At 41.8% G+C, this 144,179-nt stretch overlaps 1 protein-coding gene across 1 annotated transcript; it reads right to left on the bottom strand.

The window, feature by feature from the left end:
- Positions 1-47,613: 47,613 nt before the first annotated feature.
- Positions 47,614-115,188, bottom strand: FER1L6 (fer-1 like family member 6). The gene is made up of 41 exons (XM_074145992.1): positions 115,169-115,188; positions 112,840-112,922; positions 109,707-109,833; positions 109,048-109,102; positions 108,822-108,953; positions 108,043-108,105; positions 104,726-104,804; positions 103,524-103,680; positions 102,213-102,399; positions 100,423-100,615; positions 99,124-99,473; positions 95,854-95,962; positions 94,009-94,189; positions 89,997-90,117; positions 88,588-88,688; positions 87,835-87,925; positions 86,936-87,055; positions 86,043-86,195; positions 84,545-84,731; positions 83,867-83,991; positions 81,821-81,955; positions 81,098-81,247; positions 77,130-77,240; positions 74,829-74,990; positions 73,508-73,691; positions 73,123-73,307; positions 72,392-72,514; positions 72,221-72,260; positions 70,358-70,473; positions 69,110-69,241; positions 67,957-68,082; positions 67,305-67,432; positions 64,821-64,991; positions 63,545-63,705; positions 60,510-60,652; positions 59,827-59,915; positions 57,996-58,094; positions 55,367-55,608; positions 54,859-55,022; positions 51,995-52,095; positions 47,614-47,794 (listed from the first exon to the last, which is right to left on the bottom strand). The coding sequence occupies exons 1-41, from the start codon at positions 115,186-115,188 to the stop codon at positions 47,614-47,616; spliced, it is 5,577 nt and encodes a 1,858-aa protein (XP_074002093.1).
- Between the last annotated feature and the right edge of the window lie 28,991 nt (positions 115,189-144,179).

Below are 144,179 nucleotides of genomic sequence, written 5' to 3'. Positions count from 1 at the left end.
TGGCTTCCCAAAGCAGATTACATTCACCTGAGATGCAGTGGATAAGAGAGTGTTCAGTCCTTCCCTGTGCCTAGGATATGATTTTCTGTGAACTGCCAAAGACAGAAATGGGAAATTTATCCTTGTGAAAAAGTTAATTCCAGTCTTCTAAAATTGGAAGAACCAAAGAGTTTGCTGAAAGTCCTCTGTCTACAAAGGCACAGGCATGTGCATGTACATTGGTCTATGTAGTGCAAGAGTTTCCAGAGCTGGGAGTGATGGGAGAAGGTCTCTCTTAGCTTCATAGGAGACCATCCGGGAGCCCTGTATGGCTTCTTCAGTCTCTGCATCTGCAGGTTTACATCTGTCAAGGCAGCAAAGTGGAGTGACCAACAGAGGTGCTTTGATGTATTGACAGGCAACAGCCTCTGAGGGCTTTATCCAGCTCAGAACTGAAAGGAAGCTTCCTCCAACTCAATGTCCCTCTACGCAAGGGCTCCAGGATGTGCTTAAGAATCATCAGCACTCCAGTACAACCCAATATCCACCCCCATGGGTGCAGGGATGTCCCCTTCCTGTGCCTTGTAATCCTGGTCAGGTTGAAACTGCTTTTTATAGGCAAATGACAAAAAATGACACCTCGAAAGCAGTCTAAGACACTAGTCTTCATCTTCAAAAAAGTGTTAAAAGCAGAAAAAATGGTCGCACATCAGAATAGACCTGTTACTGACAGTCACAGTCACAGTGTCTAGGCTTGCCAAATGCAAGGGTGAGATTAATAGTGACATAGGTTTAACGAGCGTGCATGCATGTGTGCATATGTGTGTATTCAGATTGTACTCAGATTTCTAAAATGCAAAAATAGCAGAAAATAAGAAAAACCTTACAGGGAAACAGTTGACTTGTTTTCAGGTTGATAATATGGCAAATGCAAATACATTTCTTCAGTTCACATTTCTGCTTCTCTTGTTATCCTAAAAGGACTTTTATTTTTTTAAGCTGCGGTAGAAATCCTACCAGCTAGATGGACCAGTGAGGAAAACACATTTACTGCCATTCCTTATCAGATCCCAGTGGCAGAATATGAAAGCAGATCGCGTTTCTTGCACTGCAGCAGTCCTTTCAAACAAACTCTTGCAGAGGAGAATATGACAGTACATTACATTAAATTACTTTCGAGGCAGGAAAAACAAGATGACAAACCAAAGTGAGCAGCTAATAATTATAAATTTGGTGCTGTTGGTTCACCTGAAATCAACTGTTGCAATAACATACTGGAGCATGACCATTCCTCTTACTGCCCAGCCTGCAGGTTAGACTTAGATCTATACTCTATCAGACAGTTATACAAAAATAGATCACTTTAATTGCATTTTAATGTGTCTAAAATTATCCAGAGCTGAGCTGCTCTTGGAGGCTCCAGTTTTTTTCTCTGTGTTGGAGATGATCAGATTTCTGTGTCTCTGTAGGTTTGCTTCCCACTATGACCCTTCCGAATCTGTGACACCCTCCCCCAGTGCTATAGGATTTCCATGTATGAAGCTTCACGAAAGATTTGGATTTTCAGCTGGTGTGTGGTTATCCTGTCACTTACACATGAAAGCGGTTGGAGAGGCGAGAGAAGCCCGAGGGCTTTTGGGACTGAGCTGCAATATGACAGATTTCGGTCACTTACGCACAACTGTAACATCTTGACATGAGTCTCAGCTTCATATGGCACAGAGAGCAGGCTTCTCCTGGGGCTGAAGCATGGAAATAAAAGATAAGATGGTTTCCATGTCGAGTTAGCACTGAGCAAATATCGCTGCACATGGCTGGAGAAAGCAGGTTTGATGAGTTCTCTCAAAAACTCAGTTTCCACTTGGAAAAAAAAATAACAGAAAAAATTCAGCCAGCCTTAAAGAGAAAATGCATCTTGATAGTGCTACCATCTACTTCCTCTATTCTCCTAGAGAGCCCATAATGAAAGCAACAGGCATTTGTAACTGTTGCACATCTCAGAACCAGGGGCCCCTGTTGGCCTTGAGTGGTCCCATTTTGGAGTTCTGAACTGTCCTGTGGTCTGATAACCACATTAAACGCAAGTGGGGACACATCAACTCCTGGACTTGCTCTAGTTGTACAGCAAGCCCTGGAAGAATCATAGAACACCCCAGGTTGGAAGGGAGCTCAAGAGGTCGTCTTGTCCAAGCTTTCATGGAAAGCAATCCTGGACAAGAATATCTAGCACCCTGCCTTAATCACATCTTGGAAACCTCCAGTGATGGGGACTCCACCATGTTCCTGGGGAGGTTATTCCAGTGATAGGTTGTTGTCACTGTAAAAGATGTCTTTCTTACATTGACATGAAACCTCTCCTTGTGCAACTTGGCCCTTGTCCTCTCCATGTGGCTCTTTTGTGAGGAGACAACCTCTGTCCTCTTTGTAACTTCCCCTTAAGCACTGGAGTACTGTGATGAGGTCCCCCTCGAACCTTCTTTTTTCCAGGCTGAAAAGACCTAACTCCTTTAATCTTCCCTTGCAGGGCACATTCTCAGGCCTTCGATCATCTTTGTGGTCGTCCTTTGGACCCTATCCAGTCTGTCCATGTCTTTTTTGAATTATAGGGACCAGAACTGGACACTGTAAATGATCTCCAAGCACAGGTTCATCTTAACTATCGTCCTGCTTTTATTGTTATCCCCATCTGAAATTATCATCCATATCCAGTTTTTCTTACACAGACCACACAAGAACTGCAAATGGAGGTGAGCATTTGAAAAGAGGGTCATTTGAAGGAGTTTGAAAAGTTTGCAGAATCTGGGAAATATTCAGCAAGCAGTACAAAACCCCTCAGAAAGTTTTAATGAACGATTATTATTCTTAACTGTGAAATGACATTTCAGAATTAGAGCTGTAATGGCTGTAATTTTAATCTTAGTATGTGATATTAAAAGATGCACAGAGACATTTGTTTATAGTCAGCCTCATATAGTACCTTCTGAAGCAGCTTCAGGGTGCTCCTGCTTGAAAATACACTTGTCTCCATTGCAAAGCAAGAAGGGTGAGTTACTTGTGACAGAGCAAGAGAAAGCACAGAAATGCAATTTCACCATTTCATATGGCTGAATTATAAACTTCTGCTCCATAACAAATTAGGATTTGAAAATGTTCCTGAGAAACTACTTTTTCCTTGCATGTCTTGAATGTAATGACAAAGATTGTGTTTACTATAAAGGGGCAGAATCTTGCACTTAATGAAAATACACTAATTTGGAAAGGGTAGTTTCTGTGCTCTGGTCAGTTCTATGTTTTTGCTGCCGCAGCATCATGGTGTAAAGCACTTCAGTAAGACTGAATGGGAGAATTACTGTTTGTCTCTTTCTCCAACACAGAATTCAGTGTTTCAGAGCTAAGTCTTGCCCTAATTAAAAGTTATTTGTGTGACATAGAAACCTCATTATCTAGATATATTTTTCTAATAGATAAACAAATTCAGTCACTTGTAACTTTGGCATTCAGTTGTCACTCAAATTGAGATGATTCCTCAAAGACTGAAAATTCAACACTTTGCCTTCCAACTCTTTTGTGGTTTTCCCTAACTTATTTAATCTAACATCAGATGATACAGACAACCCTTTTTGTGCTCTGTCTCTTTCTCATTTCAGATTTTTAGTCCTTTTTTTCCCAGTATTCTCTTGAAATCTAATTTCAAAGTGCTGTGGTGCTGCCAGAGTTATCAGTGCAGCAAATAAATAGTGAGTGAGGTTTTCTCCAAAAGGACTGACTGGTTAATCATGCTTATCTTTAATAGATCAGTATGTGGAATAGTGTATGTGGGTCAGGTCACCCTGTCTCCAAAAGGATACAGTACAACTTAAAACCCAACAGAGAAGGGCAACAAGGATGACCTCATTGCTTTAGTATGAGGGAAGACTTGAAAAGGGACCTCAGTCTGGAATGAGAACAACACAGAGGGGATGTGACAGAAATCTGTAAAATTATGACCATTTTAGAGAAGGTGGAAAGGTATTCATAACTTTTCATAATACATGCCGCAGGTAGAACCCAAATTACTAGATAATAGGTTTGAAACAAAGAAAAGCACATAGTGGTTAATAGGAAGGGCAACTTCACAGCTGGACTTCTTAAAGGAGGTCAAAAGTACAAACAGGCTCCAAAAGGGAAAAGGTAAATTCACACAATAATGGACTACTAGTCGGTATTAGACACATATCACTGAGTGAAGCTTCTGTCTAAGAGATTGTTAAAACGGTAATTAAACCACGTGGTATTTATTTCAGGGTGGTTACTTTGGATGAGGTCCTGTCTAGCTCTGAGGACTGAACACCCACCAGCAGTGGGAGAGCTTGGGGTGCTCCCGGAGCACAACTCAGGTTTTATTTCAGCTGAAAGAAGCCCAGGTCCTGTCCAGCAACACTCTGGGATGCAGACTGAAACACAGTAAGTCAAAGTGGTCAAGAGATTTGTTTCTGAAGTGTACTCTTGATGTGAACTGCAACCCAAATGAAGGCTCACCGCTATACAGTTACAGACAAATGAGCACCCTGGATTCAGTGGATTAATTTTCTTTAGAAGAGAAGGGTGGGAGATAGATTCTCTCTTCCCATTAGTATGCAGATGGCATAGAGGCATGAAAGGCATTTGGTGCACCTAAATATGGGAAATTGTCTAAATATATAGTGACACCATGAAGCACCCATAGAGGGTGGGTTCGGCTCTCACGGGTGGAAAATAAGTTTGGCTTTCATGGCTGCTGTAAAGGTCTGAAATTTTATTCCTGCAGGGACCTGTTTTCATGGTGTGTGTCCTCTCCTCCTGACCCAACAGCAGAAATCTTAAGGGTTATATATGAGTATTGACTGGTTTACACTTGACTCAGGATTAGATTCAGGCTTTGGATTTCCCTTCCTTCAATGCAACGCAGCACATAAAAGCTGCCTTGCTTTGATACACCAGAAAAAGAGAAAGAAAACAGAGCAACGTAGAAATTCAGAAATCTGATCCTTTTTTGATGGAAAGATATACTGCTGCTGTTCACAGTTGTTTTACCCCTCGTGTCATAGGAGCATATGAAAAGATTCAGGATATATGAAGGAAACAGTATTTTCCATCTCTAACTGGCTCCAAATGCCACAGTGACAATGTAGGACAAAAGCTAGACATTTTTTCCTGTGTTGTGAGTTCCCCTTTTCAGCTGAGGGCTGCAGTGACATGTGATAGTTGATGAACATTTATTTCTCTTTGGCTACCACCATCTTCTCTGGAAAGGATAAATCTCATGGTTTGAGATGTCAGGAATCTGTTGATTTTCATGGCGTTGAGCCTGGTTTCCAGGTGGTGTTATTTAGGAAATTTTGTTTCTTGTATTTTATAATTATTTCACCCTCCTTTCTGCTTTTAAAAGTCTCTCTCTTGAGATTGCATGACAAATTGAAAACACACCCAGAACAAAATGTGCAGGCTCGAGCAGCAGAAAGCGAAGAAAAAGATGTTAAAAGAAGTAAAATATTTATTTCAAGCCTTGAAAGGATTACATCAGTGGCGGAATTTTGTGGCCTGAACAAAGATTTTTTAAATGCTCATGTTCACTTCCACCTTACCTGGGAATGTTTTTGGCATCATGCATTTCTGAGAAACATGAATTCTCACTCTTGCTCAGCTTGGGCAAAAAATTTTAAAAAATGAAAACAATCTCCTAAGGATCAGAATTATAATTTAAGCACCTAGTTTGGGGTAATAAAGAAGTAAACAAAAGCAAATGGGAAACAGACCACTAGGCAGCCTTGCAATACTGATCTGCTTCTCAGTAAGCCATCAGTCAAAGAAAGAATATTAAAGATTGTTGATGAGATGTAATATTCAGAAGAATAGCTAATAGTCAAAACTAATCACAAATCTTATTGTAGTCAGGAAGGAAGGAGAGCATCAGCATTAATTTAGTGGGAACAGGGATGTTCAGGTCCACAGGTCATGTCAGTTCACTTCAGTTTCTGAGGATCAGCAATGACTATTTAGTTTTCCAAGCTCTTTCCCAGAGACAGAACCGATACTAAGCTTAGCACATATCCTGACTGAATTCTGTAACTCCTTCAAATCATCAGATCCTTCTCGAGGTTCTTATGAGTTTGCTTTTACAAGCCCCTACCAAGGAAAGAACTATTGTCTTTGCCATTTTGCAGGTGGACAGCTATGGCATAGGCAGGTGGAGGATTTAGCCAGACAATCAAATGCTGTTTCATCAGACTCTGGTCCTTTTTCATGCTTTGGAGCCTATGGAAAATATGATGCAATTTCATTTGGTTTGATCCTGATGCTAACCTGATTTGAACTGTTTCACTAGAGTAACTCTCTTGCAAAGATATATGCATAATATACATATGTATAATATACATATATGATGCACACCTAATGAAACTAAGGCAAGGCAAAGTAGTTCAGCAGTCAAATAATGCCAAGAAAATTCTTCAGTTAAATTCATAACTGGCTTATCCAAAATCACTGGGCAGAAACTGGAGATGGAGATGGATATGGTACTTCCAGTGCGTCGAGTTACCAGTGGCTAAGAACTAACCCCAGTCTATGTGGGGTGTCACATGGACACCACCAAGCTTTTTTGCATGCCCTTTTCTGCACCTTTTGGTACTATCACTGGATGTGAAAGCCCAGGGGTGACAGCTCAACCCTGGAGGAGTTTCACTGCTTTTGGAGGCCTTCTAGCCATTAGTGAAAGTTGCATGCCTCAGATCTTGAACAAGTGGGTCCTGGATTTTTTCAGCAGCAAAAATCTATAGTTTCAGTTTAATTCAATTTTAAAAAAAACACAACACATCTAATTGTGTCTTGTCCTTTCTATGTCTGTTTCCCTATTAGCACAAAGACACATACTCGTCTTTAAATCCCGTTTTGGGTTGTGAAGTCCTATGTCTATGCCAAGCAGAGTGATTCCACCACTGGAGGGATGGAGGGATGAATCAAACCTGACTGATCTGGGCTCTGTGCTGCCCCTCAGCTGCTCATCCATCCTCCCTTCTCATCACATAATCATGCTCAGAACTCCAAATGAGATGAATGGTTAGGAAAACTAGGATATATTTCAAAGGTTTATCGAATGATTGATGGAACTGCTTTGTCTAAATGATCCGTTCAGAAGACTGGGCTGTTTTCTGAGTCATGATCTCTGCTGAGATATATAATTTCAGACTATTAATTACTGAAGAATCAGCCAACTTGATAATTGAAGCACTCACAAGACAGACAGCTATAAGAAAATAATAAGAGGAGCAGCATGTCCTCAGCTGGCACATGTGTTTGAAAGGAAGATGTGAATGGCTTTTATATTAAGACTAGTCAGAAATTTCAGCCTTTCCATTTCATGTCTGATCAGTGGGATTGCTCCAGCTCTTGACAATTTTATTCTTTTGTCAATTGTGTGAGTACATTCAGTGCTACAAATACACAAAGCTGGGCCAAACAGCTGGAAATATGCAGTGTGACCCCATTTTTCTACCATTTTGGCTTCATGTAGGAGAAAGGACCTTTTTCCAACCTGTTGGCATGGTATTGTAATTCATTGTCTGAATAACTATATCCTCTGCTTTATAATCAACACTTCTAGAAGGGAGCCGAGGAAGCTCATTTTTACTATGGTTAAAGGATCCTGAGATGTTATTGAGCACCCACTCCCGCGGTTACTGCACCAGTGCTGTAACCTGCCAGGCAGGCTGTAAAGAAAGATTTGATGATTGTTGACTAACTCAAAGTTTTTTGAAGATCCGTAGTAAAACTACATGAAATGGAATTAACTATTTCTGTGCCAAAAAGTGACTGTAAAAACCAGCAAAAAGGATGCAATCCCATCCAGAATCCAAATCGGCACCTAGTGTATGTAATTCATCTGTGTAACATCATGCTTAGTGCCTCTGCCAATGAAACCTCCTTCTCCAACCCTACTCCTCTAATCAGAAGCACAGTCATACTTTCAACCTCTGAGAAACATTTCTGTGTATCTGATTCTGAAAAGTAGCTTCTAGAAATACTACATGGATTAACTATGAAGGTTCCTGGGACACTTTTATGTCTCTCAGTAAAGGTTTTGAGGCATCTTAATGCCTCTAAGTCTCTCACTCTTGCTAGCACAGGACAGCTTGAAACTTAGTGTACCCATCATAGGTCATTAAGTTTCGTAAGTTGCTCCTGAACAGAACCCAATAAATTTTGTTTGAATAAAACAGTAACATCATTAAACCATCATTCCATATGCCATTTTATCACAGTTATAAAACATAGACTAAAGTTTAAAGATCTGATAATTTAGGACTTGTTAGAGTTTTACATTTCTTGGGAAATGTAAATCATCACCTCCCAGCATGATAAAATTCTAACCCTTGTCCTTGGTGTGTTGAGGGTTGCTATAAAACCTTTCATTTGCTGATAGTCTACAATTAGATGTTGCCATGATTTATGTAATATGGGTAGAATGCGGGAAGAAGGGAAGCTAATATTAGCATATTTAAATTCCTTTACCTTTTGTTTCCGCTCATATTGTTTTTATCTGATGAATGGTGTCCAATAGCCCAAAAGAACACTCTCACTCTGTTGATTTGAGTCCTGAACAGATAAATAATAACAAAAAGGCTGAAGACATTAGAAGAAGTCAAAGAAGAACTGTGTATCTATAGTAACAGCAAAATTTTCTGTTTGGTTTCAGTCATTATTCATTATTCAGAAAGATATCTGAAAAGATTGTCTATTTCTGCTTCCCATCTTCTGGGGGCTATTTTCACATACTCCTAGTTCCTGACTTGGATGGTCATATTTGACACAGTCTGAGCTCCTCATTCCTCAGGCTTGCAAAAAACCATGAAAAATAAATTTCATGACTCAAATACCAGACAGAAAGTAAATTAAAATGATTTTTTCTTTTTTTGTTTCTTCTTTTTTTTTTTTGTCTGGGTCTGATAGCTTTAAAGACATGATTTCTGTATCTGATTCCTGTTTTTTGAACTTTTGAAGTTAGCATTCAGAAAGATGCCACAGAAGAGCTAATATGGAAATGGTTCAGCTGGGAGCTCTTTACCCAGATACCGGCATATCCAGTGCTTATCAGTTTTGACAAATTTCTCATTTGAGAATTCATCTTGCTGCCTAGAGAACGCCAGAGTCGCAGAGCATGGTTGCACAGCTCTGCTGGTAATGCACAGCCCTCTCCTCACAGGAGGGGTTGCGTTCCCAGTCTCGGGCAGCTCATCGGATGGGACTGAAGCAGTAACTCAGTGCAGTCCTGTCCGTGCTCCTGTGTCTTGCTGCATGCCACTTGAGGAGGATTCATAAACAGGGAGATAGCGGAGATGCGTCGGGGCCTGGGGAGATACTTGCTCTATTTTTTTAACTAAATTTTTGGCAAAGGAAGAGCTTTGTGTCAGCTTACAGCTTGGCTTGTTTCCACAGTGAAATCTAACCCCCTCTGAAGTGATGAAACCAGCTGTTTTCACAAAGGCTGTATGGGATATTTTTGTATAAATAGTAACTTCTTAGTGAAATAAGGCAGGAGCACCAGCAATAACAGGGGTTACTTCCACGTACAAAGCCCTATGTGGGTGGTGAAAGGAGGGAGGTGATTTGCTCCCAACACTGGCATGGCACATGTGAGTTATGCAGACCTTGGGTCAGCCTGTGGAGAGGCAATTTTGTGGAGCACCAAATAATCTGATCTACCAAATTTCTTGCTAGTGCAGACATTGCTAATACGGGCCATGAAATGGCTGCAAATGTCTTTATTTTTAAAACCACACTAATTCCCAGCTGTATGAAAGACTGAACGACCATACGGATGTTGTATAACCTCTTAGTACCTTCTTTTCCTTCTGTAAACCCAAAATAGTAACGCTAAATCTAACAGCAGATGCTGTGAGACTAAATGAAATTCTGAGGTCTGGCTCTCATCAACAGACACAATTTAGGGCCTCTGTCTTTGATGATGCTATGCTCATACTCATCACCGGGCCTATCCCACATGTCTGTTTTATTAGATCTTTTTGCATTGTAGGTGTTAGATATAAAATAAATGAAAAAATATTTCCAGGCTGAAGAGCAAAGGCAGTATCAATTTTGCCAAACATTCCATAACCAGGAAAGTGATGAAACCCCACAAGATTATTTAAAAACAACTACAAAAACCAATGGGATTATTTTCATTTGCCATCTGCTTTTTATTATTTAAATGCATAGAAATTAAAGCCAGCAAAGGCTGTTAAGTAATTTGTTGTGATATTCTGAATGGAGGGAGCCCAGACTTCCACCTTGGGACTGTTAGATGAAGTTTAACACCATGTGAGTAAAACAAGCCTTCCAGAAACACATCTGGTTCTGTTAAGATTTCCAGAGAAGCAGAAGAGTCTCAGCTCCACACTAAGGGTTATAACAGAAACAGCTTAAAAAAAAATTGAGATCTTTTCATTGCCAAATATGACCTACCTCAGCATCAGAGGCTTTCAGAAAAATACACTTTAAAGCCACAGGAGTTGGCAGCTATAGGAATTTTAAATGACTGATGCTCATTTCTAGGTCGCTTGTGAACCATTAAGCAGATGTTTGCATCTCTAGTTTCATGCAGGCTTTCCAGTTTTTCTCCCGACTTTTCACATGCATGCTGTCTCTGATAGGGAGCGTACAACCCAGACACAGACCTGCGAGACAGCAAGCTTGGAGCAACACCAAGAACTCAGCCCTCAGCACTTTCTAGCCCTCTTTAAAAGCAGGGTGGTTTTATTTTTTCCTTATTTTATAAAAATAACCTTTGTCCTCAACATAGGATATGTATACAAGATGAGTAAAAAAGGTTTTGGGAACACAAATTAGCAGTATATCCTAAGAGAAATGAAAAGTGTATCTGTAAATTTTCTAACTTGTCCCGTGCCATGCTGGTGCAATGAAGAAGATAATGGGCCATTCATGACTCTTCTGCCTCATTCCCACCTCTGGTACAGCCACAGTGTAAGGGCAGTGAGACCATCTAGCATGCAAACAAGTGCTTTGCCACAGAAAGGTTCCCCTCAAATCAGAGATCATCTGATTCAGAGGTAAGGTCACGCCTCCTGTTTCTAATTCTCAACTCTGGTCTATTTTTTGGAATGTTGAACATACCTGTGCAAGCAGGATATCTTCTTGAGCTATTGCATGTTTGACCCTGCTCCAGCGCTTGAGAGTGGAGAAGGCAAGAAGTACCTGCACATTTTCCCCGGTTTGGACTGGCTGACTGCACAACTGTGGTGCCTAATTTTGGGCACGGACCAGTGTGGCACATGACACATATTAGGTCCCATGCAAACAGAATGAAAAGACAGCACTCTATGGAGAGTGCATTGTAAATACTGTCTTATTTTGTTCTTGGTGGGTCAGTGCTGCAAACTTGTGAGGAAATCACTTCAGCCAGTGCTGAAACCACATTTACTTACCTTTGTATTTAGTGGTCTGGCTTAGACCACACACAGATTACAGTGTGTGTTATACCACATGGCTGTTGCTGCTCATTGATCTTTGGTTTACCAATGCCATAAAATCCCTCCCTAACCTCTTTCTGCTGATGTGTAGTGTGGAAGAACAAGTTGAAGGCATATTCTCATCAGGAAATGAATTCTCATCTCATTATTCAAGTATATTTTCAAGCTCACAGTCCTGTGCCTCCTTCACATCTTGCAAGGTCAGGAACAGCATGTGTTTTTTCAAATATGTGTATTTGCCTCTGACCAAGTCACTAGGGCTCCACATGGCAGTGCAATCAATCAAAACCTATGCTAGAAGTGGATTTTTAACTGGTTTTTTTATGTTAAGTTGTATGATTGATAATAGGCTTGCAATGATGAGGTGGGAAAAAAAGGAAAAAAGGCTGTAAGCCACTTTAGAAGTCTATGTTCCTTGCAGATTTTGCCTAATTTTCTAAATGCAGAGTAAAAAATTTCTGCCAATAGACATGGAAAAAGATTACTACGTGTTCAAATGGCTGCAGCATTTGAATTGCTGTCTGGTTCAGACAGTTACCAAACAACAGAGATGGAACAAATCACCTCTGGTCTGGTGAACTGTAGTACGTGTCCAAATTACTACAATAAGGTGTAATGCCCCAAAGAGGAAATAGTAGGTCAAAATTCAGTGAAAGGCAATACAGACCAACTCCAAGCACCAGATCAAAAAGCTTGTCACGTTACTTTCTGACTTGTAAGAGCTAGTCTCTTGCCCATAGACAGTTATTAATAGCCAAATACTAATGTTTAGTAATGTTTGCCAAAATCATTGAACTTTGTACACCTACAGAACACCCTCACATCTCAATCTCTCTTGATAGTCAATGAAGATAAAGACGGGTAGGGAGTAAGCCATCCTGACTATTTAAACACCACTGTAAAACTGCATATTAAATCTGCCTAGTCCGCTCTACTGACTCCAATGGGTGTCTAGATGATGCAGTTCAGGTGGAGACATGGGGAACATAGAAGACAATATTTACTCAAATGAATCCTGGCTGTACTACCCAGTTAATGCTCCTTAACATGCTATATATATGAATCTTCAGTTTCTTAGGAGTATCCACTTCATTTTGGATCAGCTGATCTGCTGATCCAAAAACAACAAAAGATTGGGTGATTTTTGAAGACCTGTCCAAAGACTGGAGAGCTGAGCACAGGCGCCCATCAGAACTCCCACACCCTTCAAATGAGTTAAGTCTGTAAAACAGTTACCACAAGTTCATGCTGATTTTCTGCAGCACTGTTTATTAGGTTGAAACGTACCTAGAGGATAAAAGTAATTTAGTAGTAATCATGCTCTGAAACTGAATTCAATTACTCCAGGACTTAAAGAGCTTTTTTAAAGTTGAACTCTTCTTGCAGATTATGCACATTAATTTTACTTTTGGAAATGTGTGCACCACATAGACCTGATTTAACTGCACAGCCAATGCAGTCACATGCACAGGCCACATGTTTTCTTCTGCAGGTGAGGCCTGATCTTGCAATCACTGAATGTGAATAAAAGGACCTATTACCTGTGGTGGTGCAGGGTCATGCTCATGGGTACTCATGAATATGGCTTGTCATTTCTGCATTTTTCCTGCTACTACCACCAAGCTCCTAAGACTTACAGGATATATCTACACCATTTTCTTTTTTACCTTTATAAGAGTTCCAGTCAATTAGTGATAAGTCTCACCTTACGGTTCAAGGCAGCTGTCCTTTGGGTCTGTCCTCCTGTGTGTTGCCAGCCCCCAGGTATTTGGTATAACTCACTGCCAAACATGATCAAAACTGTGCTGCCCCACCCTCTCTAGCTCCTGAATCAACAGCTTACCTCTCTAATTCAGCCCAAGACCATCTTCTTCCCTTCATCTTTTGTCTGAATCCCCAGAGCTTTCTGAACTATGAAAGATGCTATGTTTAAAACAAAAAAGCCTTCCTCAACATGCGGATTAAATATTGTCTTTGCTCTCTTTCTTGCTGTATGTTTTGTCCTCCTCTTCCTGTAAGAGGTAGAGCTATTTCACCTGTATTATTTCAAACAACTGCTTCATGTTACCCCAGTGTTCATGAAAGGAATAAAGTGGCAAGCAAATGGACTACATGCTGGGGTTTTAGGTTTTTAAATTATGTCAGGAGAATTCACACAGTCTGGACATGCAGTGGTAAATTATCATTGCTCACAATCTCTGTACAGAAGAGACACCTACTTAAAAGATTTTTGGAAATTATCAAATAATTTTAAAGAGAGGATTGCCACATCCTCCTTGTCCTCAAGCCACCCTGCCTGGCACTGGGACTGTGAGAGCTGGCAAACACCAGCCCCTTCCTCGCCTGGGCAGCATGACTCAGAGGGGGTCCTGGTGTTTGCAGGCTTAAGGAGGTTCCACCTGTCAGAGGAGAAAAGGAACTAAGCACCCCACACCAGTGCAAGGCAGAGTACCACAGACCTTTCCCGACTGTATTTGTGTCCCTCCTGTCAATCCCATAGGATTTGCTCCATCCATTCCTCTCTGTGCTGTGCAAGCAGAAAGCAGCATATGTCCGGGTGTCCTTGAACCATCTCCCAGCACATTGCACAACCCTTACCTTACTTCGAGCCAGGAGGGACATGACCTCTACACATCTTGGGAAAACATTTGATACTGCCCACATGCCCTCGCTGGCATGGTGAGTGCTGCCCACTGGCAGCCGAAGAGCACTTCGAGCCCTCTACCTGGGAGCAGTGCGGTGAGGTGGAGTGCCAAGGGGGAGATGTCCTTCTGTGCCCTAAGACCCAAGGGAATTACACAGCTGACATGTTGCAACCTCCAGAAAAGCCTTTGAGGAGGCTGGGTGGTTTCTCTCATTCATTAGCCTCTCCAGGCTAAGAAAACCCAAATCAAATGATTATACAGTAAAACCAAGTGATCTGTTCTGGGCTGCCCTAGTTGGAGCTGTATTGGCTCTGAGGCTGGGTTTGGCCTGCTGTGAAGACAAGGATGCCCAATGCCTTTGTAAAGCCAAGACCTTTGTATGTAAATTGGCTGCATTATATCTTTTTCCAAGATGCATTAAGTCTTTAATATGCAAAATATAAACCATGTCTCAGATGATGGGATGGGTTGAACAGCTGGCAATTAAGTCCCCTCTGAAGGACTATTAAAGCAGTAGCGTTTAAACGTTATATACGCCATTGAGTAAAGGCCATGGCTGAAGCAAAACCAAAGAGCCTGTATGAGATCAAGAGGCTCTTTACCGCTCCCTGTTCAGCTACTGCCTAATTCTGCTACATTTGTTGGCTCTCTGGGCCGTGGTCCAGGACACTGAGCAGTGCCCACGTGCTGAGCACAGGGGACTTGGTGACTCATTTTACTTTTGCAAGATCTGAGTAGTTTGGTGCTGAAATTACCAGTGTCACAGGGTGGCAGTGGACCTACACCAGCACCTGGACCCTGCAGGAGGGTGGGACCAAGCCATGTGGATGCTGGGAGTTTTGGTTGACAGCCGGCTGAATATGAGGCAGCAGTGTGGCCAGGTGGCCAAGAAGGCCAACAGCATCATGGCCTGTACCAGGGATAGTGTGGCCAGCAGGACAAGAGAAGTGATTGTCCCCCTGTACTTGGCACTGGTGAGTCCCCACCTTGAATACTGTGTTCAGTTTTGGGCACCTCACTACAAGAAAGACATTGAGGTGCCGCAGTGTGTCCAGAGAAGGGCAACGAAGTTGGTGAGGGGTCTGGAGAACAAGTTTTATGAGGAGCTGCTGAGGGAGCTGGGGTTGTTGAGCCTGGACAAGGGGAGGCAGAGGGGAGACCTTATCGGTCTCTACAACTACCTGAAAGGAGGCTGTAGCGAGGTGGGGGTTGGTCTCTTCCACCACGTAACAAACAATAGGACAAGAGGAAATGGTCTCAAGGTGCACCAAGGGAGGTTTAGATTGGATATTGGGAAAGATTTCTTCACCAAAAGGGTTGTCAAGCATTGGAACAGGCTGCCCAAGGAAGTGGAAGTGCCAGTGAGCCACCAGCCCTGGCGGTATTTAAGACGTGTAGATGTGGTGCTGGGGGACATGGTTTAGTGGTGGTTTCGTCAGTGTTAGGTTGACGGTCGGACTTGACGATCTTAAAGATCTTTTCCAACCTAAATTATCCCATGATTCTATGATCTCAGTGTTGGGTCGGGACAGAAGGTACTATTACCAATTAAATTCCTATCTGTAGGTGTATTTTTGCTTTTTCACAGGGTGGTAGGCTTCTATATCTAATGGTATGGAATTGTGCAGGACAAGTTTTGTAAAAAAGGATCTTTTTTCATCTAAACAGGATGCCTGTTTAGAAGACTAAGCTATTGGGAGGGTGGAGGAAATTTTCCTTTAAACAGGGACTGAGCAGTAATGAGGGACAGAAAAGGATTAGAGTGCTGTTGTGAACATTAATTTCCTTCTGTTCTTTGTGAAAGATTATAGGTAGGCATGTAATCAGATATAAGGATAAGGATAAAGAAACCACAGAATTTGGGGAAATGAAGGATTAGGGCTTGGCTTGACCCGAACCCATGTGAAAAGCTTCCTTGCAACATTTATTGCTTGTCTTAAACACCAGGATTAGGCTGCGTTAAGCACTGGACAAAAAAAACCTAAACAAAACCCCTGCTTGTATGAATTTGCCAGCTGGAGATAGGTGAAGCTGAGCACGCTACATGCAGGCACACTCATGCCTCTGTTCAGAGCTGAAGTTTTGGTCCTGACCTGTCTACACTCAGGTTTTGACCTGGATTTCCAAAACTATTGGCTCTCATCGTATTTATAAAACCATAGAATCATTCAGTGGCAGGGGGGCCTGATTCCGAAAACTGGGCCACAAATGTGTGCTTGTGGGGGATGAATTAGAAAGGAATTGCATTAAAACCAGGTTTTAAATACCTTGAACAAAGGAGGTAGTGTTTCATGGGAAATACATACACTTAGAGTGGGAAATTATATACAACAGTTCCAAATCTCATTAAGCTCCATGAGCTATTTTGTGTGCTGTGTGATGCAGAACATGACTGAGACCTGCAACAGAGCATGGCCCTGTGCTGTGACCTGTCCTGGCTGCATGCCCCCCTCCGTCATTCAGAGGAAAAACATATATTCATGTATAGTAGTTAGAGAAAAAGAAAATTACTAAAAAATTTCAGATGAGAAAGAAATCAATTGTTGACTCATGCTGAAAATACTTGCATTTATTCATGATTAACACATAGTACCATGAGAACCCGTGTCATGCACGTGGCACACACAGCCTAGTGTCATGTAAATGAATGAGCAATAATACTCAAATGACCTTTTTCTAGTGTATTAGGGAAGTATTGCTTGAGGTATAAATCACTGCAAAAGCCATCAAAATTTGCAAGCTAACACACTCAACAGCTGTGTTTTTTCCACTATTAAGTCAAGAGCAATTACAAACCACAGTAATCAAATATGAAGATCATATTTAAAATAAGGACAGAGGTAAGAAATGGAGAAGAAAAGTAAAAATAGCAAGCAGCAAAATTCAGTCTGCTCTGTAGCCTGGAGACATGCAGAAAAGATTGGGACACATTTCTGCCTTTCGTTCCCTTATGCCAGTCACTTCCATGCAGCATGTGTCGTGAAGGAACCGGAGAAACACCCCATCAAAGTCATAAAATAGCAACAAGACCACAACGTACGAGGAAATGTAATCCAGAGCCCAGAGCAGGGTAGGACTTGGGTGGTGACAGTAGCTGCGGTAATTCCTTACAGAGAGGAATTCAGCCAGTTTAAAAATAGAAGTTGTCAGGCAAAACAGAAAGTCCCGGAGACAAGCAGGTGGCTGCAGCAGATTTTAATTTGAAATGCTAAGGTGGAGGAGAAGTACCATCTTCATCTAGCCTTTTTTTTTCTTGAGATTCAGAAGAAGCCAGGAAAAGAAATCTCTTGTCTTCCCATTGAACATCCCCTTTCGTGGAAAAACTAAGATAATGCGTAATATGAACTATTGTCTCTCCTCCAATTAGTGTATTGATATTCTCTTCGCTCCTACAGTTTGAGAAGTTACTTAGAGGTCAGATACTCTTACAAATGTGATTTACTGCCTATGTCAAAGCTGACCTTTTTTTTCCCCAGGGCTCTGAAACACTCATCTGCATCCCTGCTAATGCTTGCAGGCAGTTGCCTCTGGCAAGGGAGGAAGGGATCTATTCCTAAACTAACCAGATTATGTCAGAAATGGGAATAGGCAAAAGGAGACAAACAACAGCCAGAGCAATCTATCAGTTGTTCCCAAGAGGCTCTTAGCAAACAGCCTTGATGCACTCTCAGTATAGGAATTTACTGGCAGTACAACCAAATAAGAAAAAAGGAACAAAGCACTGCAAAAAGAACAAAGCATTTTCATCAATTATATGCTACATGCAAAGCAATAAACAAGTCATCAAAGTACATGCTTTTGCAGATAATTCTTTTTAAATAGACTGAACATAGACTTGTGTCAAAGTTACCTCTGCTGTGGTTAGATAGGGAAAGTTACATCCCACATAACTTCGGATAGGAAAAGATACATCATACCTAAGTTTCAGCATACTATGTGGCTGTAGTGCACATATCTCCATCTGAGCTTCTCATGGTAAGCTCCTGCCACTGTCAGTAGAAAGACAAAGTAAGCCATTTTAAGTATGATTTATATGGTGTATTTTAGATATAAACTTTAGAGTGAGATAATGGACACTGATATGCCTAATTGTAACCGCTATTAAGGGATGTCAGCTGAATGCCTCTAACAGACTCTTCTCTTGATCGCATGAATCCCATCAAACAAGTAGTTCATCCTAAGAGAGCTAGACTCAGTACTGCCCAGTAACTGTAATAATCACTGTAATCCTCTGCCCCATGTGTGGATGTTGGTTTATGTTGAACTACAGTGTTTGACAATCTCATTGATTTGCTAGATCTAGTAGTGCCTGACCTTTGTCTGGGCAGTCCCAGGTAGAGCAACACCTAGTAGGAGGATTATGTCTAGCAACAGACTCATGCCTTTGGGGAAGCACCACCTGAAGCAAGTCTCTTTTCTGGACTTTTTTTTTGGTATCTCTGTATCTTCAGGGATGCCTGAGCACTACCCATTTCACTTCCTAGCAGTGGCAAGGATTGCAAGAGCTGTACTTCGCAGAGTACATTACAGCATATTGCTAGGAGGACAGGCAGCCTAGTCTTCTCACTCTGCTGAAACAGGTGTTGACAGTAGTATATCAGCCCATAAAGATCTGAGGCATAGATAAGGTCCTCCCAAATACTTTGGTCTTCTGTAGCACACTCTGTATACTCTGGTATTCAGGCGACTAATTTCCCCTTGACTTCTGCTGTAGATCCATCCTGCTTTCCTTTTCTTTCTCCTGAAGTTTCTTGCCATTTCTTTGGGTTTTTTCCACAGAATGTGTTCATTTTTCAAGTTTGTAAAGACGTAAAAGATGGAATCACCTTCTGTGTTTCTACATTTAAAAAGAAATCATCCATCTTAAAAAGTCGTCGGTAATGACCTTATGTGCACATTCAGGTGATGAGCATTTTCCCCGTATTTCCTTTTATGCTAATGAAGTGTCTCTGTTCTTCTTATTGCTTTTTCTGTGGCATAAACCAATGCACCTAAGCAAGGGACAGATTTGATTAAGTGAACTTGAAGAGCTTTTCTTCAGCTGATAGAAAATATGGATGTGAAGCATCAGGAAGAGTATGATGGGATACAAATGGATTTTGTTCTTTGTTTACATTAGAGGAAGCAATGCAAGTGCATATATTTGCATGCTCAGGGTACAAAAAGGAGGGTATTTTATATTGTGGGCACTTGAACATTAACTTCTTCAGTACCTTCTGGGTCCTACCTAAAACCAGCAGAGCACTGCCAAGCAAGCCAGTCCCATGGGGACTGTGCAGCCATCACCTCACTTCACCTCTGTCCTGGCCTTCTAACGTTTCCTCCACTAGCAACAGCTGCCCATCAGGGTAAGCTCTGCTGAGGCCAAGACTCGACCGGCATCCTCCTCCCGCACCACCCTGCAGAGGGATCTCACTGGCAAAACACCTTCAAATTCTCCTTCTCCTCCTCCTCCCTTCCCTTCTTTCCCAGTCTGCTCCCTGTACCTTCCGTCCTAAGGGGAGAAAATTGTTGTTGTGACATCTCTAAGTGAGTAATTGTAATACCTTATAGCTCGTATCTTTCATGTTTCTCCAAACACTTCAACAATGTCTTTAAGTTGGCATCTCATTCTTCTGAGACACAGGTGTCTGAGGCAGAAGGGGAAAATAAGGACTGTAGGGGAGTATCTGTTCCAGACTTTAGGCATCTAAAAGTTTGTGTGTTTAGTCTTAACTGTTTGCACATGCCTCCTCTATAGAAAAGGGTCACCCAAGAGAATAATCCTAATGGAAGACTGGGACATTAAACAATTCACTGAACTTTAAACATCTCGATTTGAACTAGTCAGCCCAGTTCTCCTTTCCAGTCAGTGGAGAGAAGTGAGTATGATTCATCATGTCTATGATAAGATGAGATGAACTGCACCTATTTTAATGACGACTAGCTTGGCAACTGATGTCTATATTTTAAAAGCTGATGTTTGTTGAGTCGAATTTCATCCATTGTGATAAATGTCACTCTTCACTGAGGTTAGTTTTGATACACCATCAAGACTACTCGCTGCCGTGTGATGTACATCATGTTCAGACTCAGTTCCAAGGTAAAAATGAGACCGTTTGATGTTGCTTGGTCTTCAGTGCAACTTGTAGTTCTTATGTCATGGGTTCAGCAAACTAAAAAGTTCTACAAAGTAGTTGACTCCAAAGGCCATTTGTCAGCCAGAACTTGCGTAAGAGGATGAAAAAGCATGATAAAAGGACCGTTTTTGTGGTCCTGACATTATTCAGCATTATAGTGAGTTTTAAAACCAACTGTCCTTTATTAAGGGGGAAAAACAACAGGAAAAAAGAACAACTGCAGAAGGAATCACTTTGTAGACTGTTGTGACTGCTGAAAGCCCTGTCTTTCCCACCCATCACATTCAGGTGTACATCTCTGAAGAGACCCGTGTTTTTCCAAGCATGGCCTATTGCCAATCCCAGGTAAGAAATGTCCTGTTCTAAATTATCACAGATTATCAATCTTACTCAGTGTCAGCCATTTCACCAGAACCTGTCTTTGGTTCTGCTGGCTGTTTTGGAAAAGAGCATTTGAAGGATTGGCAGTATGCAGAACCAAGATCTCTAGGTAGTATAAGCATGTTCTATTCCTTTTCTCTTTATTTTCAGTTTTATGATCTTGCATGATAAATTTAAAATTAAGTACTTTTCACGCATTGTATTTTCCAGTAAAGAAGACCAAAGTCTGAGTAAGCAGTGTGGAAAGTGTCTTGTAACTCTGTGAGACACCTCATCTCAGCACAGCCAGCTGTCCTTCACTGGGATGAATTACAGTTGTTCCGTCTTTGTGTACAGCCACCGGGATACACGTCTTCCTGAGGCAGTTATTCTTGAATCCCTCCTGATAGTCTTAGTACCACAGGAACCATTTAGCCATGCCTCAAATAGCTATTTTGATTTAACTAGAGGAAACAGGGAAATAAAATATTATCATTTCTTCCTGATAAAAATAAAAGCATCTCAGACATAATTTTAATTGAGTGGAAGGATGGGTATGTTTAAAGAATCATACCCATTTGGCTGAATTAATTACTGAGACAAAAAGTTCTGATATAATCAACAAGGAAAGATGAAATCATATTGAAAAGCAAATACTACATTCAGAAATCAAGACATTCATTTGCATACATGTACAAGAGAAAGATAAAGGGCAGATGGATTCTTGATCATAATTTCATTTGTTGTCTGTGTCTTTCAAATGATAAGGACTCCATTTCATCTGGGTTAAGTCTTGCACAGATGTCAGCTTTGCAGGCCAGCAGAAATAAAACAATAAACTGAAAAGTAAAGGAGGAATATGTTTGAGTTTCACAGCATACTTGTGACTATCTGTGCAGGGCAGAATCAGCTCTACCTGAGCCATGTTGGGCTTGAAATCATATCCATTTCCAGGAGAATTTTTGAATAAACATATTTTCTGGTTATTCCAATGTCATTGTTGTCTTCTCTTAAGCTGAGCTGATTGAATTCATAGCTGAAGAAGAAAACAAACCAACAAAAAATGAACCAAAAGTAGTGAGAAGTAAAAAGTCCAGAGGAAAAGGATTTTTAAGTCTTCCACTCAGGCATGTATGATAGTCATATATTGAGTGTCCCAGTGGATCAACATGTTCTTACAAGTCACATATGCCTTGCTCAGGAGGTGTAGCTCCAAACTGACTCACTGCCTACTCGCTCATCTCACAGCACTCACAGCATTAACTGACGTAGCTGTGTTAGTACAGGATCATGCTTGCTCTACATAAAAGCATGAGCAGAACAAGCAATTTCAGACCTCAAGCCATGCTTGTTGTCTAAATGTCAGCTAGCTGGTTGATTGAATGGATTCCTTTGTTATCAGAGAGACGACTGCTCTAGACCTTACCTGCTGACCACAAGTAGAAGGAAAGATGGACCATGAGTCTGGAAGTAGCTGAAATACCTGTATTGGCTGTTTTCAGAAACAGGTTTCTGAAAAGATGGACATGCCTTCAAGTCCCTGGTGCTCAGTCCAATCCCACTGAGGAGTCCTTGGCGAGACATGCTGACTTCAGTAGCAGTTGAATTGTGCCTCATTTCTGCACAAAATTATGATGGAGGATGTAAACTGACTACTGATGGGTTTTGTATATACTGTCTGCCATCTGCATCATAAAAGCTCTGTTTATGCACACAGGCAGAGTCCATTAACAATGGAAAATATTCCTAGGTAAGGTCCTCTAATGGACTAAACAATTTACTCGTGCAATCTGTAAGTGGAAATGTTTGTTTTCCTCAAGCTGCCCCTTTGACAGTGCCTTTGAAATACTTCTTGAACTTCCTTAGAAGCATTATGCTGTACCTGCTTTCAAATTATCTAGAAATATCCAGTGCTGAGAACAAAAAATATAGGATGAGATTTCTTCAAAATGCTCATTTACTTACACATGCAACTGTATTTCTTAATTCAGGTCTGTAACCATTGAAAAACGAACATGATGAGAATATGAAAAAAACCCAGGGATCTCCTGTGCTGGTACAGTCCTTGTGTCTCAGTACAGAGGGGAGACTGCCTAGAAAAAGCAGGGAGGAGGAGGCACATTGGTCTGTTCAGCACAGGAGCAGGTGCCCACAGAGATGGAAGAATCTTTGTCCTTGGAGATTTCCAAAACTCAGCTGCGCAAGGCCCCAAGCATCCTGATCTGTGTTTGAAGTTAGCCTTGCTTTGAGCCAGAAGCTAGACTAGATGACCTCCAGAGGTCCCTTCCAACCTAAAAGTACCCAAATCAAGAGACTAGATAAAGCTGTTGGGATGTTAGAAATTGCAATAAGAATAGAAGAAACCTGCTATCTGGTGGTCTGAGAAGAAACAGAGAGAAGAAAGTTAAAAGAAACAAACAGCCCTACAAACCATCTTTTTTTCAAATTACTTAATTGTCATGGAACCTGGGCCCATAATAATAACTGAGGTCACTCAGCTTTTCTTCTTGCACTCTGTCCTGTTGCTACAGTAGAGAGCAAGTTTTCCTTTTTGCAGTTTTACAGTTTCATTTTTCCCCTCCTGATTTCTGTCCCGTTGTTCTATCATTTTTTTAGTAGTATCTGTTCACTAAAAAAAAGAAAACACACTGTAAGAACCTGCATCTGTTACCTCACTCTCCAGTCACTGAGTTTCATGGACTTGAATCCTTCATGCAAGACTTTCATGAGGTGATATTTTCCTGTGTACCCAGACACAAATTATCAAGGATATTTGGTGGCCATCTGCCCCTTTAGGCAAGGCAGGCTACCATGTAAGTCTCACCAGCTCTTCCACAGTTTAGCCTGACACCTCAGACATTGTATTTCTCTGTCTCTGAGCTTTTACAAATCCACGGGCAGTGCCCTGCAGCTACCTACCTAGGGTTAAAGGCCCACAAAGGTACAGGTAAGAGCTTCACACCATTTGTTTGACTAGAACAGAGAGCTTCAGAAAATCCTACTGGCACCTTCTGCTTGCTATTGAACCACCAGACAAGAAAAGAGGTAACAAAGCTCTCTCTCTAAAAAAGTGCCAGGTGCTTGCTTATATGAATGGAGTGGGACTGAGGAATATGAGCAGAAAGGAGAGGTGGGAGGGGGACACTGAAGAGTGTCACAGCAAGGAGACGGGATAACTAAGCAGGTAGTCTGGAGGGAAACAGAGGATAAAGTCCTGGCTGGGACCTGGCTGTGAACCATCAGCCAGCTATATTCATAAATCCCCCTCCCTATAAGAAAAGATTTAGGTTCATGGTTAAAACTTTATAGTAGATGATCAGGAGGGCAAAGTTGAGCATTTTAAATACCTTTGAAGAGTTGGTCTCCAGTGATTTTTATGTACCCTCCAGCTGGACTTCTTCTGACCTAGTGATGGAGCAACCAGATCACTGTGGGTTGCAGATTGATGAGCATTGTCTGATCTCCACGTACAGAGCTCCACGGTGGAGGTGCCAGCAGATGGCACTCAGGAATACACAGAGCAGTCCCAGGGTGGCTGAGGCTGGGGAGAAGTTTGTGCCCTGAAAATAGCTCGTTCTGTACAGCGCTGTCTATGAGACACTCTCAAAACACATCCAGAAAACAGAAAAGTAGGTTTCTTTTCACACTTAATTTTTTTATGGCTACATATATTTTTATATTTTTTTTAAATTTCATGGCTGTGAGAATGAAGACATTATTGCAGCCAACGTGGTGGGGAAAAAGAAAACAAATTCAGGTAGGAGGATGAATCAGGGCATCTCCATCAAATTCCAGCACTTCTTTGTGCAGGAAATGGAAAGAGGTGGAAACCCTACCAGGAAACCCTACTAAGCACACATCTCCTACTCGAATCCAACAAGCAAAAGAATGCAAGCCTGGCTATAGAGGTCCTAGCGAAGAGTAGCTGAACACCTGTTTTCCAGGAAAGAAAAAATTATGAATCACTTCGGATTCAAATTCAACGAAGCAAGGAAGAGCAAGTCAGAAAACTCCAAGTGGAACCAGCTTTTGCTGGTGTAGAGGGAGGCAGCTGACCCAAGTCACCAGAATACCAGACCCACATCCGCATCTAACTTATTCTGCCTCCCTCACACCTCTCATTCAGCAGTTCTCCTCCCTGGATCAAAACCACTATATCTAGTTATTAGTTCCTAGAGCACTTTTCACCTGCCGTGTCACTTGTTCAGAATTGTGTGTGAGCTATAAATGAGAAAATATGTGTATTATGGCTCTGTACCAGGAAGGAGAGCTGCTTGTGCAGTCATGCTTTCACAATCCACATTATCCAGACATGCACCTTTTCCTTTTCCTAGGATGACCCCTCTCTTTCTCTCTGCTCCTTTCCTGAGCATTTCATTGCCTTTCGCCTAAACTTTCACTGATTTTCTTCCTTCTACCCTCAAAAACAAGCAAAAAAAAAGGAGGTAGACATTTTTAATAGCTGAATTTTCTTGCTGAAAACACAAGGCTGTAAAATCAGAGAAAAAAGTAAACTTCACAAATTTCACCATCTCAATGAATGCCAGATACTGCTGACTGAAAAAAATAAAGATATAAGAAACTCGGTGGTGTGGAGGAGGTTTTATTGGCATTCTGTCTGCACTGAATTCTCAGCGCTGGAAAATTATGAGCTCTTGGGTCCATGGTGATACATGAGGGATTAATTTGGTCTTTCTTGTTACTTTATAATGTCATGTACAGTGAATGTGACATGACACAAACTGAGGTACACGGTTATGTTGAAATATGGACTCTGAGATTCCTGCAGTTACCCGTCCAAGGCACAGCCCTTGCTATGTGCATTTGTAGAGAAGGGACACAGCCTTCTCCTTTTTCCACAAGCTCATGTGCCAACGGCACAAGGATATTGGCATTGTAAACTACATCAAACCGGCTGTAACAGATGAGCAAGGAGGAAGATGAAAGAGGAAAAGAGTTAGCTCTAGAGTTGAGCAGCTCTCCAAGGCTGGGGCAAGTAGTGCCTGAGAAAACACAAATGCATCTTGAGCAATGGAGACAGGTGTGATGGTCCTGTGGAAGGTGCAAGTCAAGGTCTCAAGGAGACTGGGATGGAGAGAAACATGGGGGCAGACAGATTGGTCAGTCAAGTATCAATCACAAAGATGTCCTTGGGACACCATGAAGACAAGCTTCCCTCTGCATGTCACTGTCACAGGCATGGCAGGGAGCTGTGCTGCCATGGCTATGGAAACTCATGCTTAGAGGATGAAGTCCTTCCCTAAGAAACCCATTGTTACTTTAAGGTGTGGCCCAATTTTCAAAGCCAATTTCAAGGGGCTGAAAAATGGATTTTAACTTTGTTCCCTCCATATTGTGCATTCTTAAAGAGTGTTATGCTATACTCTGGAGTACTGGTGACCCTGGAGTCTGCCACAAACCCATTGAGCCCCCCTGATGCTCAGTATACAAATGGCCTCTTGTGAGTGGTCAGCTGATGGATGTATCGTCTCTCCCCAGCCCACCCATCTCCAGGGAGAAGGGAAAGGATTTTTTCCCCAGCCATCCCATGTGTCAAGCTGATTGTCCTCTCTATTTGAGTGTATCAACAAAACAGGTAGGTTTGGTCTGACTCTTCATAACTTTACATCAAACCGTCACTGAATTAAAACCCATGTTTTCTTGGGAGCACCATTTACACCCTTCTGGCTGAGGACCTTCCAGACCTCATGTTTTGGTTTCCTGACAAGAGCAGCCATCACCTACAGACATTGTGCTGATGCACTTGCTCATTTTTACCATCTATGTTATGTACCACAAACATATAGGTCCATATGTTTTTTTGTGTTCTTTCTTTTCCTGCAATGGTGGCAACATATTGATCACATATGATGTTATGGATCGTCCTGGCTTCTGCTCACCCTCCTTCAGCTTATTGATGGATGAATTAGAAGAGGTACTACCTGGATTCATTTCATCTGTTGTTTTTTTTTTAAAGTAGAGTTCCACATTGAAATGGTGGTTATTGGTGTTTAAAAATAGTGGCATAATAGTGTATGTTTTAATTAATTTCTTTTGCCAACTAACTCAATGCCAAATGAGTAGTTCCTCCTAACCTATCCAGACTACATGGATGAAAGCTTGAACCTGTCTCAAGCTAAGAATATGAGATAAAGTTCATCCCAGTCAAGGCCCATCTAGTGAGTTGTCTTGGAGGACCAAGTGAAAGAAGACTGGAAAGCAGAGGAAGTGGCCTTAGCCCAGATCCTCGCTGAAGTAGTAGGTGATACTTCCTTGCCTGCTTAGGTCTCAAAGAGCAGAGTCTGCCTTGGAGCCATGATCAGGGAGTCCAGAGGAGGCCCTGAGGGGCAAGGACTTTTGACCCACAAACTTACTGAAACTGAAAATATTTTTTTCACAATCACTGACACTTGCAATTTTCCATGTGCCAGTTAGTGGAGAGAGCCTTTTTCCCTGTGGGTTGCAGACATCAGATCACTTAGATGCCTTAACAGAACTGCAGGCATTAATTAAGTACTTCAAGCTAAGGAAAAAAAATTTTAAAGTGAAGTGAAAGATTCAGAGGTGACAACCCCCCAGAGAAATACAAGTGGAGTCAGGATGAGACTCCCTGAAGTACCAGAAGCATTTGCAATTCAGTGAGGCAGATTTACACTGGGGACTCTCCTCTTGTCTTAAGTCCGTGGGAACATACTGCAATGTGAATCCTGATGTGCTTGATTTAGAGGAAGTCTGTGTTGATCATTGGGCTTGCTCTAGCAAGGCACTGCAACTAAGGATGAAAAATGGGTATGTTGTGGGTATTCAGCAGGATGTTACTGAGAGAGAAATCATCTTTGCATGCTCATGGAATCTAAATAAGATGTGAAAAGTGCTGTGCTGGATGACTTGAAGAAGTTGCGGAGATTCCTTGGCATATTTCAGTGTTGTTGAAGAAATTATTTCTAAGGCTGCCTTTACAGCTTTGCAGGAGGTTCATGATACAAGAAGTAATTAACTGGTGAGAAAATTCTGGAGTCTGGGAGACTCTTGGCTACATTCTTTTTTTTAGTGTAGAATCTTGGTCCTCTGCATCTGAGTATACGTCCAATGCCATGTTCCCTGGACACGAGATCTCCAGGCAACTGCAGGTCTGATCCTTCTCCAGCAGTGTACACCAAATAGCAGCTCTAGTGCTTTTGCTAGTCGCCAAGGGTTCACAACACTGGTCTGTGGGATGAACAGCCCAGTGAGTGAAGTGATTCACCCTAGGAATGAGCCTTCAAAGTCAGCGTTTCAGTCCAGTGATGGATGGGTAGGTGGAAATCACAGCTGCACAATTAACCCTGGAATGATCCTTAATCAATATGCGAAGGAGAGCAATTTCCAGGGCTGGAATGCTGCTCCCTTTCCTGGAGACCACATGTTCACCCTGTTCTGAATGAAAGACCTGGGTTAAGCCCCAGTCGTATCTGCTTACCTTGCCTTTCAGAGGAACAGTGTGCAGATGCAAACCCACACAGGCTACAGGACGACCTGGCTTCTCTTCTTATTAAAATAGTTTCATCACTGAGTCTGTAGTAATTACATTCAGTTCCACATTGTAATTTTTGGAGTCCCCCTCAGACAGATGTAATACCCTAAATCCAATTAATTATGATTCTTCTCCTATTTTTATGTTACAACCAATTCTTGGCTAGCTTGACAAAAGCCTCTTAAAGAGGCTGCCACCATCAGAGTCCTTGGCAGAGAGAGCCAGAGGAAAAGGTCTTGGCACTGGATTTGTGACAGCTGGGGATACTTGAGATTTGGTACCCGATACCTGAGATACGACTTTATGGAGATGTACTTCTCCCCTGTCTGGAGAGGAAAACTTCATGGAATTGCTTTCAGGTTATGGCTTTGATATTCAATAAAAGCAAATTCAGTAATATCAGGGTCCATAACATTGTGGCATTACAAGTCCACTTGAAGCCTTACTTAAGACCATCATTTATGTAAATATGACAATCATTACTCAAATACTCTTTTTATCTGACAAAAGCACTCTGATTCCCAGGGGAATGTTCTTATTTCTAGATACAATATATGTCATATCTCAATTCTCAGTTGAAAGGGTTTATCTTTTACAAATGCAAATAATCACTTAACCTGTTACACCATTGTTTTAATTGGATAGGCAAAGATAACAAAGAAAACCCTAGAACCTTGTCATAAGGGTTACATTAATTTATTGCCAGATTACGTAAAGCAGAATAACAAAAAAATGTGTTGTATGCAGGGGACATTCCTTCTTGCTCAGGACCTCACTGGCCAAGCTTCCAGCCAGAGGATGAGGGTAATTCCTATAACATGATTGATGGGCTTTCAGTCTTCAGATCCCAGCCCCTCTTTTTGCTGTGTTTTCCTTTCAATTTAAAATATTGTTAATGTCCAGCTGATTATCTTTAAATGCCTTGATATGGATTAATCCTAAATAAAGTGATTTCTATTTACTGCTTAGGTCCTTTACTGAGAAATTTTGCATCTGTGATGCTCTGCCACTTGTTAGTTGCAGTTTCACATCCTTTATTTTGCCTTGTCTCACACTTATTTGCTTACAGTATCCCAGCAACAGCAATCAGGGGTCTGACTGGCTTTACATCATTTTCTATTGGCATGGGGAGAGCACAAACAACACCGAGACAAGGTAATATCTCACCTGCTCATTTAAGCAACATGGAGTCTGCATACACAAAATGGTATTGTTTTAGCTATATTCAAGCCCACGGAATAAGTTCTTATGAACCATGCAAGAGATTGCTTTAGGACTGAGAAGCTGGACAAAAGGAAAACCTCAAATTTCATTTTCCATTACAGAAAAGAAATAGGATTTATACCTCAGCCTTCTCCAGCTGAACTGTTGCCATTACAGGGTTATTGCTCCCTTTAGTGAGAGATGGGACATGAACAACTTCTTCCACCACTTTCCATGAGACAGGATAGTCCTGACTGAAGCATTAACTCCAGGGAAAGTCTCATAGAGAAAGGTGCATTTCACCTCTCTCCTCCTCCCTATCACACGCCCTGCTGTGCCTTAGGGACTCCACCACTCTTATTTATCCCCTGTGGCATTTGTGTAATACGATCCATGGATCACACTGAGAGTTTAGGTGTGGAGTTCAGGATTAGGGCTTCAGAGATGGGCCAAGCAGCTTGTGTCCTGGAGCTGGGATGCTGTGTGCTGCCGTCTCCCTTCATGGACCTCTCCCACTCCTCTTTAAGACTCTTCCATGGTGGGTCACTCCCAGGTCTTGCTTGATACAATATCCCATTTTTTTCCTTAAAATTCCTTCATGTCTAACCCTTTAAACCTGAATTGATATGTAGCTATATCCTTTTAATATCCACTTTAAATTTCCTTCTAGAAGACATAGCACACATTCTACAACCAGTATGTTAATTTCTTCCACTAACAGAAACCAGTTCCTCTTACACATTTTCTCTCTTCCAGCCTCTGGAATATTTTCATGCTGCAGATGAAGAACCTGCAGTACTCTGTAGAAAACATGGGAAAATGTTAATCTTATTAAACAAAAGAATACATTAAAATAGAAATAGACTGTTTGAAAAAGCTTCACTGGCTATGGTTAGTTGAGGTACAACCTTACACAGCGGAATGCTGGTGTAGTTTCTGCTGGCTTCATAGCTGATTTACTTTGGATGGAGTTACATTACAGAAATAAAAATAACTGAGTGGAATTTTAAATGAACTCAACAATCTTTCATCGACCAATTTCTGACCTAGAATTACTCTTAACTAAGTCCTTCATTTCTTTTCATTCACCCCTCATTGGATAGCTGAATCACTGCTTTTTATTGCAGCAGAAGAGGGATCATGAAATAATTTCTAACAATAATCAATCTTCTGCCTAGCCTGTCACAAGTAATCCACTATTAACAGAAGTGGGAGGCTGAGTTTGCATTGGAGACAGTCTTTGGGGGATACTGTTATGTGGTACATTTTGTGCCTGATCTACAAAGTTCACTTAATAATTGCAATCTGCTCTGAGGTCAGGATAAGACATAGAATTTAGATGGCATGCAAATAAGCCACATGTCTGCCCTTTACTTGGTTTTTGAAGCATCCATGTTCTCTCTGAATCTTTACAGGAGCTTTTTTCTTGCTATCTCTTCTGCTGAGATTCTGCATATAATAGTTCATAAGGTTACTCTGCATGTAAGGATACAATGGAGTAAAAAAGAGTTAGAAGTACCTTGATCCAATAAGGCATCTTCCACAATTCAATGTGTTGTGCCCATCTGTCTTTATGCTTTTATGCTCCCCAAGCACCTTTCAACTGAAAAGTTTTAAGAACAGATTTATTGATCCACTGAGATTAATGATGTGGAAAATAAACAGTTTTCTTTGACTATTTTCACTCTGGGCTGGCTGCTGTACACACCTATGAAACACAGACAACAGTGTAAGTGACTGGATTTGCCTGACTCCCCCATCTTTTCCCAAGCAATACAGCTTAGCTGCTCAGAACAGGGTAATTATTAAGGTGACTTTTACAATTAGCCTTCAAGGCCCCTGAGGTTTCCCTGCTGCCCTGTTCAGCACAGATGAAGTCTCAGCTGGAGCACTGGGGTCTGTTCAGAGGCAGTGATGAAGAAACATTAAAAAGTTCTTGAAATACACATCAGGTTCCTGCGAGGGAGAAAGGACTAATCCCCATTTCCATCCCCTGATGGGCAGGATAAGAAGTAACCAAAGAAACATGGAATCAGGTACAGGTTGGAAAGCATAAAACATTTTCTGTGAGATCAATGGATGATGAATAATCTACTTTCCTGTTCTGAAGACAGGATCCTTCCAGCCCTACAGTTAGCATTATGAGCATGTTTCCCTTCACTTGTAATTTTTCTCAAATGCAATTCTTTGAGCTGACATTTCCCAGCCTGGGAAATCTCCCTGGACCTGAAGTTTAGAAAAACTTTCAGCCCAAGCAGTGACAAAGTTTGGGTTTCCACCTCTTCTCTTGGCTCCATTGCTGACTTGGACTGGAAGGATTGGGTTTGGGAAAACTGCAGCCTTTTCTATTTTCAGTCATCCAACCCAAACTGGAGGAGCTACTTTAAAAAAACCAAAGTCTCTGTTTGTACATACTCAAGAGAGACATTCACATTTTGTGGTTATCAAACAGAAAGACTGCATTCAAGGAATCGAGCTCAGCCCCTAATGGCTCCTGAAATAAATAATGTTTGAACAGATGTTGGAGAAGTTTCTTCTATTGCTACTTTTCACAGTACATGAAAGTCTCACAAGATGCCTTTAACGTCTCACATGAAGCTTTTTTCCCCCCTGAAAACTTAATGAAGAAGTGATGCAAGTGTGGCTGTCTCTCTAAGAATTGGTATAGGACCTATCTCAGTCCCTTAGCTCTGATAACTTTAAACACTCTCCTTAAATTTGGAAACTCAGACAAAGCGCAAGCCTTTGCCATCTATTTGATGTCAGTATGCCAGGGTCACTAGATCAGCTGCTTTTGTTGCTGTAGTGCTATACAAAGTTCCTACACCTTCATCTGCATCCTGCTGATACTTTCAGGTGCAGAGGGTCATTCTGATCCTGTTAATCTTTCTGAAAAGAATTTACTCTCTGCTGCCATTCATGGAACCAGCACCCAGCTTTTGGGCTGGTTTAATGATGAAAGGGGAATTTTTTCAATCAAAGAACTATTTGCAGCACAGTTTAATTCCTCAGGTAGTTAGCTTTAATAGTAGTAATTAAGAGATTGTAAGAGCACACTTGATTTCTGAAGTCTCTGCAATGATTTTCCTGTTGATTATTTGAAGAACAGCAATACCTTGAACCACAGGCAAGAGTGCAAGAAACTTCTGTATTAGAACAGTCATCAAAATGCAGCAATGATACCACCGTTTGAAGAAAAATAAACAGATACCTCATATTCTCAAAAAGAGATCGATGGATAAATGCTGTGATGATAGCAGGATAATGGCATTTTCACTTGGTCAAATATGGAGGTGAGATAATCCCTCTTTTCTTCGTGGTTATCTCAGACAGGGTCATGCCCCCACATTGACTGAGATGAGGCAACGCAAGGAGACAAAGATACCTGCTGGAGCAGTCACACTGGGCCTGGGCCAGGATCTCAGCAAGATCAAAACAGAGAAAACAAACGTTGAGGCAGGAAAGACCCAAGTGTTTTTGGAGACTGCCTTGCATAAAACTTTCCATTCCTTCAAACAAGCAAGATATGTGACAAGAGCAAGTGAAGAGAGAAGGGTGCCTGGAGCTGGAAGCTGTCCCTCAAGGCAGGATTCAAACCTCCTACTACTTCACTGGGTGGACTCACCACAGAAAGGCCCTTATTGCTACTGCTGCTGAACCACATGTGAGACTTTTGAGCTGAAAAAGACTACAGGGCTTGGTAGCGTTGCAGGAACCTCTGACATGGATGATGTAGGAAGATCAGGCTACCTACATTGTTCGGACTGATCAGTGCAGTGAGGAAAAGCTAAGAGGTCCTAAGGATGATATTCAGAGATCATAGCAAGAACATTCAAGCAGGAGGGTAGTCTCACAGCCACAGAACTCACTTTGCTCTAATTTGGGCAATACAGTACATGCCCATTTTCACACACATCAGCCAGGAAAAAACAGACACACAGTGAGTATTGGTTCGCTACTGCATTTTCATCAAAGACGAGGACACGTGGTCTGAAGCTGTCCTGGACTGCCAGGGCCCAGCTTCTGGCACAAAGGAGAAAGACGTTTTTCACACAGCCCCTACTACTCTTCATTAAAAGTGATATTTGGCAGCTCCACTGTAGTGGGGAATCTGAAAAAAGAAGCTTGTTGCTTGGAAGAATCAGAGTAGTTTTTACAAAACTTTCAGAAAATTTCAGCTTTTAGAAGTAATTTAAAAGTGCATCAGATGCTATAGCTCTTGATTTCTTCCAGAGAGCATATCTCCAGCAACTTTCCCTGGTACAGCCAAAACCGAATGTAAGTCAAATGAAGGCATCAGAATTGCTAAAGGTGGTAAATTTATTTTATGCAGATTATGGTTTATTCATTCACAAAAGGCAGCCTTTTGTAAGCCAGGAATGGAAGGGATGGGTACCCCCTGCCACAGCTACTGCAGCTCCTTCAGAGCTGCCTTTGTGCTCAGCTGCCAGCCAGACCCGAGTGCCCAATTTCACAGCATTCAGTTGCTCTTCAGGGCGTCGCAAGGCTGCCCAAGTGCTTTTTTCAAGAAGCAGGCTGAGAAGGGAAAGTTAAACACCATTTAACTAGTTGCAACTTAAAAAAAAGGAAAAAGAAACTTCTGTGGACCAGCAGAGGAGGCTTTATCCTTGCTGTTGTATAGGGAGACATAGGTTGTTGTATAGGTTTCCTCTGAATGGGACTCAGTCGCACCTTCACTGCCTCTGAAGAGTTGAACGTGTCTGCCCATGCTTCGTCTCCTCTCTGGCTGCCTGGAGTGGTGCTCAGCAGCTCTCACACCTCCTCAGAGTGATCTTTGCCATCTGAGGCTAGTTTACATACTGTAAAAATAAGATTGTCCCAGGCTTGCTTTCATTTGAGACCCAGAGAAGAGGCAGGTATTGGCCCCTGAATGAGAAAATTTCCATGCGAACAAGTGGGGGAGTTGTTTTTGTTTATGGGAGGCAGCGTACCTTGATGGCAGCCTGCCAAGAGTTTGAATTCATTTTCTCAGAAAGCTTCCAGTTTGGCTGTGTCTATTAGAGAAGACATCAGCAGCAACTTCATGTTGAACGAGACCCAGTTCTAAAATCTGATTTCCATCCTGCCTCACCTTGACTGCAGTGAATGAGCAGAATGAACAGGAAAGCTGAAAGGAGGGAATAAAGTGTTATCTTCTGAGTAGCTGGGAAGCACCAGCTCCCAGCTCCAGTGGTGGTTTCAGATGCTGAACTGTGCTCACTCCAGTGTGCAAGGGGCTCTCTGGCAGCCATTGTCTGATTTTATAACTTTTTTAATGCTGTTAGAAAGCATCGGTGTTATAACAGGAGACAGTTACAGCACTTGAGTTGTATTAGGGGTGGCTGAGTGTCTTTCAGGTTTCCTCCAAGTTTCCCTCAACCAGTAAATGCTTGATCTTCCCCTGCTGTAAGCACTACAAGTAAATTGTAATTTTTCTTGCCTTTTCTTGTTCTCAGTGCAACTTTCTGCTGAATTGCAGGTTACGATTGTCTTTGCAGAAGTGCTCAGAAAACACAAGGTGATTGTGTTGTGCCTCTGTGTGATTGTATGAGGTTCCAAGAACAGAGATGTTAATCACAGCTTAAAGTCTGCTTCAAAAGGTCCATATCAAACAGCTGCTTAACGAGGGCACGTAGAGCCCACTGTGAACTCAGTGAGAGATGTGAGCAGGAAGGACATTGAGGTCCCTCCACACTTAGTCATTCCTCCTGTGCCTGGGAGCAACCCACTCCTGTGCAGCAATTAGCGAATACCTCTCCTCAAAAAACCTGTGTCCCACCATCAACTTTCAACTTCAGTCCAAAAATTAGTTTGCAAATACTGAATCTTCATAGAGCAAGTATGCTCCTGAAATTACTGACCACCCAGAAATCCTATCTCCATCCTCTACGCCCACCTCAGGCAGGCAGCATATTGGCAATTACTCTTCTCAATCTTACAAATTCACAGCCCTGAAATGATCTTGCAAGTAGAATGTAAAGTACAGACTTGATATACTTTTTAATCTGGTTCCACCAAGGTTAAAGCAGCCACTTCCATTCCCAGTAGCCACACAGGGACATTGAGCACAACCCACCGCCCTGGCTACGTCCTTTTCAGCTCTTCAGAGTGGATGGAAGACTTTTCTGAACACAATGTGATGGGTTATGGGAAGATATTATTTGAATATACATGATATTCAAGCAGTAGCAAATTATACTGCATTCACACACATACATTCCTGCTAAGGTACACTGCTATGTAGAGAGTTTTTAAAATCTTCCTAAAATCCAAACTCTTCCTAGTTATTCTCTCAAAAACTAGATTAAGGAAATTTACAAAGCTTCTGCCAAATATGAGACTGGGAATTAAAATTCATATTCTTATGGCGTACCAAAAATCAGTGGCTCTATAGCAATATTGCTATATTCCCTTCTCCCTGATAACCTCTCTGTGCTCCACATTTTCTATGCTATCTTGCCTTCTCTTTCCTCAGGCGATATCTACCTCAGCACCTTTCTCTCCATCCTATTAATATCTCTCCACTGGAGAGGTACCAACCACATTTCCTTCCGAGATGGTCTGATACACAACTCATCAAACTGTGACAACTTTTCTCTGCTGTTATGTGCCTGTGAAGCTTCCTGCTTCTATTGCAGATCTGAAGAAGTTATTGTGTGCCCAAAAACTTGCTTAATTTTCCCTTTTGTGCTGGTTGGTCTAAAAAGAGATAGTGTCTTAATTTATGTACCTTGTCCCAACATAATAATTTTTATATTCTTTAATTTTTAAAGAAATGTTTACACAAAGATTTGCTATAGGATGCCATAACGACTGAGGTCAGTGCTGCAGTTTGCCTGCGGTGTAGAGAGTGATGCATTTGCATCACCAACGTCCTCATCAGGCCATGTGGATTTAGAGTCCCTGCAGCATGGTAACCACACTGGCGTAACAGCTCTCCTGCTAAAGGACCTACTTAAAAAATATAATTGCTTGTTTTACAAACAGAAAATACAGAAAAAGGAACAGATGGTAGTACTCTGGGTGGATGACTCAAGTTTTGCCCTTTAATGGAACAAGTCACTTTATGCTTTACCAGTTGGGTTATGGCAAGCCGATATATAAACTTCCAGGTAGTTACAATGAGATGAGAGACTTCTGGGATGAGTCTGCTCCATTTCAGTCAACAATAAGAGGCGATCAGTGAAAGCACAGCACGGATTATGGATAAAAATTGACATCCCAATAAAAACGTAGTGAAAATGAGGTGGTTGAAAATCACAAGTGAAGTACTAGGATCTTCTACACCTTGTTCATTTGGTCATATTCTCCATTTTTACTCATTTTCAAACTGAAATGTTACTCATTCTTTTGCCACAACTGAGAAATTATTTAATTTGACTTCTTACCAGCTTTTGCAATAAAAGGACTGAAATCAGCAAAATAGGAAGGCAGTAGGTGGGGTGAGGACAGCTGACTGTCCCCCTTCTGATCTGCCTCACAGTGGTGCAAATGGGGCATCTGATGTCAGTCCTGCCTCAGTGTCTTCCCAGGTGATGTTCCTACATGCCACCCACTGCTTCAGAGCTGCACCTGGTGATCCCGGATGAGGGAAATTGATCTCCAGGGCTGCAGTCAAACTGCAGGAGTTTAGAGAGGCTTTTTTTGAGAGAGAGAGAGTTTTGTTGTTTTTTTTTTTTTTCCCATCCTCATCTTGAGTCCTGCACAACAAAAGTGACAATGTGAAATCTTGAAGCTACCAGCAGCTTTTTTATAATGCAGCAGGTGATCACAGTGGCTCGCTCTTTGCTGTGTGTTCAGTTTCGTCTCACATACAAAACTATCTGAAACACATATATTTGATGAGAGCAACAGAGGTTTTTTTTCCAAAGCCTTCAGGAGCAAAGTTACTCTCAACCTGTTGACTGTTTGAAGTATGGCAATCTCAGTCCCCGCACACACCAGAAACAAAACTCCCACTGCGTTCAGCGGGAGCAGAATTGCTTCCCCGTGTGATGCTTTGCTACACCAAGGGCTGAACGCTGGCAGAGAGTCATTTCAGATTAATGTTTAAGCTGTGCCGGGCATGATTGACCACACAAACCATATTGTCTGTTCAGTAATTAGTTGATCATGAATGCTCTGGCATCCCAGTGTTTCAGGAGCTCTGCTCTGATGGCGGGTCTCACCAGGGGAGCTTTGCAAGGTGCGAGCAGGACCCGCGGCAGCTGCAGGCAGCCCAGCAGATGACTTGCAACTGCACACATGCCGTTTGGAGCCGCGCTCCCTTTGCTTCCCTTTCAGTGAGGTATGTGGTGGCAAGTAAAACCAACCCACGAGGATTCCTGTGTAAAAGACCTTACAACCCTGGGATGAAAGGCATTTTGATGGATTAAAAAAGAGATCAGTCATGCATATTCATGAGTCAAGAGGTTGGTGAAAGCTCCGAGCTAATGTAATTATAAGCAGTGCATTCAAAGAGCTCTCACGTATGAAGTACTTGCAAGCTGCCTCAGGTTAAAATAACATTTTTCACTGACAAATTTTCCTTGCCCCCTCAAAAGCACTGACAAAACAATGCTGCCTGTTTTTCTGAGACAGGGATCATCATTTATTTAACACAGTCCCAGTGGTTTTGAATCAACTGTCATCTAGGAGAAATGTGATAAAGACCTGCAAAATGTACTCAAATGTCATTGGACCCACAGAGTTGAGATGAGACCAGATCGTGTAGGGGTGGGCTAGTGCTGTCAAAGGCAGATCCTGATCAGTGCTGAGGAGCCTCAGCAGTGTCAGAGCCCGTCCTCCATCACACATCCCACAGGACACCTCGCTCCAGCTGGTAAGTCTGCTCCTGTTGTGCTCAAGCTGCTCTGAAACCTGGTGGTAGCAGGACCACCTGTGAAATTTGGAGCTGGTTCCTCCTCTGTGCTCCTGCTGCAGGTTGGGATGTGCAGGAGCTGGGTTCCAGGTCTGGGTCTGATTTGCGCTGCCAAACCTTCTTGTAAAACACAATTTCTGTGACTCATTTTCACTTATTTCCAAGCAGGATTCATGTTTCCCAGTCCCAATGAGTGCAGAGATGTGATCCCCCTGCTTTTATCCTTTAATTTACAGCCAGTAACAAAGGAAATTCAATAAAACAGGCTCAGTAAATAACATGCATGTCACACCACACAAGGCAACAATGAGACCAGTTAAACCAGGTGTGAGTCTACTTTTCATTGCTGGTGGAAGATGAGCTTTTGTCATCAGTATTTAAAATGAAAGAAGAACCTTTGAGGTTTCTTTCTTCCAAAGAGGGAATTACTTGGAGTACTAGGAATGAGTGGCACAGGGGAAAAGAAACAGGGTTTTAGCTGATCATTTGGCAATGGTGAATGTTTAATCTTAGCAGTGAGTGAAAGCTCACTTAGAAACCTTGTAGTCTTGAGATTAGGGGCTGCAGGGAAAACCTTGTGCCCTTGAAGCATGCAGAGGAGAGGTCTGAAAGCAGGGAGTCACCCAAAGTTAATTAAGAGGTAGGATTCAGATCGCATGCTCTGTTCATCCTTCAGCCCTGTCAGATGGGATCAATTACAAAGCAAGACATGATCAGCAGGGCTTGTTAAATATTACAGCTTTGCCAACACCAGACTCAAACAGTGAATTGATATTCCTCTCCCCAGGTGCCAGTCCCCCTGCCTGTCTGGGAGGTCCTTGGGATGCTTGCAGTGACTTGTGAGGAGCTCCCTTGCATGGGAACACAACGAATGGGAGTATATTCAGAGTCAAACCCATCGCTTTTTGTGAAGCCACTGAAAACCAAGTGATGGCAGCAGTCAGTGTTTAGTTTTGTGTTCAACAAGATAATTTTCCTGCCATGAATAAATTATCATATTTGAATACTAACCAAGTGGAACAACCTTTCAGGCAGATGTCAGACTTTCTTTTCCTGTTCTTAAAAAAGGTTTTGTCTCTGGCATAAGCAGTTGAGTGTCTGGGGATGCCCCACATGGATGCCACAGGGGATTCAGCCAGCATCCCAGTGACTACAGGTGCAAGTGATTTACAGATACAACCTCTCTTTTTGGGTCCCTTGGGAAGAGCACCTTGGATAACCTAACACCTGCTGGGAAATAATTTGCCCAACATAGTAAGAAATGGCTTCGACAAGGGGGCATTCAGCTGTGCAAGATCTCATCTTCTGGAGCGTGTTTGTGATACAGGCCCCCAAGGATTCATGCGAGAGCTTAACCTGTACTGTGTCCCTCATACAGCTTTGTGCGCAGCTCTGCCACTATCCCTGCCAGCTGCTGCTGGCTGGAGAGCTGGCTTCGATGGCTCATGGTCCAACCTGATGCAGCAGCCCCAAGTTCCGGTCAGTCTGTCCTTCCCTGTCCCTAACCAGCTGACTTCTCAAACCACTAATGAAAATGGAAACACCAAAGCCAATCTAAAAAATTTCAGTCCCAAAACTGAAGGTGATCAGAGGGAAAGTGAGGTTCTTGGAAATAAAGATGTTTTAGGACTTGACCTGAGGGGTTGCAGGAGCTCTACAGTCACTGGTATTTTAGAGGGCTTTAATGGGATTTCATCTACAAACATAGTTGTTCCCAAACTTTCTCTTTTTAGCTGCCTGCACAATCTTTGGTTTTACAATCCAAAAAGGCCCTGACCAATGACTGTGGAGTCAGCAAAAAGGGCTCAGCCTTTCCATCTTTCCTCTCCTCATCACAGATGTTACAGAAGATATAAAAATAAAAATGCTGGCAAAGCATCCCAGCTTCACTTTTCAGGCTGAGAAACCTTTCATGTCCAAAATTCAAACAACTGGAGGAGTTAATAAATTCCTAGTTCTTGAACACATGTGTTGGCCCCACCCTCTGAAGGTTTGTCATGGTGGCAGTGGGCACGACTGGTGAAGGTTGCTGTCCCAAGATCACACAGCACTGGAGAAGGCAGATATTCAGCTCAGTTGAGGGTTTACCATGTTCCTGGGAGGGGAAATCACAGCACCTGGCTTTGAAGCCCAGCCTCCATATTGTCACATTTTACACATCCAGCCCATAAGTGCTCCTCACAAATAGTTACTCCAGTTCCTTTTGCCAAGAACAGGAAGACCTGGCCCTGGTACATCAAAATCCACCCATGCTCCCAGAGCAGTGAGCAAGCCCTCTTTGTGGTCATAGCTGCCGACAGGGCATCTGCATGAGCTGCACCCCACCAGGAATTAGTCAAAACAGAGCCTGGGGCATGCAAACCATTTCCAAATAAAGATACTGAAGGAGCAGAAATGCATGAACTGAGCAGAACAACATGACTCTCAGTAATCCTCTGATTAACGGGTTGCTCTTATTGTTACTGTTTGCTTAATATATCGACTAGACTATATGTTATTCACTGCTGTTGAGTTCCAAGGCTCTAAAAAATCTTTTGAAGCTGCTATAGTGTAGCTCTTTCACACAAGCTGTGCATATCCATCTGCACTGCGGATACCAGCTCTGGAGAGCTGTCGATCAAAGGCAGAGCTGCTTTCTTGGGTGAAACTATTCACACACCAAGAGCCAAGAAGATAATGACGGTGTCAACAGGCCACAGGCTTTTGGAAAGTTCTCCATTTAGTGTTTCAGAGAGGTTTTATTGCAACGGCTAATTAAAAGTTCATCACATGTACCAAATGGAGCCAGCATTTATTTGCTGTATAGTCGTATTGACAGGCCAATGCTTTGTCAGTATCTTAGAACTGTGTGCTTGTTTCTGGAGTGGATTAACTATCGCTTATCTGTCAGGAAAAAGAAACATCACTAACAAATAAGTAAACAAAAAAATAAATCCTTGTCTCCCGTGACATGCCAACAGCCTTTGGAGTTGCTCTTGCATTTGTCTCTTTTTCTAATATTTTTCTGAAATCTGGCATGTAAGTTGCAGTGCAGAGTTAAATGGCATGGACCAGCATGCTCTGAGCACGACAAACCTGTCTGGATTTCCTTGTGCCTGAAATCTGTCCCTTACCCCAGTGGGGGCTTGCAGTTGCATGTGTGCAAGGTGCTTTGACCAAGGATGAAGGTTCAAGAGGCAGGGCCTCCAAATGAGGCACCTGGGCAGGCTGTAGCCCTCTGAGATGCAATACCCCAGGGTGGTCAGCTGCCCAGGTTCAGGGAGCGAGGGCACACAGAGACTCTTCTGGATGAAGACTTAACTGAAAGCAAACTGCAGAGAACAACAAAAATTTGGAGTAAAAATAAACCGCTGGAGGAAGGTGATGGCAACTTAACTGTACTGTTCAACCATCCCACCTAGCAATGTAGATATCTGAAGAGTTCTTGGTCTGTATTTTTAATGTATTTTTATATATAGTCCTGTATTTTCCAATCTCCAATGACTCTCAGTTTTGCCCATTAGTGGATGCCAAATTTCTGTACATGTCTTTCTTAAAAGACATTTGGGGAAGAAGTCTTATAGCACCTACAGGTCTGCTATGTTTTCAGTGCCTGAACAGCAAGAGAAAATTCAGGTTGGGGCTGGACATGGAAACTGGAGATAGTTTCCTTTCCCTTTTCCAGCCCTCGCTTCAGCTTCTGAGCCAGCGGTTGCGTGCAGTGGAAGAGTGCAAGAAGAATACCAGCCATGAGTGCAGCAAAAGGGGAAGGTATTGCTGGTAATGGTGTCCTATGCCAGCAGGTCTAGCACAGCCCTTTTGAGGAGCTGCAATATGAAAAACATTCTGTCCTCTGATGAGCAGATAACTCTGAGAGAGCAGGGTGCTGAAATTAGCCCATTAATTAGCTGTCAGTGTCATCAGAGAGAGTTCAGCCAGGGCCTCTTTTCTGTCAGTGGGAGAGAGAGAACAGCTAGAGGTCTTTCCCGCTTGCTCCTAATGAAGGTGGCCTGTTGCTGCTGTGGAGACCTGGAGCCAAGGCAGAGGCATCCAGGAAGGAAAGGCACAGACTCTGCTAATTAACGTTACTGATTGGTCTCTACACCTGCTTGCAGAAGTGATTAAAAGAGATACAGTCTGGAAGATTTTTATAAATCATCCTTTCTCCATCAGAAAGATGTGAAAAGTTATCTGTTTGCTTTTGAGATGGGATCTTAATGAAAAAGTGGAAGGGAGAGGTGGTTGTCACATACCAAATGTCTGGGAGCCTGGAATCAGATCTTGGGTAGAGCTTTTCCCCAATCACAAATAGCTGACAGAAAATGCATAATTTAGTCTGGAAGGAGACAGCACTCTGCACTTCGGAGCTGAAGGCAAACAGGCTATTCAGCCAAGCTCATAAATATCCCTTTTGGAGCTCACAGCCAGCACACAGCGCAATGAGGAGCTCCTCCCAGCAATCAAAAGCTGTTTCTGTGATTAACGTGGAGGAAACAAATTCTTATATCACCTTCATCAGGGGATTTATTCCTCCAAAATGTGAAAGTCATTTTAATGTAGTCAGTCAGTATGAGACCAGTCTGCTGGTTGCAGTGTTGTTCACAGGTTAGGAAGGTGGCACAGAATATTCTGCAGGAAGCGGGAAGCAGGGCAGAGCCCCTGCAGACCCTCGCTGACCCCACTGGCTTCACAACCCCGACTGAACCACCTTCCTAACACCTCAAAAACAGCAGCAACTGCAGTGTCACAAGATAATTTTGTGCTTTGTGGAACAACACGGTGCACAGAGATGAACTTTTGATTTATAATATTCCATGTAGGTTGGATACAGCTGTCTCTTTATCTATACGGATGGCAGAATGGCGATAGTTAAGCATGAAAGGCCTCTGGGATACCTTTAGGTGAGGAATAAGGTTCAAAGGTCTGGGTAATGCATTACTTTTTGTGATAGTGAAAATGGTGACCACCTTTCATTGTGTTGAAATCAGAGTGGAAGTGCAGACTTTTGCAGCAAGTCAGGAACAGCAAGTGTATTCTTTGGGCGTTGCTACACAGTGCAGTGTGAGATAAGACTTTTTTTTTTGTTCTAATTAGCTGTATGGGAATGCAAAATTGTCAAAAGAGGTCAATACTCATAAGACCTTTTACTGTCATGCACCTCGTCATCGTGCAGCCAAATCAGTGATAACAGCTCTTTTCTGTTCTTACAGTAGAAAATCAGGCAAGACTGTGGCAAACCCCACTGGGGGGTATTGGTTACTGGTACCTGTTTTTACTGGCCAAGCTCAAAACTTCTGCTGCTTCTTAAGCATTTCATGCTCTTGCTTGCCTGTAATATTGCCATGCCACTGGCTGTTCCTGAACTGAGCCAATAGAAATGACACGGGTATAAACGAATATATACTTTTCTCAAGGACTCGGTAATCTGTTGGTGATTTTTTTCAGTATTGTTCCCTTTCATGGGAGACCCTGAGAGCAAAGATCTGGTAGTGATTTTCTATCACTTTCCTCCTGCTCTGCTAGAGAAAGTGGTTTCACATCTCTGCTCTTCAATGGCAGCAATGCTTCTTCCTTCTGACTCACGTAATAACGTTTTATAAAGATTTCATTTTAGTATGCCTGTCAGTATGCCTGGAGTTGAGCTTTTTTTCCATTCTTCTTCTAGTGCTTCATATTGTATCTTGATTAGGTTCTGCTTCTTTTTTCCTCATTAAAAGTAGACTTTCCATTTCCTTTCCCTGTATGTTCTTCAGCTGTATCACGAGAGCAAGGCAAAGGTCCATCTTCCCTTGTTGCCCCATCTCTACCATTGTGCTGCTGGACATCTACTTGTAGCATTTATTAACTTGATGCAAAGTTTTGCCTAGTTACTGGAAATGCAGCACATCAACCTACAACAAAGGCCACATGCACAGGTGACATCAGGCCACTATTTGCTCTGCGTCGTGATGTGTCCTGTTGAAAGCAACAAGGCTTTGGCACCAATACATGTTCCCAGGATAGAGCTGACTTCAATCTGGTCAGCACAACGCTCTGACACGCCTGTGCCCAGTCATCCACCTTGATATGGCCACAGGTCAAATCATCTACAACTGGAGCAGGAAGAGGAATGCCCAACTTGTTCCACAACACTAAATCATGAGACTCTGTTCCCACTCTGCTCCTTAAATGACAGCAGGAGGAGACTGTGTCTAAAACTCTGACTCAGGGTACCTGAAATTGGGCACTCGGAAATTATTAGACCCCAAACTTGAGTCTGTCTTTAACAGTTCAGGCATAGGTCTCTCCATCTTTCAGGTTTGCTCACCAGAAGGATAACATCTCAGGCTCCTGCCTGAGATTTCTGGATGCAAATAGCAGGGTTTGTTGTGGCAAGCCAAATGTCTCAAAGCAGGACGTGCCTTTTTACATCAGCAGTGGAAGGCTACATTATTTCCAAACATTTTGGGGATTCCTGGCTAGCCTTCCCATTCCAAGAGGACAATCTTGTATCTACAGACCTTGTATTTGTGAATGGTAGCACTCAGATATTTAATGAGCTATTTGTAGTTAGAAACCAGTTGATAAAACTCCAAGTTATACCAGCTGGCTTCAAAATTGAGCCAGCATAATTCAGACCAATGTTGAGATAACTGCTCAGGGTAAGGATCTCTTCTTTTTGTATAAAATACATAGGAACCTTTGACAATAACAACAATCCTCAGCATAAACCTCACTCCCTATTAACCACAAAGCCCATGTCACCATAAATTCACTTAAGATTCAAACCCGTAACATCTGGAATCTGTACGAGTAGACCAGTGATGAGTGTTGTTATATTTTGTCTCTTTAATACTTACTGACAGCCCTACGTCTCCAGCTACTTTGCAGCCATCTGGAAGATCATGTAAAGGTATTTGATTTAGCTTTGTCCCATCAGACAATGCTATCCAGCTCAGCCTACATGTGCTAGGCTGTTTAAGAGTTGTGGAAGAGTTAGCTTGCTTGCTTTTCGGCCACAGGAAGCCCTTTTTAGCCCAGATTGGAGGGCTCTGCTGAGGTAAGGGGACCTTGGTGTTCAGCAATACAAGGGGCTCAGGGATGGTTGTGCTGCAGGGGACTGAAGACCCCAAGGGCAGCAGGGGTGAAGGAGATGACTATTTGCACTGGGATGCAGGGGATAAGAGGGTGCAGAGTCTTTGCATGGTCTCTGTTCATCCAGACCAAGACTTGGAGGGGAATGTCATTTCAGCCGTCTTGTCCTAACAGTGCTGCTGCCACAGCATGCTCCCTGCTGGGCTCCACAGCCAAGGCTTGATCCTGGAGTCGTGCAGAAGGACCCACCAGCAAGGGCAAGGTGCTCAAGCCACAGTCCAGTGCTTCTCACAGCCCATGACAGCAAGGGCAAACAAGCAGAGTAAGAAGAGATGGACATAGCAGCTGCCATGCAGGATCAGGCCTGCTGCCCTGTCACACTGGAAAAAAATCAGAACCATTGCCTTTACGGCTGTCACAACATACTCCGGTTCTCAAGATTTATCTCCCACCTTTTGCACCAAAATAATTTTATTTGCTCTTATTGGAGCTTTAAAGTTGTATTTCCAAAACTCATATTAGGAGAAATAATGTTTCCTTTTCTGTTTCATACAGGCTCAATTGCAAAAAAGCACAAAAATGAAAAAGAAGTGGTTTCAGAAGAATGTGTTCCACATGCTGTGTGTAAGCAGAGACTGCACCAGACAAGGGCCCAATGCAGAGGGATATGATATGAAATGTAGAGGGACTCAAGGGTGCTCAGCACCTTTCAACATCTCTGTCCTGCATTGCTACGTTTAACTGGTCCAGATTCAACCATGTAATTGTCTTCTAATTTCTTGGTCATATTAAACACACTTCTAAAGGAAAATAGCCCAACCAACCCACCCAGTGTGGTCTTTTGCCACAAGTCTAGTTGTAATGTAATTACTCACATAGCTAAATAATTTAGTTATATTTATTATATACTTAGAATGTGAAATTTAGAAGAAATACTGAGTCACAATCTGCTGGATGGGGATGCTTTCAGCCTGCCTTTAGCCATCTGCCTCTATCATCAGTGAAATGAGGAAAACACACTTTTAAAGCAATTCATCCCATCCAAAACAAAATATTTTTTCTGGAAGATTCAATGACATCTATTTTTCAGAATAATGCAATTACCTGTGTTGTAGGCCAGAGGCTTGTTGTAAATTCTTAACAGGCCAGGTACAAGCAGTTCCACACCAGCTTCCCATAGAAGTGGCCTCTGAGAATTATGCGGATGTTTATTTTTCCATTCCTTCACCCTGGGCTTGGCAGAATTATCAGCATTTCTAGGATTTCTTTTTCTTGTCTTTTGATACTTTTAAAATTTGCACAGGTTGCTCACACTTTTTATGAGTGGAGCATGATGGAAAGCATTTTCTCAAAGGTCACCTTTACAACGTGTCTAACCATGGATGAGACTAGAGGAGATTCCTGTAGCTACTTCAAAATCGTAATCACTCATTTTAAGACCAAGTGGGGTCATTAAGTTATCAAGCCTTGCTTTGTGCATGGCACCGGCTGCAGCATTTTCTGTGTTCTTAAGTAGGATGAAGATTTTCACATTGACAACTGTGTAAGGATTTATTCCTTGCCTTCTTTAATCCTCCATGATTTGTTCCGCTCTGCAGACTTTCTCTTTTCCATTCCTCCTTTCCTCTGCTCTTCAAGCAGCAGGATTCTCCCTGTTCCTTCTCCTTTACAAGGATCATTTGCTACCGCAGTGCCTGTAGCTGAATATTCATCTTCCTGATCCCTCTCCTCCAGTGACCTCCAGCACTTTCAAACCACAGCTGAAAAAAGTTCTTCCCATCTCTGCTTCTACCTCCCCCTGTCACTGACACTTACCTCACTTATAAGTGTGTGAGACGTCCTTATAGAGCACAGAGCTCCTACTGAGAGGCACAGGATGAATTCAGTGCAAGACACCAAATTAGACAATTTAACCTTAGATTTTTTTTTAATAAACCGTTTATCTCAAAATAATTGTGCCATTATAGGTCATTGGAAAACAGTTCAAATAATTAATTACAAAACTATGCAAAGACTGAACTATACATTTATCTCCATGTACAGATTTTGCTTTTAATATTTAATCACTTGTCTGTAATAATAAATACTTGACTGACAAATCAGTTTCTGTATAGCATTAAGGAATTTACTTTCAAACTTTCATTGTCTGTCACTAAAGCTGCAGCAGTATGTTAATGACAATGTACATTAAGGCTGGGTCTGAATGAGCAGCCAAAGAAGTAAGATGTTAAAATATTCTGAGAGCTCCAGCTTCTGATACGAATATTTATGATTTCCTCTTAAAAGAGCGAGATGTGTTTCAGGTTCATAAATTCTGTATGCTTGACTTTTATTTTTAACTGAGTATGTGACTGGTTACAATGAGAGTCATAACTTACGCTCATCCTACAACTATCTTTTGACTGATCGCACCTGGCAGCGTGTAGATGAAGAGCACCAAGAAGACAACAAGAATAAGTAGAATTATGCCAATGATGATGTACTTCTTGTAATTTCTCCAGATCAGGTGATACAAACACTTGAAAGGATTTACAAACCAAGAGAAGGACGTGTCTGGTCGGCTAAAGGGGAAGAAAGAAAAAGAGAAAAACTTTTGTAAAGGTAGATCCAGCTATTTCCAAAGGTACCCCACTGCAAAATACATATTTGAGTCTAAAAAGGTCCTTTAACTCCAGGGAACTGACTAAAGAGTTTAGAGAGAACTTCCACGAGTTCCTGAGCCCAAACCTCACACACCACTGGAAATGAAATTCCAGTTCACACTTCATAACTACTCCAATTTAAGACAAGACATGGAGTTCAAAATTACAGACAAAATTGTGATAAATCAAAATCTTTCTAATCATTGCATGGAATTTAGCATTGCAGAAGGAGTAATGAGCAACTACAAAAAATCTAATTGCTCAGCAATAGTCATGATGCCATAACAGGTAGAGCCAGCTCAGGCCTGGCAGACAGCCCAAAATGGCACATTTTCAGGAGTCTGAAAACAGGCCTCCTGAAAACAGGAGGTGAGATGAACCCCAAAATGTAGGTAGTTTGCCTGGGTACATAAAGGGAAGAAGAACCACCTTCTCTTGGTGGCAACTATCTGCACTTCACAGTCCTAACTTTTTCCCAAATATTGGCCCATGTCATATTGTCTCCATAACCTGGAGTTTCTTCACACTGTATGACAAAGCCAGCTGCATACAGAGAGCAAAAAAATGTTCTCCAACAACCCTCCTGTTGGTGTAGTGTCTCCTCTGGCATGCCACCCAGCTTGGGAGGGCACTATGCCTCTGACTTCAACAACCCTACCCCTGTGATGAGCTGAGACAACATCCATCAGCTCTGTATGATGGGATGACCTGATGAGTATGGTGGTGTGGAGCAATATTAACACCAGCAAAGTTGGGTGCAGATTGTCTTCCTTATCCAATATCACTGTAATTGTGCAGATGGTGCAGCAATAAGGAGAATAAAATTAAGATTGAGGGTCACAAAAAGCAATGGTCCTGTCTCATTTGAGAAAGCTGTTTAAGAAATTTAAGCAATGTCCGAGTCATCTGGAGAATTCAGCATTCTGCATGTGGAATGTGACAGAAAATCTGTAAATCTAAAAGACCAACTGAATATATTTTAATTAAAGACTGTGTTTTATACTGTGGTGGAAATGACTCAGAAATAAATCAACAAATAAGCCCTCCAGGTTAAAAGGAATTATTTAAAAATGGATATTCTAAAGAGCAAAACTTACTCAGTCACAGACTTGAGTAACAAAGCCATTAGTCTGTGTGTTCCAATCACTTAAGGGCTTTTCATAACCTTTAAAGACAGGGCAAAAAAAGCCAGACTGTTGCTCATTTAATTTGTTTTCTTTGCAACGTAAGCAATAGAATTCAGTACCAGTTATAGCAGTGTATTGGGTATAACATAGTGCATCTGGAAAAGCATCCTGTCTTGATCAGCAGAGATGAAGAGATGGATAACCTCATAGTGCTCTGACCAGCAGGAAATTACACTCTCTGCACCTTATATCTTATTTGCATCTTTCTCTTTAGTTCCCTGACATTTAATCTTTGTATACCCTCCCTCTGGTACATTAACGAGTCTGCTACTGCCTAGTAGCTCCTAGAAGATAATTTTGGTTTTGAAATTACTTTGTTTCTTAATTTAAAAACTTAATTGTGCAAAACAATCTGAAAATTTCTCTGCTTCTCTGTGTGAGCCTACATGATTAACAACAAAAATGTGAACCTACAGTACTGGCATATAGATATGGAGGTCCTGACACAAAGCTCCTTGACATCCACTTCTTCCTGAAGAGAACTCATTTGAAGTACAGAAATAATTATCTGTTATCTCTCAGTTGATTCTTCTTTGCATGTATGAAACACATATTCCATCACTCAGGGGCACTGAGCTGGTAAACTTTAATACCAGCTTTATGGAACTGAGGCATGCAATGTCTTCGGCTATGAGTTTATTTCTGTTCCAGTAAGTGAGTGTCTAGCTAAAATAGTATTTACTACCCACATGCTGATATTGCTTTAGTAACCTTAGGACTTATTTTGCCTAACTTTAGATGCCCAGCCTGGTTAGTCATATGGGTTGCCTGCATGTGGAGAGAAAGGACCTTCTGGAGGATAATTCATCTCTTTCCCCAGCTCCCATCTTAAGATACATGTGTTAGGTTTCAGATGACTCCCTCACCTGTACATGAACAGCTTCAAAAGGAATCTGAATGGCTTGCTTCTGAGATGGGTAACGTCAAGTGAGACTAGCCTCACCCTAATTTTAATTTAATTGAGGCATACATCCCAATTAAAAGTAGAACTGGTTTAAGTCCTGTATTGGCTGCATATTTCATCATAAAAACCTAGATGCAGAGCCTCTCTGTGATTACTCAGTACAAGATCTGGAGGAACACTCTGGTTTTGTGGCTTTTGGGTCAAAACACCTCTGGGCTGGCTGTGCAGCAGAGGAGGGCCCACCAGGCCAGTGACAACCTTTTGACCCAACAGCACATTTACAGATAAAATGCCCTTGAGGTGAAAACGCAGGGAGCCCTAGAGCCCCAGGCTGCCTGGGGTGCATGGGCTAGGCTGGAAAAAATGAGAGGAAAATGAGAGGGTGCCTTTACGCATCCTGTTGACAACCTTCTGGGCATGTAATCTTTCTATTACACGCTACACTCCCTCTTAAAACTACCTAGGCTGATTGCCTCCCACCAGATGTATTAGAGAGCTATCCCAGTCCTCTCTTCTCTGTAAGACAGTGCTTTAAATTCAATTACTGGGAATCTCTCAGACAGACACCTGTCAGGCACAGCTCATCTTGCCTGTGAGTAAAGATGTTGGGTCAAATGATTGATTAAAGTCTTTCCAAGGCTAATTTTCAATAAGTCTCTGACACCTCTAATTTTCAGGCTAAATTTATGCCCTTTGTAAGGGTATTGGCAATTCCACCTTTATGCTGTTTTCTCCTTTTTCATGTTTATCCTGAGGTCTGTATCAAACCAACAAAATTAAACAGAATGTGCAATGATTACCATTATGATTAGTAATTGATTTTTAGAAGCTTTGGTAGCAGGAAATATAACGTCAATTTCTCTCTCTCTCTCTTTTTAATCTAGCTCATTACTTTAGTAGAACAAAGTACTTGAGCCAAAATAGATTAGAAGCGCATTTTTACTGAATGCAAAAATCTCAGCTGATAGAACTTTTTAATGTGACAAATTCTGAAAGACAAAATGCTCCTTCTAGATCATCTGCCTTTGTTAAACCACTTAAAATGTCCTCATTAAAATTTCCTCATTAAAATGTCTTATGATGAAAAACAAGCATCTTCATTCTTTGATTATTAAGTACAAAAAAATTAGAGATAAAGTGGGATTATTCCTGTATAACTCATTTTTCATGTTTTATGTGCCTTTATCTGCAAATGATTCATTTATGCAAAAATAACTAGATGTATGTAGAGGTCAGTTTTCCACTGGCAGCACCTAAGACATCTTTAAATGTGCGCAGATAATTCTTAGAAACATAGAATTACGATTATGTGGGTTGGAAAAGACCCTTAAGATAATCAAGTCCAACCGTTAACCTAACACTGCCAGGTCCACCACTAAACCACGTCCCTCAGCACCACATCTATACATCTTTTAAATACCTCCAGGGACAGTGACTCAACCACTTCCCTGGGCAGCCTGTTCCAATGCTTGATAACCCTTTCGGTGAAGAAATTTTTCCTAATATCCAAAATTCTTGTTTCCTAATACTAAGACTCTGTCTCCTCACAATCATATTAAAAAAAAGAAAAACCAAACTGGACATAGGAAATATTTCATACAGTCATTTTAAAGCACTTAAACATTAATGGCTTATAGTTATTTTCTTAATATAGTAAATATAATCCATTTGATCTTTATAGGTGACCAAACTGAGGTGTTAGGTGTATGCATAAGTTATGATGGCTTAAGAGGTTATCCTGTGGCAGGTCAGCTGTGGAATGAGCCCACGTGTGAACTCTAGCTGAGCACAAACATGGAGCAATGCAATATATTTGGGCTTCCAGAGGAAGGCATTTCAGCTAATCTGGAAGGTGCTGCCAGCTGTGAGTGCCAGTAGCCAGGCAATGCAAAAGTTGGACAAACGGCTTCCTTAAGGTTACAGGAGGAAGAGGAGAAAAGCCAGGAGAGGAGCAAGGAGAACTGCTCTTCCTGGTCTCCTGCTGAAGGCCCCTGTCGCAGCCTGTTTAATGAGTATGCTCCTACTCACTTGGGTTTTTCCAAGGGCTCGGGCTCCTTTCGAGCTTTGCCTACAGGATTCTTCTCAGCTTCTTCTGCTGTGACTAAGTGAAACTCAGCTTCCACTTTGCCCTGGATCAGAGAGATCAGATGTAAGCAAGCAATCCTGGGTTATTATCACTAAATCACAGTGGGATTTGGCTTGTGGAGAAATTATGGAACCATCTGAGGGTGAAGGAAATTGATTAAAGAAAAGAAGATTAAGTTTTTGCAGTTAAAGAGAAAGCACAAAGGAACACCCAGGCACCGAATTCCTAACTTATTCTCAAGGACCATGAGGAAAGAGATGTAGGATATTTTCTTCCAGATCCATAAATGTATTTTATACTTCCTAAATTATAATATAATTAATCTGAGAAAACCTGTCTTCTATCACATGTCTTGGCACAGCTGAATGGCCGAGCTGGAAGCTGTGTTGCTGACGTGGACAAGGTGTAGCCCACTAACGGGGGCAAATTCAGCCAGTCACAGGTGCTGGAGCAGTTGAGCTATGGGGTCTCAGCTCATGAAAGAAAGATGGCTAGAAACGAGATCTGTGTGCAGAAAATGTCATGCAGTCCTAGAACTCTGTTCAGGCTAAAAGAAGAGCAGTCTGGCAGGTGGATTCTGCATCAATTTTCTTGGTGGATGGCCAGAAGACGACACCCAGAGCTGTGACAAAAGGATTTGTTCAGCATCAACTTACTGATAATTTCTAAAATTCAGAAAAGTCATAAGGGAATATAATTGCTGGTTTACTGCTTGTTTTCATTGTGACAAGCCAATAAAGCTTGTTGAGTTAAAAAATATTGAGTTAATAAAATATTAACATTTACAAAATATCATGACTTACACCTTGCAGTAGAAATACGTAACCTGAGTTATTTGGACTTTAGTATCAACTGTAACTTCTGCTATGGAACTTAGAGCTTCCTAAATACAGGTTAAATATTTGTTTTTCCCTTGCACTCACAGCAACGAATCTGTTGATATTTCTGTCTGTGTTAAGTTACAGAGATATTCCCTCTTTTCCCTGTTCATCTAGGTGCATTCTTCAGTACTATCTCCACTACAGATTTGATTAGGCCAAAGGAAAAAAATATTAAGATTTCAGAGATTTAAATATTCCAGTAACAATTAAGAGTGTGTTAATCAGATTAGCTTCATAAAAATCTGTGATGGATGAAAAACAGACAAGTGGCTCTTCATGCATTTGTTATTTTCCTACCCCATACCTTTGTGGATACCAAAAACTAAAGTGTTAATCTATGGCCAGTGGCTGGAATTCAATACAGCTGGACTGAAAGAAGGATGCAGATAAAAGGAATCAACACGGAAGACAAGGTGATCAAGACATGAAAGTGGACTGGGAGAAAGAGAATCAATTGTACAAGAGTTGAGAAAATGGAGGTAAAGAAGGGATTTGCGAGTAGAGTCCATCCACTAAAACCATGGAAAATACAGAGTCACCTTCAACCTGATGAAGGCAATGAACTTGAAGATGGCAATTTTTATTAAAGCATTCTTCTTCTTGGAAGGGACAGAAATATGAAGAAAGGGTGATTTTTAGGAAAACTCTTGAAGGGTCAGTGAAAGTCTAGAGAGGCAGGTAGATCCCCTAAAAAAGGGCCAAAGCAGGTGAATTTGTGGAGGGCTATACTACAGGAAGGTAGCTTGTAGCTCTTGGTCTGTGTCCTTGCAGGAATCTGGACAGACCTAACAAGGCTCCAACCACACTAATCCCAGAACTGGGCTGCAGAGATGCCTAGGTTCTGGTCCAAGGTCCCAAAGAGCTCTGTGGTCAAGTGAGCACATCAACTTGGGTTTTCCTTCACTAGTTTACACAGCTCTGCTTCATGCGATATTTCATGTAGACATGCACCAAAGACCACGTGCAGAGTTAACTATTAGGATGTACTTCATGTGCAGATACATGCACTCCACCTAGGAAACAGCGGAGCAGAGCTGTCTTTCATTTACACAGAGGATCCCTATACTGCTGTAACAGCACAAAGGAGCCTTAAAGACAGTGAAAAATGGAGAAGTTGTGTTAAGCACTGAGAATTTCAGTATAGCTCCAGATTATACACAGAATCACTACTACATTATGAAGAGAAGCTGCAGAAGAAAACCCTGATATAAATCTCACTCACTGCTGAGTGAGATTTACACCCTGTTGACAAGCCTTGTTACTCTAGAGGCTTCAGGTAAATGAAAATTTGTGTGGCAGCATTTATATTCTTCTTAGGAGGATACTTCTAATATAACAAGTCTTGTAGAGTCTGGGGGAAGCTCTCACTGTTCTTTGCACTCTATACCAATTGTATCCTGCCACTAAACCAAAAAAAGGAAGGTTTAATGAGCACACTCTAGCAGGAAGAGGGCTCTGTGGTCCTTCTAATTGAGATGTGTCACTAGCAAGGAGAATAATGGTAGACTCCAAAATCTGTTCCTTCACCCTGTTTGAAGTGAGAAATAAATAGAAAATAAAAAAATAAATATATAAAAAATAAAAAATATATAAATAAATAAATAAGCTGATGAGATTCCTCCAGGATTTTCTCAGATGATACAACGTTGGCTGGAAGCACCTGATTTTCCACTCTACCAATCCAGTGTGCTGGGAGATGTACAGTAGAAGAAAGCAAAGAAAAAATACAAAGAGCTCTGACTGCCTGGGATTACGGGAACCAAATTTATGGGGGATCACTGAAGCATTTGGAGGAACCCTATGGACTGCCAGTGGTGATTGTTCTTCAGATACCATACCCAAAATTAGCATCTATCTGTCTCAGGACCTCAGCAGAGCAATATCAGCCCCAAAGAAAAGCTGTTCTTCTGTAGTGAGCTGCCTACCGTGAGCTCCCCAGCCTTGATGAAAGGCCACCAGCCTCTGACGCGCTTCTGCTGAAATATGGATATCTTGTTTTCTTCACTTGCTGCCGTGACCATGCCTAGGTCACATCTCTTGGCTGTCTTTGCTGCTCGAGGGAACCCATTCAGGTTCAATTCAAGAGTGCCTGGAGGGAGAAGTAACGTGACAACACTCAGAGACCAGACAGATGTGAACTCATTCAAACAGCAGCTTCCAAATGAGATACATGGAGCAATGCAGCAGCTTGGGCCCAAGCTTCATAGCTGGGGATCTCCCTGTACTGTCAACCATCCATTTGTATTGCCCTGGCATCATCTCATCCAAGTTCCTAATTATTCCCTCTCCAAGAAATGTATACATTTGCAACGTGGTGCCTCAGAGAAAGAGAAGCAAAAGTTGGGTCTCAGACACCACTCTGTACATACTTCTACAAAATATAGGTCTGGTAAGACCTCAGGTGAAGTTTGGGCAGATCCATTGCATACTTACCCAAGAAATCATCTGAAGAGAGTCTTTCAAAGTCCCACACCTGAAGCACCAGCTCAGCAGGTACTTTGCGCTCTGTCTTTTCCAAGGAAAATATGTTTTCTCTTTTACTAACCACCATTTGTTTCTCTGCTGGGAGATAGTAGAACGGGAACACAAAGCGCCAGTTGAAGTTGCCCTCTCCTGTTAAGGAGTTGTAATGTACGTCCGTCTCCTGCTTGTCCTCTTCCAGGCCCTTTATCCACCTATGGCAAGCAGATAGTGGAATACGCTGCTGTCACCCAAGTAGCTGGAGTTGTGGTTGTTGTTATTCTGTTACAGGTATGATAATTTACTAATTCCTCCCTAACCAGTGCGAGGTAATACCGTTCAAGACTGTGACACACAGTGGCAGCCCTGGCTCAGGGACCTCTGAGCCATGGCACAGGCTACAGCAATGGCCTGCATTTTTGAGAGTGTGAATGTGATTTTTATTTAGATTAGACCCCAGAATACCAGTTGGCCATTTACTGTTGGCTAAGATGTCTGTCTTCTTCAGGAGAGGCAAAGACAACATCAGTTATTTATCCACTACTAATCAACCTGTATTCATGTTGTGCCACACTAATAAATTCTGTGTCGATGTCCTAAGATTGATTTAAGTTCTCAGTATTAGAGTCTAAATTGTTTGTGGTTGCTGTTTGGGGGTATAAACATGGCATAAGTATGGCTGAAGAAGTCTCTCTGGTTTTAATTGTGATTTCCTCTTGGTTTCTGCTACACTGTGTGCAGCATCTGATGTGCAATGCTATGTTACAAAAGGACAATGCTTTCCTAAACATAATCTTCTCTTCTGAAGAGTTCCACTGAGGTAATGATCTGGCTAGGTATGTTTTAGTTCTGAAGATGATTTATCACAGCTTGAGTAAAGATTAGCATTTTTGTGCTGCATCCAAAGAGTGCCTTTTCCCCTGCAAACCCCATTATTTCAAAAATGAACTGGGAAAAAAAGTAACAATCCCGAGCATGGCACTGCCCCCAGTGCACATCCATGCCCAGTGACAGATTCAGCACCAAGTGCACTGTCTGAACATAATGAGATTTGGGTCTTCATTATTAAGGCGCAGACACAAGAAGTCACCCTCTCCTGGCTTTCCCTGTCAGACCACTCTGGCATAGATAGTGATGTCCTCGTGTTACCACACAGCTCAGTACAAAGGCTGGCTCCCTACTTAGTTCCTCAATTTCACACTCTCAGAGCTACTCTGCTACTGCTCTGAACACTTTAGTTTATTGCTAAGTTGGATATATCTGTGTGAATAGCAGTGATTTCAGAGTAGCTGTTCTCAGGGAACTGCAAGGGGAGGTTTGCTCAGCCACAGTGTGCAATGACTGCACTTGCAGCACACTGGGGGCCATATAGCTGTATTAGTGCCTCCTTCACCTGGGCTAATATCGCCTGCTCCAAAGGAGTGGAACCAGTCCTGGTGCCCCACACAGCTTGGTCAGAGCAAACACAAGTTTCCCTGGTAAAATGCATATAGATATACCCTACACAAGAGTAAGAGCTGCTACCAGACTGCCCTGTCCTTATGCTTACTTTGGATTTTGTATTATGTTCACATGATTTTCAGAATCTGCAAAGTGGAAAAAATCCTCCTTTCTCTGCTCCATCAGCCCCAGTGCTGCCTCCTCCAGATCTTTGTATCTGGTCAGTGGCAATACTGCAACAGGTTTCTAGGAAAACTCATTTTTCCATGTGCCTAGTGCTCCACAAATTCTGATTTTTCCAGGACTCTACAAAGACACAATTCATGCTGGCATATTAATCTCACTCTCTAGTAGTGGAAACACACCAAGAAATCTAAGACCAGTCTCTCACCTGAGATTTCCAGTACTTCCTACTGCCACTTACTTAGGCCATAGTTTCCCCCACCCCTCTCTGGTACCTGCTCAGAAGCAGACAGCGCAAAGCAGAACCCCAAATAGGTGAGTAATTTTAAGAAGTAATCTGTTACAATCTCAGGAAAGAGCGAGTTTGAGTGTCAATCTCACCTTTCACTCTCTCTCTTTTCATTTTATTTATGTGAAATCCTTCCCATTTACTGATTATCCCAGTAACATCTCTGAAGCTGTGACAGGCATTTTGTCTGCAGCAGAAAGGAGATGGAGAATGAGCCTACATGACGTTCTCCCCAGCATGGCCATGGTCATTCACCCACACATGCTCCCCACGTGAGGTTAGAAAATAATTCCCATAGAAATAGCCTGGAAAACACCAGATTTCTTGGTTCTAATGTGATCATAATTCCATTTTCTCTGATGATTTCATACATCTCAGCATCTGTGTAAGCACTAACAGTTCAAATTCTTTAAGTGTTTGATCATTTTGCTAAACTGTGGACTTGGTTCTCTTCTTATGACAAATCTGTCTGAGCAGAAGGCAAGGACTACTGTCATTTTAAAGTTACTTGACTTTAAGAGGGAAAGAAGGGGGGGAAAAAAAGCAGATGAGTAATTTGGGCAGGCATTTAGACCAAAGTGCCAAAGTCACAGAAATAGCTTATCGGATATTCTCACAATGTAATTTTTTCGTCTGCTTTTTGAGTGAAATATTACTTGTCCATTTCAAGACAAGTCCTGAAAAACTTACCCTTTTACATAGATATCACTTGATTTTTGCCCTGTAAAGATGTTTTCATCTTCTAAAATTACATCCTCTGTATTCCAGATTATTACCCTCAGTTCATAGCTGAAAAAGAAAAGAAAGGCCTGTGTATATTCAAGCTCTGGTCAGACACTAATGTAACTCTCTATCCAATCATGCTTTTATAAAGTGAGAAATGTTGTATTTGTGCAAAACTCTTAAAGTAGCATCAGCTTCAGGCCCCTTCTGTTTATAAGAGAGTCTAGTGATAGAGTAGGGATGGTGGCTCCTCTCAGCTCTTGGAGCATGTGGGAAGACATCGGGGTCACTGCCGCCTTCAGAGGGATGGAAAATTCCTTGCTTTTTATGTGCCTGTTCCTTTTCAATTCTCTCACGAAAATGCTGCAGTCAAATAAGGCAAAGTTGATCTGAGCAACATCAGAGCAGCCTCCAAGACAGTGAGCAGCTTGCTAATAAAAAGCAGAGCTCCTTGGGAGGTGCTTTTCAGAAGAAATGCCTAAAAACATTGTATTTGGTGCAATCCAGTGCATTAAAAGGGAAGAGAATCACTGCTTAGAGATATTTTCATTTAAGCAAGTGCAATCATCTTCAGAAGCAACAATAAGAAGTAAAGCTTTCCCATCCTTTCCACTCCCTGTATACAGACATTTATGATGGTCTTCCAAAGCTCTAGAAGCTTGAACTGAAATACAGATGTTGCAAGTGACATAAAAAAATGATACTCAAAAACTTGTGTGTGCCTTGAGACACTGGGAAAAGGTTCTTCACTGAGAGGGTGGTTGGTCACTGCACCCCAGGGAAGTGGTTGTGGCACCAAACCTGTCAGAGTTCAAGGAGTTCATGTATGCATTTGGCAAAATGTCTAACTCATGTTTGCTTACTTACTTGCTTTCTCATAATTAATGGTTTGAAAATATTTTTCTCTACTTTTGTAGACTACAAAAATGGCAGCAACACTTTGCTTCTGTGGGTGTGATTAGTTTTAAATTTTTGGGGCTTGGAAAATGCTTGTTGTTAAGGTTCGTTTCAGAAAGTTCTGGTCTGAAGAGAGTATTGTTACATAGACTCTTATTTTCGTCAAATCTTGGCTTTTGTAAAAGGAAAGGAAAAGAAACACAGTTTTATTACTTTGTTTCTTGTTCAAACATAAATAATACAGGAATAGTACCGGATGCTGCTTCAGACATAAAATTCTCAGGAAAGGCCTTGTTAAAATATTGGAATAAAGCTGATGCAAAGTGGGCCGAGAGCTATGTGTGATGTTGCATATAAAGTAGCATAAGTATCTGTCTGAAATTTGAGAGATGGTTATTCCAAATGTATCTTTGTCTGTTGCTGCTTTATGCGTTTCTTGATCTTTGAACCAAGTGCTGGAAATCCAATAGATGCAATACTATTCCATCAGATTAAAGATCTCAACCAGGGTCAAGTATGTTATCCCACTGAAATAGGTAATAAAACTAGAATTACCTCTTTCAGCTCAACAACTGGATGATATCGGAATTATTAAGGGACCCTTGTCTCTAGCCACCTGCAATCTCTACATGAAAAAGCAGTATCTTTCTAAAAGAGGTGTGCGGTAGCCCTGATGCAAAAATCACCAACAGTTCAGTTCTTGAGTTGTTTAATGGAGGAGACTTAATGTTGTTTAATGGAGATGCTCTCTTTTAACTTGAAGCCATGTGAAGCTAAACTTTTCTCAGGATCACAGAAGTTTGTTGTGACAGTTCTTTTATAGTTCTTTCCAGAAGCTTAAGAAAGTCTCAGTCTTTGAAGACTTATGCCACTGTGCTGGGAGGAAAGCATAAACTCTTACCCTTTGGGTTTTCTTGGTGAAATGTCTACTGGGGGTCCTGGCAGAGGCATATCTTTAGGAAACATGTCAACCCACATCTGTACACGACCCTTGGGGAAAAAAAAAAAAAAAAAAGATAAACATCTCAATAACCCTATTTGCTATCTTAGAGAGACTTTAAAAAGCTTTAAAAGTAGTTTTGATAGCCAAAACTACTGCTTCCTCTATGAGCAAGCAGCTCATTATCATGTAACTATGATTTTATCTATTAACTTACTATACAATATATTTTTTTCATACACATACTCTATCAATCTTGCAGGAATTTGATGAAGTTGGAATTGAGACTAGCCATTGGCAACTTCAAGGTAAAAGTCCATATAAAAATAGTACACAATGAAAGGGAAAAAAGAACAGAAGTCCAAAAACAAGCACAAGAGTTTGTGTTAACTTAATCAACTAATAAAATTAAAAGAATGAAAATATGCAGCTTCTCCTTGTGTGGGCACTGTGTATTTAGGGAACTGGCTGTATATGTGCATGTGTGACAATTTCCAGGTTGATACTGTACAAAGGCTCATGTATGATCTAACACTTGGATGTTGTCTCTGCAAGTTTGCAGATACAAATAGAAACCACAGTAACTGGAGGAAAGGAAAACTGCTCCTGGATCTACCATCACCACCATCTCTGAGCTGCTCTACCTGTTCCATGCCTGGCTTATCCTTATGGTAGAGAGGCCGAGTCTCAATGTGCTCTGGGACCAGTTGGTATCCAGCTCCAGGGATTTCTTCCCAAGCACGTAAAACCTTTAAGGAGAGGTGTTCATACGATTCAACTGGCTCCTCTGTAGGAAAAAAAGAACAAAGAGACCTCAATTATAATTTTGAACCCCTTGGTAATATGTTCAATTAATTATTAAAGATGGTCATTAAAAATCTGCTTGATTTAAAAGGAAGGTTTTATGTATCCCAGCTAAGTAAATAAGGGTCTTGAAATGCATTTAATTCTTGTAAATAAAGGTACTCATGGGGGTAACTATAAGATTAACACTTAGGCAGCAGTTTATCCCTAAAACACAGTGAATCATTTCACTATTACAGCAGCGGTTTCTAATAGTAAGATTGAAGAAACCCATGAACTACTCATTTTACAGAAAATTGCAAATGTAAGGATTTTTTACAGTTCACGACAGACAAGGAGACTTGGATTTTGATGGAGCTGAGAGCAAATATGCACTAGGAGTTATATCTACACCTCATTTTGCCTTGTGATGGCAGCAGCAAAGACCCCCATGGAAAACTGAATCACACCTTGAGGGAAGAGGGCTGAAGTTGAAGAACATTTCTCCTTCTGACCAACTCAGCTTGGCCACTGGAGGAAGTGAGACCCCAAAGGGCACATCAAGGAAGCATCAGTGTTAATATTAGAGGTAGGGTGGATATTGGAAAGCAGGGAAAGCCTTTTGAGCTCTTGAGCCCCTCTCTCCTCCCTTTTTGTGTGGGCTCCACATGAAAGGAACCCTGATTTTTGAAGAGAGACGTTTCCTAGATCAGGAGAAAAGTACCTAAGTGAGAAGAAGTTAAGAGTTCATTGTGTCAGCAAGCAGTTATCACTTTTCTCACAGTATTGCTATCCTTGAGTTGCTGGCAGGTGACAAAAGGTTTGGTTTGGATTTAACCAGTAGGTAGTAAAACCTTCCTAGTGGCTCAGAGAGGAAGGAAGGATGACCCTGTGGTTATGAGTCCTGGTTCCCTTTTGTGCACTGACGTGTTTGAGATGTGATGTATTTCATCTAATTTCCCTAGCTAAAAGCAAGGTCTTTAGCCTGAGCTACTCAGTCAAGCAACCTCAGTGGCAAGCAGGACAGATTGTCCCATGATAACCTAAGCCCTCTCTCAAGCACCTTTTTAAAGATTGTTTTCACCCTCTGAAGATGCATATTTCTTCCCACTGGTGACAGGTATTTCTAGACCATCTGGGAGTAGACAACTAACCTCTATGCTCCTGGAGCAAAAGTTAAATTATTCTTTCCCTTGAAATTTAAAGCTGGATGTAAGGCATATGTATAATTTTCTCCACCTATAATGTGGAAGTGGTACTGCTCCCCCTCTTCAGTACTCCTCTAGAGCTCGAATCTGTGGTCTTTGTTAGTTTTACAGACCAAAGATGACCAGCACAGGAACACAGCAGGAAACAAGGGTCCAGATGTAATTGTCAGAACAGCAATCTGGACAAGAATTACGCAGAAGACTATGCTGTAAACTATTTCTTTATAACATGTTGAAAAACTTGTGTACATAAGTACTTTGGACTTTGCCATCTGGTTCTACGTTTCTTTGCTTTTGCCATCTGGTTCTGTATTTCCTTGCTTTTGGTTTCCATCATCTTGTCTGATGGTGGTTTTTCTGAAGCTCATTTTAGTGAACTGGAATTTTTATTGAGAGATCTGTTGCTGTCAGTCTCACTCAATCATCTGCTAGTGAGGAAAACAAACAGCAATACTGGAGTCATAAATCTCTCTCAGACCAAGAAACCAAAAATGGATCAACTCTTTTCCCTTCAGCAGCGCTACCTGAGCAGCCTTCCACTCAACATGCAATCTGTATTTTGTAGCTGCCAAGGTGAATTTGCTCAAAGATGAATAACCACAGATAAGTGAGTAGAGGTTTCCCTACACTGCCACAGTGTCCATTACTGTCTCCAAGACCAGATTCTTTTGTTCCCCTTTGAAAGTCTCCATCCTCACACTTCTTTTCTTTACCTTAAGTATAAACCTGAATCATAGAATGATTTGGGTTGGAAGGGACCTTCAAAGATCATAAAGTCCAACCCCCGTGCCATGGGCAGGGACATCTTTCAGCGACAGCTCTGTCCCACTCCACCCATATGTGACACGGACACTCAACTTCCTGGTAGCTTTGCCCTCTTTTTAATTTGGGAACCCTGAAAGTAAGTTCTGTCTTGACTTCTGGATTCGTGAACACCACAGATACCTGCATTTACACAGAGCTGTGTTAGTGCTTCAGGAGAGCAGTCAGAGTGGTAATAATCAAGAAAACAACAACAACAACAACAAAAACAACAACAAAAAACAAACAAACAAAAAAATAGAGGTGGAAAGCCAAGTAGGTAAGGTAGGACTGGCAGGTAAGTGGCCTGGAACCTAACTGTGATCAAATAGATACTTGTCTGACTTCAAGTAGCTCACTTTACATCTATATTTCCCTTTTCCCTTTTTCTCACTACTTGGGTCTGTCTACACTAGTGTCTCAGTTTAGATAGGGAACATATTTTGGAACCGACTCTCCCAGTAATCCTGATTTCCCATGCTTTGGTTTGCTGTGTGGAGGGGTCTCAGAGTATGCAAGCTGTACTCTTTTCAGATGAAACTAAGCCAGATGTGTTCCAAGAGGATCCCCTGCACTCCAGCCACTCCTGGGTAGCCCATCCTTGGGACCAGGCAGGACCTAGTCCAAAGTACCCCCTAACACCTACTATAGAGATGTCAGGTCATCAACAATAACCGTCTCATCCTACAGAATCTCTGCAAAGAAGTTACAGTAATAGCTAATATAGACACAGACTTCATCACCACAGTTATATAAGTATTTTAAAGCAGAGACAGGTTCCAGTAATGTGACTTTAGAGTGCATAGCACAACAGGGCCCCAGCTACAGCTGGGCAGCCTATTGGTGCTGCTACAGCGCAGCTGAAGACTGACAAACTACTTCCTTACCGTTCTCATCTTCTGTGAAGACTGTCTGTCCTTTAAAGACTTTTGTTCCTACTTGTATCTCCCCTGGCCGCATAAAAGGTCCATCTATTCTGTAGTCCTTACACAGCTTAGTGAGGATTTCGCTTGGCTTGGTTGCATCTCGCCATGCATTGTACCCTTCTCTGCAAGGACGGAACAGAGAGTGGAGAGAAATGGGTGAGGTTTTCCTTCAGCAAAGCTCACTGGCAAATCAGGACTTCCCATGCGGGTTTTAAACTTCATGGCCAGTAGCCCTGAAGTTTGCTAAGCCAAACTTTTCCTTTGAACTGTCCAGCGCTACCTCTTACTTGAGACAACCCTTCTGCCTGCTCAGGTCCTAGGGTAAATCACTCTTTTTCTCTTAAAACCCAGAAGTTTATGCAGCCTTACCCCCAGCTTAGGTAAAGTGGCCCAGCCACCAGAATCTTCCCCAAGAAGAGAAGGACAAGAGCTCTTTCCCTGTTCTAACTAAAGGATTCAATTCTACATGTTCTACCTCCAGGATGACATTTACGGAAGAAGCATTCTGCTGCCCCCACATGCAGAGGAGAAACTGGGATAATCTTGGGACATGCAACAAGGATCTAAAGAAATACCTCATACTGGAGACTGAGCTGTCAAGGGAGCTCTTGGGGTTTGGTCTGTGCTCCTGGATTGCTTTTTTGTTTTATCCACCCTTTGTTTGTAGATAAAATAACAAAACAGTCATAGGAGAAAAATCCCAAACCCTACTCTTCCAGGTTAGTGCCCCAACCCAGGGCAATGGAGTTATTTTAGTTTTAATTTCCCTGCATTAACCTTCATGCAAAATAGCCCTGAGAGTACAGTCGTGTGACTGGGACCAGGAGCTTGGCACCACTGTCCTGCTAGCAGCCCTGCACTGCTCCCGCTCCTCCCAGTGCCACACCAGTCCCACCAGCCTTGCTGCAATCACGCCCCTTGCAGGTCAATAATGGAGAGCAGAATTTAGGACTGTCATAATTTCTCTGACAGATTATTTCCCATATGTTCTGTATGCCTGTCCAAAGGCAGTTTATCAAGCATGTATGTTATACATAGACTATTTACTATCTAAAATACTTGGTAAACAAGTACTGGGGCTGTCAGCTACCCAAAGCTCTTTGGTGACATTTAATTAAAATACCTCCTGTGACACCTTTGTGCCAGAGAAAGCATAATATTTAGCCACATCTGGAATTTCTCCTTCAAATCAATCATTCACTGTGTGCTGCTCTCTGTTGTTTGAAGAGGCACTTACATTTCATATTGACTTTGTAGACCACAGGTAGCTCGATGCCTGCTGTAGAAACGATTTTCCAAATCAATTTTAGTCTCTCCAATGAGATCATCTGTTCCCACGAAGTCATGGTCATAGATCAGGACTGTGAGCAAGGAATCCTTGGGGAATGTAGCTTGGATTTCAAATGATCTACAGCAAAAAAATGAGAACTACCTGCAGTCAAATGAGTTTTGAAGTCTAAAAGACTAAGTTAATGAATACTGTGCAAACAATGTGTAGACAGTGTCTCTTCTAATAAGTAGTGGAAGGTTTTGGGTAGTATCTTTTGTTTTGATGAAATATCTGAACATACTGGAAACACATGGTGCAAAGGTGATATTGAGGTACTGGAGCGGATACAGAGGAGTGCAATGAAGCTGGTGAAGGGCCTGGAGCATAAGTTGTATGAAGAACGATTGAGGGAGCTGGGACTGTTTAGTTTGAGAAAGAGGAGACTGAGGGGTGACCTCGTCACTCTCTATAACTACTTGAAAGGACATTGTAGAGAGGTTGGTGCTGGTCTCTTCTCACAAGCAAATAGCGATAGAACAAGAGGGAATGGCTTCAAGTTGCAACAGGGTAGGTTTAGACTAGACATTAGGAAGAAGTTCTTCACAGCAAGAGTGATCAGACACTGGAATGGGCTGCCTAGGGAGGTGGTTGAGTCACGATCCTTGGATGAGTTTAAGAGTCATTTAGATGTGGTGTTGGGGGATATGGTGTAGGGAAAAACTTGTAGAGTAGGGTAGATGGTTGGACTCAATGATCCCAAGGGTCTTTTCCAACCTGAATGATTCTATGATTCTATGAAATGTATTTTCTTTCTCTTTCTCCTGTTTCCCCACCACCCCCTGTACAGGATTGTTCCTACCTACAGTGGACAGAGCAATGTGACCGAGCTGGTCAGCTGCAGTGCTTTATCCTGTATCCAATACAGGTGGAAGTATGGAAATTACAAGACTAATGGCTTTCAGAGCCCCCAAAAGGGACATCTGAGTCTTTTCTGTTTTCTTCTAAAAGCTCCAGATTACATATTGAATATAGGAATCTTGGGGCATCCAACAAAAGGATCAGGCAAAGTTTTAAAACAAGATACAAAAAAGCATAGATCAGAAGTCCCTTTTCACTCAGTGCATTTTAAAGGGATAGAAATTGTTGTCCTTGAGCTGTTTAGTGAAGCTGAAAGCATAAAAGTGATTTTCAAATGGATTTGACAAATTAGTGGAAGACAGGACACATTCATCAGCACAAGATTGACTCCAGATTTCCCCACAGCACAGGCAAAACTGAGCTTTGCTGCCTGAAAGGCGACTTTTGTCATGTTTCTCAAAGTGGTTAAAGTCAATTTTGTAGCAACTGCAGAGCAGTTTTTGGAGGAGAGAGAGGTTTGGGAAAGCTCTGGGATTGCTAGAGGTTGGTGGTGCTGTGCTGACCAGGGCTTCTAGGATGGCAAGAAGTGGTTACCATGACTGACACTACTGCTATGGAGGAGTTGCTGGGCCAGTCACCCCAGTGTTGCCACTGGCAGCAGCAGCAAGGCTTACCCAAATGAACAGCCCATTCCTAAACTTGTCTAAAACAGACACAGTGGTGATTTCCCATTCCATCTATATGTATCTATAATAGCTGTGCTTTACAGTTTATCATCGTGACAGTTCAGTTGCAACCTCTACTAAGGAAGAGCTTAAATCACAGCAATGGAGATGGCATGCTATGGAGGGACCACTCTGTTCTTGTCTTTCCTCCTTACACTTTTTTTCTTTAAGTCTTTGTTTTTGCATACAGGACTCTGGCCAAGGGGGCCTTTAGTCCAACATAGTGTAGTTTCTAAGTCTTAGTGTTCTTACAGAATAACTCCATCCCAGTTCAAAGCATTTTCAATCTTCTTAAAACAGGGAAAGTTACTGGCAAAAAAATCACAGCCATTAGCATTAACAATATAAGCAAGTATAAAGCAATGATAATACAAAGTTGATGAGTACCGACGTCAACTTTGTATTTCCCCGGGCTCCCTCATTCAGAAGACTGGGTGGTTTCAAAAAACTGGTTTTTTGTCCTAATCCTAAAATTATGAGACTTACTTGGCACTCTATTCATCCTGAAATAGCAACAAAGATTGTGAAATCACACATTACTGTGCTGATATTTATTTCACTTTAAACTTAAAAATTGCATTAATTTGCACAGAGAAGATACTTTGTTGTCTCATTTCCTCTCATGCATCGTTTTGCAAAACCTCTCACAGATTGCATTGCATGATGTGTTTTGACTGGTATGAAAATGAAATAATTTATAATCATACAGGGTGGCACCAATTCTTAACATTTTAACCAGTAGAATAACAAAACATCCAAACAGGCAGAAATCAGCATATAACAAACACTTTGTAATAGTAACAACAACAGTGGTGGCAAGTGATAAAGCAGAAATCACCCCTGAATAAAAAAATAAGCCATCACTGACCTTCCAAAAATTGGGTTTAGCTGCTTGGGGATATAGTTTTCCCGGTCCTTAATTTCTGTGTTGCCCAGTCTCAGCACAATGTAAGGATCTGACTTGCCATCTGGATCAGCTGGGCTGAGGTTAAATGCCTGTTAAGAAGAAAGACGATGTCCTCAAGAAGCTTGGTTAAATACAGCTCGGTCATGCTACAAGACTGTGGGTTTCCTGTCCAGTTATGGGTATTCTGAAAGTGCCTACCACTTTGATTACATGCAATTCACAGCCCTCAAAAAATATGCTCCCATTTTCCCAGTACTGAGAAAGATTTGTTTAGATGTGTGTCATTTTGAAACAACTCTACTGATTAAAACTGGCTGCATTTGCATAATGTGGCTGGAACAGGTTGTCCATACCATGTTAGTTATTTCTCTAGCCCTTTCAGTTTGAACAAGTCATTCTCCAGTCTTGTTGTTTATCATGAGTAATATGTAACTTTTTCTATTCTGAACACCTGTTTTTACAGCATGAAACATTGTCTGAAATACGACTAAAAACATTTCTACCATACAGATGAGGATTTTCAGAGGCTTCACTGCAAAAACACTGAAGGTAAACTGAGTTGAAAAGAAATATCCACGTTATTTTAGGGTTAAAAGAATATCTGTATACTTACTGCCACAATATAAACCCTGATGAGGACTTTGACAGAGTGGTTTGGTGGTATCCCTTGCAGGATGCGGGGCTGCCCTCCATCCAGCAAGCTGCCATCCTCCGGACTTGGGTATATGCAGAAGGAGCCCTGGCAATACACTCTCTTTTATCTCCCTCGAAAACAGATCAAGTGCAATACAAAAACAATCCTTTGAATACAAACAAAATATCATTCATGCAGCCTGCGCTGTAGCACCTACTTATACACAACACATTTTGTGGTGCCACTCAAAGGAAACACAGGCTTCAGTGCACTAAACAATGCCTTTAAAAATGTCTTTGCTCTATAACATAGTACTACCATCACATCTAGGTGACTGCAAGAAGCACTTGCACACTCTCTATTATATTATTTAAAGGACTGACACCTGCAGGTGTTCTGAATCTAGTTTTCTTAGTATTCTAAAAATAATATTTTGCCCTTAACTGTATATTTGCAAATTGATAATTCCACTGAGTTACTTTCACAACTGTGACTGGAATCCAACTGTATTTTTGCAGCCACTATACCACTCACATAAATCAATATTGACTCATGCAGCTGAGTAGCTCATACTGCCTGAAACGAACTAGCAAGTCATTTGAACAGAAATTTGCATTGCAAACTAATTGAGGTATCAATGAGTTTAATCAGTTTCTCTAAACTACAAAGTGCTTGCAATCCTACTATCATTATTCATGCATTGAACTACATTTTCAGATTGCCTAATGGTGCCCTGGATCAGGCTGTGAAATTGTTTCCAACTGGAGTAGCTGTAAGGGCCTCTGTTTAAATTACTGAATATTACATATAAAGTGCTGTAACTGATAGTGCAGTAATGAAGTTGCATTAGCGGAATCTGGGCCACATAATATATCTCTTCTTCCCCTTCTGTGATTTAAAACTTTTTTTTAATTCCTTGTTTCATAACAACAGTGAACACCTGGTGCTGGATGCTGCTTTCATCTACCAGATAATAGGAAAGGAAAAATATGACTCTAGATCCAATAAAAAAGATAACTCTATTTACAACAGACTGTCAATGTCTTTTTCTTTCATCTTTGGTAAGCCTGAAATACGCATAAAAACATAAAGTTTCTAAATTATTACCCACTTAATCAACATTAAAGCTCACCTTAAATTTTCCTATTATTCTGTCTTCAGAGTCAGCATGAACTTCGTCATTAGATTTTCCTCTTAAGAGCTGGAAAGTTTTCACCCAGTCCTCAAAGTTATTAAATTCACTCTCCAAGTCCCCTTCATAAATCTTTGAAAATAGGAGAATGCTTACTTTTTGTGGTGCTGTGAATATATTTATAGTAACTTTTTTATTACAGGATGACTAGAAATCCATTTTGACTCAAAATACAGATTTTAATAAAACCAAGGTTTTGCAAAAGTCCTTGAGGGAAAAAAGTTAATTCCCCACTTAAAACAGGAGCAGGTTCATCCTTAACCAAAGTCCTTCCCAGCTACTGCAACAGTACATTAATGCAGCAGGTAGAAGTGGCTCTAGAAGGGTCAGAATGAACATTTGTAAGCACTAGTGTGGGTGAAAAACAGCGTGGATGTACTGCTCTTTGCTTCTGTTTCCTCTCTGCAATGTGTCTTTGGTGTACAGACCTGTTCTGTTATGTTTGTGTCAGAACATGAGAGCAAAGCAATAAAGTGCTGTGGGGACAGAGCTTTAGGATAGGCAAAAAGACCAAATCATTTTTAAAGGATGGGTATTTTTTCAACACTCTCCCCCTGCAATTTATGAAGTGTTACTCAGTGTGAAATAGAAGGACCTACACTAGTGCCATCTCCTAAAAAATGGATACAGCAGTTTCAAATTCCCCTTTATTCAGCTACATTCTAATCCAAGCAGTCCTAGTCTTTTCAATCCTCCTCATCTCTCCAGTCATTTTGCATGACCCATATAGTTCTCTTTGAATTCTTTCTATCATTACCCAACCAAGTCTAATGCGAGCTGCATATTACCTCCCCATCAGGCAGGATGCACTAGCAATTGCAGCAATGCTTTCCATACTCTTTTTTAAGTCATTCTTAATAGGCTGTAATATTTCCAACATGAAATTAGAATTTCCAGATTCAGTGCTTTACAGGCAAACAACAAAACTGAATTTTCACTTCTTTCTCTGGGTGTGTCCATACTGGTAAACCAAAGGTCTAAGGCCAAGCAGGTCACATCCACCCTACAAGACTCTGGTTTTCTCTGGGTCCCATATGCTGATGTGCATGATCAAATACAATTTTGTGTGTTTTATTAATTTTAAAGTGTCTGGTAAGGAAGGTTTGCTAAATTCAGCCACTGAATGTCAGGCTTTGGGGTGACAGAGAGTAACAGCAGCCTTTCCCCTCAGCCTTACTTCTCTCTTACCTGCAATGTTGCCAGGTTTGGAGTTTCTTTCTGTTTCCATTTCAATGTCTTATCCTTCTTCTTTTTGTCTGGCTCCTCTTCTATGATCAGTGCAATGTGGTCAGAAGTCTGCTTGTCTGCAGAGATTTCATGACATCATATAGGTTTTTAGCGAGCAAAGAACATCAAATGCTTCAGATAAAGATGCAAAATACATTTTTGAAGATTCCCCTTTGTTCTTTTTCCATTCAGTCTTCTATTGCCAAGCTTAGGGTCCTATCATTTCCCACTGCTCCTCCCAGGCAGAAGGTGGCATTTTATCCTCTCTGTGGCTAAATCTTCTTGATGACCTTCAAGGACGAAGTGTGACAGTGTTCTATATCACTCTGGTGATACACCACTTTCCTTCCTCTCTGACTCCTCCCACCTAGTTAGGTGTAAACTAACAAATCTTAACATCTTTCACATAAAAAGGCTTATCTGAAACTGCAAGTGACTATTTAGGCTGACTGGTACTTCAGGCATCAGGTGATCCATGTCCTTCTCTGCTCAAAGTTATCACAAAATAAAGTGTGTCTCGCCTTGTGAAAGCCCAGAAGTATGAGAAATGGGAGGAGGTATCTGACCAGCCTCAAGGCAGACTCCAAACACTGAGGGGGGACTTCCTAACAAATAGAGCGTGAGCCCTCAAAAATGGCACTGAGATGGTTCAGTTCTTTGGCTAAAATCTGGATTTTGAGTTCACTTTACTTTCATTTTTTGAGTAGTTCATGTGTTTGATATCACTAAACATTTAGAAGCATATCTATATGTATATATTACATCAGTGCTGTCCTGTATGTATAATGCTCATCATCATAGGTGAAAATATGTAACTAAAACTATCAGAAGAGAATTTACAAGATCTGAAGTCATCAGTCAAAAACAATATGCCACAACTGCCTGAATAGCATGTGGGTGGATGACACCATGACAAGTAAATTTGTAACTGTAAGAGAGCATCACACCTTCATGGAACACTTTCTATCTAAATATTTCCTTCATGTGGACAAGTGAGTTTCACTCAGAAACTAGTGTCTGCCTCATCTCTCAGGAGTCCTGACAATCACTGAAACACCATCAGCTGCTATTTCCAGAATGATACTGTTCGACATTTAGGTCATGTCTTCCATCCAGAGCAATCTCAACATCTCCTTTAAAATAGAAATCACCTCAATCACTAGTGAAGTGCAGTCAGCTGTGGCCTGGGAAGATGCTATAGTTTAATTCTGAATAGCAGCTCTGTGTAAACAGTAAACATTTCTTTCCCAGTGTGCTCAAGCAGTCACATTAGTCCAAAAAAAAAAAAAAAAACCAATATTCTAGAGCTCTGCTTGATTGTGGGAGGACATGTTAAACCACAAAGTATACATGTATGGAGACATATATATATACACAGAGCCTGTTTCTGGCCAATTCTTTTAGGTTCTTTTGTAAAAATTTTCCACTAGAGCCTGAGCTAGACACAAAGCTTTTCAGCTATCGAAATAACACACATGACTACAGAGTCTCTTAGCAGAAGCTGTTCCTACATCATTTATCCTGAATTGGATTAAAAATTGAGATAACTTCTTTTTCTGAACCTCTTAGAAATGCAACGTAACATTAGGATAATCTCCACCTTCTATCATTTAGAACTTAGACTTTGCAAATCTTTGTGCATGAGAGCTGAATGACAGGAAACCCATGTTGATCCAACACTACCCACCATCTGACCAGAGGTAGAGGAAAGAGTCCAGTATACCAGTAGTACTCTGTTACCAGACATTATTGCTGGTGGTAAAATAGTAGAGAAGCAAAGTATTGTTACTAAAAGTAATAGAAAAATGCAAATAATTTACTTACTGTCTTCAGGTTTTCCCTCACTGGAAAAAATTCCTTTTGCCTTTCAAAAGAAAAAGACGATAAACGAACTCCTCACTATGAATATAATATTGAAAAGGAATCATTCGGTAGTAAATCTACTTTTACGACATTGCTCATCCATGAGAGATTTGGGCATGCTGGGTTACTTACCTTTTGCATTTTGAGCACAGAAGCATAGTATTTTGACCACCAGTCAATAACATTTTCAGCTGATTCATCTGCAATCGTTCTTTTTCTCCGCTTTGTTGATCGTCGGACGGATTTTTTCATATCCTACCAAAACATAGGGAAAACACTGTTGAATTCTAGAGCTGATTAAAACTAATCACCTGACTCATGACATCAAACATAAACAGACTTATCTGAAGAAAATGTCAACCACCAAGAGCTAAATAAAATATCTCTGCCTTTCATTACAAGACACTTCACCATGATCACCATGTAAGATCTTTTGGAAACAGACTTTCTCCTCCACTTTTGTACAGCGTCTAACACAAGGGGTTTTCATCCCTGCCTAAACACCATGGACACAAAACCAGTCAATCACAGCAAGAGTTTTGCAATTAAGTAGATCATTCAAGGCCAGGAAAAGTAAAAATCCTACTGCTCCAGCAGTACTTGCCCATGTGCTAGATGATCACCTAGCATAAAAGGAAAGAAAGAAGTATCTATTAATGGAAGTAATGAAATTTTAGTTTCATTAAAAACAAAGCTGCATTGCTAACTAGTTCTCTCAAGGGCCAGCAAGACAGTGTGTGTGTTAACATCAGCACCCAGAATTTCTAATCCTGAGATAAGTAAGAGATTACCATCCTATAAGGAAGGGCTAGAGTCTGCAAGATTTCAACAAAGAGTTAACTGGCAGTTTCAGCTCTACCCACCTTCTTTTTTCTGTCTTTCTCTGGTTCAGATGCAGAGTGCTCTGGTTCAGGGGCAGGAAGTGTTGTGAGACATGGGTCTGGTTCCACCACTGTACATCTACCCTGCTCCACTTCAGCGTAGATGTGATCAGCTAAAAATGGTTCTTCTTGGGGTAACTCAGCAGGCTGGGATGACTCAGATGAAGCTGAAATTGAAACTTGTCAAGTTAGGTAAGATTTTGCCAGAAATGCTATCATCACATTTGGTCATCATCAAATGATCATATGATTAGGGCTTTGACCCTACACTCAACACAATAAAGCATATCTTCTAAGTATGTGCCTATTATTAAGCCTCTGAGTAGGTCCTTTGTCTTTTTATTTTGGGTAAGGTTTGGACATTTACCTTTCTCAATTTCTATAATGTCTAGTCTGTTTGGTGTAGCTTGAGGACCCAACTGGGTCTTACATAGGAATTGCTTAAGGCAATTGATGGTGTGTGTTCCAACAAGAGTACTCCTCCCAAATGCTCTCCAGTCGACCACACAGATGCTTAGTGGGGGATGCAAGAGTTCATTTTCAGGCAGCTCCTAGTAGAGAAGGACAGACAGAAGCATGAGAATTACTAGAGAATGTAGAACACATAGAATATTTGTTGTGCACAGCAGTAAGACTGTTAATCTTCCCTCTGTTCTTCTCCCCATCCTCAAAACACAAAATGCATACAGCATAGGCAATATAGTTCTGTCCACAGTTTTCTACAAAGTCTGGAGAAAACCTTGTCCTTAAGAATACAATGGACCATATGGACTGTGCTACTGAGTGGAGTCCCATGTTGTCATATACAAGCATCTCTTGTTAGAACAAACAGGGAGAATCAGGAATGTTCAGAAGGAATGAACGTTGTGTTGGAAGTTGTGGGTCTTAATGCCACTGGTGCTTTTTTGAAGGCCATTAAGCCTATCTGCCTCAGTTTGCCCAATCATGAGATATGGACACTGGGTGGTTACGTGCTTTATAGCATGAACTAAAAAAGGGAAAGCAGATCTTTGAACATGTGGTGTACAATGGAAGCTAAAAATACTGTAGCAATCACACTTCAGTATCCAGGTTAGTGTTTTGATATCCTTTTGTCTTATAAATAAACTTTTTCTCTCTTGATGTTAGCAACTAGAGCAAATCAAACAGATTATTTTTTTCTGACTTTTGTCCACTGAAAGTACCAGCTCTTATAGCTCAGCCAACAGGCAATAATTACAATTCCAGCCCACAACAGCAAGTGTTAAAATATGAAAAGGTCCAGAGCTCATGAGCCAGAAATGATCAATCCCCTTAGCAGCCCAGTAACATGCAGTAAAATTAAAAGACTTGAAAGAAAAAAAAAGTAAACTGAGCACCACCCTGCAAAATGGGAAAGGAGGAGGAAAAAGTACTAAAAATATCCCTGCTATCTGCCAACAAGTTCCAATCTATCAGTAAAAATCCTATTGCAACATATTTCCTTTCCTACTTAGGATACAACATGAGGAACATCATCTTCTTTTATCGTTCAATGGTAGCAGACATCTTTTAAAGTATCTTCAAATCAGTAGCTTTCAGATAAGAACTGATGCCCCTTAATATTTAATCAAGACACAGAGGAAATTATTTGACAAGAAAGGAAATTAGTAATTAACACCTTGCCTAATGAGAGAACAGACAGGCAAGGAGCAGCATGCTGTACGTACCACTTCAAACCAGTCTGCAAGGCCACTGAAATTGGGATTTTTCTTGTAGCTCTGAATGACAGAGGATTTCACTCCTTTACCCGCACATTCAATGAGAACCTGGGGGCGATCTACAGAGAGGAGCTGGACTTTCTTCAGCTCTCGAACACCCCAGAACAGGACCTGTGGTGGGCAGAGAGAAACATGGGTAGCCTGCAGAGATCCCTCCTTTGGGGATGGAGGACTACCAGAAAAAACCAAGCAACTTAAATCTGGTATCCAATAATCATCAGGATTACGGTGGAAGTTAAAGCAATTAATGACAGCCAACTGTTATCGAGAAGTTATTGCCAACTACAAGCCATAATAATCACATTTGTAAAAGTTGTCTTTTCAGCAAGGTAAGGGGACTATTCATCTGAACAGCAGGGGCTCAGCTTGTCTAAAGTGTCAGAGCTGCTGATGGAGCAAACAAATCCCACAGGATCAGAGGTGATTAACAGAGGTTTGCCAGTTGAGCTAGCCCTCGGGTCTGCAAGGATGGCAGGAGGTCTCCAAGCAGCTTTCCTTCAAAGGGCCGTGTTCCTAGTCTGGAGGACAAGAAGGAGACTGGATCTGTGAAATAGGAGTCTACAGGAAAAACAGGACTTTATACAGCACACGCTGGGGGGCCCTGAAGGAGAGGGCTGGGACAGGGGAAAATGGTTATGTCACAGTTGGTGAGAGAAGCCATGAGTCTCATGAATCTGAAATGAAGACTGGAACCAAAAGAGAGTGTGGGGGTCCTTTGTGGACACCTTGAATGCTGACAGGACTGAGGATTTGTGCGAGTCAGGGAGTGGCAAGGGGCACTGGAGGGGAGTGAGGATCGGTGGGATCCTCCTCTGTTGCCAGAGGTTAAAATTGGGGCACACTTCTGTAGTTATAATATCTCCACAGCCATTTCCACCAGTGTGAGATAGAGTTTATAATATCTTAACAAAAATAGCTAGTTTATATTCATTCCATGTTATTTTCTTGCTGGATACCCTCCAGAGTTCATATTTCACTATATATATGCGCACTCCAACTATAAACCTGTTCTCCTAGCAATTAAGCGATCTGGATCTGGATGCAATTTCCCTGATTTTAAGGTGCCTGAGGTATCAGACTGAGGAGTGGAGTTGTCATGGGCTCCCTACAGAACCAAAGGAGACAGAGATGTGCTCCCAAAACATAATTTAATCTATTTAAGCTCTGAATCCGGGAGGGTGGCTGCTCTGCTCAGCTGTCCAAACAAAAAGCCTACAGTGAAGATGCTTCTAAGCTGGGTGCCTTAGAGATAGTTGCGATGAGTGTCACAGCAGCATAAAAAAGAAAATGTACAAGCAGCACAAAGAAACCCTGCTGCAGGGGCAATGGGAAGGCCTTCATAGCCCAATACTTAGAGGAACACCTATATTTAATGATTTAAGTTGTCCCTTTAGCATCAGCAGAGTAGTTCATGGGCTTATTTACCTTGCAATGTCAGGTGTAAAAAAGAATACTGCTAACAAAACCTCTTTGCTATGTACAGAAAACAGTAGCTTAACTAAATGATATAGCAGAGCTAATAATTGTTCTTTTCTTCTCAGCAGCTCAATTGCTTGATCTCTGAAGGCAAAGCTGGAACTACTTCTGGGCTTCCAAATGAGTATTTCTGGGGAAGGGCCACCAGGTTACGCAAGCAGGATCTGACTTGGCGCAGCAAAATGGGAAAATAAGCAGGTGGTGTGAAGGCTGCAGGATGAGTGACAAGGAGTGGTGAGAGTGGGTAGCATCCAGGCATTACACTGACATGAAAAGGTGCCACAGTTCCCTGCTTTCTAACACAAGGGGACTTTGGGTCCAAATGGTGCAAGAGACAAGGGGAGAAAAGGCACAAACATTTGTACGCAGGTAGGTGACATTGCTTGGCTGAAGTTTGGGACCCAGAAAAGGTTGATGCTGAACATCACCTCCAGTGAGGTCATTTGCAAGGAGAAGCTCTCCGTCTCCAGCAGACACTTCCCTGGGTGCACAGAGTGCAGGTCCATCAGCCACCCTCTCCCATGGGTGCAGTCCCATCCCGGCAGGCTGGGATTGAGATGCTGCCTTTGCTGGCCTCAGGTGGAAGCACTGCCTTGCATGCCCAGCCTTGGAGAATCAATTTGATCTGAACTCACCACGTTTACTTTGGGATCTATATGCTATTTTCATGTGATTCCTATTGATCAGGATTTTTAAATCATCATCCCTTACTGTTACAGTTCCATAAGAGAATAAAAGGAGCTGAGATTTGGAAATGGAAATATTCTAACTCACCTCCACTCTGTACTTGCTTAAAACAGGTCGGATGTTGGCTGGGACTGGGTAAATTTGGCTAACATCTGGTGGATCCACTGGAGGAAGTGCATCTGGATCTGACTGAGGAATCTGAAAAATTAAGCAGTCAAAACTTAGGCTGGTTTTTGGAAGAATAAAACCAGTATCATATGTGTCTGCGAATGGTACATAGAACATATCAATTTTATGCAGTTTTACAAAACACATTGCAGAGCAGACAGGTTGTGCTGTGAGAAGAATGTGACCTGGATTGCTATCTGCCCTGCTGTGATGCTAAAACACTTGACAGGAAGAGTATTCAATAGATTTGGTTTATGCACCTTTCTGAAAAGAAATCTCCTTTGTCCTAGCAGGACATAGCCTGACCTAAAGACATGCATGTACTGAAGCATGGTAATTCTATTTGCTAAAAATGGAAAGCATGGTAATTCTATTTAGCAAAAATCCTGAGCAAAACTATTTAGAAGACTTTCACAGGAAAATTCTGTATCTGATTCTAGTTAAAAAAGGCTGGTGAACAGACAGTGAACATCAGCTAAACCGCACATTTGCCAGACAGACATAATCTTCTTCAGCCACCATGGAATAGCGGTCCTGCTTTATTGCATGTTGTCACCACTTAAGAACTTGCAAATTGCATCTCCAGCGTTAGGGCTGAGTCTTCTCTGTGCAACTACTAAAATCTTGTGGCAGGCAGCACTTATGTCCTTTGTGTGTGATTGCACATAAGCCTGTCCCATGTTCAGGAGATTGGGTGGGAGGAGAGCATGCTCCACCACAGCTCTGACCATCTCTTTACCTCTTGCCGTGCCCCAGGCTCTGCGCCCTGTTTGGTTTGCCTTCTGTGGAAAAGCTTCATGGCTTCCCAACCCCTTCCTAATCTTCAGTAGTGTATTTATGACCTTCTCAGCCCATGCAGGGCAGATCTGAAGCCTGGCCTGATGTAGCAAATTTCTATATAAGACAGTTAAGGCAAGGACCTGATGATCACTCCTACCGAAAGCTCAGGCTGTGATAGCAGAAAACAGTAGAAACACACATTTCACAGGTGAGCTAACAACCTGCAGGCAGAGCTCTCCTTGGCTTTCTTATGAAGTACGGTACCTAAAGTGTACTGTTTTACAGCTTCTGGGAAAAAGAAACACAACTTCTGGAGTGCTTCATTGTTCCTAATCCAAATTGTCGCTGTTAAAAGGTGAAGCATCTGAGATAGAGCTCTCAAAGGACCTGTAAAGTTGAAGTCTTCTGCTTCTCTTAACTAGGCCATCTGTCTATTATTTGCAGCTAGGTACAGTTGTGTGGGAGTTTAATTAGCACAAGGGAGAAAGCATGGATTCTCTAGTACCTTCTAGGTGAAGGAGGGGATGGGTGGAAAACTTTTCATAGCACCTGCAGCATACATGAGTATTTAATATATAATTAACAGCAATAATTCATATGCACATTTATTACCTTTTATAAGTAAAAATCCAAAGCAATTAATTGAATAGATTTTGCAGAACTTGAGGCCAGAGATCTAGGTCTAATTCTGTTGTTCCCCAATGTTTCTGGTTTCTATCAGCCACCGCTGTGATGCTCTTTAAAAAGCTGAACAGAAACAGCTTTGTGAATAATGCCTGCCTGTATAGAAATCTACCTGTTTAGCTTTAACTATATTCAGAGCTTCAACTCTATATTAATTGGGGTCAAATGGTCCAAAATTTTACCCTATAATATATTAATTGATACTTTAAACAAAAGAATAAATGGATAAGAGGCAAAGACCACTTGAACCAGATCACATGGTAGATGTCATATCCCTGCACACAATTCACATTTTAGGGTACCCGCTTTCTTTGCATTGTTTGACTTGGGTACTGATGCCAGGTGATCAAGAAAAATATATTAATCTGTAAGATACACTGATATGCATACGTAATTTCTAAACTGTACCTTCTATTTCCTTTTTTTTTTTTTTAAACTAGAACATACGTAGCTATTTGCATCTTTTCTTACAGCTGTGAGAAGGGATTAGTTCCCAAGGATATGGCCTGGGAAAGAAGGCTGGGAGAGATCTGCCATTTGAGGACAGAGCTGCCTCACAAAGAGATTGATTAAACTGCACTCTAAGACTGCAAAATCAAAGATTGCTGTCAAATCAAGATTCCTTGGATCTTCACTTTTGTTGTTTTTAAGAATTGCAGTTAACTGAACAGTTCTCCAATATATTGCAAGGTCCCCAGTTTTCCAAGATCTAACAACCACTAGTCAAGTTGAGAGTGGTTCTGCGTTAAAAAGTGACAGTCTCTAATTTCAGTGAAATTAGCTCGCGATGACTCAGGGAGGACTTTACTTCATGGCCATAGTGAAACTGCACAGAACAAAAGGTGAAGAATGATCTAGCACTCAAATGACAATAGAGGAAATACCCACAAATTATATTTACAAGAGGATTTTGTGTTTGTGACTAAAAAAAAAAGAATCAGTAAATCCTGAGCCCACTTTGAGCAAAATCAAGATTCCTAGTATTTTTTTAGTCTACTATTTTTCTAAATGCCAGGGTGCTTTATTATAAGAATCATTTTATCCCTCCAGCAAGACCTAGGATAATAGTATTCATACTGAGAAAGGAGCATTCACTTGCACAACATTTCTTCAACTGAACCAAATGGTACCTGCAGATCAGAGTTATAGAGCACAGTATGTCATGGGAAAGGTTATGGGCTCAGAATGAGAATAAATTATTGATGGGAGACTTCTGTTTCCATCCTCACAAAGAACATCATCAGGAATCCCCTGATATTAGGAGGAGCCACCGGCACATCAGCTCTGGGAGTGCTTTGGAGCCTGACAGATGTTTATATGTATCTTTTCCTGAAATTTTCTTTAATGTCTACATTGCTGTTATCTGCCATGTGAGATCATAGAATGCTCTAGTGTGTTGTCACTGAGAAGAAAAATACAGCACATGAAAATAAGGACTGCAGGGTCTTTACTTACAGTTCCTGTCAACTCTCTAGAGAAGTCTTAGAGGTATATTTGGGTATATCCCAGAAGCACTGCTGCTTCCCTTGTACAAAAGATGGAAAACAAAATACAATTCTCTCTTTGTTCACCAAGAAGTGGATTTCAATAGAAATATGGGAAAATTATGGCTAAGTTACTAGACTCTATCCCTAGGTACCCACCATAATGAGGAAATGTTCCACATGGTGTCGTATTTCACCAAGAATATAATTAGCCCATCATGCTTAAAAGCCTGTTTAATCTTGGGAATATCTGTAAAATGTGTCACAGAGTTCCACACTTTTCCCATGTCACATTTCAGAATAAACTTCTGTAGGTTTTCAGCAGATATAAGTTGCCTCTAATTGGTGGCTCTGCAAATTCCACTGAAATTCCCCCAAATCCCAGACACAAGACACCCCACTCATGCATCTGCCGGGCTAGCCCCAGAGGTAAGCTGAATTTGCCTTTTGTCTCGCAGTTGGAAACCAGTGCAACATTTCTGTTAATATGTTAGGGGTATCTGAAAACTCACTCTCCCTAATCCACTCCTTATTCTTCACCACTCCCTTCTCCTAAGAGAGAAAGTAGCACTGATAGCTTTGATGTTGCTAAAGTCAGGGCCATGAGCTGCTCCAAAGAGCAGGTCACTGCAATGGCGGTGGGATTTTCACAGTTGTTTCTCAGGCCAGAGCTCAATTTAGAGCAGAGCAAGTGATGGGCAAATGAGGCTCAGAGCATGTGAGGAGTTGGCGGTGCTCTGTGTGTGTGTGTGCATATGGTGTCCCCGGCAGGGTGGAGGGAGCAACAGAGATTGCATAGGGACTATAAGATTCAACAGCAGAATGATCCTGCTCTAGTTGCAGTTCCCATTAATTCAAGGGGGTGGTGGGCCTTGATGCCACGGCTGCTTTTGTGAGCCCAGGGTGCAAAAGTGTAATGGTCCAGAAAGTCTAGTTTACCTCCAGAAGCTCAAATGTAGCAAGAAGGTCTCCTCCTGAAAGACTTCCACAATGCACTGGGTGGTAAGAAAGTTTAGGTGGTTCATAGTTTTCATCAGCAAGTCTCACCACAGGGGCAGCCACTGTGGACCCAATATATTCTGCCTTACCCTAAAAAAGGAAAATATTGGTGTCAAATGCGTTTGAACTTCAGAGCTGTCATGGGAGCCAAGATGATGCAGAATTTAGTATTTGTGAAAAAAACCTTCTGAAGTAAACAGCAAGGTAAAATGTGAGGCAGCTATGAAAGCCGAAGAGCTGAGTACTTATTACCTCTTCAGAGCACCCAAAGTTTCTGAGCTCTATATTCAGCTGGTGAGACTGTGTCAGAGTTTGCACGGTCAGAGATAAATCTGTGTCTCCCCAGACTTAGACACACTATTTACAAGAGACTGTAAGGGAGGTGGGGGAAAGATGCTTCTTGTTTCTCTAAGCCAGTCTTTGGGAGCAAGACTCACTTGGGAAAAAACAAGGCCACAACTTTGCAAGGACATAAAGTGAGTCTCAGGGATGTTTTCAGATGTTAAACTGCGCACCACTGTAACACTGAGCTCCATTCACCGGGGGCATGCATGTTGATTGACAATTTTCCATTTAATGTCTATTCAGTGACATGCTTTGCTGTTACACTGGCAGTGAGATGTAAAAGCCTGATTCTTTTTCTAAGAAGGATTTTGAATTTACCACTGCATCGTCATCATACAGCTCAATGACAATCTCTGGTGGGAACTGAGCGATCTCCTCTCTGTCGCCATGAAGCACAATGCTGTTGAAGAGCAGCATCTGGTTCCAGGTGGGAGACAACGTCTGAGAAATGATCTAATGAAAGAGAGGAAATGCTTAATGAGTTATGCACTGCTTGGTTGGGCGTGTTTCAGCAGGATGTGCTGATCTGCTGGTGACGTCCTTTCCCACGGCCTGGACAACTCCTTTGTTTGAGACACCACATTTTCTAGCAGCTATTTCCAGCCAGAAGAGTATGATTCTTTTGCTTTGAGGCCAGCATCTCTGGTATCTTTATTTCCCTGTTTGCCTCACAGACTCCTCACGGGCATATCAATATGTGACCACCAGTCCGTGTAGACAAAGCTCAGTATTAAATTTAGAGGAAAGCTGTTGGTTTAGGAAAGCAGGCACGTCTGATGCTACTAAAATAAAGCCTTTGCCCTAAAGTTTTCACTTCTCCAGGGTACATTCTTTCAATCTTGTTTTTACTTCAGTGTAATGACATACAACACTTTATAAAAAAAAAAAAAAAAAGATATTTTAATGAATCACTCATAATAAATCAATAGTTTTTAATTTGTTGTAATTTGGCTTATGTGGATGCTTATGACATTTCATCGCAGACAATGTTTTAACTGTCTTGTCAGGAAATATATTTAACAAAGATAACATTTAAAGAGGAAAAAATGTGCCAACTGCAAAATGACTCATAACCTGCTATCATTCTTTTGAATGGAAATAAGGCTCTTGACTACAGTTTATTGGCACTTGGCTGACAGTCTTCTAAAAACATGCAAGTTATTGGCTGTTTTCCTGTTTTTTCCTAGGGCCTAGTTTTCCTAGTTTTCCTAGTTTTCTACTTTCCTGAATCTGGTGCATCTAAACATTAACTTCATTGGCTTCATCCACCAACTTCTAAGAAGTTAAAATCACATTACAGGAAAAAATCAATTCACATCCTTAAGGCAAAAACAGCACAAAGAGGCACCTATGAATAGAGGAGAGAAAAGGGTTTTGCTTCTCACTGCTGTTGGCAGCTGAACTTGCTTCGTAAGAGAAGAGGGTGTCAGAGGAATTTTAGAATTAATTAAATTAAAACTGTCTTCTGTGGAGGCTTTGGAGGGAGGGGTTGGATGGAGGGGTGGGAGTGGTTAAATACTTTTTCTGAAGGAAAACCATATTTGGCCCAGCAAATTCTGCTCGTGGCATGGGTTTCAGAACTCCTGGCCCCATTTTAACTCCGGGGTAGTTGTAGAGGGCTCAGGACCTCTGAAAGCCAGTCTTCGTGTACTGTGAAGGAGAATTCTTCTACTCATTTGCCAGGGCTTTATTTCAGCCTTCCTGCTGGAGCTCTGCAGAAGTTTCCCCTTCTCTCTAGAGGCTCCATCAAATATCCACAGGAGACCATGTGCTCCCTGGAGATGCCGGAGGGAGATGTGAGACCACTCCCTGTGGGCACATTCTTGCAGCATTTAAGTGGTGATGAAAGTCTAACACCTCTCTCTTTTCAGTTCATTTCAACTTTGCCACTCTAAAACCACCAATGTGCTTTGCCAAAGTCCATCGCAGACAGCCATGCTGGCTCACATGGCTACAGAAGCCAAATAAAGATCTTCACTCTTTGCTCAGTCATTGCACATATAGATTATAAGAAAAGAGAACTGTGGGGATTCATCCTCATACCAAGAAATGACAACAGCCCAAACTTGAAACATATAGAGAAAGATGTAGAGAAAGGTAATTCACTTGCTACAAAGTCCCAGTAGCCCCAGAGAATTTGACATCTGAGCTAAAATAAACTAATACTACTGCACCTCATGTTAGAATAACAGATTATACCTCAACTTTTGCCTTGCTTGTAGTAGACTGTCAGGAGTTGCCCATTGACAGCAGGCATCTAACTTATCCTGCTAGGTGCCTCCTAGCAAATCCAAGATTTTTCCTTTTCATGGCTTAATTGAGGGAAAAAAATGTGGTTTCATACACTGAGACTTTGGAACTTACCTTAGTGGTCTGGCAGTGCGATGTGAAAGTAACTTTTGCAAAAGGATCAGAAAGTCCGGTGTTGTCAGCTGCAATGAGCCCCCTCGCCTGATACATGTGGGCTCTCAGCTGGAAGAGGTGTGGGGCTACATCATTGCAAAGAAAACAGTTATGTCAGCTTCATCAAAATGATGCAGCACATAGGTAGGATGGGAAGATTCATCACCTGCTGTCCAACCAGGATCTGACAAGGGGACAAGTGTTGCCAGTGCTGTCTCACTAAAGAAACACCTGAGACACTCAGAATAAAATCAATGCCTGATGTAAGTCTCTAGTGCAAGGTTGTTAACTGCCAGTTTTTATCTCCCATCACTGGTTTATCTACTCAGTGTTCAGCACCAAAGCTTCATCAGGAGAACTGAAGGATGCTTCCTCATTACAAGGAGACAGACCCAAGGGACAGGGAACAGAAATTGCGAGCAAACAGGTCCTTTCTTTCCCCGACATCCGCAAAGTGTCAGTGGCAGCACTGATGACATGGCAATGAAACCAGCCTTTTCTGACGAAAAATGCTAAGTCACGATCATCTTAGAACAGTTACTTTACATAGAGTTTGTGCCACCCTCTGAATTAGAGCTTTTGGGGTCATGTCTAATATTTGCTAATAATTGCTAATATGGAGAAGAAACAGTGCCTTACTTTTATACAGCAGGCAGGCAGGTGAGGGCACCGCACTGTGCCCTGAGTTGGTGTCAGATGGTAATTCAGTCTCATATCCTACAGGCAAATTCTCCATGATGCTGTGGGCATAGCTGGCAGGTCCAAGCCATAGGTAGATGTCCACCTTTGCCTGCACAGTCCAGCCCAGTGGGCGCTTGCCTGGTAACTGAAGAACAAAATATACCCATCACCAACAAGCTCAAGAAATAGAGATGGCTGGATGCTGAGTGCTACCAAGCCAGAGTAAAATAAAGGAGCATTCACTGAGTTGATAAACTGATAAATGGCCTTTCTCCACAGTGAGTGGCCCTGAGGCTCATTTAGCACAAGAAACTTCTGTGATTCTTAGGGAAGAAAGTCTATGTAAATGGCATACTTCCTAATATGCAGAGGTGTGTCCAGGCTACCTAATTAGCTGCAAGCATACCAGTACCAGCTGATACCCTACTTTTCCAAGACTTCAGCCCACTTCCCATTTCATGCATTTTTGCTCATCTCTAATAGTCTCATGTATTACTAAAAATATTGTTCCATTGGGCACATCAGAAAGCATATTCCAGTATAAAGTGTTACTAGTCTTGACAAAAAATACTATTATTTTCTTCCTCCCTCTTCCCACTTCATCTTGCTCTGCCAAGCTCAGTGTTAGGCATTATCTGTTCCTAAGGTAACTCTTGATATTATCAGGGCTGGAGAGTTAACTATGGCATTTTTTTGTTCATGCAGGCAAACAGTACTGCACTTAACAAGTACCTATGGCAACTATCAGGAGCTGAGATATTTCTATCTGTTTTCAGCTGTACTTTGTGGGAGTCTTCCCATATAACTGAATGACTAAAAAGTCATTATATGCAGCTATTATTTTCTTATGTGTTTCGTTTTTTCCTGATGGCCATAGTAACAATTCCATTGCATAATATTCCACTGCCAGGTGCTAACGGTCACACTGCCTTTGTAGGAGTATATCCACTAAGACTTTCCTTCAAGATGAGTAATGCCATAACAATATTTTGGACATATATTGCACAAACTTTGGCACATTATAAATAACAAGCATAAATAATTGCTGTACTACCACTGAATACCTAGGTTTCTTTGCTATCTGAGTTTCTGCCTGCTGATTTCTTACCAGTCTCCTCACAGACTTCCATGTGCTGCATTCTGACATCTTTGCTAGCAAAGAGGCTGTACCTCTTCTGTTTATGTATACAGTTATAGACAAACAATTCTACATACTTGCCATAACAAGTAATGAGAGAATTAATTACTCACACACTGAAAGTCTGGCAATGACACAGTGCTTAAAGAAGGACAAGCATAAATGTAAGAAGCAAACATTAATAGATGGCAGATATAAACGCGCACACATTTTTAGTACATTTCAAAGATGAGCCTGTAAAATACAATCCCTGGGAGAAATTTGAATTCTGAATGCTCCCCAGGCATTACCTGTGTTTGCAGAGTGCCCCAGACTTACTTTCAGGAAATGGGTTTTAATCTTCCCACAGTCCTTGCCTCTCTGCTCTTTCGCTGGAGAATACAATATATTTTTTGCTGGTACTCTTGCATATGCAACTCTCTTGTTGCTGCTGAGCATCCAGATGAACACATCAGGCACCGTATTCTGCGGCTGTTAAATGACAATGAACATTGAACTGAGTTCTTTCTATGAGCTACCACCATTATTTTTTGTTAAAATACTCTCTGCCCCCAAGCAAAGCCTGAACGTGGTTGGAAGCAAAGACCAGCCCAGGGGCTGTTCCCAGGAGACACTATGAGCAAGGTCACGCTGTTTTGGGAAGGAAGAGAATTTGGGTGTAGGCTGAAAACCATGCCAGGCTGTGCCACTTTCTCTCTGAGCCAGGGAAAAGCCATGGCACTGTGTAATTTGCTAGCACAGACAGCTCTTGGAGAGATGGCACCGGCTGGATTTTGGCCTGACCAAATATGTCTGTTCTTCCATTATTCTTGGGCTTAACAGCATGTCTAAGCAGTGTGTGCCCAGTGAAGTACAGAATAGAGACCCCTGAGCTCAAAATCACTGCGTCCATACAAGTGGAGACATGAATTCAGATCAAAAAGCAGGCTGCCTCCAAACCACCAGGGCACAGATAGGATGATCTTATTTAAAAAAAAAAAAAAAAAAGAAAAAAAAAAGAAAAAAAAGAAAAAACTCTCTGTACTGCATCCTCTCCATATCACATAGCCCAGTCTGTTACCAGCTCCATTTAAAGCAAAACAGGATTGGGTCCAGATACTCAAAGGAGAACTCTTTGGATAACCAGGCCAGGAGTTATTATTCACACAGGATTATGAAAATTAAAGTCAAACCCTGGACTTTAAATTCATCTGAATTTCTGTGTGGATTACCTCATCAACCAAGAATCGAATTTTATCTATAAAGTTCTGAGTCTCACGCATCATTTCATCCAGAGGCATCTTCTTTTTCTGCTGCTGAACAATTCCCTTGGCATCATTGGACATTGCTTCCTGCAGTCAGGAAAGACAATATGCATTTTTAATGCATTATCAAGTAGTTTCAACTGAACACAGAAGGAGAAAACAGTCTTCAGTTCAAGTTGAAAAGACAAGATGGAGACACTTGGTTCAAGGTAACATTATCTTCTTTGTCACAACAGAAAGTGATCAACTTTTTGGAGCTGAATAACATAAAATGTGAATGTCTCCCATTGTCTCTTTGCATGCATACCGCATGTATGGAAGTCCCAAGAGACATGTGATTATCACCTAGAATTACTGGGCTTCAGTCCTGAGAGAAGTCAACTGAATTCTGTGCTACAAACAGTAAATAAAGCTAATAAACATTGAGACCACCTCCACCCAGTTTGGTTTCTTCTTACTGGTTCCCTGGAGGAGCTGACTAGGTCCAAGAATATCAAATGCCAGACTTTATTAGTCTTGAAGTTCAGCCCCACAACAGTAATTAAGTGCCTAACAGCAGTGTTAATTTGGTGTTTTTTCCACTGAACCATCATCCCATTTTAAGATGCATGGAAAAGAAAAATCAGCTCATTATTATAATGTCTTATTCGTATTTAAAAACAACATGTTCTGAATTATTTTAGGTTATCTTACAACCCTTTATTAAGCACAGTGGGGTTTATTAAAAAATGTTCTTGGATACTATATTCATATTAATTACAAAGCACTCCAGTATGGTGAAATCAAATAGAAATTAAAATATATACAACCAGTGTGCTTTCAGTTAACATCATTACACTGACACTTGAAGGAAAAAACACACATACCAGCTCTTGCTTGAACAGCATGAGTCTCTTTTTGTCCAAAGCAGTGTAGTTCAACCCTTTAGGCTGCTTTTCAGCAATGGTAATGAAGGCCCTATGACACAAGAACAACAAGTTCTTTAAATGTGTTATTTTTTTAATGTGAGCTGCAAAAATACATTGGAATGAAATGTTCTCTGTCTGCTGCAGTGCATGAACCAGAAGACAGAGATGCTGAAATTCTCTAAAATAAATATCGAACACCTATAAGATTCAAAGAATTGAGTCCAAAAAACTCTGCGCCGCGTTTCACAGAAACAGGGTTAATAACTAGAAATTAGGGTTTATATCTGTTTTGAGCCCAATCGTGTCACCCAACACAGAGCCCATTGGGTGATTTATCCCAGCATGTGCAATCCTTTGTTTTTATCATAACCTTGTTCTTTTTTACAGTATGTCTATCACACACTTTATTAAATCCTAGTTATCCCATACACATTCTGTTCTTAGAGTCCAGAAAACCAAAACAATATAACAATGATCGGCAGCAGTCTATTGTCAATACTGAATATAGAAAATAACAATAAAATATTTTCTCTGTATAAATATAAACTGCAATTTGGGAAGGCCTTTGCTTTTATAACAGAATAAATAAAATATATATCTCAGTAAGTTTATTGTACTTTTTTTTATTTATCATCTGTTTCCTTGTCTAGCCTCGAATTCGTAGTGAACATTAAAGTTAATTTTCTGTATGCCTCTAGTAAGTGTAGTTACCTGCTTTGATTGATAAAATCATTTAGAGTTGTCCTCATTTTCTCCTCGGATGCAACCTCTGAAACCTTGATCAAGTCCTTTACTTGCTCTAATGATTCTTCCTATAAAAAACACATGAAAAAAGCCGTTATGTAAAGGAGGGCACTTCGGCATTCTGCCAGTGCTATCACACCATTATTCACTGTATGATTAGCAAGAATGAGGGAGGCGACTTTGTAACCTGACAGAACAGGACCTTTGATATATCGCTATACTTGAAGTGTGCAGAGAGAAGACTCTGGCAGCATGATTTATTTTGACCTTTCCCCAGTCTCTCCAACTACTAGTCCAAGCTACTACTGTTTGGAGCAGCTTTGTTTTCTCACTTCTTTGGTGAAGATCAGTCAGTGGGAAACATTTTCCACGAGGCAGGAGGAAAAACTGAGGTTTTCCTTGGTTCTGTTTCCAGCCCTGCTGCTTATATTTAGTAAGTTGCTGGAGTTAACTTCAGCAGGCGCCTGGATCCGTATGCAAGGTCTACTGCAACACCTTCTGTTATCATTGAGAAATGGAGTCTGTTGTTACAAACGAAAGTATATGACTGGATTTCCAGCAAGGCCTGTGGTTGTTCAAGTACACTGACAAACATATCTCTCCATATATATATTCAGATGTTTAATTTTCGAATACCTGGGTTCAAAATGTTGGCCTATAAGCCACTATCTTCTCATGATACAACCTTGCATGAGTATGATTTCAGTGTTGCTGCTTATGAGGTGTATAAGGATAAATGAGGGATGAATCAGACTCTTAATCTGAGTGCCCCAAATTAAAGCATTCAACATTAGAAGTCACTTAAAAAAAACAAAAACTGCTATTTTCTTGAGACTGTTGATAGTCAACTTTAAACAAGGGTAGAAAAAAACATCATTATGGGAAAACAGTACGACTAGGGCATCACAGTGACTGCCCATGAGACGATATGCCATTTTGTCTCTATCAATGTTTTTAGGAAAACTAAAACCAAAAAATGTCCTTTAAACATTCTCTGGCATAAAAATGGGTTGAACCATGGGGTCTGGGCAAAAAGTCAACAGAGGAAGTGCCATAGGAGACAATTATTTCATATCTCATATTTTAATTGTTTGACTCTTGTTACAAAGAATAAAACATTTCTGAGAAAAGAAGACATCTCTATGGCCAAAAAAAAATAATAATTGTGGACAGGAATGCTTGACTAACTCTAATAGATCAAAGCAATTTGGAAAGAAAAAAAAAAAAGAGAAGGGGCTGATACAAGCTACTCTTTCACAAAATAAACAGCAAGGAGCGCAGTTGGGGGAAATTTTGAAGGCCTGTTTTGAGGAATATGACCTCTCACTGCCATACTCTGCTGAATACATGAGCCTGGGATGGTGTTTGCCACCTACCAGGTGTTCTGCCATTTTCTCAAGAGTGTTGGAAGAGTACAGACGAAAGATCTGGTTGCCCCAATAGCTCTTGACACAGATACAGGGCTTCCTCTCATCGTATGGCAGGTACTGGTAGTTCCTATAAAAACAAAGTACAGAGCAGATCACGTAGGTGAGAGAGGCGATCAGGGGGAGGCACAGGAAAGAAAAACTGGCGCTCTCTCACAGCACAGAAACCGAAGACACAAAAGGACATGTTCACATGTGCTGACCAGTAAATACTGGGAAGAACAAACACAAACATCACTTATGCTACCTGTGAGATCCCTGAAGAGAAAAAGCTTGAGGTCAATGGATCTAATTTCAGTGCTTTCCAGGGTGGGAGAAAAGCCAGGCAGAGTCATGCAGAGAAGCTCTGAAATACTGTTAATGGTGGGAAGCAACAGGGATAAAGGAGCAAAGATTAAAATCTGATCACCTCTTCAATAGCAATGGCTGTGCATGCAGCTCAGCAGGAGAGGCAGAAGCTGATCTGCAGGACCCTACTTAGTAAAAGCAATACCAAACTCATAATAACTCAGTGATGAAATGCATCCACTGCTCTCTGTTTTCTCACTTTTTCTGAGGTCCAGGTTGCCATATTGACTCTTTGTAATGCTGCTTGCTTTGGCTGTTCAGCTGTATGAGTGTCCTGTACTGAAAAAAGTGAGCAGGATGCCAGCATAACCAGAGGCTCTGGAGACTTTAATGCACACCTGCCACAAAGCCTGATGTTTGGATTAGACTTGTGGTAGGCATTATGTCAAAACCGTGTACCTGACAAGCACATTATTTTCCCTTTATATAAATATCATAGGCCTATGAAACACCATTCTCAGCCATATTGAATTTAGCACTAGAGGTCTCATCATTTTCCTTATTAATGGTGGGACAGTGGAGAGCATTTTAATGCATATGAAGCTCTATAAATGGCCTTATGTTCTTCTGGGAATGACTCTAACCCAATACCACCAATATGTGCTCTGCAGCTGAGAAGAGGTTGTACTGGACAGCTATTTTCTGGTGCATACTTGTGTTGTGGTTTAACCCCAGCCGGCAACTAAACACCACACAGCCACTGGTTCACTCCTTCCTGGTGGGATGGAGGAGAGAATCAGGGTAAAAGTGAGAAAACTTGTGTGTTGAAATAAAGACAGTTTAATAGGTAAAGCAAAAATCGCACACGCAAGCAAAGCAAAACAAGGAATTCATTCTCTACTTCCCGTCAGCAGGCTGGGGTTCAGCTATCTCCAGGAAAACAGGGCTCCATCATGCATAATGGTTACTTAGGAAGACAAAACACCATCACTCCAAATGTCACTCCTCCCCTTTCTTCTTCTTCCCCCAGCTTTATATTGCTGAGCATGATGTCATTTGGTCAGTTTGGGGTTGACTGTATCAGCTGTGTCCCCTCCTAACTTCTTATGCACCCCCAGCCCACTTGCTGGTGGGAATGAAGCAGAAAAGGTCTTGACTCTGTGTAAAACCCCACTCAAAATAACAAAAAAGTTGCTGTGTTATCAAGACTGTTTCCAGCACAAATCCAAAATATAGTCCCATACAAGCTACTGTGGAAAAAATTAACTCTGTCCCAGTCAAAACCAGCACAACTTCCCTTGTGACCCTTCAGTATTTCTCCACAGAAACTGATTCCCTAAATAATGAAGAATAAAACTACCCAAGACTCCTGTGCTTCATGATGTTCAACAACTGGCAGAAAAAATGGTTGCATTTTCCATTTCCTCTCCTCTGGGAGAGGCTGTGGTATCCAAGAAAAGAAAGTCCACTTGGTATGGAGAGAAAAACCTCACTTCTTCCATTTCAAGGTCTCTTTACCTGACCACAGCCAAATTTTTAGAAAGTCACGATCATCTGCTCTTGAAATCCAGAGCCCCAACAGGCTGAGTTCTCTAAGCAAGGGCATCCTGCAGGCCCAGAAGTGGCTGCGTCTCTTGTGTTTTCTTGTAAGGATGCCTCAGATACCCTAAGTCATTTCAGATAGAACTGGGCACATGTGCTTAACCACTAAGACAAGCCCACAGAAAACAAGTTACTTGTCGCTCTTGAGCGTCCTATCCATACCTCCTGACTTCTACACATCCTTAATTGGTTTATGTGAGAATATTTCTGTATAAAAGATGAAGATCTTCTCTACAACTTCATTTTACTGCCCTATGGGATATTGAAAGAGAAAAAGAATTTCCCGTTTACTTTCTCCTCAATAACCTACGCAAGGTGAATGTTACCCATCACATTCGGTGCACAGCATAGCTACACAGGTCTCAGGCAATCATTAATTTTGGTGGTTTCATAAGAGAGAAAAACAATTCAACTGTCTCCCAGTGCCAGAACATCTTAACCTGAAATTCATAGAGCTTTTGAGTCTTTTCATGGGATTTACTAAGAAAATTATATAGCCATGAAATAACTAACATGGAAGACTGAACTTTCATGTCTATTATTCCCTCTGTTAAGAATTTGGGAGGCACATTTTTTTCAGTATTAGCTTATCTTTTTGCTATACATTTTGATACAAAGGTGGAAAATTCCTGGCAATTTCATTGTGTCTGCTTTAGAAGTCTTATTGCTCTGCCTGCTCCTTTAATTAGTTAGTGGGTTTAATCTCCAAAATGGACTCTTTTTGTTTTCTATTGTTCATTTATGATTCTAAATTGCAGAGTTTATCTAAATTATTGGATATCCCATTAAGTACTGATTAATACTAAAAATATCCAGTGATGAGACCAGTAAGATGCCAATGAGATGGCAGTCATAATGTTATTAGTTGGTATCTGTGGCTGGCCAAACTGTTTTAGATAGCACAGGAGGGAAAAAACAGACGCAGCAATTTACATAAATTTGAGGAAAAGGGATCTTTAATGAGAGAAAACTCTGTTAATATTGGAGTGAGCCAAGAACCAAATAGCAGATTTGAAGAATGGTTCGTTCTTTCACAACGGTTCTTTAAATCTAAATTCTTGTTAAGGGAAAAAATAAAAATCCCACAGTCTCTAAGGAAGGAAAATAATGCAGCATGTATCCAAATCTGTAGTCCTGTTAATGAGGAGAGGCAACTATCTTTCTGTCAAACGTTTTTTTCCTTTATTTATTTGCTGCAGAAACAGAAATTTCTACCATGGTATTTTTGTTTTCTTCCTTTAGCTCTTATTTAATCTGACTGAGCCATTGATCACAAGAAAGGATGAAAATACTTTTTAACTTCAGGGAGGTCCAGAAACCAAACAGATCCAGGTGATATTTCCCACTTGGTCCTTATATATGTAAACTGCTTGGCAGTGCCTGGCCTTTTAAAGAAAGAGGTACCATCTAGTCTTGGCACTCAGCAATATCGAGGATCATTCTACCTACCAAAGCAACAAAGGAAATATTTCTTTTTATTAACATCTTTGAAGTGAATGAAACCTTTATGATTCTGTTTATAAACAAGGCCATTTAGAAGAACTGTTGTGCATGTTTTCATCCATTGGTCCATTCTTTTTTTCAAGGACTATTTTCTCCTACATCTGTTACTACTTGCCATTTAAGTCTACATCTATAATTATTAGGTCTGGAAAGTGTTCTGGGAAGCTGACTTTGTCTTGACCAGATTTCAATATTTTTGATGTGTTATTCTGTTTCTGGAGCTGGTCACTGGGTGGATGTTATCCCTAAACCAGGGACAGCACTGAAGGAGTTGCACTTTCCTATGGCTTTCAGATCTATAGTTGCTATAACGCAGCCCTTTTGGAAACACCAGAAGTTCGAGAGCCCATGAGGCCAAGATGAGAAGGTGAATGTAAAATGGCTCAGAGCCCACTCACTTCAGTCGAGCCTAGAAAATTTACTGTTGTGAAAGCTGCAATTGAGGATTTGAAAGCCTCATTTCCACACAACCTGTTTCATGCTTCCAGGGTTCATTAATGAGTCCTGCAGGGTTATAAAATAGGAACCAGAGTCATGCATGATAAGGTTCTGAAACACAGATCCTCACCTGTTCCCACCTGTGATCAGTGGCTTCTCAGGGGGTGTGGTGGATATCAGGGGTACTCCAAGGTCACGAAAAATTTCATCCTCCCCCTCCTGCAGCAGGCTTTCTTCTGCTTCTCCATCACGTGTCTTCTTCTTCCCTCCAGCTCCTGCTGACACCCCATCAGTAGTATTTCCAAAGTTACCTAGAGACACGGGGTTACAAGTGAAGAGCTTGGAGGTAGTAAACTTGGATGAGGTTCAAAAAAAGAGAAAGACCAGTCATACCAGTGGAAAATCTTTGTCCCTTCTTGTTCGTTAGTTGTTCTGGCCATACCACAGTTTATAAAGGTCCTGACAGAGTACATTGGTCTCAATGACTTTTCAGACGCCAGGACAATACTTCCTTACATGCCCTATGTGATATATAGCTAGTAAACTACCCTCACCACTAAGTGATGTGATCCTGTGGTTGCTGACCCCCAGGACCTTCTGCATTTGCTAAAGAATTTCAGAAGCAGAAACAATACTGCTGTTGATATTTCTAGATGCAGGAGCCCCAGTATGTGTTTGATTTACATAGCAAATGTATGTCTTCTTTACAATATATGGATGATCACAGAAGTGCTAAAGCCCATTTTCAGACAAGCAAATTTTGCATAGCAGTTGCATTATCAGCACTGGGAAGGAGATGCATCCATCAGACTTGCAATTACAGATTTTATTAGAAACAGGAAGAAAACATTCCCTGCAGGAGAAGGATGTGCTGAATCATTCCATATGACATTCTGATCTGGACTTTTGGTTCAGTCTTTCATGCAAATAATGGCCATTTGGCAAATTTGGATCCAAATTTCAACTGCACAGATAGCTGGTAAAAGTTCAGGTCCAGAATTCAGGACCAGATTCATCTTTAGTATTAATTCTGACCAGAATCAGTATAATTTCTCGCCCAACTACACAAATGAGTGTCTTGTCATTATCAGCTCTGCTTCCTGCTGAGTTTCAGCAGGAATCAATATCACTCATTGATTGCCCTGTTTGTTACAGACATCTCTCCCTGCACATAAAGCCTTACAGTTGAGCACACTCAGGTAACCCAAGCACAAAGATGGGAACTACCAGGGTGATACTGTGCACTTGGACTCTAAGTGGGGCTAGTACAGAGATAAGCAAACCCCTACAAGGGAAATGAGACCAATTCAAGCTTCTCTCTTAAGGGAAATTTCTTCTGCTTTGCAAATATTGACTCAATGTTCATGAAAATGTCTTCATTTTCTCTTTAGTCTGCTCCCAGGGACAATTCAGCTCCACCATGAGGAGGTCTCACACTTAGTACAGTCCTGCTTCACTCAGGAAGAGGACAGGACTTACCAGGAGGATCTTAGAGGACAAGCTGGTACATGCATGCATGTACAGGCTTGGCTGTACATCACCCCTACACTCACAGACCCACATGTAGCTCAATGATATTGGCCAAGAGGGTCCACATGGGTCCTTCCTGCAAAGGGGCTCCCTCACAGCCAGGGACTAATTGCAATGGGCACCACAGAATGAACTCTACCCTGGGGTAAATTATTTGAGGTGGGTCTCTGAAGAGATTAGGAGGCTAAATACTGTGTAAGTCACTGTATATATTGGGTGAGAGGATTTGTATTGATACAGGGTGTCTGGGTGTAGAGAGAGCTTGGCATCAGTATGCCCAGCTTGGCTGCTACCCAGAGAAATGATGATCAGGGTTTAATTCAAGCAGGTAAGGCCTGCTCTGAAGCTGATTCCCAAGCCCTGAGACACAGCTGTCAATAACATGCAGCATCCTCTTGCTCCTGAGACTCCCTCTCTGCTTTGGAGAAGAGCTTAATACACTTACCAACAGAAACCTCAAAGGTTATTGGCTTGTCCCCAACCTTCCTGTCAATCATCGTGGCTTCAAAAAATGTCCCAAAGAGGAGGAATTCCTCAAATTTCTCTTCATATATCTATTGAAGAAGAAGAAGGCAGAAAAATGACATTTATTTTACCTTCTACTCTTCTACTCTTTTTTTACAGCACAGAGAAGTCTTTGTAAGTCTCTAGCAGCTGTGTTACTGTTGTAGATCTATCCGAGGTAGTCAGTGAGGCACAATTTGTAGGAAGAAGTAATACCTCTTCTCTGAGAAATTTATAGGATTGGAAAAAGAAATAAATCTGTGTGACTTTCTTCTCGTCAGTATTGCCCAGTTATATCATAATTGATTACATAAAAGTAATTATCCCTCACTTCATACTCTGCCTCACAAGCAGTCACTATTAAATGGTTTCAATACCTTCACATACTCTTTATACCATCATTCAAACTGTACATCTATGGCAGCTCAAGGGCCCTTTTAGTGCAAAAGCAAGAAAATATCACCATCCTGATAGAAGTCATTTAGCAGCGAATACAGCACTAGCCTTCCTTGGCACTGTAACAGTAAACGGGCCATCCTAACACATCCAGGCAGGGGAATGCTCGCCCAGCTCTGCTCTCCCCAGGGATGGCTTTAACCTACTGCCCATGTGTTCGTACCATCAAGACTTTGATCTTGCTCAGGGACACTCAGTTCTCAGTGATGCCAGTAAAACTTAAAGATTTCTGCCATCCACATTTTATTAGATGGCAGTCCTGTGCAAAAGCCTATTGAAACCATGCAACCCTTCATTTTTTCAAATCGTGCTGTGCTTTAAACTACAGGCCCAAAGGTGGGTCTCAGTGCAGGGGGGTGCAGTCCTCCGCTCTCTGCCTTCCCTGGCATCACAACACAGAAACCAGTAACCCTGTTTTCAGATTTTCACAGAATTTGGAAGCACAGGAACCAAAGGGTCTTGGTGCAGCAGCACACCCTGAAAAGTGTAACGACCTTTTGTGGAGTTTTAAGGCACTGTTTGGCTCTGTTTAAACCTATTGGAGCCCCAGAGTCCGCTTGTCCTTGGCACACACTCTCAGTCAAGGAAGGCTAGCTAACACCTCTAGCGCTGTTGGCTCATTAACAAAACAAGTGATTAGCCACAAACCAAGACTAAACTCAAAGGAGGTAAGTGTTTTGTTTTGAGTTCTCCCCAAATTCACACCCTGACTGCCACAATTGCTCCAACGCAAACCCTACTGATTTCACAGCATGGACACCAGTGTACTGAAGTCCTTTAGGCAAGATCAGTACTAGTTTCTTTTGCAACAGAGTGAGGCAATGAATAAAACATCAGCAGTATATGAATATTTGTTTCCCTGACTTTTGCAAAGCAGAAACATCTTTTGACACAGCCCATGATTGCTTCATTTTGAAAAATCTCTTCTATACAGAGTAGAAGGGCACAGGTCTTCAGTGAAAGGATTAGCAGCATCACATATCAAAGCTAACACCACAAACAGATTGCAGCTCCAGAGTAGATTTAGCTTCCCTGAGCCTTGATTATTTTCAGCATGAACCCAGAGCACACAGTGCCTAATAAAGCTGAGACTCAGAGACTATGACACACACATCTGTCTCCCATTATAAAGAAAGAAAACTGCAAATGTTTAATGTCTTCTTGCTGCTGGAACAGGTCAATAAAGTTGTGCTGTGGGGCTGGGTAATTTGCCTCTGTTGTCTCAGAGGCTCTATGACACATTTTTCGCCTTATTTGTAATGTCTTTAGTTCCTGCTTTTCCTTTCAGAGAGCTGTAATACAATTACTGTCTACTGTAGCATGAAATATTGCTGAATGTCAAAACCAGAAGAATATCAAGCATCACTGTTATGTTGTTGGCTTTTACTCAGTCTGAAACTGAAGCACAGTAGTCAGAAATAAATCCTTATTACTACTATTAATATTTACTGGTGTTACAGCAGGGTTTGTTCCTCTACGTGGAGTATTTGGCTAGCACCTACGAGCATTATGTTTGGGCCACTCACAATAATGGATTTCTTCCATATAAAGGAAAATCTATATGGAAATAAATTTCTTCTCATGTCACCTCTATTACAACCTTCAGAGAAGAACTAAGGGACAGAGGCAATTTACAACTATAAGAGTATATAAAGCAAGACCAGGACACAGGTTCGCACAACTGGCTTGTGATTACCCTTGCCATTTCTCTGCTAACACACTCCTTGACTGGCTCCAGCTAGCACTCATGCCAGGGCACAGGCCAAGGAAGAGCACTTGTCAAGGCTAGGACTCAAGACCAAAGAACAATTTATCCTCTCCTATTTACTTGTAGAGATGGAGCCAAAAGACCAAGAATCAGATCTAATAAAGGACATGAGTGCCATAAAATCTGAGGTGGGACTCCCACTACAAAAGCCAAAATTTTGATCAATGACATACTGAAGAGGGAAGAAAATTGGTTATAAGAATATTTTCCTTCCTATTTATTGGGTTAAAAAAAATAGAGCTTGCATGTGCACCAGTGTGGTGTTGCTCCCAGACAGTGATGTGATGGAGCAGAAAATCAAAGCTCAAGTATTGGCTCAGCGCCTGAGCCCTGCCACAACTGCACAACCTACTCAAAGCTTCGTAGCACAGATCTTCCCGTGGTGTAACCCCCTGTAACAGGTGGAGTTAGGAAAGTAACAACAGGTAACACCAGTACTATCAGTTGAGTCTGAGCACACGATTTGCAGCCCCTCTCCGAAAGCAATTAGCAATCTAAAACTACATTGACAATGCAGGATTAAAGGAGGAGAGTAAATCAGGCCAGGCTCTATCTCTCTGCATTTCCTCAAATTCTACTTCAGTGATTCCCTACTGACTTGAGTTGACAGCTACTGATTTTCTCAAACGGATGCAGGAAATCAGACTTTATAATTACCAGCTGCCCCCATCGGCTCTCTGCCATTTAGTGTATATTACATTGTATAAGTTTCTAGTAGGAACACATGGATGCAGGTGGTGCAGAAGGGACAACAGGACAGGAGGCTAAGTTTTACGGAAACCAAGTCCTACTTGAGATTTTTTTAGGAGTTACAGGTACAGTTGTGCTGCATTATTATGGGAAGGCCCCAAGACTATGGAAGCAGGGAGAAGATGTAGGGAGCATATAAAAAAAAGTATTACATGGCTTCAACCTAAATACACGCACCAGTGCCATTCTTGGAGGTTTAGTGACATATGTCAATCAATCTCTTAATATCATACTGACCCCTAAAGGCACATCAAATGGCTCGACTTCCACTTCAGTTGAGTTCATTTTATCTGAAGGAGAAGATGACTTTCGATCCTCTCCCGCTTTCTCAGTTTTGTCTTTTCCTTTGGGTGCTTTGAAATCTTTATCTTTGGATGGTAATTTGATATCCTTGATAATACTTGAAAACTTCGATTCACGGGCTCCTCCTGAAAGTATCTCCACAGCAATCTCAATGAAGAGACGTCCTCTGAAGGAGACCCCTTCTCCAAAACCTTCATTAAGCTCCTGGTAGTCATCGATGAGGCTGTGGTTCCTGGGTGAGCCATAGAGATTGATCCAGGCAGGACCAAATGTAGGCAAAAACCCTGCAAATAAAGCACCTTTTTTGGCATTTCTGTTAGGTGTTAGCATGCTCTTCTCACTGTCTGCTCCAAGAAATCTTGCCTCTTGCATACCAAAAGCCAAACATGGACCCATTTCTATGCAGCTGGGGACTACCTCACATAGAGCACTGTTTTGCAGGACAATTCTTAGGCACTAAGGAGCCTCTGCCAATACCCAACCAGGGACTCTGCTGGTATGGAGCTCTTTCTCAGAAGATGTTCATACCACATGGGCTGGGGTATACGGCCTATTGCACCTCTTCAAAAAATGAGCTTGCTCCCATAGACTGAGGGCTGGGACGTGGTGGGAGAGGAATGGAGGCCTTTTCACCTTGTCCAAACTGTTCCCAAGCCCATGCCACTACTCACCTTATATGATTTATCTTTTATTTTCTGATTAAGGACTCAGATCCACATTTGAATTGCCAAGTTTAAGGAGTTACTGTGCCTTTGCTGAGCTGTGACAACTAAACATGTTCTACGCTTGAATCACACAGCATAAATAAAGCTATACTATTAGGCTCAAGCATCAGTGAAAAGACTCCAGATAGTGAGCTTTACCTCACATATGTGAGGACAAACACACTAGTCCATGGTACCTCCTTGAGCTGTGATAGCATCCTACCTAGAGCCTGCTCTGCCTGTGATTTGCATTTTTGCTTTCATTGCCAGACAGAAACTGGTACAGAAGGAAGGTGCAAAATTATGTAGCATCCCTGAAACAAGAAAGGCAGTAGCAGACCACCATGCACTGAGCACAATGCAATATAACTTCAAATTAAGCAAGAAAAAGTCTCTCAGAACCAACAAAAACTATGGATATTCACTTGAGCTCTGGACATTCCTAAAATGGGATTAGCCAGTACCCAGATCTCAAGCAAGTAGATTTTACCTCAAGGTCATATTCTGGAACAGACATTTTCCCCTTTACCTTTGTCACCATCTTGTTCATTAGATATTTTCTTCAAGTCTATAAAGTGGGTGGCTAAGGCCACATCATTCACGCTGCCTTCATCCCAGACCTGGATTTTGACTCTTCGGCAGAGTGGAGGGAACATTTCCTTGAAGATAATCTGTTCGTGCCATACTGGATCTGCACAGTTCTTTTGCACTGTTGTCCGACCCTGAAATGAAAGTCCAGCAAATTTAACTCCAGAGGGGTCAGACTCTGGGGAATGGCAATGAGTATAGCATAAATTATACACTCCGATCATTTTTAAAGCACAAATCTCTTATCATGAAAGTACTTCAGCTTTTCTATTAGCTTGTTTGTTTTCCCCTCCACATCTAATAAAAGGCAACATTATGGCTGAAGAATTCTCACCTGCACACAACAGAGCCTGGAATAAGATCTAATTCTTCAGGGCCCTTATGCACAAAACATATCTGTGAAGCCAGATTTTGGTATTTCTGCTACAAACTGCACATCTTCAAATGGCTTTTGAAATACCAGGGTAGTAGTAATGCAGCACGTTTTGTCTCATAAAAGATGAAATTCATTACAGCTGCCAGGCTGCATGTATCAATGGAATTACCTTAAATGAGGCAATTTATCTAGCATAAAATATGATTGCTGTGAATTGCATTCTGGGCATATGCCTGTGTGCTAGGGATGTAGAGACCAGAGCTATCCCCTCTCACCTGAAGGAGATGACAGGACCGTATCACAGTCCGTGCAGCCGCAGGCTGTGGCAGGCCTTCTGCTCTCACATTTGGTGGGGAGAACCAAGTCAGGAAATGCACCAACAATGCCTCTAAACTTGTATTTTACACACCAGTGTGCAAATGCACATCAGTGATCCATTCTTACTTCTTCAGCCCTCCGTTAAACCTGAAGTAGTTGCATGCATTTGACTGTTTTAACCCATAGTAGTTTGATTTGTAATACTTTGCAGTTTGGATTCACAACAAAAGACAAACTCAGCACTAAGGGGCTCATTCCAGTGCCTGAAATGTCCATAAAGGTTTAACTGGAGTTCTACCTAAGGCTTCCTTGCACACAGAAAGCATTGCTGGCTTAAAATAATTTCCAGTTTGATTTTTTCCTTATTTACACCGATATTCAAGACAAGCTCCCTGACACGGTGTTTAATGGGTGTACCCCAGAGGAACCAGGCCTCTGGACCTCCTTTGCACTCCTATTCCATCAAAGTCAGAAGGTCCCTCTCAGCAGCAATCTGTAGCACTATCTTTCATGTTGAAGGAGCTCCAGGAGTAATGAAGCCAGGCAACACTGAGACAGAGTCTACTCAAATTTCCTCTTCTGCTACCCACAGAAAAGCTGCAAGGGTCCTGAATTACAGCAGAGCAATTCAGAAGTCGATACACAGTCCTAAAATCCTAAAGATTGGACCATCTTTATTGAGTTCAGCCCTGCTTCCTTTTTTTCACTCGAGGGAGACCAGAGCATATCACACTGGGTAATTCACTGTCTTGTAATTTGATGTTTTAGTAACAGATCTACAGAATTCTCTTTCCCCTCCTGCTGCCTAACTTTAACCTACTGCTGTGAGGCTGGTATTAGATCTGCTGGCATTAAGTGTTTCCATCACTTTGTTCCTGCATAATTTAACAACTGAAAAATTTATTTCTCATGACTGTAATATGTGTTTTACTTAATTTATATAACTAGAAGTTAAAGGACATCAGCATAATGCCCTGCCTGTAGCACAGCTGATAGGAAAGAAGGCCTATGTTTGTGACCAAGAGGATCCCAATTACCATTTGACCTGCAAACATGACCACCACATAGGGATCCACAAGGTCCTTACTGTCGCCTATGAATGCTTTGGTGACATTGGCCATGATGCTAGAGTTCATCTTCGGAAGTCCTTCTGCTTTGTAAATTCTCACGTAAAATCTGGCCCATGGTCTTTCAGATGGAAAACCTTTGGGGATCAAGAGGTTCCTGAAAGAAAAAAGAAGCCATTACTTTTAAATTGAAAACTCAGACAATGAAGTGATTTTTTTCCAAGAAAATCTCAAGTTAGTTTGCATCCTGAGAAAACACAAAAAGTCATATGAATTTGCTTCTGCATCTAAACCAAAACATTTTCTGGTTACCATGAGAAAATCATAGAATCATAGAATGGTTAGAGTTGCAACAGACCTTAAAGATCATCTAGATCCAACCCCCTGCCATGAGCAGGGACACATCAGCATTACTCAGCAGTACTGCATTACTCAGCACATTTGTCTATGTGGTATAGAACCAGGTCCGGTTAGATCAGGTTGCTCAGGACCTTGTCCAGTAAATTCTGAATATCTCCAAGTATGGAGATTCCCCACTGTCTCTGGGCTCCTGTTACCTTTGACCACTTTCATGATAAAAAAAAAAGTCTTGTGTCGGTTCTGAAATTCCCTTGTTCTAACCTGAATCCAAAGCCTCTTATCCTATTGTATTCCTCTGGAAAGTCTCACTCCATCCTCTTCATGTAGGATGCCTCTTAACCTGCTTTTCTTAAGGCTTGAGAAACAAATTGCACACACATCCCTGCCACACACACACCCCCCCCACACACCTTTCCCTGTAGACCATCTGCTCCAGCCCTCCATCATCTTAGTGACTCTCCATGGAGTATGCTGGCAACATACTTTACTACTTTGAACTTCTGTATTTTATAAGAAGAATGCTAATGGGGTTGAGTTTATGTAAGGATATGGAAAATATCCATGCACACACATCTGACAGAGGAGAAGGAAGAGCTTTTCCTCATATTTTTTCTTCTTACTTCACTGTTTTTCAGAAATATTTAACTGGTTTCAGATCAATGAACCTTCTGTCAGGGATAATCTGGCACTTAGCCACAGGGCATGGTCAACTCTATCAGCTGCAGAGAAATGACCCTAACACGCCCTTCAATTTAGTTGAGAGGATTGTAAAAACTCTCTTTAAACACATCAGAACAGCCAGGTGTACAATGCTATCCTGCTATTAACCCCGAGTTAGCAAGAAAGGACTGAAAGGAGGGCAGAAGACTCTTGAGGTATTTAGTAAAGAAGAAAGCGGTAAAAAAGAGATTATTTCAGTACTTTTCAATCTGCTCCTCAGTATCAGCTGTTTTCTGCGTAGCTTGCATTGCATCACCTTTCCCAGTCACACTGATGTCACACTTCAGGTATCCCTTGGCTCCTGTCCTAATATCAGCAGGGTCTGTGAGAAGCGCCCACTTGTCACAGAACTGATGACCTGTAAGATGGACAAATTTAAACACCCAAATAGAGGATGAAAAAAACACAAATATTTCTCCTTTCCAACTCCAGAAAGGGCATTGCAAACAACATTTGTGCTTTCAGGAGGATCATGCTGAAGTACACATTTTTACCAGGCACATCTAGAGGGCCCAAGATGTTGTGAGACCAAAAAGGCAAACAAAGGATTGATATAGAGGTCATCAGGAACAAGCTCATTTTCATCAATGGTTACTGAGCTCAGTGACTAAGGACCAGTGGAAGGTTGGATGAGATTTCAGCATCTGAATTAAGGCTGAGGCTTATGAGGAAAGGCCAAAGTTTTGATGAGAACCACCTGAAGATCTCAGAAGTCTCTGGCAGCAAAACCCTTGCTAGGAGCTGTGGCCAGGTGTAACACTGGTATCCAGCTGAGAACGTCAGAGGAAGGAGGAGCAGCCAGAAGAAGGTCCAGCTCCATCTTTCCAGTGGGAAAATGATCTTTTAGGCGATCTTTTCTTAGCTTCAGATTTCAGAAAGCACTGGACAACTCTGAAGATGGCAGGTCAAGTGGACCCATGGTCACTTCTATGTCATCTCCTTCTTCTCTCTCCCGTTATGGTCTGCTTCTCCTCTTGTCTCATGCTCTCCTCATCGTTCCTCTCATGTTCCACTCCGCTCTCCCTCCCTCCACCCCTTCTACCCCAATGCATGCAGCAGAGCTTTGGATGTTCTTTAATGCATGGGTGAAGTTGGGTTTTGTAGAGCATTGAATTGCCCACTCTGACCCGCTAAAGAAAAGCCATCCTTGATAAGTGCCTCCCACCAATGGGCAGATTGTCTAGGTATTTTCAGCACTGAAGTTTTTTCCAAAAATTTGGCTGGTGCTCTGGTTTCCACGTAGAAGAACAACCCTTCCAAAAACCTTGTTAAGTTTATCCCTTGGCATAAGCCACAAGCATCTAAGTGGAAAAGTAGCATACCTCTCCTCTCCTCACCTCACCTTGCCTCCCTGCCTCACATCTCATTTAACAGATAAAAAGGAAAGAAAATGCACCACTTACCTGGCTGACTATACACTGTCCCCAGATCTACTTTAAAGGAGCCTATCAGCACACTCCCAATCAGTTTATGGTGCATAACCTGTTAGAAAAAGGCCAGTTAAAGAATGTCACTCTCTCTCTTCCCAATCAGCATAGGAAAGAGCAATCCCAACAAAGATCACAATTGGTTTAGAGGTAATAAGCAGCAACATCCAGCATCACCCAAAACTGGCTGTACGTAACCACAGCAGATACAGCAAGCATTTGAAATCTGTTCTTTACCCAATATTGTGCCAATTTAGAAACCAATCTATATCGGTTTCTATATTCCATCCAAGTGGAATCACACAGGTTCATCCCAGGTCCCAGGATTATATAGAGCAGGAATCAGATGGATGTGTCTTCAGAGCAGATGCAGTTATATTACTTATCCTGGCAGTTTTAAATAAATCATAATGAATATAAACACAGGGAGTATAACTGGTTTCACATGAGGCTGCAGAAATCATATCACTTTCTGTGCAATAGCTGAATTGCCATAAGAACTGAGTACACCCAGAGGAGAAAGAATGGAAGTGTTTCTTTGCAACATTTCAATATGCACGTGAACCAAGAGACTCAATTCTGATTTACCCCCCACAATATTAATGAAATCAGAGAAGTGATATAGATGTAAATGAGATGACAAGCAGGCCCTAGTGAGAGTGAGTCTGTCCCATTATCCTTCCTGCCACGTAATGAATTTAATTTAATTTAATTCAATTCAATTCAAATTTAATTAATAATTTTCCTTTGTCATGCCTCTTGGATCTATGTGTTTCTGTGTCTAGTTTTCAAAAACATGCATGTATTTCTCTTCACAGTCAAGGCAGAGGCTAGCAACGTCTTCTAAGGGAAGATTTGGTCTAGAACTGTATTTCTCCAAAAATATGTCTCACCTGGTTTCAGAATAGCTTAAATGTTTGAAACCTATTCCTTGGTTGTGGAAAAACTTCTGAAAGCAGGTTGAATTGTCTGGAACACCTTGGCCAAACTGCAAAGAGAAGTTAAACCATGGGGTTCAAGTCCATGGAAGCTAAATCTAAATGTTGGAGCTAAACAACCAAGCCTCTGAGAACATTTTAGGACTCTGGAAGACATCATATCCTGGCTTTGGACCTACACACCCTTGATAGGGATACATGACTTCTGTGACTTTGCATTGGATTTGTCATGTGACTAAAATTTGTCCATTTTTCTTCAACCCCAGGAGACATATGTTCCAAAGTAAAGATCACTGACACCTTCATCAAGATCTACCAGCAAATTTTGGAGGTTTCAAGTTGTAACATAATGTCATTCCCTGCTAAAGGCCTGAGACCATTGTGCTGCTGTGATTTGGGGAATACACTCAGTTGTCCTTGGTAATTCTTCACTTCAACATGGAATGAGTTTCTAGGGCTGAAAAATTAAGGGCAAACAAAAGAGCAGTTTTATTTTATTTTACTATTACAGCTTAAAAATTAAGCAACCATCATGTGGGAGAGGAGCCAGTGTGAAGCCAACGCTTCATGTGCTGGTGCTGCTTTTCCTCAATCCCTGATGCTGCCGTCTCCCATCAGAGCAGTACACCCTTCCTCCTAAGAGCCTGGACTAGGGCACACAGGGATGCGGAAGAAGCCGTGAAAACTGGTGGGTTTCATCCTGAAGCCAGGCAAAATTACAGCTTTGGAGGAAATACACGGAAATAGGAGCTTGCCCAAATCAAATAATCCAGCACAGGATGGACTGAAGCTGGAAGAAGGCTATAGCCTTTCTGTAGCCAAAAAAAAAAAAAAAAAAAAAAAAAAAAGATTTTCTTCTTTAAGACTCAGAAGCAAGAGGAGGGTATGTGGTGAGTCCAAGGTGGTGTTGTCTAATTGCTCTTTGCATTTCCTCTCCAGGGCGTGACAGCATGTTCAGAGAGCACTAAATGTGTAAACCTCACTTCTCCATCCTTGAGATTTGCTGTGTGAAATGTGGTGCCCTTGGATAAATGCCCCCTGTTCCTATTGAAATTAAAGGGATTTCCATTTCCTGTAGTAAACATGTTGCTTTTAACTGCTGAGGAAAAAACTCACTACTTCTATTAAATGCTCTGCATCTTTCCTCATACTTTTTTTCAAGCCCATTTTTTCTAATGTAACAAAGCAGGTGAGCATGAAGCTTATAGCAAACACCTCGTCTTCTCTGAGAGGGAGCATCACATCTACATCATATCTAATTAAAGGTTTGTGTCTTTTCACACTTGATTGACTATAGATGACTGAAGGATTTTCTTCATATTTTCTGAATGAGGACAAACATGCACTGTGTTAAACTGGGGAGTATTTCAGTACTGGAGATACAGGTTTAACATGAAAGGGGCATCTCAGTTTTACTATGGCATTACTTCAAGGTTGCTGGAATGCACTGGAAGATATTAATGAAGAAAAAATCTATTAATTAGCAGGTGCTGAGAAACTGAAAATCCCATTTTCACCTCAAATGCAGGGTTTGATTACAGCTAGACGAACTGCTGAACTGATGGACACCGGCATTAATCCTTTTTGTTTTCATTGAGCTTCTATATGCAGATGAGTTTGTTTTCACAGATTAGCAAAATCACAGATTTTCACAGATAAGCAAAATCAGTGCATGAATGATTGCTGGTAATGGAGGCTGCCAATCTTTATTTCTTCTTAAGTAAGATCCACGCTAAGCAGGTGTTGTGAAAATTTCCATCCCCCAGAGTTTCCTTCACTCCCAGCGCACATATTTCCTGTATTTGTTTTTATTCCCCTGATATATTGCATTCTCCAAAAACATGTTGCAAAGTAATGAATCTCAGTTTTAGTAGCATACATGAGCATTGCACTGGGTTAGTTTGTTGGGTGTTTTTTTTTTTTAAAAAAAAAACCCTCATTTTTATCTAGAACACCTTTAATTTTAATTTCTTAGTGTTGCACCTTCCCCAGCTATAAATCAAATAAGTTTGCCGAGCCTGATGAAACTATGCAGATTTACATCAGGTTATGGTGACACATTTCCACACATCCAGAAAGTTGGCACTTTCCCATCTGCCACTGGATATATAGAATCCTTATCAAAAGAATGTGAGATCAGACAGATTGGCCATATCTTGAAGAAAAATAGCTATATATTCCCAAGCAGCAGTAGCTCACAAGAGTTGGTGCCTCAACATTGTGCTGATACTAACCATGCCAGAAACAAATATAGAGGACATAACTTTAATTAAATTAAGAAGAATCATTTAGAGCCGAAGTGACACAGACAAAAATGGTCTTTAGTTACTGTGCTAAACTTTGCTAGGTACTTACAGAGATGTTGATTATTTTGTCAAACAGGAACACCTGCGGTCCAACGAAATCAAACACAAAGTACTGTGGGAAAAGGGGACAGCAGATCAGAATTGCCCTTGTGCTGGTAGCCAGCACTGCCAACAGCATGGGTTAGCTTTTTGGGTTCCTGCAGAGAACCCTGGTGAGGCACTGGGGGTGCTGGGGAGGCGGTGGTGGACACCCTTTCCTTGCTCTGTGGTTCATGGCTGCTGTGGCCCAGACCTTTTTTCTGCTCTCCTCCGTACATGGATGCCCAGCACTGCCCTTCGTAAATGTCTGAGGCCTTCACTCCACATCAGAGAGTGTTGTCAAAAGGGACAGGAGGTACAAGGAAATCCAAAGGACTGGCTGGTTTGGGGAGTTGTTTTGTTCTCATTTGTCACCAGCTGGGACAAACACATGTCAAGGAAAGGCTGAAACAGTGAAAAGGTAGAAAAGAGAGATTGGGGGGCAGTTTAGACAAAGCTCCCAAATATATCATTTGAAAAGGGAGAGGCAGTGGTGGTAGGGTAGAATGCAGTGAAAGGGGTGGGAAACAGGATGGGCAGAGATTGAGAAGAGAAAGACAAATAGAGCTGAACCCAAGGGACCTATTGCTGGTGCTTGGCCAAGCTTGAAACTCAAACAGCTCCTGGACAGACTTCCTTGCCCAGACATGCAGGTGGTGCAAACTTAATTCATCCCCTTTTAAGCTCCATAGTGGTGGAGACCACCCAGAGCCATGGAAGAAACTGTCTTTTTCAAGAGAAAGCACCTACCTCATTGTAGAAAGGGGCGTTTGTGCCTTCCTTTACTGTTGTTTGCTTCTTCTCATCACCTATCTCAATGATCACGACAGGGTCAATGTTCTCACCCACAAGCTGCCTGGCCTCGATGATGGTGATGGCAATCTGTGGGGTACAAGGACACCACACTCACTCCTGGGCTCAGGTCCAGCCTGCCTGGGGATTTCACAGTGCATAAGGGCTGCCACCCCCAGCTCACCTGGTAGTTCTGGGATTTCATCTCCTCTTCGTGAATTCTGGTCACCAGCTTTGCCCTGTTTAAATGACAAAACAGGTCATTAGGCATCTCTAGGCAAGAGCTGGTACTTGAACACATGTTGGAAAGACTGCTCATTACAATGCAAGCATTGTTTATTGCATGTAGCTTTGTTGTGAACTGTGATTCTGCTTGATTTCGTCAGCAGAGACCATCTCTGTCTTTCTCATATACTTGGTAATAGACAAATGTTTTGTATCCACACAGACCGGTGCAGCTACCTGCCATGCATGGGAATGATTTCACTTGTTGATCCCATCAAACCTAACTCCATTCCTCCCCTGTATGAAAAAAACAACTATACAAGCTGTTCGCTATGGAGATTGCGAACACTCTCAGCATCCAGCATTGAGACACTCTCAGCATCCATTTCAACTTCTCCCTGCACTGGATAGCATCTGGCAACAATCTGTCTTGAGCTGATAATATTTTGCTGTCAAGTACATCCCATCCTGTCATGTGAGAAAGCAGGAGTGAAGGGATTGCTGCTGTCAGCAAATGGATTTTCTGTCAGCAGATGCATTGTCCTAGGGCAATGCCATTCCTAAGAAGGATGGAAAAGGTGTTTTGGGGGATGTTAGGTATGGTACACGAAGGAGCACCTTTTCCTCTTTGGGCTTAAGGATCCAAAAACATTAGACAGTTCACTGCGGTTCATTAGGTCTTCTTCTCCCTCTTCTTGTCTTCCGAGAGTGTCGTGGTGAAGATCTGTACTTTCATCATGATCACCTGATGAAGAAAACAATCAAGAAAGTAAAACCCACCTCTGATTTCTACTAGCAAAAAGCTAATTTGGAGCAGATCATCAGCATGAACTGAATATTTTATTTATTTGGGTATCACAATTAGAGATACAGTAGTTGTTTGTACCAATGTACAGAGCAGCATTGAGTACACCAGCAGCTCTCCTCCTGTGCAAGATCATATACCATATAAATTGGGGCTGTAGCCGCTCTTTTCACCCCATGTGCATCCACAACAGGCACACACTCACTAACTGCATCTGACTGCCCCATCTCTCATCTGCTAGAAAGACAGTGGGACAGATTATTGCCAGGTTTTTCATGTATTATTTAGCATCAGTGCATCTGCCATCCGTGGTTTGTCATAACAATCTGGCACACTTTGGTCCCTTCCAAGCAACCAAATTGGAGCCTAGCTTAAAAAACATTTCTCACCTTTCCTCTTTGCAGAGATGATGAGTTGGAAGATCAAGAACAGAAAAAAAGGAGCTGAAGAGCATGATTCATGGGTTCTCTTGTAGAGAGTTGTAGTCAGATGAGACAAATTGCTTCCAGAAGCGTTTACTTTTCTCCCTGACCATAAAGAGAATCTCAGCAACTAGCTCCAATGTACACATCTGCATTTGGCCAGAGAAGCTCTTCCCACACTGCTCTGCTTTGTCCTTCTGGTCTGACAGAAGTCCTATCAGCATTTCTGCCCATTGCCAAGCATGTCTGTGTTCAACATCTGCCTTGGGAAGGGAGCCATGTGTTTTAGGTGAAAGTTTAAAATTTGTGAGCCTGTAGTTCACAGTAAAGATGACTTGCCCAGCAATACCCAGGAGCTTAAGTGATCTTATGGATGACCTTGCATCAAATGAAACATCCAAGTGCATTTTCTGCAAGTACTCTACAGCAGTGTGCTCCCACTACAAAACCAGACAAATGGTTGCAACAATGCTTCCTTGTCTCTTTGCCATGGTATGCTCACTTGAGGGGTGTCTAGAAACTAGTGATGGTAGTAAAGGAACAACCGTTGTACAGTAAAACTCACTTGGATAGCTCTTATCAGGTCTGAGTGTTCCTTTTTTGGTTGACTTACACAAGCCCCTAGTCTGAGGCAAACCAACAGACAGGTACAGACAGATACAACTTTGGTTTGTGTTGCAAGGCAGCCAGGCATGAACCAGCTCCATGAGGGTTCCTCCATGAGCAATCTCATATAACGTATGCTCAATGAAGGTTCCTCTACTAGCAATCTCATATATGTTCCCCAACTGCCCCTCTTGTCCAGCCTCCCTGGAACAGGGAAGGTGAACTTGTCTCTGTATTTGTGTAGGCACAGCCTGATTTTCAGCCCTTGAGGCAAAGGCATCTGTCCATAGTTTTGCATCTGTAGCACCAAGTTCCCATGACTACCCTCCATATCCTATTTACTCTAGAGCTGTTTGCTGTTTGATTATGGGCTTGTAGTACTCTGTGTTGTTTGCTCTGAGGCTAAAGCAGATAAAACTTCATCCTGGCTGGGGACAGGCGTCTGTCAGTGTGATGCCCTGCTTTGACCACTGTCTGTGAGTTCCATGTTGTTTCTCTTGAGATGTAAACTCCTTGCAATGCTTCTTTCCCTTTACAGCTCCATTTTCCTGACATTCTAATATCTGAATTGCTATCCTTTTTCCCCTCAATAACCATATGTATGTTGTGCATAACTGATCAGCAGGAATTATTCCCCTGTATGGATTCAGTGACAGAAAATGCAAATGGTTCAGTGAGTGACAACGTTCCCCTACAATCTCCAATAAATCTTCTAAGTCCAATTCCCAACTAAGGCAAGAGAAAACTGGTGATTGCTCTATCTTTGCTAGTTCAGACTCTTCAGCAACACAGACACCAATGAAATACACGAGGATGCAGCATAAGGATCCCAATCTATCCAACAATTCAAACACAATAATTTGAAACAAACAGAGACCTGAATGCTCACATGGAAGACTAAAGTAAACTTCAGTATAGTGTATCTTGTATAGCATGGAGCATAAGATAAATAAACTCCAACATATCTGTAACTAGTAAGAAGTTTAATGGTCTTTAGTTTTCTCTGCTCCAAAAGCCCAAGCCCCTTGCTGTAAGGACCAGAGAATTTTTTGAAAAGTACTGCCCTTTAGCTAAATAATGCCTATGGCACAAAATATGTATTACTGTTTCTGCCCAACAGTGAATCAAGACACACATGGCTGGTTTATTACAACACTGTAATTCAAGGCCTGCACTAAATACATAGTAGTCCATGTTTTAAATATTCCATAAAATTTGAGGCATGAGACTGCAAAATAAAACTACAGAAAGTGCAGACTTTGTTGTGGCTGAACTACAGGTTTTGGTGAATGGGAGGACTGTGGTGATAGGAGAAAAATGACAGTAGTAGGATGTGCAGGGGAATGTATCCTTTGCTTGGAAACCAGTGCTGTGTTAAGGGAAAGAAATAGGAAACTCTGCATGTTTATGGATGTACCCACGTCTGTTAAAAATAGAAAATAATTATTAAAAATTAAAAAGAAAAAAGAAAATAAAACAACTGCTGCACATTTAAGAGGAGAATTGCTACTAAGTAAAGCTCCCAGATTTATCAAGCCATCCCATCCAGCATAAGAGCCTACTCAGATTGTGTTTTTATGGTTTCTAAAAGAAGCAGATCTTCTGGAGGAATGATGCGCCTGTAATGAATTATCTATCTCTATAGTAGAAAAAAAAAAACTTTCAAAAATTAGTTATTTCTCTATGGTAAGAGTCCAGCTCACATTTTGATTTTACTCTACCAGATACAGCAGTCTGAACTCACAGAATCCAAAGGTGGACTTAACGAAACAGTTAATGCAAAAAGAACTAGCTTTCTGTTTACTTGGGAGTGATACGGAGTTTACTGCCCGTTTTATCACTACTAAGCCCTAAGAAACAGTTCGAATGAGTTCACATGAAATTAGTTGGAATATAATATTGATTTATGAGGCCTTACCCAGTGCATCTTTGTTTGCAATAGTCAACCCTTTCTCGCCTTTTTTCTTCTTTTTCAGCTTCATGCCAGCAAACAGCCCCTTTCTGAAAAAGTAAAGCAAAGTGATCAGTGCAGTCTCTTCTCGCCCTTTTCTGTGCTGGATTCAAATTTAACTCAGGGAGTGTTAGGAGGGAGTTTGGATTTCCAAGTGAGATCATTATATTCTGTTTTTCCTTCTACTGAAAGCAAACAAGAGAAAGCTCTGGGTTTATGCTTCATCTAATTTTGTTTATTTTTAAAATTCAGCCATGTACAGGCAAACATGATGAGAGAAGAGCCAAAACTTCTTTTCAAACTAAGAGAGCAAGAAGCAAAGAAAGGAAAACCAAGATAAGTTCCCAACCTACTGACTTCCCACACACGTACTTCTTATGGCTGTCACAAGAGCAGAGACAAAGGCTTCTCACAAATTACAGGTTCCAGATCAAAAGCAGTTTTCCAGTGAATTAAGATAAACATAAAAGCGTTTGTGTAAACTTCCTTGGTGAGAACACCCACTGTATCAGTGGCACATGCACCACAGCAGCTTTTGCCATTTATTTAGTTAGTTCTTGCTCCCTTCTAGCAGCAAAGCCATGAATAGGACTGGACAAGGGTTTCTCCTCAAGCTGTGTTACAGAGGTGTTTCAGCCCAGCATCAACCCCAGCTACCACTGCATGGGGCTTTTCTGCTTCCCTCTTCTTCCCATACTGGATTAGGGAATTGATCCAGCTTAAAATTAACCAGCGCAGTCAAAATTCGGTGAGGTAATTTTTCAAATCACACCTGGCTATAGCGGCTCTACAACCTCATAAGGGCTCCCTTATTCCTTGCGTTCAACTCAGTTTTAGCCGCAACTCCTTGCCAGGAGTCTGACATAGTCATCCAGGAACGAGGTGCGTCTGTGGGGTGAGACACAGGCAGGGAAACATGGCCCTCACCTGGTTGCCATCAAAGATAAAATACATCAAGACATTCAGCAAGGACCCACGGTGCAGTCCTGCTTCTTGGGAAACTGGTGGCAAAACTCCCTGTGGCCCTGAGGCAAGAGGTGGTACAGCTTCTGAGTGAAGATAAAACATCTCTCCCAGTGACAGTGCAGACATAGGTTGGCTGTTCAGAAGTCTTTGCTGATTGTCCTTTTCCTATTTTACTCCTCCATTAGTCCTTCAGCTCTTCAGTGAGTACAGAAAGTAGAGAGAAAGAGCAGTTGTGTTTTGTAGAGTTGGTTTTAAAGAGGGGGACAAAAGGAAATATCTCTACAAATGTCATAACAGCATTTTTCCCTCGACAAAGGTCTTTTTCCTCCCATAGCCACCAGTCCCTCCTTCTTGGTTGCCATCCAGCCTCATCCCACCGAACTCTTTGTCTCCCCTATGTCGTGGTCCAGAAGTACTGGTCCTGCAATAGGACACAGATGTTCTGGCATTTTGCAAGCACTGAACAGTGTATGAGTAAAAGGTTAATAACTTCAACAGTTTCCAGTTCACACTTGACCTACTGCTCCAACTTCACACCCTAGAGCTGAGGCAGGAGCTGATACTGCAGAGAAGGAAAGCTATAGGAAGAAGATGCAACTTCCCTCCCCTTGTCCCTGAGCAGGGTCAGCACAGCATCCATTCTCAGCAACATGGAAGAGAGACAGCATTTTCTGTGTTAAAGCAGTGTTCGGAGAGCCCCTTTCAACTCAAGATTTTGGAGAAAGGGGAAGCAGCTGTCTGTCCTGCAATTGCCTTACACTTTGGGAAACGACTGGCTATTTTTTGTTTATCTTCATGGTCTTATCTTTTCTTCCTTTTACAAAGTGTGTGGTTTTAAGCCGCATGATTCATCATTCGAGAGGGGGATGGAGAATAGAAATCAAATTTCTGAGCACCGGAGCATGCAGTTTAATTTTTCCATATTTCTGAAGGTTTCTGGAGGCTTGAACCGGTGCTTAATAATGACCCTTAGAGTCTGCACATGTCTATTCTGCTGCCAATAAAGGTATGGCAAAACAGTAACAATAATGTAGGAAATATACACAGAAGTTCTTTCTTAATGGTAAACAGGACAGTGCTAGGAGCAGGGGTGGGCAGTAATGGACTCTTGGCTTTGAATGACTGAACTGAAACAAAAAAGAAAAACGGGAAAAGAAATCAGTAGAACCAAACCAGGTTTGAGAGGCTATTTTCATTAAATAAAAGCCTGTGGACTTATCATTTTGAATTAACCAGACCAACCTGACTTATAATCAGAAATCCAAAGTCACTGCAAATGATTCACTTCATTTGATGGTGTAAATGTAAATCTCATTGTTGCAGATCTTACCTGTTTGCTGAAATCAACATAGTTCTGATTTCATATTATATAGTACTGAAATATGTGGTTCTGTTTGCAGGCAATTTGGTCCTTTTCAATTTGAAATGTCAAGAAAAATATTTCAGTATATCTGAAACATTTCATTTTGAAATGCTGAAATCACATGCTTTTATATTTTGAAAATACATACCTTTACATCTCATGTTGAGAGCCGAAACATTCACTAAATCCCATGCAAATTTTCAAACAGTAGTGGGTTTCAACCCACCTGGAACTTCACTTTTATTAGTATACCACTCTGTACTATTTTCCTAATTATGAGTCACATTAGTCCAAGAGGAGCTCTCTGTGGGCATGATTTCATACTAGAGTGTTTCCAAAGAAACAAATATGCCACATATTTCAGGCAGAGAAACAACATATGCTGCTCGAGAGTTTTGTGCTATTAACTCTACTGACAAACAAACCGGGCAGCGAGAATGGAAACACAAAGGATTTAGCATAATGGCAACATTTTTCAGGCAGTGAAAGCACAAGCAGGCAGCGATAAACATTCAGCACATTATTTTTTTTTCCACTATCGTCAGAGGACTTGTTTGCCTGAATTGCTGTAAGAATAAAAACTTAGCTGGGGAAGCACACAGCCCAACTAGCCCAAACAAGCAGGCACCTACGAGCTGAGCAAACCTGACAGCAATCAGTGCTCAAACATCTGAAATCACCTGCAAACTCGAGGTGCATTTAGCTATGGAGGGAAAGTTAGCACAAACTGGAAAGGGAAGCTGATAACATTTAAAAGTTGTATTTAGAGCAAGCAAATTAAGCTTACTGGCCAGGCCCAAGAGGAATGTCAGCAATGCTGGGCACAATCACAGAAAACGCACAACTTCAGTGTGTCAAAGAATGCCAAAACCTGACCAGCACGAGTGGGAATGTAGTACTAAGGCAAAAAATGGCTCAAGCAAAGCAGGAGGCAGAGGACAACTGGAGGGAATGGCCATTAATAAAGCCTGATGTGGAAACTGGGCTGTCTTCCATGACTATTTACATATTTACATAACACTCAAACTGCTTAAAGACAGAACTGCAGAAGGTGCCACAGAGTGACAGAAAGAGAAACAGCCAAGCTTGAGATGACTCCACAGGTGCCAACAGCAAAATCTATCTTTGAAGGAAACCAGATTTCAATCTCAGCTTTTTAGTCTCCCAGAGGTTCAGGCTCAGACGGGCATCAGGGTGCACCTGAGATCTCTTGCACCCCTGTTCCTACCAGTTACCTCAGCCAAGGGCTGTCTCAGCTGTGGCCATGCAGAGACCCCTACAAGGTACCAACAGATTTTGCTTTGTAAATGCCTTGATTAGAAGCAATTAAAAATCACCCATCTCAACTAAACAAGAACATTGTCTAGTTCAAAGAGGACTGTGTCTCCCAACTCCTTCCACATGGGGGTTGTAAAAAATATGGAGTAAGGACAACTTTTCCTCTTCTGCATATGTACAGTGACAATGTGGGCCCTAGTTTATGACTGATTCATTCAGGTTTCCCTCATGTAAATAGTAAATAAGACTGGGACACCAGCCATATCACAGCATTTGACCATCACAGAATCACAGAATGATATGGGGTTGGAAGGGACCTCTAGTCCAACCCACCTGCCAAAGCAGGTCCACCTAGAGCAGGTTGCACGGGAACATGTCCAGGCAGGTTTTGAGTGTCTCCAGAGACAGAGATTCCACTACCTCTCTGGGCAGCCTCTTCCAGGGCTCTGCCACCCTCAAAGTAAAGAAGTTCCTCCTCATGTTCAGTTGGAACTTCTTATGTTCAAGTTTGTGCCCGTTACCTCTTGTCCTGTCCCTGGGCACCACTGAAAAAAAGACTGGCCCACTCCTCTTGACACCCACCCTTTAAGTATTTATAGGCATTGATCAGATCCCCCCTCAGCCTTCTCTTCTCCAGACTAAAACTGAGGGGGACTATACTCAGGCCATGTTGTATATGCACCAGAAATCTGTAAATAAAAGGGTTCATTTCCCATTATTGGTGCCACAGGTCTACTGGGTCTCTGAATTAATTTTCATACTCTTTGAAAAAGACTCACAAACTGTATTGTCCTCTCATCAAGATTTATCCATAGCAGCTTCCAGCTTTCCAGCTTGTTAGCTTTCAAAAAAATCCTTTCATGCCCTTTCTTTTTCATTTAAGCTGTCACATCATCACAGAGGCTTCATGATCACTTCTTGCACTGCATAATGTTCTCTCAGATATCCGATAATTGCAATTTACCATCTAATTTAAAGGAAAGCTGGCAAAAAAAGCACGTCAGAGTTGTCAGCAAGAGACTACAAGTGACCTTACTAAATACTGAATCTCCTTGGAGTTTCTTCACATTGTTTAAACTTAATTTCTTCTTGCAGCAAAGTACTTCCAGAAGTCCATGTGCTCGGAGAACTGACATATGAGGAGAACAGCTTCTTGCTGTGGAAATGGTCACACATCATCCAGAGACAAAGGGGCAGGTCTAGGGTGCAGGTTATCTAACTCACCATAGACATAGAATGGCAGAAATCACTTCTCCATTGGTTATAAAGTCAGAAGAATAACTTAAGCCATCTAAACACAGGCATGTGTAGCTCAAGGAGGGACCTTCTGCCCCCTTCCACAAGGCCCCCCTCTCAGTGTAGCTTTGTACCTCTGTTCAAGCAAAATCCAGTCTCGGGCTTAACCTGCACTAGACCAAGACATTTGCAAGGACCATTTTTGCAGCCATGAGCCCTTCCCTAGTGCTGGCATGTGAGCCGTGCTCCTGGTGGGCACAGAGGAACGACATGAGGGAGAGAGATTTGGAAACACAGAGGGCAGACACAGAAAACAAACCCTGTTTTATCCAGTATGTCTCCTGAGACCATCAAGATGTCCTCATGTGGACAGGGTGAGTGAGCTGCCAGCGCGCTCCCGGCAGCAGAAAATACTTATTGGAGCAGCTGCCTTGCTTTTCCCCCAAGTACCTTCCTCTCTGGAAGCAGCAATCTCAGCAAACTTTTTGACACCATCAAAATGATTTAGTTCAGGGATGATCAAAGGTTTGTGCAGCTCAGATCCAAGCCAGCTCCAGTGCCTAAGGATTGCAAAGTTATGGGTAAGTGGCTGCCTTGGCTGAGAAAGTGTTAGACACTGAAGAAAGAGGAAAAACAGCCTTCAGCCTTCTCACACATGAATGTAAAATTTGTTAGGTGGCTCTGTATCTTTGCATTTTATTATTTGCATTTAGTAAGGTGATTTGTATCCTTTTTTTTGCAGCTCCTTAAAATTCTGCTTCTTTCAATATAACTTTCTTTTCCAAAGAGTTTTGCAGTAGATCAAACGGTATGGCACTAGGTGAATAATTATCTCCATATAATTAATTCTAATTTTCATCAAATAAACACAAGCAAAAAAAACCCCAATTCTCTAGGTTATAAAAATGTTTTCTCTTTCCTTTTTAAAAGCAAAAACATAAGAAATACTCTTGGCTAATTTTAACACTTCCACAATATGTACTAGTCAAGGAAATAAAGAGGAAAAGTAAATCATCTCATAATTTAAACCACTCATTTCAAAGAGTAAAACATAATTACAATACAAAGATGGGGCTTCAAAATAAATAGCCTAATCAATCTAAAACTATAATGCAAGCATAATTGGTTAATTCAGAAACATTTTTTATTAAGCTAGGATGTCATTTGTGAAAATAAATGAAGTCCCAGGGAAGAAATTTTTGCATTATTTTTAATTGTCAAAGAGGGATGAATAAAATAGTATCTATTTTCTTGGACATATGGAAAGTAAAAAACAACTTAATGAATGGTTAATGATGTACTCATTTCATGCCTTCTTTTCTCAGGATTACAGAAGTTAAGGGAACATTTTGCCTGTTTATTCATTTAATTTATCTCCTTTGCCAGTGCAGGGTTGTTTCATGCAGTATATTGTCAGATACTTTATTCTGATTCAGTAATGAGACTCCTTTTATTCCAAAATCCATTATTTCTGCTATGGTTCTTTCACAGCCTGGAGGTCTCACTAGCTGTCTTAACTTTTTTCCATTTTTCCTGATTTCCCACTGGTTCCGCTGTTTTGACAGGTGCAAGGATTTGCAATGGAAAAGCTTCAGCTCCTCAAGAAGGTAAGTACACAATCCTGTATGACAAGCTGTTATTTAAAAAACAGCTGTCTCACACACACACAAGTATCAGTTCTGAAGCTTGGGGAGTTTTCATATCTATATGACACTATGACATTATATCATTATTGTCACTATGAGAATTATATATGACATTTCTTATTGATGAGATATTAATAGATAATATTAAACAAAATTGCAAGTTGACAATTCTGTGGTCAATATTAGTTACACACCAACTCTGAACATTCAAGAACAGGCTCTAAATTAGCTATTACAACTCAGGAAAGACATTCTGTTGTCTTTGTGGAGAATTCTCTGTAAAATTTCAGTTTATTGCACTGCAGCTGTCAAAAACTGCAATCAGCCATCGGGAAGTGTAAGAAATGAGATAAAAATATAACAGGGAACATCATACGCCACTAAATTACTGCATTTTGGCTAGTGCTTGCTGCTCTGATTGCCCCTCTCAAAACTCAGCAAAGTGCAGAAAACACTGGCAAGTGTGGTGAGAGGAGGGTAATGGCTCCTGGTAGAGACTATTCAGTCTGGAAAAGAGACGTTAGCCTGTGTTTTTAAGGTGGGGCGGTGAGGTAAAAATAATCAAGCATGCCTGAGAAGCACTGAACTGGCAGTCAAACTCAGGAGACGATCCTGGAGTCATCACTGGTGGTCTCTGAAACCAGCAACTCAGTGTGCAGGATCAGTGAAAAAAAAAAACCAACACAGATGGGACCTTTGCAAACAGTGGCCATTTACACAGGCACATACAGCCTTGGTTCTTTCAAATATTGTCCCTTCTGCAGAAAAGCAATGACTTTTTATTGACAGGTTTAGCACCCTACATAGCACCATATATCATGAGTCATGACAGCAAAGAAGCCACATCCTGAACAGGTGCAAATTAGTGGTCATTTTCAACGGCTTGTCTTATGTCAATTAACAAGAGCTGGGTAACAGATCTACTAAATACTAACATATGCCTACAAAACAAAGAACAGGGTTATTACACATCGAGGGTGCTTTTCTCCTGTTCCTGCCCCTCTTAGAATCCTTTCCTTCCTCCACAGGGAGCTTGAGCCATCACCTGCTGGTCTCAGAAAGTCTTCTGTGACTTTCTGCAGGTGGAAATGATCAAAGAAAGCAAAAAAGCAGTATGGAATAGATAAATACCAGCAATAATAATCATATCTGCCAGGAACAGTTAAACAAGCATTGAAGGACTCATTTACTTTCTTTTCCTTCAAGAAGACATCTTTAAATATAATTAGCTGAATTTAACTCAAACCTTGGAAGAATTACTTGAGGATATTAGACATACCTGTTGGTCTGAGGTGCCACTGCTGAGGGCTCCATCCTCCTGTCTTTCTTCCAGTCACTACCTTTTACATCGTGAACAGTCTCTCCAAGCTGATATTTGCATTTAAGGCTGTATTGAAGTTTGTTACTTGCTGGTAGCAAGCATAGTGCCTGGTTAGTCAAGTTGGTAAACACTGAACAAGAGCAAAGACTTATCCCTGTGCAAACACTGACTACTCTTGCTCTGCAGAGACCCGTGGGAGCAAACCAGTGAGCCACACACTGCCCTTGAGCAACAGCTCCAAGCTAAAAGGACACTGAGATCTTCACACCCACCAAGACACTTTGCAAAGCTTTAGATTTCAGGCAGACCACGTAACCACTGTTGGGAAAAATAGGTCTGTGTTAAGTATTCATGTATTTATGCCCAGTTATTATTTAATAAGACCACAGTTTCTTTTTCTCTGTTTTCTCGCTTTTTCCACCCAGAACTTGCTTGACTTCTCTCTATTGCAGCCCAACACATAGGGCTCTGGGATGTGGTTCCCCCTTCTACTCCTCCCATCTCACCCAGTTAAAAGGATTAATATGTGTTATTTTTAGTTAGTAAACTTTCACATTATTCACCACTCTTGCCTCCGGTCTCATATGTACAGTTACTTCCTTGACATTTCCTCCTGGACATACTCCAGTCCTTGCTGAGAACAGGTTATAGAGGCACTGTAACTGACCTATGGAGAGGATAGTCTGTTATTATGGGAACTGACCTATAGAGAAGATAATAGAGTCTTTTATTATGGAAACTGGCCTATAGAGCGGATTATTACCACGAGGCTGAACATCTCTTTGCAGACATCTTTGCAATTAAGTATTTGAACCCCAGCAGAGTGGGGGGATTCATTCTTCCCAAGATACGGAATTAAGTTCCCTGCTGTGATGAAGTACCCACAGCACGTGAGGCATCAGTGGCTTTACTGGAGTGAGAAGAGCAGCAGAGAAATGAAACAACATTAGGCAGCTTAACCCAAGTGATCAGCCACGTTCAGAATTCCGCATCCTTTTGTTTCTTTTGGGTGACTTTTTGGAGACAGCTGCCTCTGCAGGTCAGGTTTATTTGCTCTGCCTCCGTTCAACAAGGGACAAGATTCCAGCCTAACTGTCCAGAAGCTGCCCTGCCAATCATACCCTTGTTTGACTTGAGTGGTTGGGCAAAGCTCTGCTAGGAGGAAAAACGGTAATTAAATCAGATATCTCATACAATCCTATACCTTTAAAAAGCATGTGCCAAATCCCCTTTCCTCCAGTGGAGCAGAAAATGAATTGCTTTTTTTTTCATTCACCCTTCTGAATTTCACAGTCAGCCCCAAGTTCTTACTTTGGTCTTTTATGGGGTTGCTTTTCTTCAATTCCTTCTCTTACTTTCTCTCATCTTCCTTCCCTTTTTAAACCAAACAAGCCACCATAAGGAATAATAACAATAACAGAAATCACCAGCAGCACATGCCCTAGGTTTGGGTGGTGATATGCCTATGCCCCAGGCAGTTACAGTTGCTTTAGCTCTCTAATTCCCTTAAAAGGCTTAATAACTTCTTCATTGAAAAACAGGAGCTAATCTAAGGAAGGGTATAGCAATATGTATAATAGCACATCTAGGCCAGGCAGACTTTATAAAATGTTTAGAGTTGGAAGGAACCTTAAAGATCATCAAGTTCCATGACAGCAGAACAGCGTGATCCCTTGGGACATGCCACGCAACACGCATGTTCACCAACATCAGGTTATACAGCACTCTGTTTCTAGATGAAATCCTAAACACCATGAACAGCCAGTGAGCCCTCTCAAAAAACACAGAAAGACAAAAAAGACAACATCAAACTTTTCACTGCATGACTTCCAGCCACCTCTTTCTTGCAGGGCTGAATTCAGAAATTATTAATTACCAACATAGAACGGTCTCACTACCTTTCCCTAAAATTCGCAACTGAATGAGCTGAACCAGAAGCTCTGCAGAGCTCTCACAGAGAGAGAGTCCTGGACACCCACCAGTAGCTGATCAGTTTTGGTCACCAGCATCCTATCCTGACAGGCAACCAAACTCTCCTTAGAAAGGCTGTGAGCCACCTACACCATCTGGGTCCCAAACAGCTTCTTTCCTAAGTGCACAAAGCTTCCTATAAGAACTGAAACAGCAAGCATCTCCTTTCCTCAGCTGGTAACAGTGGCTCTACACTGAGCATGCAATTAGTACTTGAGCAGCAAAAGCTGGGCTGACCTTTCAGCAGTTGCTCTGTCCTAATCAAAACTCTTTTCTTTATGTTTTTTTTTGAGATGGTAACAAAACCAGCTCTTGCTTAAGAGGTCTAAAGAGGAGTTACTTTGTTGGCAAGAAGGAAAAAGAAGAGATATTCTATGTTTTGACTGTTTAATTTTGTTTGAACATTTGAAATATTTTCAGACTTATGAGCTTTAACAGTCAAGGTTCAATGAGCAAAGAGGTGTAAATCAGCCCCCAGGTTATATGGGATGCCTGCCTTTAGCTGCCTACAGGGCTTTTTAAGAGGAGACTTAATGCTGAAAGACATGGATGTAAACATGTACGCTAGTCCTCAGTTCATGTGCCTCCAGACTGGGAAGTGTTGGCATGGAGAAGTCCCACTGACTATTTTATAACTAAGTGTAGTAACAGTAAGGAAAGGCTGCGAGGGTGGTATCTGCTGTTCTCACGGCCAGGAAGGACCACATAGTTATACTTTCAGCTGGGACAGAGACTACTTCTGTGCACATATCTTGGCCCAAACACAGTGGGGTCCTGGCCTCTAACTGCCATTGTAACTGCCATTTTCACTGGCAGTGAAAAATATCACCAGAATAATCATGGCTATTGCTGTGGCATACAGTAAATAAGTATTTCCTGAAGGGCACGGTGCCTGGGACTAGGATAACAGGCTTCAGGGAGGTGGTAGGCAAAACTGAAGCTTTCTTCAGCAGGTTGTTGACAACTTCTTACTGAAATGTTGTAAAATAAAGGGGGCTGCTTCCAGCTGTGATGTTAACACAGGAAAGTGGCAGCAAATGGCCATGCAGGTACCCTGCTTTCACCACCCGTCCTTCACAGGTCACAAAACACATCACAAATCGCTGCCTGGGGGGTGATGTTTCCCTAAGCCTTGCCTTTTTCTCCCCTCCCCTAGTAAATCCATCCCTGGTAATATTTGTTGAACTGATTTATTTTTTCCCACTGTGCTGGGAGACCGGCAGGGCTTTGCATCTCCCACTGCCATCCAGTAGAAACACCCCCTGCACCGGGCTGTGAGCATCACCCGCTGGCCACAGCACCGATGCCTTCGTGCTGGCTGTGCAAAGCGGTGCAGGACAGAAGTCCCTCTGCCCAATGAACTGTTCTGTGCCACGCGATCAGGTCAACAGAAAGTGCTGGGGTTTCATTTTACCTGAGACTGAACAGAAAACTACCTTGTATTTACAAAGGGGGTGTTTCTCTGAGCTGCCTGATAAACCAAGGTGGGGGCTCTGCCCAGCACCAAGTCATAGGACATTTAGGAGTGTAAAGAAACAGAAAGCTTACATAAGGGGAGGTTTTCAATAGTCAATACATTAAAAAAGTGACTCAGCCCCTCTTCTCTCATAAAAAAACCCAGACCAGTCCTGGGCTAAGCAAAGTCTCCAGTGAAAGGGAAGGGGTAAGAAGGAAGTCAAGATATAGAGTCTATTTCCAGCCTCACTCCTGCCACAACCATAAACTTCCATAGTTTTGGGTGGTCTATTCAGTTAATGGATTTAAAACATTTACCTGTCCCATGGGAAGAGCATCAGGAGACTTAAGTGTTGTTTGAGAAGTGCTCTAATTGAAACCACAGTGTCTATAGAGACGGGCCAGTGCATCTAAGGCTTGAACAAAATGGTTCCTCGCAACTACCATAGGCACTTAGTGATCCACATGGTCTGTTTTGGGCTTCTCTAAAGGGTACAGAAAATTGTTCTCAATCATCTTTGAAACCCTGAGGGCCCCAGTGTCTTTTGCTCTGTGGGATCTGGACTGAGCTACTGGAACAAGCTGTCCAAAGAGGTGGTAGCTGGCCCATCCCTGGAAACATTCAAGGTCAGGTTGGATGGGGCTCTAAGCAACTTGATCTAGTTGAAGATGTTCCTCCTCATTGCAGGGGGTTGGATTAGCTGGCCTTTAAAGGGCCCTTCCAACCCAAACTTTTCTATGACTCTAAATGGTCCCAAACTGGGCATGCTGTTGCCAAATATAAGCAGCTATAAACAGGAGTTAATTTGTTTTGTGGTATGTCAGAGAACATGAACCACAAATTTTCTGCTGCTGGGGAGTCCTCAAAGTGTTGGAACAACTTTGAGAGAAAGTGATACTTGGTTAGGCGAACTGAGAAATTTAAATTGTCTCCTCAGCAGGTATAAATTGGTGTGTTATCTCAGTGACTGGGTGGCCCTATAAATGGGATTACTGCAATGTTTAAGGGAAGAATCTGTGTATTAAAAACTATGTAGAGGCATCTGGCTAATGATCCAGCTGAAAATAAGTAAAGAGTTTTGATAGAGCCTAGTATAAAAAGCAAGACTTGAGTTCTGTAAGTGTTGCTGCAGAGCTGATCGTGGGCCAAGAGAAGTGCAGATATGGAAGCACCTGTATGGGATCATAGCAGGAGCATTTTTCAAATGCTTCCTGCAGCTTTGACGAGCCTCTTGTGGGGGGTCAGCCAGGGATGAAGAGCCAGAACCTGCCAGCCACTGCGAGTCCTGGCTGGTGCAGGGCAATGCTGTTTGGGTTATCCTCAGTGAGTGCACTTCTTACTGAATATTGAATGATGGATGCTTTGGTGTAAAGGAAAGGATTTCAAATTCGAAAAACAAAATAAATGCTTTGTGGAAGTGAAGAATTACATTCAGTACCCTACCTAGGAGGACCGCAGCTTTGTGATATCATCTCTAACTCAATCTTTTTTCACTTGCTTTACTAGAAATTTTTATTTTAGGAAGAGAAAGCCATAATGAAGTGCAGAGGGGGTGGTACTCGGCAGCCCTGAATTCTAATCCCAGCTTTGCCTCAAGGCAGCAGAGCAGCTGCTGGCGGGTCTCTGTGACCCTGCTTCCCCTCCTGCCTGCCTGCTCCTACCACGGGTGCTGCAGTATGGCCCCAGCAGCAGAAAGTGGCTCAGCCCCCTGATAGCGCCTTTGGTTCTACTTTTGCAATGTCATACAAACCTCCAATATCTACAGAAGTAACGAAGCATCAGCGACAGGCCTGGGTCTCTGCTGGCCTGCAACAGCAAGCCACTCAGCCAGCAAGGCAGAGAGAAGCCTCATTGCCAGGTCATCCAGGAGAGGTCTATAATCAGCCCATAGTCAGCGCTAATACCTCACTTAGTGCCCTGTGGGTGTAAAACAGTCCTGAGTCTCCATCCTGGACAGGACCAAGCTTTGTTCCCATGAAGTCAGGCAGACAAGTATCCTTTATGGAGCCATTTCTCACAGTCAGTATTCAACCCTTCACAGTCAGTGCCAGGCCTCAGCATACAAGCCTGTGTTTTGCAGCTCAGCTGTGCATCCTACTTCTCCCCAAGGGGCTTGTTATTTTACAGTACTCCAAACGTACTTAATCTTCAACTTTCTGAAGACCATTGGCAAGATATATCAGCAAATTACTGTGGAGCTAGAAGGGGAGAGGAATAATAAGTCTCATCTGGGTGGACTTAGCAGACAGTAAGATATAAGGTTTGGGCATGGTTGCAGGATCATTCCCAAGTTAGAAGTTAGTCTTTTGTCAAGGTACAAATTAAGCCACAGGGTTTAACTCCTCTCCCTCCCTTCCCCATACACACATTCCCAGTCGTTGAAGGATGCCTGGCCTGTGGATATGAAACAACCTTAGGGCTGCTCTATTTTTTACTGAACCTGCTGGTCCCAATGGCAAAGCCATGGGCTCTCTCATGCTCTCATAAAGATGTAATGCTCTGCCTTCTGCTCAGTGCAGGGTCCTGCATCCAGCTGTCAGGACTCTTGGTCCAAAACCACATCCCACCAATACAACCCCCATACTGCTGACCAGTTCATCACTCTCCAGTGATGACATAAAATATTCTGTGCTGCCAATTAGGCAGTGACATTTGCAAAGATGCTTCTGTTCTATCAGCAAGGTGTTTGCACTGGAACATAACTGTTGGTTGTTCAGCAGGGAAGTATTAATCTCAAATGAATCCTTTCTGGCAAAGGAACAAAACCAGACTGTTTGCTGTAGGAAGTGCCGGCATCTGAGCTCATCATATACATGGTGAGATTCTCTACCAAGTAGAAATGAAGTTTAAAGACTGTTCAGCTGACCAAGAAGGTTGGTTTCTACAAACAAAAAGGTGTTTGAGCACAAAGCAGCTGAGAAGTCACTCTATCTGGCAGACAGCCTTTTTTGTAAATTTTATTTTAGCATCAGAAAGGTTGTAGCAAGGACCCTGATGGGCACATGTGGAGGAGAAGGGATGCAGGTTGCCCTCCCAGAGTTTTACCACAAGCTACTGCCAATTCTTGAGCACATGATATAGTTGTCTATTTACAGCTGTATGTATGAGATTAAAGTACAGTGTATGTATGAGATTAAAGTCATGATTTTTGCATTGCCCATGTGCTGACAACAACTTTTCACTTCCTATGTCCCTGGGATCCTACTTCACCAACATTGGATCTCTTTCCTTTTTAAATCTATCCTTCCATCATAAATGTGTTCTTATTGTGCCTAATTCAGTCCCATTCTGAATAAGTAACAAGACAGCTGTTGACCAATGTAAAAGACGCTCTTACATGAAGAGGCTACCAGCAGGTGTTTCTGACATTTCTTGAAACAGGATGAATATCCCACTTCTCTTAAAGTTCTGAGAATTCATTTGTTTCTGGCTCAGTGGGGCTGTGAAATGTTGGAGTTTAGCAGTTATATTTTCCAGAATAACCTCCTGTTCTGCAAAACTTTCAAATTAATCTTCAGTACAATTTTAGAGGATTATCTTCATAACAGACTTGTATCTTTTGAAAGCCAGAAGAGCAGATGCTGCCTTCAGCTTTTCTATAGATATTGAGTTTAAACTGAGCATTTTATGAAATAGCTGGTACAATAATTGTGTCCAAGTTCAGACAGCAATCATTGCAGGGTGATTTGATTGTCACTCTGGATAGCCTGTACCCTGCCAGGTCAAATAAACTCCTTCCTTCTCCCATCCTGAACTAGTCATGAGAGAGAGAAAAAAATAATATCACCCTGAACAATTATTTGTAGAGCATTATGTTGCCCAAGCTAAATCCCAGGGAGCTTCCCAGGACTCCAAGCAGGACACTGGGCTGCTGCCACTCAGCACCAGGTGACCTGCTGGAGGTGCTGATCAGGGAGGTAGCAATGGTCAGCCACAAGCACATGTGCTTCATCTTGGGGCTGCCAAACCCTTTTAAACTGGATGGGAAATCAGTCTCCACTGGTACTGCAGCAATTCACTTTCCATTTGCCACCAGAAAGTCCAAACTTGTAAAAAGAAAGTGTGCAAGCAGCCCAGATTTTCCACAAAATCATCCTTTCATTCAAAGTCATCTGTATCTTGCAGATCTCCTTTCTCCACATTTATCATAGCCACCAATATAACATCATTCATCAATATTGATCCTTTATTTTACTGGAGTTGGAGGGAAGCTGTTCAAACAAAGGCTGTATATAATGACTAGAGCACTACTAGTACCTAAAATAAACATCTTTATGTCTCAATATTTGCTTCTCATCAATGCCCCTGAGAGCATCCTGCATTCACAGGGTGCAACTCAAAGGAGTTTGCTGTTCTGGGGTATGATTCACACTTTGTCAACAATGAGCACATTTGGTTGAACTCAGCACTTTCGGTTGCTTCAGTATTTCTCAAGGTGCTTGGAAGCAGCCAAGTTCCAGCAATTGCTGCAAGCATTGTTAGTATCAGAGATGGAAATGGCTGGTCAAAAATAGCTGCGTGCGTAATCTGGCAAGGAGCTTGTCTCCAAATAAAAATTTGGAATGAACTTCCTTGTGAAGGATCAGGTCTGCAAGCCTTGTGCTTCAAATTTCATTCATATTCTACAGGGACTATTTAATAAAGAAGAAAAGCAAACAAACATGAAGCAAGATACAGATTATTACATGAAGAAAGATTGTTGGAGGAATCACTAACCCTTCTGTATAAACATACAGGGAAATAATTAATCTTTTATTCACAGAATCACAAAATCATAGGTTGGTTTGGGTTGGAAGGGGACTTAAAGTTCATCTAGTTCCAACCCCCCTGCCACGGGCAGGGACACCTCCCACTAGACCAGGTTGCTCAAAGCCCCAACCAGCCTGGTCTTGAACACTTCCAGGGATGGGGCATCCACAGCTTCTCTGGGCAACCTGGTCCAGCGTCTCACCACCCTCATCATAAAGAATTTCCTCCTTACGTCCAATCTTTCTCAGTTTAAGAATGTAGGCCCTCGTCCATCTTTCTTATAAGTGCCCCTTATATATTGAAAGGCCACAATAAGATCTCCCTGAAGCCTTCTGTTCTCCAGGATGAACAACCCCAGATCTCTCAACTTTTCTTCATAGGAGAGGTGTCCCATTGCTCTGATCATTCTCGTGACTTTACTCTGGACTAACTCCAACAGGTCCATGAGCAAAAGCTTCTCTGCTTCTCTGATATTATGTGAATTGTTCTCAGGGGGAACACTTCCCTCAAGCAGCCTGGATCCTATATAATACCTAAAATTAATCAGAATAATCCCACCCAGCATCCTACTGCCTTTCTACTGTGATAAGCCCTATTCAGAAGACACTGCCTGTTGTTTATTTCTCACTTCCTTTTGTTTATTCCTCAGTAATGCAGCAGAAATATCTATCTGATAATAACTAGAAATGCTTTCTTCTGAGGATTTCAGAGAGCTTTGTAAGGGCAAGCATAGACTCATTTTTAAAGATGGCAAAATCAAGGAACAGAGAAGTTAATGGTCCTACAGAGGCTGGGCTATAAGTCATAGCTCATAGTCTCATAGCTCATAGTCATATCTGCTTTCCCAAAAGGCAGGATTATTTGGGAGATAGTTAAAGCATGTGAAAAAAAAGGTGAGAAGTGAAAGCTGATTTTGGCTTTAGAAAGGATTACTTATTTTTGTCACAAGCAGTGCATTATAGCAAGTCTCTTTTTTATCTTCTATAATTCCCTGCTACCAAAAAATCCCCAGTACAAACGAGCATGAGCTGGAGCAATACGAGACACTCTGGAAGAGGCAATACAGCCATTTTCTCTCAGTAGAGAGACCATCCTACAACATCTCTGTCTTGGAGGAAGCCACAATGCACAGAAGACTTTTGGACAACTTTGCCAGGGGCAGGGACACACCAATGCCTGATAGTTTTCCATCTGTGGAGTCCATTGTAAGGTGCCTTTTTTGGCCACTTCTACCAGGGCAGCACTTCTGACAGTGCTGGTTAAAACAGCATTTTAGAGTTAGCCAAAGCCCTGAGCTACAGCTTGGAAGAGACACAGCCAAAACCAACAGGGTTCGGACACAACTGAGTTGCTTTCTATTAGTATAGATCATTAACTGCAGGAAACACCAAGTAATTTCACTTAACATAAATGTCTGTTGTTGCAGGCTAAATTAAATCAAATTGTTTCCTGTTTTCTAAGAGTATAGAAGCCCAGAGTCACTGCTGATCAGGCAGAGCGTTCATGTCTCAGCCTCGGTCTGCATGGGCAGGTTGGATAATGGTTCTTCCAGGCTTTTTGCATGGCTCCAACCTGCACAGCCAGAAACAAAAAAAATATAAGATACCCGTTGTCACTGAAAAGATTGTGTATTTCAGAAATTCTATAAAATGCCCAGAAAATCCACCTCATTTCCTCGGAAGGCAGCAAGAGTAAAGAGCTAGCAGAAAAAATCACTTCAATTTTGACATTTGGCACGTACATCTTAAAAAAAGAAAACAATCCCAGAAAACAAGATTTCCAGAGTGACTTGCACGTAAGTAAAGTAGGAAATATGGATGAACATTGAAAAAGAAGTTTAGGCTAGACACTTAGTTGACTCTCCCCTTGACAATTTTCCCGCTTACACCAGCTGGATCCAGCTCAGCCACCTGGCCAGCACTTACACCAAAAAGCATGAGAGCAAAAAGACATAAATACCCCATTAAAGTCACAGTACGGTGTTTATTTGAGCATGATCTCTGGCCACACATCTAGACACTAGTGACAGATTTATCTTACCTAACTTCAGACATCTAAAGGTAGGCTGCTACATCCCAGCCAGTCATCCCAGGTAATCCATATCAAGTAGACATCAGAAATATATCCAAATAAATCAGGCACCAGAAGTGTTCATTTCTCCCCATCAACTGGGAGGGGAGTCTAGACGCTTCAGACATCTACATTTGTCCAGATTAATCCCACCCTCATGTGGCAAGCCTGAGCAAGAGGGTGTAAAAGCAACAAAATAATGATCTATCAAACTTTCTTAATGAGACAGAGATTTCAAATACAGAGAGATCGGTTAAGAGTGTTTTGAGATTAAAAAAAAAAAAAAAAAAAAAGTTTTTGTAAAATCTGAGGGATTTCATTTGAGGGTTTCCCTGCCCATGCACTGACCCCCACATGGAGCACAGATCATCTTTTTATGACCATGACCAGTGTAGCTCTACCTCAGGGCTCTACACAAGTAACTTGATGTCCACGTTTTTCTGGGTTGGTGAAGGGGAGACATCGGTGAGAGTTCTTGCCTGCTTATGGTTGGAGTCAGCAAATCTCCCCACTCCTGAGTGAGATTATCCATCACTCTGTTCCGATGGAGGAGCAAATGACATTGCAAAGCATGTCTGTGCCACCAGTGCTTTGGTCCTCAAATGCCACCTGGTGGTGCCTGTTCGAAGCCCTGTCGGGTCATTACAGGCATCTTTTGAGGACAAAAAGGGCTGAGTTGTGTCCTACGAGCAGCAAGCTTTCTGCAGGAATGGAGATGCCTGTAGATGTCTGGTCCCCATTGAACATATTTATTTGATGGGCTTTTAATAAAGACTTTAAGCCAGAAGTAAATATTGGTACAAGTAACATAAAATACAACAGAAAGGGGGGGGAAAGCTGCATCAGAACCAATTCAGCAAAACTTCCCTGAGGTGTGCACATCCAAGGCTGGTGTTACACACAGGAGTCAATGCATGTTTTCTAAGTCCCATCAACAGTCACCTTTTCTATCCATGCAGTTCATTTCAGTTAGGTGAAGTTATTCTGTGATATCATTAGCAGCTTTAGGAGCAAGACCCGAAGGCCAGCCTCCCAGAGCTTTTACAGTAGCTCTGTAGTAAACAATAAAAAGGCAATAACATGAAAAAAAATAGCAATAAAAGAGTAACAAGGAGTCAGGAAGAAGAGGAATGACTTGATTCAAAGAGCAGCAGTTTCACCAATGGCAGGGGATGTCCCAGTGCTTCAGTGCCACCGAGTGTGCACCAAGTGGCTGGTTGTCACAGCAGATCACAGGTGAGTTCCTACATTCCCCAGAGGAAAGGGGACTGTAGGAGATCCCTTTACCCCCAGGGCAGCTTTCTCCATCTGCAGAGAGTGAAACCAGGACCTTGTTGCCCCAGACTTCCCAGCTTACCTGCTGGAGGCACACATTTGCTCTCCAGTGCCTGTACATCACCCTGACCCATGAAAATGCCAGGAAAAAGGATTCAAGGCATGTAACGAGGAAAGAGGAAGAAGGCTGCATTTTATGCATCCTTGAGGCAAAAAGCATTCTGGAGGTACTTGCTCAAAACACTTCAGAGTACATTGATTTCTTTGTTTGTTTCTCGGTGTTTCTGTGCCTCATAAGGCACCACACTTTATCTAGGTGCAAAAGCAGCAGCAGGAGGCTTCTGTGCTTACAGACTTATCATCAGGAGCTACTTTTACACAGGTCATACAGCCCTCAAGCTGGATCTTTCCCAGCAACCAAAATTTGCATCCATAGTGCACAGCTTGCTATGAATTAAGGGTATCTTAAGCAACAGCCCAATACTCAGAGCTCTAAATCTGAACTCTCAAGTTTTTCATGTACCAGCACTTTTACACATGGGGGCTGGGGAAGTGCTGGCTTGAGCCAAACTGCAGGCACTAACACATCCAAACCCCACACTTGAATGTAGGCAACCAAGTCAGGAGAGGTCAACCAATGACTCTGAGCAACGGAGCCTGAAGATGCCAAACGCCATCATGACCAGCGAAACACACCAGCGCCCCGGAGCCCCAGCAGATGTTCATTTCATGCTCACACACGAGGACAAGATTGTGCCATTAGGCACAGGGCTGATGAGAGTAAAATGCTCCCCAGGGAGCTCTCGAGGGGATTCTCCCCCTGCCTTTCCCACAGCAGTGGTGCAGATGATAATCCATAGCATGGAGCAAAAAAATGAGGGATCACAATTCCCTGAGTGCTTACAAAGAAACCCAAACCCTCCTCCAAAGCAGTGACAGTGTCCAGATACTCAGATGCTTCTTGCAGCCACCCCGAACTCGCCAAGGAGAGGCCCAGCTCCTTCCTTGCTGCATGTTGTGTGGTTTTTCTGCCTACCTCAGCCCAAAGCTGCCTTTGCCTTGGGGTGGCAAAGAGGTATACACAACCAGAAACAATCATACTTTGTTTTCAATTGTAAAACAATTTTTGGTCTCATTTATAATCATTGTGCAATTTTTTTGAAATCAGTCATTTACACCTTAATAAATAGCTGAAGTCACATCATGTATTCTTAGCGGATAAAATCCTGCTGCAGGGTATGTTGATGTAAACTCTGAAGCAACTACTTATTTCTGTAGAGCTATTCCAGAACTGCATCTGAGACAAAATCAGAATCAATAAGTAGAACATCAGCTCTGATATTACCCACGTTTCCCTACTACTCATAGAAACTAGGTTCTCTTCTGAAGTTACAATAGCAGCACATAAGAAAATGAGACCAGGAAACAGTTCAGCATCCTCAGAGCAGAAACCTATTGATGTCAGAAAGAGCAATCTAAGCAAAAGATGCAAAAGAAATTGGTATTAATATTTTTCAGATTGGATTCATGCCATTGTGCTATTTCACATTTTCCTGTGAACAATTCAAATTCCCAAGTGCTTTGGCACTGCATGTTTACAACACTTTGCATTGTTGTGACTATGGTTTTTTAAAAATCAACTACATCAACTGAAATGAGATGAATCCATGAAAAAAAACCCTACCATTATCACTTTCCAAAGCTAATAAACTGTTTAGAGTCAATTTTAAAAGCCCCGAGCCTGGGAACTCTCTGGTGCAGAGATTAATCCAACAGCCCAAACATCTAACAGAGATTGCTGCTGTTTGCAGGATCAGACCCACAGAACAGTAAAAGAGTCAGGCTCCAGAACCGTGTATCTTTCTCAGCAGAGCAAATCTATTTCAATAGAAGAAATAGAAAAGTTTTTCTAAATCTTTCCAGAGCTAATGCTAGATTACTTTTAGGTACATTTGCTTAGACTGTTTCAATGAAGGAAGCAAACTAGTGAAACAAAACATGGCTTTCTCTTCACACACAAAACCTTGTGCAGTTGTCCTAGAATTTAGAGCAGGCACAAATTAAAATCTGTCACTACGTTAATTTATTTAACCACTATCATTTATTTACTATTTATATAAACTAATTTATGGGAAGTTCTCGAGCAAATCCTCTGAGCACTTTGGCCAAACTTTTATCTCAGTTCCACATCTCTGAATCTGTAAAGACTCTATAAAATCCATGAAAAAGTTCTGGATTTGGTCTACCACAGCCAGGACAAAATTTGTTTGCTAGTACCACATTCAGCTCTACTGCAAAAGAAGGTAGAAACAAGAAAATACACTATACGCAGGACACCCTAATTAAATAATCTTACTGTAAACAGAAATACAGAAACATACAAATAAGCATGGTTATATGCATACATATATACTCATAGGCATAAACACCCATACATTCCTCTGTTCTCTTTCAGCAAAAAGCCAGTATCCTTTCCTTATGAAAAACAAGCACTTCACAAATTAGAGATAATCCTCAAATCATGAATTGGATTAACTTTGGGAAAATGAGATTATTTCCAGCTGCTGCACCTAAGCCCTAAAAGACATAATCATCAAATTTTGTCTTTAGATGCATCCTATTGAAATCAAAATAAGTTCTCACAGAGTAAAGTCCAGAATACATGCATCTACCTAAGAAACATGGCCTGCTTTCTACATACTTCAAGGCAGAATCACAAAACTACAGAGAGATATCCCAGTGATCAGCGAGACCAGCTAGACCAACTGATGAGGCTACAGAAACCACTTTTGTACATTTGAGCCCAAAGCCCCAGACCAGGGCACTCCAGGTGATTTCTGTTCCCTTACTTGCACTGCTGACTTGATGCACACCAAGTGTGAACAAGGGTAATCCCAAAGACGCTACCCTTCTGAAAAACAGTGGATGGGAAAAGAAAACCCTAAATACACAACATTCATCTCCCATTTGCAGTTCAGTGGAATTAATGCTCTTTCCTTGAAGACTTATAAAGGATGAACTTGTACCAATACAAAATACTTGCTGACATAAATGAAACCCTAACGCAAGTACCTGAATGTTAAAATTCTAAGTCTTTAAGTATTTCTAGACATTATTTTTCTTGCTCCAGAATGTCTTATGTTTTCATTGGAAAAAAAAAAAAAAAAAAAAAGGAAAAATAAGAGAGACATTACCTTGGCTTTTTTCCCTCCATCTCCTATGCTTTCCTGATGTCTGGTGTCAAAATGGCCTTCAGCAACTCATCCAGCACCTGCAAGACACACCACTTTTCTTCCTTGGACTGCCATAGGGATTCTGCCAGTGTTTATGATTAACTCACCGAGATATCCGCCACAGTAGGGTGAGGCTGTTTAAACACTTAATGATATTCATGACTTTTATTCTAGATAAGGTTTCCCAAAGCACTGAAGTGTACAAGTGTAGTCAGCTGCTTAGTGAAGCCTTGCAAAACTCTGTGGTTTTGGCTCACAGTGCTCCTTTATAGAGACATCTCTTCCTCCTCCTGCCACGAGTGGATTGTTTCTGCTGCTGTGGTCAGGTAGAACAAGTTCATGACTCAGCCACCATTTTGGCTCACAAAACAGCTCCAGAAAGACAACAGAATAGATGTTCTGTGGTACAACTATGCCAAAACGGGATATGCATTTTCCTTCATGGGGCTTCATGCAAGTCAGGTATTTGCCACACTAATAATACAATTTCTGCTCCCTCTCCATATGCACAGACCTCTCCACACTTACCAGTCCAGACTACCTCCCCGGTGTACAAAAGTCCAATGAAATCAATGGAAGTTTGGCCAAGATAATAGAGACTGGTGGAATGGATATGTACAAGCAAAAGCTCGGAGTTTAGTTCCTTCCAGGGTTCAGAGATATTGCTCCCTGTATGTCCTGGATATACAAAAAAAAAATATTTTAATGAGGAGGACAGCCCAGCAGTAACACAAGCTGCTCAGTGAGGCTGTACAGTCTTTGTCCTTGCAGGTTCTCAATACCTGGTTGGGCAAAGACCTGAGCAACCTGGTCTGTGCTCATGGTTGACTCTGCTTGGAGCAAGGGATTTGACTAAAGGCCCTCCCAACAGCCCTTACAACCTCATTTCTCCCGTGATCCCATCCTATGATCCTATGTCCTGATACTGGTAATGGTGTGTGCAGGTATATCAGGATTTACAGCACGGGTTGAGGATGAAATCTGCTCCCTGTAGCAATGTCAATGTTACTGTGACTACACAAGTCATGCATCATCTCTGAGCTACAGCTTATGCAGCTGCAATATGGGAATGATTCTAGTTCCTTATTTCCCTGGGGCATTTGCAAGCATAGTATAATATTTTCAAATTATTCATATAGCAAACGATGCTCTACAGTGTCACAGCAATACAGCAAATGAAACATTTCCGTTAGTTCTCGGAGCAATACAAATGTAAACTTTGGGGCAAAGCAAAGGCATATTTTAGGCAATGTCTTGCTTAACCTAATTAAACTAACCAACCATCAACCTGCTGACCAAATACAGAGTGTGTTAACTAGCTAATCATTTCATCTCTTATATCAAAAACATACACATACTTCACTGTGTTGCACAGTTCTGCAAAAGTAAACCTGTTTTGTGTGTTGAAAAAATGCCATTCACAGAAGAGGATAAACAAACTGTTGCAATTAATACAGTTAACACAAAAAGAGTAGACCTGGCTCACTGTGCAGTACGTTGCATACGCAGTCATTTTGCTACTCAGTGCAGTAGTTTCGCAATTCACATTCAAGTGCTGCCAAAGAGTTGTGTTGAGGAGCAAATGGGGAAGAAAAGAAAAGCCTTATCTCTGGGGAAGAAAAGAAAAGCCCGATCTCTTGGCAAGAGATTGGCCTTATATTGTAAAGGTTAGCTCGCAACTTTCCAAACAGAAACTCGTCTCCATCTTGGTTAAAAACAGGTTGCGTCAGAGTGACACAATAAAGGGCATCAACATTTGTTTGGATCTTTTATTAAATTTGATTATTTTTAGGTTTTATGGCTGTTTTAGCACTTGGCTAGTCAGCACAGATGTTCTAGGTGCTAAGGAAAACACTCAGGAACAAGATCGTGCCATCTAGTTTAGACATTTATCATTGGTGGGGTTTCAGGCAGTGATCTGAGCAAATTTAACCGTTCACTGCTGCTGAGAAGGGATGGGGGCACCACTCCTCTTCACCAATTGCCTCCTCTGCTCTCAGCCATGTTTCTGATGCTTATGTTACGCTGACTATAGCAACACTGCTCTGAGCCAGTTTAACTCACTAATCCACCAGAAACGGGTGGACAATTTGGAGCTATCTTGCAGGAGGAACCAGTGGGCCCAGAGGCAGAAGGAAAGGAGGGAGAGCTGTCACACCGCAGGGAGCAGGAGGAAGGACAGGAGGGAAGATGGAGCCATCAGGTTGGCTCAGATGCTGATGAAGCCACGATCTTAAGTACTTGTTCCAGATTCACAGGTTCTCTGTGGGGCCCATGAAAGTACCAGGAGAGCTTTTTCTTCCTTTCTTCCTTCCTTCACACAAAGATAAGTTTATCCTGACAAAGTATTTATAGCAGCTGTCTGAGGAAGGGCTATAGGTAGGTCTAGATTGGCACTCATCAGCACAACAACTGGAGACAGGAGAGGATCCAGGTCCAGCAATAAGAATGCAAATGGAGCAATTCTGCCTCGACAGGGGCAATCAGTGCCATCTATGATGCTTCGGGAAATCCCATTTAGTCTCCCTTCACTGCTCCAGAAATGTGTGGGTTCCCTATGGATCCTATGCCATACCTGCCAGCCCTTGTGGGTGGCTGAGCTCCCTGGCACCTCTACTGGCACTAGATGCCTGTGTTTATACTGTTCCCATTTGGCACGTGACACAGCAGATTAAGGGAATTGAGTGTGACCCACTCGTTTTCAGTAGGTAATGCTGCAGGGCTGATTTCTGAAAGCTGATTTGAATAAAACAAAAGATGGAAATTCAATTTTTTGCAAAGTCATTCCAAGTTGTTATGGATGAATCTTAGTCCAGCTCCCACATTCAAGGGACTTTGCCTCTCACAGTGCTGAGCTCTTCCACTTCATAATTATCTGGGGCATTTTTCTGGAGCACAGTTAGCTCAATGGACATTATAGCCACCACTGATCACTATGTTACAGAACTACTGCTGTTTCCTTCACATTTAGGATACTGACCCATCTTAAAGAGGGCGAATCATCTGACATGGTACCAGACATCCATCAGGGTCCAGCCTGTCCTCAATTCACCACTCCAGGGCACTCCATAATATACCTTAGTCCAGAAGAGGCCAGCAGAGATGCACCTCACTGCCCTGCATGGACTAGAAAGGGGTTTTATGAGATTAAGGGACATTAGTCTCACCCTAGGTATTTTCATTTCTCTAATTCCCTGGACGATGCCAGTCTCATGGCTCTGTGGGAGACCACTGAAGGCTTTGCTGCACAGGGGACCCAGGGGAGTTAATCTGAATTAACTTTTAAAGTGGATGAATTCAAGTGCATTAATCTCTGTGTAGAGACACATGCTCAGAATTACTATGACAGTAATTTGATTTGGTTTGCTTAAGTTTGGAAGTAAAATGAATTAAAGCGAAATGAGGGACACTTCAGTGCCCTGGAGGAGGTCGCCCAGGAGTTCAACGAGATCTGTCTGATCCACGTGAACACCCCGGGGCAGAGGAGGTTGCAAAATACTAACTGGGAGCTGAAAAGCAGTGACTGCCATGATGGTGTGTTGTCTGCACAGAGGAAAGGAAGAAGAAAGGTATGTCAATACCAGGCTCTTGCAGTGCCTATTTTAGGATTAATACATACTCATAGAAATGACGGGGTATTTTTATAGACTTTTATAGTATGAATAGCCAATAATGATTGACTCTATTGGAAATCCACAGTGGGGCTCCTGCTGTCCTCCGACAGTGGGATTTTGTTTGGTATTAATTGACACTAATAAATCAAGAACAACACATGAACATTTTTTTTGAAAACAGCTACCTGATGATTAAACATGGAAGATGTTCTGTCTTTCAGGGCGGGAAGTAGAAGTGGGTCTGAATCCATCTCAAGCAATGCCATGCTGATCTGAGAGAGCTCTCTGGCTGAGGGGTTACGTGAGCCCAAGCACTTTCCTGCTTCCCAGGCAGGTGACCTCTAGAAACCTCTGTGACTCATAAATGTTCATCCACTAATATTTCCTCAACCCCTGATAAGGCGAGTTGATTTGAGAGTTTAGATAGAGTAGCCAAAAGGTGTGGCTAGCTTTCATTATATGGTTATCATTATTAGTTTGAACAGTGCTATTGTGCTTGCAAGGGAGGGTTCAAGTAACGTAATGTCGTGCGCCGAAATGCAGAGGAGAAGATCGATTCAGGTAAAGCACATCACTAGACAGAAATGGGAGAAGAGGCAATGAGGAAAAGGGCTCCACCCAGGCAGATGCAAAGCTGGCAGAGGTTATCATATGCTTCAGGAGGAATGGGGAAAGATAGACAAATGGAGTGGTTTAATGTGAAAATTCGCTTGAGAATTTCATTACAAGGACATTTTATTTATGCAGTGGTCGTGTCTAAATGTCCTGTTTGTGGATGAAGCATCCATCATTTCTTCATTTTGTGACAAAAAGTATTATGCCACTCTATAGACCTGGTTTTAATATTCTGTGCAGTCTAATATCCTGGGTAGTCCTCCCAAAAGAAGACCATAGAACCTGGCAGGGGACAGAGGAGAGTGACTGAGGTGACCAAGGGCATGGAATAGCTTCCAGACAAGTTACAGCTATAAAAATTAGGACATTGATGCTTGGAAAAGACAAAGGGGTGGCATCCATGAAGGCCTCTGAAATCATTCATGGAATTGCAAAGATGAGCAGGAAACACTTGGTCATAGTTTCTTGCTGTAGAAATGTTTTGCATAAGATACATAACTACAGTGTTGAACAGATGAAGCCATTCAGCTGTTGTTACTTAGCACAGGACCATGTAATGTGATATAGCAGAACAAATTCAGGGTAAAACTACTTCATTCAGAGCACAGAGGACAAGAATCTCAAATACAGTACATTTTTAAAGCAAGGCTTTTTAAGTTCACAATTAATAGATCATCATATTTGAATTCCCTAGCAGTTCAGACTTCTCAGAGAAAGTCACTGGGTTTTCATGAATAAATTCAGACCTGAAAAGAGAGTTACTGATGTAAAAAAGGATTGGAACAGACAACAGGCACAGCTACTATAAAACCATTTTCCATGCACTGAAATGGAAGAAGAATTCTCATGTAAATTAACCACAACCTGCCATAAAAGTTTGATGGCCCTTTTCTCTCTGCTTTCTGAAAAGGAAACGCCTGAGGCACACACCTTAGCTGCCTAACTGAAACTGGTGGGGAGTCTGGAGCATACCAGCGAGGCTGCAGCCGGACTCTGCCCTGCCACAGCCTGGACAAAGCGTAAGCCTGGCCCACCCTCTCCAGGAAAAGTTTGTGCCAAAGGTTGCTCAGGCATGAGGTCTCCTGGAGGTCCAAGCCTTCCAGAGAAAGAGAGGTGAGGATGCAGCCCTGCTTCCTTTCTCTGAATTATCAGACATAGCAGCAGTTATGACAAGAGGAATATGTGCTGGGAAATGATGGCAGGGCACACTCCTGAGAAACCTTTTGCTAAGGGAACTTAGCCCCCCAAGAGTCCGATCTTCTTGGTCCGTAGCAGCTGAATTGGGAGGGGACAGAAGGAAGAGCAAAGCACTTCACCCCAGCACCTCTAACAACCACAGCTCCCCAGTGACACCTGCTCCGCAGCTTGCCTAAACCTGATGCTTAAACCAAATATTTTTTTGTTCTGACACTGTCTTTTAGTGCAATTTGTTGGCTTGGAGTCCTTGTGTTGGAAGAGGCAGCGAACATAATGTCCACTCTCTCCCCAGGCCATTCTGATTTTTATAGACCTCTACCATGCCCTACCTTATCTCTTTTTATCTTTAGAAACTCCCAGAACTCTGTTTTCTCAGCTGCTTTCCACCCTTCAGACCATCCAAGCTGTCCTCTCTGAACCTTTCCTGCTCCCCTATAGCCTTTTTGAGCGGGAAACGCTTCACCTTCCACCACCACAAGGGTTTTAGGATATCCCTCTGTGATAAAATTCTATATAAACCATTCAAACAGTTGTGTCTGTGCAACTTTAGTTAAAAACATGATAAAGTCAGTTTGGTTTCTTCCTCAGCTCTGTTGCTTTAGAAAAGGGAAAGAAATTTTTTTAGCAACTGTATTTCTTGGTCTCCCATACAGATATGCTCTGCTGTTTTATTTAATCCACAACAAGTTTATTCATTTAAATTGAATCTGAAATCCTGTGGGTGACATTTTTATGATCATATGTCAGCAGATGCCTATTTTGGTTTTTTTACATCAACAGAAACAAGTTTATACAGAATTTTCTCAGCAGTGTCCATAATACAAATCCCACCTCTAGGCAAGCTTCCAAGCCTCAGTGCTTGGTCAACATGCATGAGAGAGTGTTTTGTCCTTTAAAACCTCACACAGCATTGCCCACAGTAATCTTTCATTCTCCTTTCCAAAATCCATCTAATTAGCCTCCTCTTCTACCCCTGAACCTAATTTTCCACAAAAAAGTTGTTTTAAAGTTAACATTACCCATATAGAATTATTTGTATACCTTCGCCTCTTTTGCATGACCAGGTAGTTATTGCATCTATAACACCATTTGCTTCTTCATTTGTTTAGACCTTATTCCATAGTATTGGCTTGAAAAGGCAAACACAGCCATACCTTTGAAATGCTTTTGCTGCATGTCGGACTGAGCCCCTGATTATATATAATGATTTTCCTCCTTTTTCCTATTTTCTGCATTAAACAGACTCATTCCTTCTATAAGAACTTGTGAAATGTTGACTTCTCCTTTTTAAGTTGCATTGCCATTAATTCTGATTTTCACAGCCTTGTCTTTGTTTCTGTGTGTGCATAGTTATGGAGAATACTTCGTGCCAGAGCCTTGCGCAGCTCCTCTGTTACTGTTCCAGCCTCAGCTTGGTGAGCATTGCTTGGAGTATGCATTTTTATCAATTTATGGACAGCAGCCCACAAATTTCCATAATAGACATGGGGCTCCTAAGCACATCCACTGCTAATGGATTTGGAATTGCTCTGTGTATTTTATCTGCACCGCTTCGCCTTCATAATACCTGTGGGATAATTTGGAAAGCAGTTTTTATATTATCTTCTTATTTAATTTTCTTCCTTGATGTCTCAAACCAGAATGAGACCAGAATGGTGATGTCTTCATATGGCTCTGCTTCAAAGCTGCATGCAGGTCTTAAACAGAAGATTACAGCAGTAATAGGTAGCAGTCTCTCGATGCCCTAACATCATCCCAGACCAGCTCCAGAAACCAAAATACAGCGGAGGGCCAGATGCAGACAGCCTGTCTTCAGTCTCCAGCATAGGTACTACAGTTCCTAAAAATGCCCAGTCCCCCAAACACTGTAATTCAGAGCCCCTAAAATGACTCCCGATATGGTCGATAAAGACTTCTCAGGTATGGTCACTCCCCCCATCATTCGATTTTACCTGGAGGTAAAGGCTCCCCCCATGAACAGTTCTCTGCTCCATATCCTGACTGTGCAGCTGACCTGGGCTAGAAAACAACAACGCTGCTTCTGAACTGGCAACTTTTGATTCAGCTGATTCAGGAATGAATTTTTAACCTAGCAAGCTTTCCAAATGATTATGTTAACTTTTGGACCTGGCAAATATCTTCAACAACAGCCACACTGGCACTTCCGAACATCTGATAACTTGGCCCCGATTTAGACATCCCAGATGGTGCTCAGCTCTCGTTAGATCTTGTGAACTACTCAGTTAGTAATAGCTCAGCTCAGTTAAAGAAAATGATGGAAAAATGTTGCATTTTCTGATAGCAAAGCAGCAAGTTGGAAGGGATTTTTCCTAGGGGGCAGGGCACGAGGTCATTACTTTGATAGGGTCAATGCTAGAAATTTTTCACAAGTATTTCCATAACCAAGTTTGTCTTGATTTTATCATGGTTTTATCATTAGAGGTTTTATAAGGTATCATAGTTGCCTTTTGTGTGTTTTGTTGTGTTTTTTTTAATAGCCTGAGCCATTGCAACAATATGACTTGAGAATCTCAGCCTTTTCTTAAATACTCCCCTCCATTTCTGGCATGCCTTTGCTGCAGAGGAAAACCCCATCCACATGTGCAGCAAAACCACCCACAGGCCGAGAAATCAAGGAATAACTCAGAGTCTTACCTGTTGGGGCACTGCACCCCTGGTTGGTTTGCAGTTTTTAAATGTTCCCACGTAGCATGCAAATCAGTCCTAAGAGATTTTGGCACAGTTATTGCAAATTATTCAGGCATAGCATGGAGAAAGGGAAGGAGATACAATGCAAACTCCCATCTACGCTTCTGCCAATGGGACTCAGTTTTTACCCTTGCAATGGCTGTTTTTGAGTTCTTAACTTCCTTTTTCACTGTCAGCCCATTGAAATCGTTATGTGGTACAGCTTTTATAGCACACATCAAGTGGTAGACCAGGTACAAATATAAAATTGGACTATAACATGGAGTTTCTGCCAAGTAGGCTGGTGTGTCAACACCCTTGTACACTGTGTGTTCAGACCAGTTTGAGTAAATATCAAACATGCAGCTAAATTTGAGGAAGTATCTTGTTATTTTACTGTGCAGCCATGAGAATTTTCCTTGTGCTTTTGGCAAATGTGTATTTACACAGTCATGATTTCAGGTGAAACATGAGATCAGGATATGCAAAGCCAGGATGGTGGTTTCTCTGGTTCCATGGGCTCCCTTATCAGGGCACGGAGGAGATGACGAGGCTGGCAAACATCACACAGCAGTTGTCTTCATGGATCTCACCAGCCTTGCCCCGGTGGGTACCTCCTGGCTCCATGT

This window comes from Numenius arquata, chromosome 3, assembly GCF_964106895.1.
Source record: "Numenius arquata chromosome 3, bNumArq3.hap1.1, whole genome shotgun sequence".
Lineage (NCBI taxonomy): Eukaryota > Metazoa > Chordata > Aves > Charadriiformes > Scolopacidae > Numenius > Numenius arquata.
Note: the sequence above shows the minus strand (reverse complement) of the source record. Positions and strands in the feature narration are given on the sequence as shown.

What these genes read in the sequence shown, in the direction of transcription:
- FER1L6 (XM_074145992.1), bottom strand. Translation starts at nt 115,188, where the DNA reads ATGTTGATTTCAGCAAACAG. An exon ending in TTAAAACCCATTTCCTGAAA is followed by an intron (nt 84,732 to 86,042) that starts GTAAGTCTGGGG and finishes TTTGTTCTTCAG; the next exon opens with TTACCAGGCAAGCGCCCACT. An exon ending in CTACATTTGAGCTTCTGGAG is followed by an intron (nt 77,241 to 81,097) that starts GTAAACTAGACT and finishes TTAATTTTTCAG; the next exon opens with ATTCCTCAGTCAGATCCAGA.